At 38.5% G+C, this 144,179-nt stretch overlaps 4 protein-coding genes across 11 annotated transcripts in view; 3 read left to right on the top strand and 1 right to left on the bottom strand.

Moving 5' to 3' along the window:
• Positions 1–7,417: 7,417 nt before the first annotated feature.
• SAR1B (secretion associated Ras related GTPase 1B) lies at positions 7,418–28,904 on the bottom strand. Its single transcript, XM_045550810.1, has 7 exons — positions 28,776–28,904; positions 18,427–18,502; positions 15,697–15,816; positions 11,985–12,050; positions 9,990–10,093; positions 8,795–8,926; positions 7,418–8,066 (listed from the first exon to the last, which is right to left on the bottom strand). The coding sequence occupies exons 2-7, from the start codon at positions 18,482–18,484 to the stop codon at positions 7,950–7,952; spliced, it is 597 nt and encodes a 198-aa protein (XP_045406766.1). The 5' UTR covers positions 18,485–18,502; positions 28,776–28,904; the 3' UTR covers positions 7,418–7,949.
• A 9,010-nt stretch (positions 28,905–37,914) lies between these two features.
• SEC24A (SEC24 homolog A, COPII coat complex component) lies at positions 37,915–89,616 on the top strand. 6 transcript variants are annotated; one of them, XM_045550812.1, is made up of 23 exons: positions 37,934–38,320; positions 48,925–49,392; positions 53,442–53,615; positions 56,647–56,724; positions 57,696–57,856; positions 58,120–58,292; positions 59,157–59,259; positions 60,880–61,006; positions 62,432–62,541; positions 65,207–65,319; positions 66,953–67,071; positions 69,776–69,831; positions 70,925–71,131; positions 72,514–72,634; positions 72,981–73,139; positions 75,702–75,875; positions 78,214–78,324; positions 80,387–80,562; positions 82,135–82,272; positions 85,102–85,206; positions 86,386–86,478; positions 87,632–87,735; positions 89,171–89,616. In XM_045550812.1, exons 1-23 carry the CDS (start codon positions 38,224–38,226, stop codon positions 89,283–89,285), a joined length of 3,282 nt encoding a protein of 1,093 aa, XP_045406768.1. In that variant the 5' UTR covers positions 37,934–38,223; the 3' UTR covers positions 89,286–89,616. The 6 variants fall into 6 exon arrangements, with proteins under 6 accessions (XP_045406773.1, XP_045406768.1, XP_045406769.1 ...); XM_045550813.1 differs by lacking the exon at positions 56,647–56,724 and having other exon boundaries at positions 37,940–38,320; XM_045550814.1 differs by lacking the exon at positions 53,442–53,615 and having other exon boundaries at positions 37,941–38,320.
• A 9,572-nt stretch (positions 89,617–99,188) lies between these two features.
• CAMLG (calcium modulating ligand) lies at positions 99,189–107,261 on the top strand. 2 transcript variants are annotated; one of them, XM_045550818.1, is made up of 4 exons: positions 99,189–99,473; positions 101,064–101,524; positions 103,811–103,876; positions 106,198–107,261. In XM_045550818.1, exons 1-4 carry the CDS (start codon positions 99,302–99,304, stop codon positions 106,387–106,389), a joined length of 891 nt encoding a protein of 296 aa, XP_045406774.1. In that variant the 5' UTR covers positions 99,189–99,301; the 3' UTR covers positions 106,390–107,261. The 2 variants fall into 2 exon arrangements, with proteins under 2 accessions (XP_045406774.1, XP_045406775.1); XM_045550819.1 differs by lacking the exon at positions 103,811–103,876 and having other exon boundaries at positions 99,212–99,473.
• A 3,451-nt stretch (positions 107,262–110,712) lies between these two features.
• DDX46 (DEAD-box helicase 46) overlaps positions 110,713–144,179 on the top strand; it is a 45,841-nt gene continuing 12,374 nt past the window's right edge. The window contains exons 1-18 of one of the 2 annotated variants that reach the window (XM_045550821.1): positions 110,713–110,940; positions 113,433–113,621; positions 115,485–115,628; positions 118,366–118,462; positions 121,425–121,590; positions 123,546–123,691; positions 124,798–124,911; positions 125,577–125,742; positions 126,803–126,923; positions 127,500–127,675; positions 128,612–128,733; positions 131,499–131,577; positions 133,329–133,411; positions 135,335–135,499; positions 136,829–136,991; positions 139,670–139,863; positions 141,629–141,766; positions 142,115–142,264. In XM_045550821.1, coding sequence (XP_045406777.1) covers positions 110,924–110,940; positions 113,433–113,621; positions 115,485–115,628; positions 118,366–118,462; positions 121,425–121,590; positions 123,546–123,691; positions 124,798–124,911; positions 125,577–125,742; positions 126,803–126,923; positions 127,500–127,675; positions 128,612–128,733; positions 131,499–131,577; positions 133,329–133,411; positions 135,335–135,499; positions 136,829–136,991; positions 139,670–139,863; positions 141,629–141,766; positions 142,115–142,264 — 2,430 coding nt within the window. In that variant the 5' untranslated portion in view covers positions 110,713–110,923. The remainder of the gene's footprint in view (positions 110,941–113,432; positions 113,622–115,484; positions 115,629–118,365; positions 118,463–121,424; positions 121,591–123,545; positions 123,692–124,797; positions 124,912–125,576; positions 125,743–126,802; positions 126,924–127,499; positions 127,676–128,611; positions 128,734–131,498; positions 131,578–133,328; positions 133,412–135,334; positions 135,500–136,828; positions 136,992–139,669; positions 139,864–141,628; positions 141,767–142,114; positions 142,265–144,179) is intronic. The other variant, XM_045550822.1, reaches the window with a different exon arrangement.

Below are 144,179 nucleotides of genomic sequence, written 5' to 3' on the forward strand. Positions count from 1 at the left end.
CCTGACTTCTCAGACTGTTTCCTTTTATTAGCCCAGTCTGGAGGAGAGCTGTTGGGAGGTGTAGGATGTTATCAAATAATCAACAGGTGCATATAGGAGCTCCCTCTAAAAAGCCCACGTGGGGGTGTGAACCACAATGCAGATTCAAGCTAATGGCATGTTAGGTAATTACCCCAGGTCACTTTCTAAATCTGATTATGCCTGAGCTAGGGAATTCCTAGGCTAATAAAGCGTGCCCTCCTTCCCCAGGTGTAGCACTTGCTCGGGATAGGATTAAGAGTGGGACAATACCAAAATGGAGTGCCCCCACCTATCCTTCTTCCCACCTGGAGCAATTGCTTGAAACAGCACCAAAACAGGGAACCTTGTTCCAAGAAGAGCCGGAGATCCTACTTACCTACCTAACATCTAGAATGGAGGAAAGTCAATTTGCTTTTCTCCAGACAGCAATCAATTTGGTTTGGCTTCCTAACCAGGAGGTGGGTCTAGAGGCTTCAACTCAAACCCAAGGGCTTGGAGACAACCCTAAAAATGGTGCTGTTACTTAGTAATGTTTACAGTCTCTCTGATCTCTGAGATGTTGCTAATCCCAAAGAAATGGGATAATTCCAATGAATTTCATTAAATTCCTTTTAGCTAAAGAAAGCAGTGAACAAGGCTGGGTGCAGTGGCTCGCACCTGGAATCCCAGCATTTTGGAAAGCTGAGGCAGGAGGAAAGCTTGAGGCAAGGAGTTCAAGGCCAGCCTGGGCAACATAGTGAGACCCTATCTATTAAAAAAAAAAAAGAGAGAGAGAGAGAAAAGAAAAGAAATTTGCTGGGCCTGGTGTGGTGGTATGTGCCTGTGGTCCCAGCTACTCAGGAGGCTGAGGTGGGAGGATCACTTGAGCCCAGCAGTTTAAGGCTGCAGTGAGCTATGATAGACCACTGCACTCCAGCCTGGGTGACAGAGCAAGACCCTATCTCTTTAAAAAAAAAAAAAAGGCAGTGAACAGAAGTCTCCATTTTATCCCCCAAGTGCTTCCCTCTGTGTCCATCTGTACCTAACCTCTGGTTATTTTTTCCCCTTCTTCACTTTTGACATTCACATAACATGCCATATGTGATGTTCTCTAACTGGAAGGATCTGTTACCCATTAACCCAAGACCCTTCAATACAATCAAGAAAACTCTCACTTTGCAACATGGTCAGCTTGTTTGTAGTGGCATATTGCCATCACTGAGTCATCATGATTGTTAACAAACGCCTTAAGTTGTTCTCCCTGATACCCCCACAATAAAAACCTACACTCCAAGGCAAGGCTTAATTTGTTTACTAAATAACACCAAGAAAATTATTGTGCCTTGGTGTCTAATTTTAAATGAATTAAGAGGTTTTATAAACATAGCCCTGGCCTTTGTCAATTAATTGAATTCCCAGTTGAACCCTGTATAAGGGACTCTGAAGAAACAGGGTCTGTTTTAGGACCTTTGATTTTAATCAACAGGTTACTAAATGGTTGTTCCCACCTTTCAATTAGGAGGATGGTGGCCACACCCAAAGGGCTTCTTTTACATTATTTCCTAGGAACTTTCTCTATTCCCATCAAGGTGCCTTTCACACTCTGCTGGGGGCTGTGACACCTGCTTTACTTGTAGATTATTGGTACAAATGTCAGATGGTCTACTTGGTACAAATATCAGATGGTCTAGTTAAAGATTAGGTAGCTAAATTCAAGAACATGAGCTGAATAAACTGGACTGTATTTTCTTAGCACTGGCCCCTTCAGTGCATTCACTATTTCTATCTACTTTGTTTCAATTCAACAAATAATTTGGGGGTCTGTAGGTAAATCTCTACTTTGCTGGGCCTAGTTGTAGCAGACTTGTGATGGATTGTGTTAAAGAGCTGGCACACAGCTGGTTGTCACTGCTGTCCGTTGTTAGTGAGATGGTCAAAGGGATGGCTGTAGAAAGGTTTTATGTTTGGATCTGAAGCTCAAAACTAGCTTGATAATTCTTAACAAAATGATTAAATTTTTTGCTTCACTGATTGGCTAATAATCATTTACTATTATCAGTATTTAGTATCGTTATATCAATGTTTCTCCTAAATGAAAAATCCAGCTTCCAGCATCCAAAAAACCCGAGAAGCTTGTTAAAGATTCAGATCCCTGCTTCCCACTCCCACCCCCAGATCTACTGAATCATAATCTCTGGTGGGAATTTTTTCCCTCTTTATGTGTATGTGTGTGTTTAAAAGCTCTCCAGGAGATTCTTTGCAAACCAAAATTGGAGAATCTTGGTGTAGATAAAACCGACTGGTTGCCTTATTTTTCACATTTCAACTTTGTCGGCATTGTATAAGTCCTACTTCATGGCTGGCAGGCACAGTGGCTCACGTCTGTAATCCCAGCACTTTGGGAGGCCAAGGCGGGAGGATTGCTTGAGGCCAGGAGTTCAACCAGCCGGGGCAACAAAGCAAGACCCTGTCTCTACAAAAAATAATAATAAAAAAAACTAGCTGGGCGTGGTGGCATGCCTGTAGTCCCAGCTACTTGGGAGGTCGAGGTAGGAGGGTCCTTGAACAAAGGGAAAGTTCTATCTCTGTAATATTCGAAATCCAAGAAATTTCTAATGAGCAAAATGCAAATTACAAGAGGATAACAAAAATGGAACTTGACACTAGCATTCTTCGATGACCAGATTAGCATTTTATTTTTCCCTTCCTGACACTCAAATTCATAGAGGGTGAAAAGATAGAACATAATCAAAATAACATACAAACACAGTTCACAAACATTTAGCCATCTACTGTAGCTGTTCTTTGTAAAATACACAAAAGTAAACAGAAACATCTTTATATAAATTATGCTTAACAATCTGTATACACTGTAAAACAATGTAAAATTCACACTGAGATCCTAGTGCAAGCAGTGGTGTGTGAAAGTGCAAACAAGGTTAGTGACGAAACAGCTTATCACTCCAGCATACTTTGCATTCAGCCAAACACTGAAGGCCTCACCATGGAAGACATTTTTGTCACTTTTTATAACTTGACACATTCACCCTGAGTGCTCCTGCCTCATCAGTATGCAGGTTAGGAACAACACCAGGGAAGACGGAAACCCATGTGAAGTTGGCCACTCTGACATGAATCTTTATACCTGATGTTGAAAACAATTCCAAAGAAAACCTGTATATCAAAAACAGAATTGTCACCCCTCCCTTTGACCCCAAAATATCTAAAACTAAAATTAAATCTCAGCCCTTATTGAAAATGCATGCTGAAGAAGAATCCATCTACTCCAGTGCAGCTTTTCCAAAAATAATTCTGTGTGAAATCACTTTCCTATTTCTGCCCCAAAATCTGTTTGGACAGGGGACACACCTAAAACAAAGTTTGCTTTGGATAACCTCAGTCACTTTCATTACTTTGGATTTTATTTAAAAGTGTGATCAAACCCTCATCAGTGGCATGAAATATATTAGCTGCTTAATGTTCTAAATTATGAGAACAAAAATTGATAGATTGAGTTGCATTCTCAATAGACACTGTAGACTCCCTTCACACTCAGGCGTCTTTCACATCCAGGTGTGGGTAGGGATGCGTGAGGAGGGGTGGTTGCTGGGTTCAGAAATGGAGACACGGCTTTAACAAAATCCCAGTCACTTTCCACAGAAGAGTACAGTCGCATATTCCAAGAGCTGCTGGTTTTTTTGGGGTTTTTTGGTTTGTTTTTTTTTGTCAAAAAGCACTAACTTGAATTTCAAAAGGACAATAATGGAAATGACCAAAAACATCAACATGTAGCTTTTGATAATTCGTCCTTAATTGAAGAGTACTGTTTTGCTGAACTCAAATCTATAGCAAAAACCTCTGACTTTTATATGAATATTAGGTTACATTTTGTTTCCCATTAATTTTATTAAGAAATTTGTATTTTCTCATTTCTATTTTTTCATGCTGTCTTGAAGATTTTTTGATGCTTTACCAGCTTTTTACATATGTTTAAAATAATCCATAGGCTGAGAGTGGTGGCTCACCCCTGTAATGCTAGCACTTTGGGAGGCCGAGACTAGAGGATTGCTTGAGGCCAGGAGATGGAAACCAGCCTGAGCACAAGTGAGACTGTCTCCACAAAAAATAAAAAAGCTGGGAGTGGCACATGCCTTGGGAGGCTGAGGCAGAAGGATCACTTGAGCCCAGGAGTTTGAGGTTGCTGTGAGCTATGATCATGCCACTGTACTCTAGCTTGGGTGACAGAGAGAGACCCTGTCTCCAAAAAAAAAAAGAAAGAAATCCAAACAATACACTCTAAATAAAATGAACAGAAAGACTTTTGAGAGATTTTCCTTTATATAAAAGCTATTCTCAGTGTACTCTGGTCAAATTTTACTAGGCAATAAATCCTTGCAAACTTCGGTCAGGTAAGTGACTAATAATACCAAAATACGACATTGAGTCATATATCGAATACAGAGTTTCAGAAAATGTAAACCTTTCCCCTGAAACTCTCAAATCATGTTAAGTAGAAGTACACTGTTTTAAACGATGGAACTTGGGAAAATGCTGGGTTTTGAAATGTGGTTAACGAAATAACTTTCCAGAAGGCAAGAAACACTATTATCACAGCTATCACTTTGCCTTAATGATTTACAAGTAGTTTATGTGCTGGAAAGCACTATAGAGAAGTGTGAGCCAGTTGAAAACTAAGGAAAAGAAACAGTGTTCTGCATTTCTGTTGTAAACCACAGTAAATCTGTACGTGGATACGAGTACACGAAACTAAAATTGAGATCTTTGCAGGCAACCTCTGAATTCATACATCTTTGGCACTCATACAAAGATACTGGTTCGACTAAGCCAACAGTGAAGAATTTTTCCCATGTATTTTAATAAATGTCTTTCCCCAATTTAAAAATGTAATAATCTCTACTCTAAAAATTCACTCAGATAAAGATAAGCTGAAATCTATCAATCTAACCAGCTATGACCCAAAAGGTGTAATTAACAGCAGTCACTGAAACAGGTGTGGGGTAAGACTCTCTTTAAAAATATAAGTGGGCTGAGACCTTATAATTTTTAGAGTTTTAGACTTCAGATTTTAAAACATCTTTTGAACAGTGCCTGACTTGTATGGAATCCAGTCTTATACACAACCATCTTACAACTTCACTTTAACATCTTACACTATGGAGCACAAAATTAACTTAATCCCCAGTACTAACATTTACCTGGAAACACTCCATAGGTGCACACAGTCATTCCACAGGCACATGCCACATGCAGAGTTGTCTTCCCCTTGTGCTTCCATTGCTTCTTGCCATTCTCCTAATTTGCTTCTCTTGAAAAAGGGCAATGACCCAGTTTGTGTTCTCTGGAGGGATTCTCAGAGCTGGATGGTAAGTCCTCTGCCTGGGAACTCTGGAGGAAATCTGGTTGCTGCTAAGTGCAGTTTCATTTCTGGAGGCTCAGGCCCTAAGAATCTTACATCTTTAGGAAAATATCCACAATTATAGCTGTGGTCCACAAAGTGACTTTATTTGTTTCTTTGATCTCAGTGTCAGAATTAGAATGAGGGTTCTGCAGTGAGATATTTTGTACCAGGAAGCATTTTTCCCCACTAGAGAAACCAGTAAGTTTTTTCCGTTATACCAATTTACAACACAAATAAGTAGCTTCTCGAGTATCACAATGGATATTCTAGCGAATACTTGAAGAAAAACATGTCCCCGAAGGCATTGAAGACAAATAACATGAACAGGAGGCAGTTACTTTTCATAAGGCTTAGTTCTAGTTAGTCAGAACTTTAGGAATGAGTGCTGTAAACCTATCTAGCAGGCCAGGTGCAGTGGTTGATGCCTGTAATTCTAGGACTCTGAGAGGCCAGAGTGGGAGGACTGCTTGAGCTCAGGAGTTCAAGACCAGCCTGAGCAAAAGCGAGACTCTTTCTCTACTAAAAATAGAAAAATTAGCTGGGCACTATGGCAAGCACCTGTAGTCCCAGCTACTCAGGAGGCTGAGGCAGGATGATCACTTGAGCCCCGGGATTTGAGGTTGCAGTGAGCTACGATGATGCCACTGCACTTTACCCAGGGCTACTGAGCGAGACTCCGTCTCAAAAAAAAAAAACAACCTATCCGGCAGAATAAATCATAGGCTACATGGCATTTTCTGTTTTTCCCACAGTGCTACTGATGTTTCTAGCCAAGGAAGAAGCTATTTTCGTTTATAAAGAAGATGAAAGTAAAACAGAATACCCAAACTACTAAAACCAAATGTTGTATTAAGAAATGACCTTGTCAGCTTAGCTAACTATAATGGTACTCGCTTTCAATAATTCCTCAATCCTTATCTGCTTTATAGGTTACCTTGTTGATGACAGAAAGGGCTATCATAACTGATTTGGACGAAGGCTAGAGAAAACACTAATTTTGATATTAAAATTATTCTTGATAGAATTGGAATAATCTATTCTCAATGGAATTGGTTAAAATATACTATAAAAACTTGGCTTACAATCAGAGAAATCTTAAACTTGAGTCTTTAAAAATACATTTTTGGCATTTACCTTTCATCTTATTTTACTAAGGATGGGAATCTCAAACATAAAAGAAAGAAAATTTCATAGGAAGTTACAATGCTTTTAAAAAACTAACTAAAATCTCATGAGTAAGTTTGGCAGTGAGGCTTGTAGACACTATTACATGGCAAGTATCAGAAAACAAAACTTTTGTGCTATAAAGTAAGAGCTACCTGAGAGCAGCTAAGAAAAACGAAAATTAGAAGCATTTGTTTTCTTCTACCAGGAAATAAAATATGCCAAAGAATGCAAAAAAGCTATAGGAGAGGAGCAAACTCCCCACACTTCTCGTGACAACTGAAGCAGAACAAGCTGTTTCTTTTTCCTTGGCTATGCAGGGCTCCACAACGAAACTGTAGAAGATCCTACTTGTTGCTTGCCCTGGGCAGTACCTCTAAATGTGGAGAGACTGGCGCCTGTCACTGCTTTTGGTGAAGAGGCACAGATTACAAAACTGGGCACTGATAAGACTGGAGTACTTCAGAATTAGACAACTGGGAGAGAACTATAGGGTCTACCAAACTGGGAATCACCCTTGAGTAGTGCAGATGTACTTTCCTTCAAAAGGTCAGTCCCGCAGGGAATAGGACGTGCACTCCTCCATCAGCACTGGTAGTGGCTGCATTACTGACGTAAACACACACGATTGAGAGAGCAATGTAGTATCAGATGCAACTGACCACAACTGTCTCATGGCAAATGCAAAAGCCTATAGGGGTTTAAACATTATTCTAAATATTCTGAAGGAATCTCCTTTCCCAACAACCCCTTCGTACATATAATATTAAAAAAATTCAAATTTTCAGAGTATACTAGCTAGATAAGATACATTCAAATGAAACATATGCCCAATGAAGATGCCAAACATTAGAGTTTGTTTTATTGCATGACGTTTGCATAAGAAAAAATATTATTGAAAACTGTAAGGCATCATGCAATCATCGATAAGCTAATTATTAACTGTACACTTAAAATAGGCGGACATACAATCTAAAATTTAAGAACTAGTTCCAAAAAAGTACATAAAAAATTTAACATGATGAGCTTTTAAATATGGTTGATATTTGTAGTTTCATGTTATTAAAAAGTGCTTCAAATGTACTCCTGGAAAGTTGTTCTTTATAAATGGCGCTGGGGTAATGTCAGATTATAAACTGTAAAAACTAATTATTTTTATGGAATTAGAAAACTAATAGTGTGATATTCAAACTTACTTGAATCAGTTTTCAATTCTCACTCAAATTAAGTTGATATAATATTAATAATCTAAAAAACATCTGTTTTATAAGCAACAAAAGTCTATTGAATTCAAGTTATGCATGTTGAGTGATCAAATCTCTGAGTAGGCCTGAATGTCGAGACCTGGAACCGACGCAGGTGGGTGTTAATCAATGTACTGCGCCATCCAGCGGAAGCCCTCTCCGTAACCCTGTCTCTTGAGCACACTGCACATGAAAACTTCTAAGGGTCGGGCATTCAGTTCTTTCAGAGATACACTGCCCTAGGAAAAGAAGAGAGGCGTTATGCTGGAGTTTTATAAAATAAAAGCCCCACTCCCCAGCAGAATTATAGGTTCTACTTTAGAACAAATGGTGACTGTGATAAAGTCATGGCTCCTTGGCATTCAAGTCCCCTAAACACACAGGAAGCCTCCTTCTCTCACTCATGGGAAAGAGGTTAGCTTGTGAGGGACACAAGAATAAAAATGATACCAGAAAAAGTCCAGGCTGGGAGCGGTGGCTCACGCCTGTAATCCTAGCACTCTGGGAGGCCGAGGCTGGAGGATCACTCGAGGTCAGGAGTTAGAGACCAGCCTGAGCAAGAGTGAGATCCCGTCTCTACTAAAAAAATAGAAAGAAATTATCCGGACAACTAAAAAATATATAGAAAAAATTAGCTGGGCATTGTGGCCCATGCCTGTAGTCCCAGCTACTTGGGAGGCTGAGGTGGGAGGATCACTTGAGCCCAGGAGTTTGAGGTTCCTGTGAGCTAGGCTGATGCCATGGCACTCTGGCCTGCATGACAGAGCCAGACTCTGTCTCCAAAAAAAAAGTGTATGTTCACAAAACCCCTACTGCACTGCACTCTAGCCTGGGCAAGAGCGAACCCTGTCTCAAAAAACAACAAAAATAAGATAATGGGCTGATGCAGCCGGACAATAGTAATTTAAAAAGACATTTGCACTATAGTATTAAATACTCATACTTGTCAAAAAAATTTTTTTTTTACCTTTCCTGTTGTCTGACCATATAAACCAAATATCTCTCGTAATCTCTCTTCACTGATGGCTTCAGGTCTGTCGATCTTATTCCCAAGAATCAGTATAGGCACATTAGCAATGGTTTCATCTGTCATTAGTGACTGGAAAAAACAAAACAATACAAAAGACAAGAAGTTCACATGAAACTATCCAAAGGGCTTATTTTGATAAGATAAAACAGTCAAGGAACTGGTTCCCTACCATATCATGTCATGCCAACTTTCTTTGGCAAATGTTTCCCCCATTTTAAAGTGAGCTCCATGAAACCATAAGCTCAATTCTTCTGTCTCCCTAGGGCTCTTTCTGTAAATGCTCACTCTGCTCACTGCGTAAGCCAGTGAGGTAGAGTGGCTAGAGTCAACCCCTTGGAGGTAGAAAGGCCTGCTTTCTGCTACTTCTGAGTTGTGACTTTGGGCAAGTTAGCCTCACTGGAGCTCAGGGAGAATTGGGAATACTAGCACCTAACTTATAGAGTTGGTTTGAGAATTAAGTGAAATAATATGCACAGCGTCTGGCACGAAGTAGGAAACTGGGAATTCTCCAGCCCTGCTCCGTAACTACAGAACCTACCTAGACTTTTCCACATAAACAAGTACTTGTTTGCCTGCCCTGGGCTGAGGCATGGTTGGGTCAACCTTCAGTCAGACCACAGACCTGCTTACTCTGTGTTCCCAGATCTAGTGCTGGCCTTGCCTGCTGCTCTTGAGGACCTTTACAAGGCTTGTGACCTGGGGGAGGGGAGAGGAGGTAGCTAAATATGCCCCTGTTTATTCCTGGGAGTGTCAAAGACAGCATGTCATGCCATTTCCAGGGGTGGCAACCCCTGAAGAAGTGGCATCCTGGGAGTCAAGAGCAACCCACTCTAGGAATACAGCAAACGTGAAATACACTAGACAGACACACTCGGTACAGGGTGGGCTCCTCAAGTCATCAGGAAGGATGCCTGTGTTAGAACTTCTTCAATAGCTACAATCACTCAAAGGTACTCCCTATGCACTCTAAGTAAAGCAATCCCCACTTAAAGCAATCACTGAGCTGAACAAATTGTCAGCAGTTTCTTATGAGACTGCAGAAAAGCCGTACTCTGATATCTATGACTGCAACCTATTTCTTCAGGCTTACCAGAGTGATTTAACTATATTTAGTTTTAATTATTTAACTTACATCAAGTTCTTCTTTTGACTCTATCAGCCTTTCATGGTCTGCACAATCCACCAAAAATACAATGCCATTGATAGCAGGAAGGTAGTTTTTCCACACTCTTCGAGCTAACAAAAACAATCAGAATGTAGATTTTACTTAATGGTCAAACCTAGTGGATGGTTTGACTGAACAGCCCAACAAGATACCAAGTAAAGTTATCCCTTAACATGGCTGGGCCCGGGGGCTCATGCCTATAATCCTAGCACTCTGGGAGGCCGAGGCAGGAGGATCACTTGAGCTCAGGAGTTCGAGACCAGCCTGAGCAAGAGACCCCCGTCTGTACTAAATATAGAAAAATTAGCTGGGTGTGGTGGCACATGCCTGTAGGCCCAGCTATTTGGGAGGATGAGGCAGGAGGATCCCTTGAGCCCAGGAGTTTGAGGTTGCTGTGAGCTAGGCTGATACCACGGCACTCTAGCCCGGGCAACAGAGTGAGATTCTATCTCAAAAAAAAAAAAAAAGAAGTTATCCCTTAACACCTGCTACTTCACTATATATTAAAGTTAATCTTTTACCAAGTGGTCCTAAAATCTTCCCAGAATGCCAAAGAAGAAATTTCAGGCTTTCCTTGATTGTGGGCAAGTCAAATACTTTACTCTCTCCCAATTTTCCCCAAGTAAGAAGTGGAATATTTGCTATTATACCACTGGACAATGAATGATGCAAATTAAGTTCATTGGAAGACTGCTACTATATAAATATAAAATATAAGCAGTTCACCCTGAGCAAGAGCAAGATCCCATCTCTACTAAAAATAGAAAAAATTAGCCACCAGCCGAAATAGCTCAGTTGGGAGAGCGTTAGACTGAAAAATAGAAAAAATTAGCTGGACGTGGTGGCATGTGCCTGTAGACCCAGCTACTGGGGAGGCTGAAGAAGGAGAATTGCTTGAGCCTAAGAGTTTGAGGTTGCTGTGAGCTATGATGATGCCACTGTACTCTACCCAGGGCAACAGAGCAAGACTCTGTCTCCAAAACAACAACAACAAAAAACTCCCCAAAAACAAAACAAAGAAATCAAGCTCAAGTGTTAATAATTAACTAAAGTCTATGAAACCACAGGATGGTTTTTTTCCACGACATTCTTTTTTAAAGGAGAAAACAGTTCTTAGGGTACCCCAGGGAAAATAACTTTCTTCTTTGACTTGAGTTTTATATCTTGCAAACAATATAGAAATGAAGTCTCACACAAACTCCATTAGATTCCAATTCTAATCATATTCCAGAAATTATTTTATGTACATGCCAAACAATTATATGTCTCAAATGTGCTTTCACTAGCCACAACCACTTAAAATCTTTTCAACTGTGTGTCATATCAGGTTTTCAGAATGCCCACCAACTCTGTAATATTCATTAGTTATGACTTACTACGTGCTGGATGCTGCCAAGTACTTTGGGGGATATAAAAAATAAGCAAGATTTTAGTCCCAGAAAGTTTAGTATAGGAGAAAAGACAGTCTTCCCAAACTTTTTGTAGACGTGTACACAGATGGACTAAGTGCTGTGGGAGCAGAGTTGAGAGCACTTCTGGTTGGAAGTGGCTTCCCAGGGGAGGTAGCAGGATGTACACTGGGCCCTGAGGGGTTATTCATTTGCATATGGGGATGGCATGAGCAAAAGCACAGGGGTAGGATAATACCAAGAAGGTATGATTTGGCTGGAGTAAAGAGAATTGAAGGGAAATGGCAGGAAATAAAGACAAGAGCCAGGCACAGTGGCTCATGCCTGTAATCCTAGACTCTGGAAGGCCCAGGGGGGAGGATTGCTTGAGCTCAGGAGTTGGAGGTTGCAGTAAGCTATGATGCCACTGCACTCTATCTAACTGGGGCGACAAAGCAAGACTCTGTCTCAAAAAAAAAAAAAACAAAAAAAAAAACAAAGACTAGAATGCACTGGAATATAATGGCCACATTTTCATTAAGTTAAAGCAACTATAAGAATAATACAATCTTACCTTGAACATGTCCACCCAGATCAAAAGTTGTAAAAGTCATGCCAGCAATGGTCAGTTCTTCTGAAGCTAAATAATTATACAAAATATTTTTATAGTATGAAAATCAGAAATCTATTCATAGCATATATTAACTACTACTTGATGTTTGATTTACTTTTATTGCAAATAAGGTTATATCAAATATTAAGGAACTGATAAAAGAATACTTCATTGTAATTAGATATACTCCAATTCATATTGACAATATAACACAAATCACTGTAATATTCAATTCTGGTATTCACTACCCACCACAAAACTAATATTTATTTTTCCTTCTCTACTCCTCCTGCTGAAAATGTTAATCTATTCAGACAATTATTTGCTATGAAGGCTAATGACTGTTCTAATAATTTTTTGTGTAACTCATCTTAAATGATACAAGTGAAAGAATAATTTTCTCTTATGGCTGGCATGAGACAGTCTTTATCAACAAACAATTATAACAAAAAATTTTGGCCATTATTTCTTCAAATATTTTTTCTGCCCCTCCTTTTCCCTTTTGGGACTTCAATTACAGGTTTGTTACACTGCTTGATATTGCCCCACAATCATGCAAACTCTGTTTATTTTTCTTTCAGTCATTTTTCTCTCTGTGGTTCATTATGCATAGTTTCTGTTATACTGCCTTAAGTTCATTGGTCTTTCTTCTGCAAAAGTGGCACTAATTTGCTGGCTTTTTTTTTTTCCTTTTTGTTTTGTTTTGTAACAGGGTCTCCTTTGTTGCCTAAGCTAGATTACAGTGGCATCATCATAGCTCACTGCAACCTCAAACCCCTGGGCTCAAGTGATCCCCCTGCTTCAGCCTCCCAAGTAGCTAGGACTATAGGCATGTACCACCATGCCTGGCTAATTTTTCTATTTTTGTAGAGATGGAGTCTCGATATGTTTCCCAGGCTTGTCTCAAACTTCTGGCCTTGAGTGATCCTCCCACCTCAGCCTCCCAAAATGCTAGGATTATAGGCATTAGCCACTGTGCCAGCCTAATCTGTTAATATCATCCAATGACATTTTCCTTTCAGATATTGTATTTTTCATTTCTAGAAGTTCCATGTAGCTATGTTTTATATCTTCCATTTCTCTCCTCATTATGTTCATATTTTCCTTTAAATCCTTGAACACATTCATAACAATTTTATCAGCACGGGTCAGTTTTGCCTGTTCTAGAATTTCATATAAATAGTATCATACAGTAGGTAATTTTTTGTGACCAGCTTCTTCCATGTAGCATAACATGACTGAACATATCATAGTTTATTCCTCTTTCTTGCTCAGTAGAATTCCATTGTTTATCCATTCTTTTTTTGATGAATATCTGAGATGTTTCAAGTTTTTGGCTATTACAAATGAAGCAAGTATAAACATTCTTCTACAAGGCTTTTGGTAAACATATGTTTTTATTTTTCCTGGATAAATACCTAGAAGTAGAATTGTCAGATCGTAGGATACATGTATGTTGCCTTTTTCACAAACGCTTTTGATTAATTGCAAAATAGAAGCTGAAATGAATGTGAGCTGCAGGAAGGTTGAGACAGCATCTGTTCTGGGCCACTGTTGTACCCCTAGTGTCTAGAACAATGTCTCACATAAAGTAGGTGCTCAATAAATATTTGCTGAATAAATGAAAGAGAGCAACATCAAAAAATAAAAAAATGACTTACACCTAATATAAGACCACTCTGTAGTCTCTTCCAATTATGCTGTTTTTGTAGGGAATTTTATAGACTCAATTTCACCATGATCATTTTTTCTTTAACAGTATTGCTCTTATATCAGAATCTTATTTGACAAGCCCCACTCTCTTCTCCTAATATAAGAAAAGACTTATCAATTTTATGAAATTCTCCTGTTCCAACCTCATTAACAGTTTTATAGATAAAATGAAACTTTGTTCTGTTCTATTCTTCTTCCTTGTTCTTAGAACATTTACTGAACTAAATAATTATTAGGTTTCTGTTTCTAATAATTTTGTTACTTTAACATTACTTTTTCGGGCCGGGCGCGGTGGCTCACGCCTGTAATCCTAGCTCTGGGAGGCCGAGGCGGGTGGATCGCTCGAGGTCAGGAGTTCGAGACCAGCCTGAGCAAGAGTGAGACCCCGTCTCTAAAAATAGAAAGAAATTATCTGGCCAACTAAAAATATATATACAAAAAAAAATTAGCCGGGCATGGTGGCTCATGCCTGTAGTCCCAGCTACTCGGGAGGCTGAGGCAGTAGGATCGCTTAAGCCCAGGAGTCTGAGGTTGCTGTGAGCTAGGCTGACGCCACGGCACTCACTCTAGCCCGGGCAACAAAGTGAGACTCTGTCTCAAAAAAAAAAAAAAAAAAAAACATTACTTTTTCAAACACTACTCATTACATAACCTTAAATACAGAATGGAATGTATTAAGTAATTTATACAGTCATTATTAATGTTTTTCAGGTGATCTTCCTAAAAGAACACACAACAAATTATTTTAAAAACTGTTTTAAAACTTTCTATAAGTGTATCAACATATGCCTTGTTTTTGGATTAACTGTATGGTGTATATTATTGTTAAAGTTGTTAGGACTAGAAAACTAACTGGTTAATAAATTGAAGTTACCAGCTATGTATAAAACTATAATCTGGGCAGGTGTGGTAGCTCATGTCTGTAATCCCAGTATTTTGGGAGGCTGAGGCAGGAGGACTACTTGAGACCAGGAGTTGAAGACCAGTCTGGGCAATATAGTGAGACCCCGTCTCCACAAAAACAAACCAACAAACAAACAAAAAAAACTGCTAGGCTTGGTGGTGCATGCCTGTAGTCCCAGCTACTCAGGAAGCTGAGGTACGACTGCTTGAGCCCAGGAGTTCGAGGCTGCAGTGAGCTATGATTGGATCACTGCACTCCAGCCTGGGCGAAAGAGCTAGACCTTATCTCTAAAAAAAAAATAACAACAGAGGCCGGGCGCAGTGGCTCACGCCTGTAATCCTAGCCCTCTGGGAGGCCGAGGCAGGTGGATCGCTCGAGCTCAGGAGTTCGAGACCAGCCTGAGCGAGACCCCGTTTCTACTAAAAAAATAGAAATAAATTGTATGGACAACTAAAAATATATATAGAGAAAAAATTATCCGGGCATGGTGGCGCATGCCTGTAGTCCCAGCTACTCGGGAGGCTGAGGCAGGAGGATCGCTTAAGCCCAGGAGTTTGAGATTGCTGTGAGCTAGGCTGACGCCACGGCACTCACTCTGGGCCACGGCACTCACTCTGGCCAGGGCAACAAAATGAGACTCTGTCTCAAAAACAACAACAACAACAACAGAAAAAAACCACAACTATAATCTGTTTACTGAATTAATGATTGAAATAGTACAATTTTAAAATTTGATAGAAATTCAGGTTATGTAAACAAGGTAATGGTGGACTATTTTCCAATCATGTCACAATATCTGAGAGAATAACTTTTTAATTCCTCTAGCTGGAGAAGGCAGTACTAACTGAGAGCAAGGTATAAATATTATTTCAAGATCTAAATATACTCCTTGAGAGCTGGGTCTCCTAATGTTTACTGAACTATTTAGAAACACATCAAATCACCTGATCATAATTCATCTCCCAAAAACTCCCCCCAAACAGAAAACTTTTGGTTAGTGTCTATGACTCAGCATCATTTGATCAAGTATTACATTATATGGGGGAATATACTTACTGGGATGTAACGTTGGGACATGTTGTCCAAGTCTGTCATCTTTTAGCATGTGTAGCAATGTTGTTTTTCCCGCATTATCCAATCCAAGAAATACCAATTTACCAGTTTTCTTATATAATCCTGCAGAGTAAGAGCTATGATTGGTCAAACTGATATCCGACACAGATTATTCAAATGACTTTAAACCTGGCCCAACTAAACTCGAATTTCTAAACCTATTTTCAGTTTTAAAAGACCTATTTTAAGCTGGGCCTGTAGTCCTAGTTACTCCAGAAGCTGAGGTGGAAGGATCGTGTAAGCCCAGAAGTTCGAGCTTGCAGTGAGCTGTGATCACGCCACTGTACTGTAGCTTGGGTGACAAAGCAAGACTCTATCTCTAAAAAAATAAAATAAAAGAGCTATTTTAAATCTATTCCTGATTTTGGACTTCAAATAATTATAAAACTAAACTTTGCCCTAGTCAACAGAATATGTGTGTTGCCTTAACATATGCCAAAATGCTGATTACTTTAACAATTTAGGAGTAAATTTTTGTGCCCTAGTCTATTAGGGAAACTTTCATAAAATACTTGGCATTCCCAGCTACTCCAGAGGCTGAGGCAGGAGTTGGCTTGAGCCCAGAAATTCAAGGTTACAGTGAGCTATCATCCTGTCACTACACTCCAGCGTGGGCAACAGAGCAAGACCCTGTTTCTTTCTCTCCTTCTCTCTCTCTCTCAATCAGTAAAATACTTGGCATTATATACATATGAAGCTAGACTGAAGGAAAAATTAGAGATTTTTCATGAATGTAAATAAATTAAGTATTTTTGATAATAAAAACTACAGTGAGAATTTTTTCAGTCAAAAAGTTGGCTGGGTGCAGTGGCACATGCCTGTAGTCCTCACTACTCGGGAAGCTGAGGTGGAAGGATCGCTTGGGGCCAGCAGTTCAAGTCCACCCTGGGCAACATAACAAAATCCCACCTTATTTAAAAAAAAAAGAAAAAAAAAGTTGTTCATTGTCAAATTTCCCTGAGAATAAGGTTAAACCACTCATCACAGGATTGCAGAAAACTAAGCAACAACAGCAACAAAAAATCCCAAGCACATAATTTTAGAAGTATCAACCAGGTAGTAATTGAAAGATAAATTGATAAATATTATAGAAAAAAGGCAGCATTGATCAATTTAACTGCTAAATTTGATACTGAACTTTATTTTTTATGTGTTTAATTGTCTACCTTCCATGGAATTACATGAGGACAGGACACTTTGACTTAGAATAGCAGATCAAAAAATATTTACTCAATCAGTAAGTGAATTTTTTTAAGATACTAGGCAATTATAGTTTCAGGCCATCTATTTTTTAATAAATTCATGCCAAAATAACATTTAAGTGTCAGAAGTAAAAAACTGAAATCCTAATCTTTTGGTCACCTACTGACCAACAACTCTGACCCTAATGGAAAGATTGTCGTCCATGTTTACTAGAGCTGGGATACTACATTTCTCCTTTAATTATGAATTCCGACTCATAATTTCTTTAAACAATACTTCTATTCTGGCCTTCCATGAGATGAAAACAAAAAACCCAATACTTCTATTTCTTAAAAGGTTTCTACAAAGATCACCTCTAACCAATGCAATCAATCTTTACTACCCTAAGTTTTAAATAGTAAAAGTGCACTGGATATGATTCCAAAACATCTAGAACATTTAAACTTCAATTTTTAAAGATTGTGGGTTGGACTAAATTCTTACTTTGTAGTAACATATATAGGCACTTCAAAGTACATACATTATTTCATTTAATCTTCAGAATAACTCTTTGAAGTAGGCACTACCATCTATTTTTTACAGAGGGGGAAACTAAGGCTCAGGATTGACTTGCTTAAGTGCTGAAGTCAGATCTGAAATGGGAACCTACGTCTGATTCCAAAGCTTTGGTTTGTCTCCCTTTCTCTACACCGCTTCCTAATGTTTGCCCGATTAACCCTGTTGTTCCTGATTGTGATCCAATTTATTTTGCCTTGTCAACATAATTCAGCTTAGTTTCACTTTTCTATAAACTGAGATACAGTTTGAATTAAGTTAAAATCCTTATTTCTGATCCAGTTGTTGCAAATAGTATGTGACAAAATATTCCAGTCTGGGCCGGGCATGGTGGCTCACGCCTGTAATCCAAGCACTCTGGGAGGCCAAGGCAGGTGGATCGTTTGAGCTCAGGAATTTGAGACCAGCCTGAGCAAGAGCGAGACCCCGTCTCTACTAAAAATAGAAAGAAATTAGGCAAAACAACTAAAATATATACAAAAAAAAAATTAGCCGGGCATGGTGGTGCATGCCTGTAGTCCCAGCTACTCGGGAGGCTGAAGCAGAAGGATCACCTGAGCCCAGGAGTTTGAGGTTGCTGTGAGCTAGGCTGACACCATGGCACTCTAGCCCGGGGAACAGAGTGAGACTCTGTCTCAAAAAAAAAAAAAAAAAAAAAAAAAAAATTCCTAATAACCTTAACAGGTAGAAATTATTATTGTCATTTTACAGATAAGAAAACTTGGGCTCAGGTAGAAAAGTAATTAACCCAATATTACATAATTTAAAAGGGATGCAATGAATAATTGAACACATTTGTATGATTTCAAAGCCCACATTCTTAACTACTGGCTTATATATAAAGAGGCTCTACACAAATAAGCATTATTATATAAAAAAGATTAAATGGGATAAAGCACAAAGGGACAACATTACCTAAAAACTGTAGCACACTGCTGAAACCACTGTAAATCCAATCAAATATGAAGGACATATCCAAATCTGATAGGGTCTGAAAAAGAGAGTTTTGAATTTAGTAGTCAACATTAAACACCAATATATATTAAACACTAACAGCATTAAACACCGACTCTGAGCAAATAATTCTACAACAACCTTACAGAGTTAAATACTCTTATCTAGGCTGGTCTAACATGATCTATACTGATGCATTTAAAAAATGACACTTAAATACCAAGTGGAAACAATTCTTTGCCCAGCAAAGTAGCAAATGAAAAAGAATGATAACAGCCAGGACTCCTTTTGTGGTGAAAGACATACACTGGTGGCAGAATAAACAGGCACAAAACCAATTTGACAATAATGTACCCGTTGATACTACTTGACCCAAGAACTCTACTTGTAGAAATTGTCCTGCATATAGAAAACTTTTATGTATGAAGATGTGTGTCACAAATGTTATTTATGGCCTATGAAATATTTACCAAAACCTTGTTGGGGGGTAGGGGATAAAGAAGAGTAGGGAGAAGAAAAAGAAAAGTAAGGTTATGATAATGAAATAAGAGTTTCCAAGTCTGATAATACCTGTGTGCAGTAAAATCCCTTTCCATTTCTTTTGTCTTTTTTTTTAATAGCAAGTGGTTCCAAGTGGTAAATTTCTAAGTTTGTTATCTTTCTGTATTTTTCAAATTTTAATCATATTACTGAATGTTAAAACAATCTTTTAAATCATAGTAGAAAACGCAGAGTATGGTTCAATTCAGCATTTATTTGATGTATGCCTTGTTAAACGAATAGGGTAATATATGGAAAATAAAAGAAAAAAAGCCTCTCGAGAAAAGAAAGATCACATATATAAAAACAGACTTTCAGATCAACAAAGTTCACTTAATAAAACTGAACTAAAGAACCTAGGCCTAAAACTTGGGCCAACTCCAAAAAATTTGAAGGTTTGTGCTATCTTTGACATTCTTTATACAAAGCATGACACGTAACCCTGCTTTTTTTTAATCACCTTTCACTTAGGTAGGCTGTCAAGCCTGATGCTGATGGGCCCACCAAACTCAGAATTCCTAGAGCAGCGGTCCCCAACCTTTTTGGCATCAGGGACCAGTTTCATGAAAGACAATTTTCCATGGATGACTCCTTCTGTGTGCCCTCCCCTTCCTAAGTTTCATGGAAGACAATTTTTCCACAGACTGGGGGGTGCCAGGAGGGTGGCGGAGCTGGCCTGGTCCCTAAGAGGCTGTGGACCAGTACTGGGGGTTGGGGACTGTAGTCCTAGAGGATAAAGAGCCAAGTAACCAATTCACCTTGAGAGTGAGTAAGACAAAGAAAAGAGAGTGAGTGAGCCCATCTCCAGTTTGTATGAGGCATGGCAATATTTCCTACCAGATTCCGTGGATCCTGGCAATAGTCTCTCCCCTCTCCTCTCCCCCCTGAACTACCATGAGTAGAATATTGTTCTTACAACCAGTCAGTTCCTGACTCAGATAAAATGATTGGTAAAATTACCAATAGTTCCATGTGTCAGTATTACAAGAATGAGAAGTACAATAGAAACATACATATAACACACTGAAAATTCCTATTTTACTCAGGTTGAAAGTTATATCTCCCTCTACCATCATCATTCTAGGGCACGTAGAAATTGAAACTTGTGGCCAGGTGCAGTGGCTCACGCCTGTAATCCCAGCACTTTTGGGAGGTCTAGGCAGGAGGATCACTTGAGGCCAGGAGTTCAAGACTAGCCTGGGCAATATAATGAGACCCCCATCTCTACAGAAAATAAAAATTAAAAAAAAGTTAGCTGGGCATGTTGGTGTGTACCTGTAGTACACAAGGTACTCGGGAGTCTGAGCCAGGAGGATAACTTGAGCCTGGGTGCCGGAGGCTGTAGTGAGCTCTGATTGTGCCACTGCACTCTAGTCTGGGCGACAGAGTGAAACTTTGTCTCAGAAAAAAGAATTGAAACTTGTAGTCAGAGAGAAAATACACAAATAGTTTATCTTTCCTCGAAATTTTAAGATGTGATATGTGTTTTTCAAAGAGAATCATAATAACCTTCGCTCTGCAGAATCAAAGCAAAAGATCGTGCTGAGATCTTTTATTCAATTCAATATATGCTTACCAAGCTCATATTATGTCCAAGGTCCTGAGCTAGACAGCATGGGGAATACAAATATTGATGATAAACATGACTCTTGCCCTCAAAAAGGTTATAATCTGAAGTGAGAAGTTAGCTACACAAATGCAATTTAACTGAAAATCATTAAAAATGAATAGTATACTATCTGGGATGGTAACAATTTACCCTATAGGGTTTTAGGATTTACACAAACACGAAGAAAAAAAACTGCATACACTGTAAATCATAAGCTCCTACGTAAGTATTAATAGTTTAGGCCGGGCACAGTGGCTCACACCTGCAATCCGAGAACTCTGGGAGGCCGAGGCAGGAGGATTGCTTGAGGTCAGGAGTTCCAGACCAGCCTGGGCAAAAGCTAGACCCTGTCTCTACTAAAAATAGAAAAAATTAGCCGGGCATGGTGGCATGCACCTGTACTCCCAGCTACTTGGGAGGCTGAGGCAGGAGGATCACTTGAGCCCAGGAGTTGGAGGTTGCCGTGAGCTAGGCTGACACCATGGCACCCTAGCCTGGGTGACAGAATGAGACTGCCTCAAACAAAAAAAAGTTAAAAAAAAACAAGAGAATAACAAAAATAAATAATTTAACAGGAAGAGGTATGGTATGCTCAAAGAAGTACTTTATATTATACATTAAAAAAAAGGGAAAACCAAGTCCTTCTTATCTTTCCATCCAACTATTTCCAGAGTTCTATGGAGGCAACAAGGTGTAGCTAAGGAAAAGTTTCTCAGACGATGTTTAGCCCGAGTCTTGAAGATTAAGTAGGAATTTGCTAGAAGGTTGTGAAGGGCAACTGAACGGGCACAGCAAAAAGTCAGGTGTTGGATGATATGATTGGGTTGACGGGGCTGTGAACTGAGAGTAAAGGTCAATGCCTGCTAATTAGCGAGGTAGGAGCCAGAGTGATAAATCTGAGACTGAACTTAGGCGTCTGGACTTCATGCTTGCTACCTACAAAAGAAACAATACTGAAGCAGTCCTTCAATTTAATATGCAAAGTGAAATGAACAAAAAATAGCAGCTACCAATTATTGAATCTCTATGAGGATTATGGTCTAGAGATTAAGAGCAGGAGCCTTGGAGCCAGGCATTTACCACTTACTGTCTACCTTGGGCAAGTTACTCAACTTTCCTCATCAGTGAAATGAGGACAGTAGCTGTCTGAGAAGGTTGCTGTAAAGATTAAATACGTTAGCACACACAAAGCACCCACTGTCTGGCATGGAGCCAAGCATTTAATAATGTGACCTGTTGTTACTGCTGCTTCTCCTCTACGGCTCACAGTACTGGGCATCTTACATAGTTCACCACTAAACATCCCAACAACCTTTCAGAGTAAATATAATTTCCTCAAGGGTGGATTCTAAAATAAATTTTAAACAATTTAAAAAAAGTAAATTAATTACTATTCTCATTTTATGGGAGAAGAAATGATGTTACAATAACTGAACATCAAATGTTAGTGACTGGCACGTCTGTGTTCCACACCTGGGTTTTTCTGACTTGCATGTGCACACTGCAGTGGTTCCCTAAAGCTTTATAGCAAATAGCTTAAAAAGTATAAATTTGGGCTGGGCATGGTGGCTGACGCCTGTAATCCTAGCCCTCTGGGAGGCCGAGGTGGGTGGATCGCTCGAGGTCAGGAGTTCGAGACCAGCCTGAGTGAGACCCCGTCTCTACTAAAAATAGAAATAAAAAAAAATTATCTGGACAACTAAAAATATATATAGAAAAAATTAGCCGGGCATGGTGGCGCATGCCTGTAGTCCCAGCTACTCGGGAGGCTGAGGCAGGAGGATCGCTTGAGCCCAGGAGTTTGAGGTTGCTGTGAGCTAGGCTGATGCCACGGCACTCACTCTAGCCGGGGCAACAAAGTGAGACTCTGTCTCAAAAAAAAAAAAAAAAAAAAAAGTATATATTTGTTCAAATGATTAAGTATCTTTTTTTAAAAAAACTTTTATTCAAGCCAAACAAGTTACAGAAAAGTACCATTTTTTAATTACTCCAGCTCAAGACTCCTTCCTCTCCCTTATATCCCACATCCAGCTGTTCCCTAATCCTATCAATTTCTTGCAACAGACTCATGCTTTCTTTGGTTCTCACAAGAACCACCTGGTCAAGAATCTCATGTCATATTCCTAAACTACCATCTTAACCTCAAAATTTGTTTCTACCCATCTTGTACACTGCCTCTAGAGTGGCTTTACCGAAGTGTCATCTTAGACTTGACTTACTGCATAGTCAGGGGGACCATAATTCTAAGTTTGCTGGTGACAGTCTCAGCTTATACTTGTTATCTCAGTGTAATTATTAACAGTGCTTCCTTTCATTCAAAAGACTCCTAATTTAGGTGACAAATTATTTGGCCACCCTATACACGTTGGATGGAGAGCCACTGAAGGTTTTTTAAGCTGAGAAATTATTTAATCAAACTCGTAATCTAATACCTTAGAATTCCACTACCTACCTCTTAGCTACCTTCCCAAGCTTAGTACATATTACTTCCTCACTTGTAGCTTTCTCTGGATCTAAGTAAACTGCTTGCCATTCACTGCAGGTGACCCATATTTTGCCACCTTAAAACCTTTGCCCATTCTCCTTTACAACATCACAATGTTCTACCATCTCTGCCTGAAGTCCTCCTGCCTCAAGCAATAGCCAAAATGCTATGTAAAAACTAAGTTCTTTACTGTCTTTAAGGGACAGACAGGTGTGGAAGAACCAATGAAACCAAGAAAGGGCAAAAGAACTATTAGAGACATTGGCAAAAATGGGAAGCAAAGAAGTTAGTGACATCAAATACAGCTGCAGTGAGGCCACCGCAGGCTTTGGTGACAAGGAGCCGATTGTTGACAGCATGAGCAGCCTGCAGTGGAGCAGTGGTGTAGGAGAGCCCGTGGCCAGTGCATAAAGCAGAGCCGAGCCTAATTCCAGGATTCATGAACTGTGTGACCTTGGACAAGTTGTAAGTTTCTTGTGAAAAATCTCTCAGGGTATGTAAAGATGGAATGAGATAAAATGCACAAAGTAAGCCTGGTTGCTGTTATTATTGAGAAGTGAATGGGCCAGGAAGTTAATAGATGGGATAGTGAGGAGAAATTCCTCTTCCAGAAAGTTTGAAATGGAATGAGGGAAGTGAGACTTTCTTCTCAAAGAAGTGTGAGGCTTGAGTATGATGATAAACTGAAGGGAAGGAGCTAGTGGAAAGGGAGAGGTTAAAGATAAGAAAGAAAGAAGAAATTAAACAAAAGGAAGAGACAAAGCCTCTAGAGGAGCTTGGACTGAGAGGGCATCTCTCCCTCTAAGCTTAGAGGAAAGGAGGGCCAGAAAATCTGTGGAGGTGGCAGGAATATGGCTCCAAAAGTAAAGAAGGGGTGTAGAGAAATTTGAGGAGCAGAGCAAGCATTAACGACTGTGGGGAATGGATCAAGTTAAAAGATTGCTAAAGAGAGCGAGAACTCAGTTGTAACTGAAAAGCAACCATTCACGAGGCAGTGCCACTCTGTGCTGATTTCCAACCTCCCGCCCACCACTAGCAATACTCAGCTTCAGAGAACATGAAATAACTGGAGATTAAGGACTTGTAGGATAGGGATGAAAAAGGACAAGGAAAACGGGACTTTGAGAGCACTAGTGAGAGGGGCTGAAGTGATCTGATCAGAAGTTCAGGCTTAGGCTGAGTGAGGCGGCTCATGCCTGTAATCCTAGCACTCTGGGAGGCCAAAGCAAGAGGATCACTTGAGCTCAGGAGTTCCGGACCAGCCTCCAGCTCAAGAGCAAGACACTGTCTCTATTGAAGATAGAAAAATTAGCCAGGTGTAGTGGCGCGTGCCTGTAGTCCCAGCTACTCAGGAGGCGGAGGCAGGAGGATCACCTGAGCCCAGGAGTTTGAGTTGCAGTGAGATACGATGACACCCCTGCACTCTGCCTGGGGTGATAGTGTATACAGGTGGGGTGGTGATCAAAGGTAGGCTTCTCACAGAATAGAACTGGGAGAATAGGTTGGGGGCAGTGGCATAGGCCTGTAGTACCAGTTACTCAGGAGGCTGAGGTGTGTAGATTGGTTGACTCCAGGAGTTCAAGTCTACCCTGGGCAACATAGTGAGGCCATGTCTCTAAAAGAAAAAAGAGAACTGGGAGAATAGGGAAAAAGGCTGTAAGCCAAAAAGCAGAAAAGGGTGAGAGAGGTAAAAGGTGGACTGAAATTGTACCAGCAAAGTGGAGGACGATATGGAGTTCAAGAATTCAAGAAAAGTCAGGTCTGGCTCTGGCATGGACAGATGAAGAAAAACGAGGTGAAATATGTTGGAAGCCAGGCTAGAGGGTACACTGTACACGATGAAAGACAGTGTAATCACCTAGAAGAGCAGAAGGCATTGCTGTAGAAAGCCAGACTGTGAATCAAGTGGCAAAGTCCTCACTGAAGATGACTGTTGGCAGGTGAGAGCTATGAGGAATGGTAAAGGATGGAATGCGGTAAGCCTTGAAGGAAAAAGGATTGTTTGCATAAGAATGGCACCAATTTGCTGTTGTAAAATTTGTCCCAAGAGAAATAATCTAATAACAGAAATGGAGAAACTCTGCTTCAGAAGATAACAAGAGATATTTACATTTCTTTAAAGTCGTGGTTTCTAAAAACCTTAAAACAAGCTAGGAGTGAGTTACCAGAAACATAATTAACTATTTTTTGGTGGTGGTGGTTGTTAAGTAGAGGTAAAAATGCCCAACTAAGAATAAGTTACTTAGCTACAAACAGATACCTGAGCCCTGAAAACAGGTTATACAACACCATGAACACACTATTAAGACATGTGAAAAGCAAAGGTCAAGAACAAGGAAACATATACACGTCAGCAGATTTATTTATTGCACGAACACCAAACAGGAAAAGTGCCCATGCAGATTAGAAAAGTGATCTACTCAAGTAACATGGAAATCAGTGTAAAGGATGTAATGGAACAGAACTTCTCAGATTACAAATCACTTCTTAAAGCCTTGTCCCAGTAAACTTATATGGATGAATCCATTTACATGAACTGTCCAGAACAAGCAATTCTTTACATTAAATAGATTATTGGTTGTCAGACTGGGAGAAGGGAAAATGAGGAGTGATTGCTAATGGGTACTGGGTTTCTTTTCGGGGTGATCAAATGTTCTGGAATTAGATAGTAGTGATGGTTGCACAACATTGTGACTATATTAAAAATACTGAATTGCATACTTTAAAAGAGTAAATTTTATGGTATGTCAACTATATCTCAAAAAAGCCATTATAAAAAATTAAAAGAAAAGCAAATTTTTAAAAACTTACATAGACATTCAATATTTAAAACTGATTCACATGAGTAACTAAGCAGAACCATCTATGTATGAACTTTAAAAATACAAATAAAATGACAAGATCAAATATCCAAAAAGTTCTTCTGGGAGTAAAGAAGAGACATAACAGTCTAAAGAGGCAACTAAGACATTACAGTATTATTGTAAAAGCAATGCATTAATAACTCTAAAGCACTGTAGGGCCGTAATGAAATGGATGTAGTACCTATTCCACAATAAAAAAAATCTGGATTTAAAATGCACCTTTGAGGGTGGAAGAGGGGATGGATAAAATCATACCTACCAGGTACAACGTACACTATCTGGATGATGCACACACTTATAACTTAAGCAGTACAAAAGTAATCCATGTAACCAAAACATTTGTACCGCCATGATATTCTGAAATTTAAAAAATATATAAATAAAATAAAGTGCACCTTTCAAATACTATTATTTCATACCGGGAAAGCCAATCTTTCTGAGCTCCAGTTAGTTCCTTCTTATATAGAACAATACCACCTGCCTCACAGAATTGTAAGAATGATTAAATATGATAGTGTACATAAAAATACTAATACTTTGAATATGACACAACTAAAAATAGTATTCAGACTAAATTGAAATTGAAAGCTTAAAATTTTAAATGCCAATTTGCAAATTAATTTCAATATTAACAACCTTTTTTTTTTTTTCCTTTTTGAGACAGTCTCACTCTGTTGCCCAGGCTAGAGTGCTGTGGCATCAGCCTAGCTCACAGCAACCTCAAACTCCTGGGCTCAAGCAATCCTCCTGCCTCAGCCTCCCAAGTAGCTGTCTTTCTACAATCTTTAAAGTTTTGAAAAACTGTCATGCAAATAAAAACTCAAGAAAACATTTTAGAGTTGAATATATAGTAATTATAGTAAAGGAACTAAACCTTTTGGTTCATGTAATCAACAAAAAAGTCACAATTGTTTCCTCAAGGGAAAAGAGACACTTGGTTAAAAGAAAGTTAAAAACATAACACATATAAATAGTATTAATTTTTTAAGAGTGAAAAAAGGAAAAAAAACCCTATTTGAAAAGAAGGTTGTGAATCTGAGTACTGAAATTGCCAACATTGAACTAAGAAAATGAAAACTGACATACATGACAAATTCAGTACTCTGAAGTTGTTCTAAAAGCTATACAAAGGAAGAGAAACTTTTCAACACTGTGATTTTAAAATTATTTGCTCTAGTAATGTTTTGCAGAGAAATAAGTTAAATGAGTGTCAGACAAGTTTGTAAAGAAGTGGGTGGAGAACTACTACTGTAGAATTCACTACTATAGAATCCTAATTTGTAAGATTCGAAAAATGATGGCAGTAATTTTCATTTCTGTTAGACAAATTTTACATCTTCTATTTCTTGCTTGAATTTCTACTCCAGCACAATAGTGCAAAGCAAAGGAAGGTTAAAATGTACCTTATTTAAACTGCTAATGTTCATAATTACAGACAATGCTTTTCTAACTTTTTAATTTTTTTTGGAGACAGGGTCTCGCTCTGTCACCCTGGCTAGAGTGCAGTGGCATTATCATAGCTTAATGCAACCTCAAACTCCTGGGCTCAAGCGATCCTCCTCCCTCAGCCTCCCTGGTAGCTGGGACTACAGGTCTGCACCACCACACCCAGCTAATTTTTTTTTTTTCTATTTTTAGTAGAGATGGGGGTCTCCCTCTTGCTCAGGCTGGTCTTGAACTCCTGAGCTCAAGTGATCCTCCAGCCTCGGCTTCCCAGAGTGCTAGGGTTATAAGCATGAGCCACCACATCCCAACTTTTTTAATACTTCTAAAATAAAGACGCCACTTTCCTTTTCTGCAAACTCAAAAAATGCCAATGAACTATCTTAAAATTTTTAAGTTCAAAATATTTTGAAAAATACAAATCTGAAAGGTACAATAGTAGATATACACATTGATTCAATATATCAGTACCACTAATTATTGACAAATTGTAAATCTTTATTTGTCATCAGTAAAATAGAGACGATGCTACTCTCTTCCTTGGATTGCTGTGTGTATACCTAGCGCCTTACACATAGCAATAAATGTTACTTTCCTTTCCTTCTTTCATTTGTTTCAATGAGACTTACTCTTAACTGATATTTTAACATTGAATGTAGGCCTTCTTCAGCTTAAGACACCTGGTAATATACACCTTGATGTAAGAACTGCGAATAAACAATACTAGGTTTAATTTTTGAAGTTAAAAGGATTTCTTCACCTCATTTTGCCCAATGTACCAAACACCTTAAATTCCTGACGAACTTTGTTCTTTTGGCTAACGAAGTCAGAGCTTTAGCTCTTTTAAAACAAATTTCTATCTTGTTAGACTATCTACAACACTTCATAAATCATTACAATTTTTCCAACAGTGTATCTTTTTCCCACTCAAGTGGGTCTTGGGCTATTGCAAAACTTTAACCACTACTGGTAAGGAAGCTCAGTTTGCCTCCACATTAGTTGGGAGAGCCGAAAACACCAAGCCGCGTCACTGCCTCTTCAGCTGTCAAGGAGCCTCGTCACCGTCACCTTAGCAGGTGAGGAAAATGAGGCCCAGGGGAAGGAAGGGGCTTGCCTTAAGTCACCTCGTTCTTTCCTGGAATAACCGGGCAAGCGTCCGACAGCAGCCAAGTCCTGCTCCGCGGGCTATGGGAGAGGCGCCGCGGAGCATGGAAGGGACCTGTCCCCCGCGGGGCGAAAATCGGACGCCCCTACCACTCAGGGCCACAGGCAGGGGCCCGGGGGGCGGCCTAGGCCCTGAAAATGCGCCTTCCCGGGGACCCACAGGTGCCGCCCGCCGGCCCACCCAGAAGGAGGGGCTGCTACTCACCTGCGACTGGAGAGAATGAATCCCTGCTTAGCGTCGGCCCTACCCTGGGAGAACGAACTGCAGAGAGCGATGGCTGCCGAGGCCCTCGTCCGTATCAGGTCCTTCCGGGCCGGCAGGTGCCTCACTAACGACGGTCGGCGGGACCACAGCGCCGCGGGGCCACGGTTCCGCCTCCTAGCGGTTCCGCCGCCAATTTCCCCGCGGAGAGCGCTTGCCTGTACCCCGTACCCCCTTCCCTCGCCCCCTACACACGCCCTGCCCGGGTCAACCCGCTCTCCCGCCTCCCCACAGCTGCCCGGAGGGGCTTTAGGGGCCCGCCGGGTAGAAGAAAAGGGAACGTTTGTCCCTCGATTGGGGAAATTATCCTTGGCATCTGTTTTTTAAAAACACATTTTTAGGGCAGGGCACGGTGGCTCACCTGTGATCCTAACACTCTGGAAGGCTGAGGCGGGAGTTTGAGACTAGCTTGAATAAGACCCCCAGCCCCCTACAAAAAACCAGAAAAAATTAGCCGGGCGTGGTGACATGCGTCTGTAGTCCCAGGTACTCAGGAGGCTGAGCCAGGAGGATCACCTGAGCCCAGGAGTTTGAGGTTGCTGTGAGCTATGATGACATCACGGCACTCTAGCCCAGGCAAGAGAGTGAGACTCTGTCTCAAAAAAAAAAATTTTTTTTAAAGTACATGTGTTTCTTGCATTCACTAGTGATTTACAAAATGTAACTATGTGCCACTTAATGTGTTGGATGCTGGGTATTCAGCTTTAAATATGACTGTCTTGACTCCAGTGTTCTTTGCTAATGGATTAATGTTAACTTCTTTAAATGTGTTTAAATGGAAATAATTGAGTTCTTGAATGGAAGTGTGAAATCAATGCTTACAAAACTCCTTTCACACCTAGGATTCTAGGTGACAGAGACAGAAGGAGGAGCTGTTTGGGAACTGAAGCTGAGGCTAGTTGGTGGATTCCCAACAAAGCTTATCTATGGCTTTACTGGATCTCCCCCTTTTCACTCCAGCCTCAGAAGTGCCTCACTCCATGAGCTCTCCCTTCCCACTTGGGTTTCCCTCTGCCAGAACCGCTTCTTCCCACCTCTGCTTTTCACCCAGGTAACTCCTACACATTCTTCAGTCTCTCAGCTCAGATAACCGACTCTCATCAAGACCTTCCTCCCAGACTGGGCTGAGCCCTCTGTTACAGGTTTCCACAGCAACTGTACAATTTGCTTTATCATTGAAGTTATACAATTAAATATGTGTGATTATTTGCTTAAATAATCACACCACCAACAGACATTCTATAAGCTTCCTGGGGTTATGAACCATATCTGCCCTTTTCTCTCTCAGACCTATTTTTAGTGCCTGACACACAATAGATACTCAACAAACTTGAATGATTAGTTTGTACATTTATATCCTCAAGGGGTTGAAGGGTTTTCTTAGAGTTCATTGGTCTGAGTTGGAGGAGCCTGTAGTTTCAGTCTGGGTTCTCCTTAACCCCCTGTCCGCTCACTTGAATTCACTTCTCTTGAATTCAGTTTGGTTTCAGGAACACTTAAGTGGCCTGAGGCAATTCACTTGTTCTTTTTTTTTTTTTTTTTTTTTTTTTATCTTCCGACCTCGGCCTCCCAGAGTCCTCAAGATTACAATTGTTGGTCCTGGATAGGCTTTCTTTCCTGACTTCTGTGGCATTTTGGTCAGCCTTTTAAAAATCTAAATTATGATTACTGCTGGCTTCAGCAACAAATTGTAAAACCACTAGGAATGGGGAAATGTGACAATAAATAAGCCATAGTCTCTTCCCTTGATGCAGGGAGATGTGTTAGGTCACAACTAACTATAAAAGAAGTTAGTGGGGCTGGACATGGTGGCTCACGCCTATAATCCTAGCACTTTGGGAGGCCAAGGCGGGAGGATTACTTGAGCTCAGGAGTTCAAGACCAGCCTCAGTAAGAGTGAGACACCCCCCATCTCTACTAAAAATAGAAGGAAATTAGCCAGGTAACCAAAAAAATAGAAAAAAATAGCCGGGCGTGGTGGCGCATGCCTATAGTCCAAAAAAAAAAAAAAAAGGTAGGGGAGAGAAAGGGTAACAGAAGTAGTGATGAGAGTGGTGAGTGGAGAGGTGGGAGAAGCTAGTATAGGAGCCAGCCTTGAAGGGTACATAGGATTTTTCCCCCATTCTTTTTTTTTTTTCATTTTTTTTTGTGGTAAAATACATGTAACATAAAATTTATCATCTTAACCATTTTTAAGTGTACAGTTCACTGTTATTACATACATTCATAATGTTGTACAACCATCACTACCATCTGTCTCCATGACTCTTTTCATCTTGTGAAACAAACTCTGTACCAATTAAACAGGTAACTACTCATTCCAGACTTTGGCAGCCACCATTTTACTTTACCTCTGATTTTGACTACTCTAAGTAGTTCAGATAAATGGAATCATACAGTATTTGTCTTTTTGTGACCAGCTTGTTTCACAAGCCAGTGAATATGTTCACAGTGTTCATCCATATTGTGACATATGTCAGAAATTCCTTCCTTTTAAGGCTGAATCCCTCAATCTTTTTGACGATCGTTGTTGCTGTTATAGAAGTAATACACAGTAATTATTCTAAGTTTGCAAAATCCAGAAAAATATAATGGGAATAAAAATCACCCTCAGTTGCAACTCACAGATATAACCAGTTTTATAAGATTATGTACTATACAGTTTTATAAAACAGTTAAAATTAAAAACAATCTACTATAGACTATAGTTCAAAGACTGGTTCCAACACTACTAGCCACTCAAAGTTTCACTTCCTACGTCTACAAAATGGACACTAATGAATACTATATCATAATGAGAGAGTAACATATAAAAAGGAATAGATATAAGAAAAGCACCAGACAAGTATTACAGTTTAGCTGGCTAGATTTGGCCTGGAACTTTGGGGATCTTACTCTCAAACTGTAGAGCCGTTTGAGGGTTTTGAGGAGAATGGGAACATAGTCACAACTGTGTTTTTGAAAGTTTCCTCTGGCTGCAGTGTGTGGGTTGTATTGGAACAAGGTAAGACTGAAAGCTGAAATCAGTAATGAGGCTAATGCAATCATGCAGGTGAGAGGTAACAAGGGCCTGGGTTGGGTCAGTAGGGACAGAGAAACAGGGAGTCATGAGCAAAGGTTGGGATATATAAGCTTTCGTGATTGATTGTATGTGGCTAACAAAAGCAAAAGAGATACCAAAGTCCAAAGCCTATCTTCACTGTAACCACCTTCCTGTAGGCCACCACCATTTCTGATCTGGGTTACTTCAACAACTTCATTCTTTTCCCTCCAATCAAATATCCTTACAGTGGTTGGATTGATTTTTTTTAATGGATTCATCTTATAGCATGAATTGGATCAATTGACCTTCCTGTTCATAATTCAATTGCTTCCCAAAGCCTCTAAACTCCTTACAATCAATGGCTTATAAATCTCTCATTGCTCTGGCCCCCTCTACTACTCCAATCTGTCTCATGCCACTCTGCCTTTGCTCACCACACCAAGATCATTCCTGCCCCTGGGCATTTGTAGGTGCTGTTCCTATGCCTGGAGCCTTTGTTCTCCCCGTCTTGTCTCTTTATATAGCTAGCTTTCTCATCCTTTGGATTATAGCTTAAATGTCACCTCTTGTTCTAACTATCCTGCCCAAACTAGCATCCTGCTTCTTATTCTCTATCTCAGCACTGATTCCTCAATATCTCTTAAAGAATTTGAAACTTAAAAATATGTATTTCTTAGCTGGGTGCGGTGGCTCACGCCTGTACTCCTAGCACTCTGGGAGGCCAAGGAGGGTGGATCCTTTGAGCTCAGGAGTATGAAACCAGCCTGAGCAAGAAGCAAGACCCCATCTCTACTGAAAAATTAGAAAGAAATTAGCTGGACAACTAAAAATATATAGAAAAATTAACTGGGCATGGTGGCGCATGCCTGTAGTCCCAGCTGCTTGGGAGGCTGAGGCAGATGGATCGCTTGAGCTCAAGAGTTTGAGGTTGCTGTGAGCTAGGCTGATGCCACAGCACTCTAGCCCAGGCAAGGGAGTGAGACTCTTTCTCAAAAAAAAAAAAAATGTATTTCTTTACATTTTTACTTTGTTTTCTCCAACTGTAAACTACACAGAAGGAAGAGATCTTATCTCTGTCCTGTTCTGTTTTGCTTGGTGCCTGGCACATGAAAGCCATATATGAAAGGTATATACAAACACACACATATATACATATATATACACATACACACACGCGCACACACACACACACACACATATATATATATTTTCTTTTTTTAAAGAGATGAGGTCTCACTCCGTCACCAAGGCTGGAAGGGTAGCAGTGCGATCAGAGCTTACTACAGCTTCCAACTCCTGGGTCCAAGCAATCCTCCTGCCTCAGCCTCTCGAGTAATTGGAATTACAGGCACAAGGCACCATGTCTGGATCTTAATAAATAGTTTTTGAATGAATGAATGAATTAGTGAATGAAGGAGCTCGACTGGTGAGGTCATTCATCAGAAAGAGTCATGAGGAAAAGGTAGGTTTAGAGGGGAAGCTGCATTTTGTATCTCTAATACTATGGTGTCAAAGTATGTGTAAAGGCGGTGGAGGTAGAGGGAGTTATTTGGAGTTAGAAAAGGAAAAAGAAAGAGTTGGGATTTGATATTGTATCTCCAGTCCTGCCCAAGAGGGACGGAGTCTCACCAGAGGGCTAACATTATTTCCGATATACTATTAGGCTTGTATCAGATGAGTCATAAATAGCTTAATAGTTGAGAACCTAAAACAACTAGGGACCAACACAGTTTGGAAACAAGTGTTAGTGATGTGGTTTAGACTGTAAGGGCAGTAGGAACTCACAGTACTGAAATTTTTTTTTTTTTTGAGACAGAGTCTTGCTTTGTTGCCTGGGCTAGAGTGCGGTGGCATCAGCCTGGCTCACAGCAACCTCAAACTCCTGGGCTCAGTCGATCCTCCTGCCTCAGCCTCCTGAGTAGCTGGGACTACAGGCATGTGCCACCATGCCCGGCTAATTTTTTCTATATATATTTTTAGTAGGCCAGATAATTTCTTTCTATTTTTAGTAGTGACAGGGTCTTGCTCTTGCTCAGGCTGGTCTTGAACTCCTGACCTCGAGCAATCCTCCCGCCTCAGCCTCCCAGAGTGCTAGGATTACAGGTGTGAGCCACCACGCCCAGCCCACAGTACTGAATTAATGAGGGTCAAAATAGTCAGAATAGAAGAGATGACACTTTAAATTTACTTATTGAAAAATGTTTATTGAATATAGTACCTGATAAGTGTGAGACCCCAAGCCAAGTGCTGAGAATACACAGGTGAATAAGACACAGTTCCTGGTCTCTACTCTCCAAGAGGAAAACAGGCATGATTACCTTAGAATTGACAGGATGAGATATATTAGACTAAGTTGGCCAAAATAAAAAATAAAGAATTATCAGGATATGTGTAGACATAGTCCATTGAAGAAAGAGAAACACATATATAACAATAATGAGAAGAGTTATGCAGAAAGATAAGCAGGCTAAGAGAGAGAGAGAATTATTAATAGCAGGGGGAGTGTGCTGTCATACAGGATGTTTAGGGGAGGCCTCTTCAATTAAGGTAACATTTGAACAAAGGCCTGAAGGGGTGAGACTGAGCTCCGTGGTTGTCTTGGGGAAGAGCTTCCCAAGTAACAGAAATAAGTGTAAAGGCAGGCTTGTGATGGATAGCTAAGGTGTCTGGGTGAAGGGAGTAAGCGGGAGTGTGGAAAAAGACGAGGTCAGAGAGGTAGCAAGTCCAGGTCATGAAGGCTATGGGTAGGACTTTGGATTTTACTTGGCATGAGATGAGAAAAGTCATGCAGAGAAATTTCAACTTGGCAGGGCAGCAGGGGGAGCAATTGTAGATTTAGCAGTACAGGAAAATAAAAACATGGAATCAGTATTTTAGGAGCTCAATTCAACATGTAGGATGAATTAGAGAAGGAATCCAGAAAGACCATTCCACTAGTTCAAGTGCAAGATGATGAAAAGTAACCAGAATGGGCAGTGAGAATGTTAAGAGCTACATAAAGATAAAAAGTTTTCAAAGAAAGCAATTTACTGGCTTGGGGTGGGATGAGAGTACTTGTGATGTATTAATAGCTTCGGAGCTGCTGACTGTAGATACAAACAGATGTCCTGTCAGAGGCAAATGAGACCAAAAGAACTGTTCTTAAAATGCAGCCACAAGAGAGTTTCAGTGAATGAAACTGTTGTTTGTATAAACCTGTTTGTAATTGAAACTGTTTATAGAAATAGATCAATTTTTTAAAAAAACAATTGAAGGACCTAAAATATTTTCCTCCTTCCTGAAAAGTAAACTGAATTGGTCCTACTTATCACCTGACAATGAGCAAGCAGGCAAAGGGGGCCCTGGTGTGAGCCTAAGTGCACTTCTGTACATCAGCAAATTTTATTAGGAATGCTATCTCCTTCCAAAATAAATAATCAAATGTAATGGAATATTCTTTGTATAGTGGTTATCTCCTTACTGAAATATTTTCTTGTCACTTATTTTGTTGTTTACAATTTTGTTAAGTAGGGTTGAAGGGTCTGAAAATAATGTGAAAATCTTATAATGGACATATGAATTATGTGTATGTGGCAGAAGAGTCCTGTTCTGGAAAAGATAAAAAAAAGTAGAATATATTATTGACATTAGTTTAGAAAAGTGTATGGGAGTGTAGAGTACATATAGGTAAATATTTAATATGAAAATTACTTAACTGTTTTTATATGTTATCTCACCTCAATTACTTAAGCATTTGATCTCAATATTTTAAAGCTGATTACATTCAAAGTGTAAAAAACATTTGAAAGACTTAACCATAAGGTTTTTTTTGTTGTTGTTTGTTTGGTTTTTTGAGACAGAGCCCTCTTCTGTTGCTAGCACACCAAGAGTGTGGTGGCATTAGCATAGCTCACTACAATTTCAGACTCCTGGGCTCAAGTGATCCTCCTGCCTCAGCCTCCCAAGTAGCTCGGATTACGGGCACATACCACCATGCCCTGCTAATTTTCTTTATTTTTGGTAGAAACAGGTTCTCCGAGGACTCCCAAAGTGCTATGATTACAGGCTTAAGCCACTGTGGCTGGCCCTGGAGGGGATGATAGCAATAGGGAAACTTAGGGGTAGAATAAATTTTAGAAAAAGTATTGTTTACTTATTAGCAAATTATTTATGTTCATTTAACCTCATTTAACCAACTAGGTTATTTGCTTTTTAAAATCTCTGAACACAAAGATATTGTTTAAACAGAACAAAGTTCAAAGAAAGTTTGATTTAGCCAAATCAAACCACTGTGCCAAGGTCAACAAACCAAGATCACTCAAATAGAGTTGCAAAAAAAAAAAAATGTAAATATGAGACGAGGCCTAAGCATTTGCTTCTTTGAAGAGTGACCCTGATTTTCTGTCTGATCTCAGGAAGGTTCAGTTTCTCTCCAAGGTCTATTTTCTCTTTAAAACATTGAGAAGCTTGTGTTTGTGTATCTTTTTATGTGTTTTTGGATATATGATTTGGGATTTTGTTATAGTGGCTCTAAGCTGAAAACAATTTGACCAAAACTATCATCTTCATCCTACAGACGACTTTGAATGTAGAACTTGTACAAGGAATATAATTGTTGAATTCCACCCATAGCAAATACATTTTTAGTGAGGCTCTGAGGCAAATGACATTAACAACAGCGTTAGGATAAAATTTAATATTTACTTATTTCAATTTTTACTGATTATTTTTCAGGTCTGACAGTGGTTGGTTTAGGTCTTTTTTTTTTTGCTAACTAGTTGGGGTTCAGTAGATCTTGCTTTTTTTTGTAGATAACATAACATTTCGTAGCAGGCATCTGATATCAAATGATTTAGGTAAGATGTACTTCACCCTGAGACTGCACACCGGTGGCATGACATTTTAATCTGTTAAGGGCTTTATCATCAGCCCAGAGCAGGAAAAACCTAAATAGAATGAAGGTAGCCAAGTTGATTACTGAGATCATTAATTAACTATGTTGCCTAATCACCCCAGTTTCTACCTCTTTGGCCTCAAATGTAAAAAAAGTCTACTTGCCAAAAAAAAAAAAAAAAGGAAGTCTGAATTCTTTACCTTACTGTAAACTCTTAGAAGAGGAAACAAAACTGCCATTTAAATGTGCTAATGAGTTTTAGCGTGACTATGCTATGAATCAGCGAGTTTCAAAATTAAAATAGCCTCTGAACCCTCAGGTCAAAAAGCAAAGGCCTCCTCCTCAGCTTGATCACACTTTTATATATACATACATATATATGTGTATATATATATATTTGGGGGGAGGAGTGAGGAAGGGACTTTTCCTTTTTTTTTTTTTTTTTTTTGAGACAGAGTCTCACCCCGGCAAGCCAGTGGCTCACTGCAGCCTCCAGCTCCTGGGATCCAGCGATCCTCCTGCCTCGGCCTCCCGAGTAGCTGGGACTACAGGCATGCGCCACCACGCCCGGGTAATCTTTCTATTTTTAGTAGAGACGGGGTCTGGCTCTCGCTCAGGTTGGTCTCCAACTCCTGAGCTCGAGCGATCCTCCCGCCTCGGCCTCCCAGAGCGACAGGATTACAGGCGTGAGCCTCCGCGCCCGGCCTCGATCACACTTTTAACACATATACATGTTTAACCACCTCTCTTCGAAATCCTTTACAATTTACACCCGGAATATGACGACGAAACGTGAAATGAACCGGTTCAGCTACCAGTGGCGCTGTGGTCTCAACGTGGGACGATGACGTCAGCCCTGTCAGGTATCTTCACAAAACCGCGGGTCCCGCCCCACGAAAGCGGCCGCTGCGGCCAAGACTGCACTCCGATCCCGGCCCAGGGGCCGGGTCACGTCGACGGCGGGAATTTCCGTAGCGGTGACACACGCCACTTCCGGCCGGCGGTGATAGTCACTGACGTGGCAGAAGAGGCCGGGCACGATCCTCCCGGCCGGGACGCCAGGAGCCGTCAGGTGGCCTCGGGGAAGCCCCTGGCGGAGAGGCGAGAGCGCCGGCAGCCGCGACTAGCCCGGAGCCGGAAGTGCCACGTGTCCCGAGTGCGCCTGCGCGGCAGGCGGCTGACAAGCACTTCCGTCCGGGGCCTCCCTCCTCTCCCGGTTTGGTTGCTGCCTCCCAGCCGGGCGTTCGAGGCCCCACCGGCCGGACTCCCAACCCTCGGCTCCCAGGCTAGGCTGTGGCCGCCGGCGGGCTCGGGAGCGTGGCGCCATGCCTCGGGCTTGATGCGCCGCCCTCTGTTCTCCGGGTCTTCAGTCCTGGTTGTCAGCCCCCACCGCCCGCTCGGCAGTCGGCTTTCAGCGCTCTGCTGGGCGCCGCGGTCGGCCCTGAGCAGCTCCTTCCGACCCCGCCGCCGTCATCATGTCCCAGCCGGGAAGGCCGGCCTCCGGCGGCGCTCCAGCCGGTCTGCGGGCCCAGAACGGGGCCGCCTCGGCCTCGGGGTCTCCCTGCGCCAACGGTGAGTGCTGCCCGGGTCCGGGCTCGAACTGGCCTGTGGCTACTGCCGCTGCTTGGGGCAACGGAGGCGGAGCGGCGGCCTCCCCTCGGGGGTCTGGGGGCGCTGGACGGCCGGGAGACGCCGCGAACGTGCGCCCGTAGCCTCAGGCTCGTCTTAGTGTTTCACGTTTATTTATTCAGTCAGCAAGCAGTTAATGAGCACCTGCTGTATGCAACGCCGTCAGTAAACATAGGTGAGAAAATACAGATTCGGTCAATACCTCAAAACTCGAATTCCAGGATCACAGTGCCTGTGTGCTTTGACCCTCGGGGCCACCGCACTCTGGTCTCCGAGACCTCAGGGTTTGGAGTCTGATTTATCTCGGTCTGTAGGCCCTGAGGTGGGCTGGGCGTCCTACTCGGTCTGAGTTTGGCAAATGAATACATGGCTGCTTACGGGAGACCCCTTACGGCCTACTCATCTCCCCCGGAACCTTCCCAGAATTGTACCTAGGCCACCTGTTTTCAGCCGTGAAAGAATCAGAAGAGAGACTCTCCTGATTGATTTCCAGAGGTGTTTACATCACTTGAAAAGTGGTTGGACACAACTCCATGAACTTCTGACAAGAGTGTACATGTGGCACTACAGTTTGTCATTTGGCATGAGAATGTCATAATTTTATACCTCTTCTAGGATTCCTTAAATTGTCCTCTATTATGATTTGCGAAGTCTATTATATGTTATAATAGAGAAAGACAGATTTTCTGCCAACAACTTGCCTGCTTACCGATTTACCTACAAATCTTTGGTTTATGAACATAAGACTAGTAGAATAATAATACTGAAGTACTTAAATTGCCCACTGGAATCCAAGATTGCTGTGATGGAGAAAATAACCAATGATTAAAATTGTTAATTTACATTATTTTTAGAGAAGACTACTGTTTTCTGTACAAAGCTGCCTCTAAAAGACTTTAAAAAATGTCTTTGAGTAGGCAGCTATGTGGGCAGAAGCAAGAATAAGTGGGGGAAAGACACTGACAGGGTGTTAAGTTGAATTAATTGTTATTTGTCAAATTTATGATAATAGGTTATGTAAACTATGCTTTATTCTAGGATATTTAGTAACATTTACACATAGGATGAAATCACTTTAAAACATTCGTGTTAAGGTCAAATAACTTGAATCAGATGTCATATGGTTATGGGTTTTTCTTACAATCTATATGTTTTAATTTTACATAAACTGAAAATGGCAAATCCCCCAGATGTGCTTGTAAGTTTATATGTAAGTGTAGTTGTCATAATGTTGAAATATTTTTTTTTTTTTTGAGATGGAGGCTCACTCTGTTGCCCAGGCTAGAGTGCCTTGGCGTCAGCCTATCTCACGGCAACCTCAAACTCCTGGGCTCAAGCCATTCTCCTGCCTCAGCCTCCTAAGTAGCTGGGACTACAGAAACATGCCACCATGCCCGGCTAATTTTCTATATATATATTTTTAGTTGTCCATATAATTTCTTTCTATTTTGCTCAGGCTAGTCTCAAACTCCTGAGCTCAAACGATCCACCTGCCTCGGCCTCCCAGAGTGCTAGGATTACAGGTGTGAGCCGCCGTGCCTGGCCTAAGCTTTAGATTTAATGCAGCTTGCTTAAATTATGTATTATACTATAGTTGGATCTTTAGATTTTTAAAAAATATTATAATCAAAAGACCTAATGATGACCTTTTTCATTTTTCTATAACTTGCTTTCATATTGTATGGTGTCATTCTAGTACAGAATTCCTTATACACCAAAACATTTCTCTCTGAGATAAAGGTTGTATGAACAGGTTTTTTTCTAAGTCTTTGTGTGGACTTGTGTATACGTATTTCCTTTGTGAAAATTGATAGTGAGACTGCAAGACTGCTCGAACTAACAGATTTTAATCTCATTATCATGTAATAAGACTAAAGGCAAATAATGACTCCCAGTGTTAGTGGCTTTACTGACTATTTGAATAAACTTGTAAAGGCAGTTAGGAACTGCAGTTTTATTCATTTCATTTTTTGTAATATTCACTTTTTTGTATATAGAATTATGGATAAAAAGGATGTTCTCCTCCCACCTTCCTCTCTCCCATTCCACTGTTATATTGTAATTTTATAAAATAATATCTGACTTCCGTCTAGACTGTAAGCCCCATGAAGGCAAAAATATCTGCTTTTGTGCATCTTTCTCTCTCCAGCTCCCCACACTACCTAGCACATTTTAGGAGTTACCAGTTTTGTTGGATGAAAGTTTTACAATTGGGTATTTTGCAATTCAGTTTACTAAACATGTATTGAATTTTTCATTATAAGATTAGAGCTCACTTCTTTTTTTCTTTTCTGTGGATTTTTTCACAGTATTACCAGCCAAAACAATAGTATATGTGAGATTTATTTCTTGTTATTAGTTTAACACATTGACTGTCACACTAGAAAAAATTTTTTTTTTCCTTTGGGCCACGGTATTTTATTTTGAAAATAGAATGAAAAGTTCAAAAAGAGAACAATCCTTTCTAATTTAATGAAATATTTGTTATTTTTTATTGTTTTCTGTGCACGAGTTATATGCAACTTGAAAAATAGTTCACTCAGGTCCCAAGGCAAAGAGACATTTGAGTTATATACTTCATAGGGCCCTGGGCTCAAAACTAGTGTGAGTTAAATACACATGGCAGTTGATGTGTTAAATGCTAGGCTTATGCTAATACTTCTATTTTGGCAGTGATAGAAACAATCTTTTAGTTTCACTCTGACATAAAATCCATGTTTATGATTGTTTAATATAGGAAATCTTTAGTTATGATCAAAGCATGCTGTGAATAGAAATGACATGTGATCTATAACACACTGATTGTTGTGATCAAGTTCCATTTAATGTTTTCAGTGGGGTCAGTACATCTGGATTCCCATAATATTCTTCGCATACTTCTATTAGAACTAACCACGTTGCATGTGGTAACCATTGAGCTTCTTGTTTGTCTCTGGGGACAGACTGAGAGCTCTTGAAAGACAGAAATAGTGACAGTAAGGACTAACATTTATTGTTCACTTACTGTGTGCCCAGGCACTGTGCTAGGTTGCATTACATGCATTATCTCATTTAATCTTCACAACAGCCCTATGAGGTGGGAACTGTTATTTTTGCTGACAAGAAAACTGAGATGAGTGGTTAAGCAATTAGCTCAAGGTCACATAGGTAATAAATAATGAAACCCAGATTTAAACACAGGAAGTCTTACTTGACCACTGTTATTCTACTTAAGTGGGTTTTGTTTTGTTTTGTTTTGAGACAGAGTCTTACTCTGTTGCCAGGGCTAGAGCGCCGTGGCGTCAGCCTAGCTCACAGCAACCTCAAACTCCTGGGCTCGAGTAATCCTCCTGCCTCAGCCTCCGGAGTAGCTGGGACTACAGGTATGCGCCACCATGCCCGGCTAATTTTTTCTATATATATATTTAGCTGTCCATATAATTTCTTTCTATTTTTAGTAGAGACGGGGTCTCGCTCAGGCTGGTCTTGAACTCCTGAGCTCAAACAATCCGCCCGCCTCGGCCTCCTAGAGTGCTAGGATTACAGGCGTGAGCCACCTCGCTCAGCCTTTTGTTTTGTTTTTATTTTTGTTTAATAGATGAGGTCTTGCTCTGTCACCCAGGCTGGAGTGCAGTGCCATGATCATAGCTGACTGCAGCCTTGAACTCCTGGGCTGGAATGATCCTCCTGTCTCAGCCTCCCAAGTAGCTGTGACTACAGGCATGTAATACCATGCCTGGCTAATTTTTCTTATTTTTTGTAGCGATTGGGGGAGAGGGTGTCTTACTATGTTGCTCAGGCTGGTCTTGAACTCCTGGCTTCAAGCCATCCTTCCTTCTCTGCCCCGCAAAGTGCTGGGATTATAGGCATGAGCCACCTTGCCTGCCCAGTGTATTCTTTTCATGTTCTTTATTGACTTACTACGAAACTTTTGCTTATTTTGTACATTTTGATGATATTTGGCTTTCACTTGGCTGCATCTGGCTTGAAGGTGCCTCTTTGTCATATTATCCTGTGATAAAAGTTGTAAATACAAATTCAAAACTGGGCCATGAAATCTTGTGGCGATATTAGGCTGTGAGATGGCTGGTTTTTATCCAAATGACCCAAAATAAAGTTATAAATTATTTTTATGAATGTTTTCATTTATTCAAAAATCTCCATATTCTCTCTGCTACTATTTAGTCCATCTTTCTTTCCAGGATTACTGCTGTAGACTCATTTCAGTCTCTAATTTCCCCTGGGGGGCTGTTTCCTAAATGCAAATTTATAGGGTCTCCTGGGTAGCCTTTGAAAGCCCCATTGCCCTTAAGCTCAAATTCAGACTTCTTATGGGGGTGGTCCTAAAATCTTGCTTCACTTCAGATACTTGACTCAATGCTTTGGTCCTGCCATACTGAACTTTTTCAGAATGCTCGTTTATGACCACAAGCTATTGCATACGTTGTTCCCTTTACTAGGAACCCTCTTGAACTTCTTTTCCCAAGGCTAACTTGTGTTCTCTCTTCAGGTTTCAGATTAAAATTCCCTTCCTCAGGAAACCATCTTTGCTACCTTTTGGCCTTCATCTAGCCAAAACACTGCTTCCTCAGTGCCCTCACAGTGTCCTGGATTTCCCACGTTGCTTCGCTCTCTGCTCCATTGCCTGGTTCTTTGTCTTCACATCTAGACTGTGAGCTACATGAGGGCAGAGACTGAGGAGACTTGATCTTTGTGTTCTCAGAAGATACTTAGTAAATGTGTCCTGGGTTTTTTTTTTTTAGAGATGCGGTCTGTGTCCCCCAGGCTGGAATGCAGTGGCAAGATCATAAGTCACTGCAGCTTGGAACTCGTGAGCTCAAGTGATCCTCCCACCTCAGCCTCCTGAGTAGCTGGGACTGAAGGCGGGGCCCCTGTACCGAGCTGTAAATGTGTTTTTTCAATCTGGGAATGAATAGAATGTTCTTAGTTAACCATTTAGAGTAAAATGAGCAGCCTAAATATAGGGCTGATCTTTAACTAGATGGCACTAGAAAAAAAATTATTAGTTCAAATGAAGTTATTTGCTTTTACAGTGTTAAGGACACAAATATATGTTTCTTAGATGATGACAGTAGCTAACATTTACTCAGTACTAATTATATGAAAAACAGTTATGAATGTATCACAAAACTCATTCTCACATTGTATTAGTTCCCTATTGGTGCTGTAACAAATTGGCATAAATTTAGTGGCATAAAACAGCACAAATTTGTCATCTGGAGGTCAGAAACCTGAAATTGGTTTCACTGGGCTAAAATCAAGGTGTCAGGGCTGAACTCCTTTCTGGAGACTCTGGCAGAGAATGAGGGTTTTTTGCTTTTTCTACCCTCTAGAGGTTATGTGCATTCCTTGGCTTGTGGCCCCCTTTCATCTTCAAAGCCAGCAATGGTTTGTTGAGTGTTTCTCACATAGCACCACTTTGACACGGACTCTCCTGCCTCCCTCTTTTTTTTTTTTTGGTTAGCTATCTCCAGGTAGATAGTATCCTGCCTCCCTCTTTCACCCTTGTGATTACACTGGGCACATCCTGACAATCCATGATACTCTTCTCATTTCAGGGTCGGTTGATTAGCAGCCTAAATTCCATCTGCAACTTTAATTATCCTCTACCATATAACCTAACATGTTTTGCAGATTAGAGACATGAACATCTTAGGGGGCCATTTTTCTGTTTGCCATACACGTCAACTCTGTAATATAGGTACTATTCCTGTTCCTATTTTATAGATTAGGAAACTGAGGTCTAGAGAGGTTAACTGTCTTGCTCAAGGACAAACACTTTGTAAGTATCAAGACGAGGATTTGAATTTAGGTAAGTTATTCCAGTCTGTACTCTTACATTTTTCTAGAATGTGTTACAAGAAGATGTGCTCTTAATCCTACTTTATAGTGCCTCTTTCGATATATATTTCATATAGAATGACCTTGTACTATTAGGAAGATGATTATTTAGGCAGAGGATTTATGACATTAGATAGTTTTTTATAGTAAATGCCAGAGATTGGATATACATTGTACTATGGAGTTAGAATATATAGAATGTGATTAGGAGTTCAGTTAACTGGTGGTATGATTTGGGACAAGTTGCTTAGCTGCTCTAAGCCTGAAGTCTCAGGGTATAAGAATCTTCAGGGTCCCTTGGAATATGCTGATTCTGTAATTTATGTGTATGATTTCGGTAAATCATACACACATAAGCAAATATTCCTAGAAATCATAAGTAGTTAATTTCCCGGAATATATTCCTCTGGTACGATGTTTTGGAGATCAGCCAGAGTTAACTGATTTGTTTGTGTTTTTCTCTCCTTCCTTATCCTATGTCTTATTTCAAGAAGGATTCAAGATGGCTATATAAATGAGTTATATAAACATTGAGGAGGTAAAATTTAGGGAAAGTGAAACCTTTCAAAATCTGTATGTATGGTAAGAGAGTCACAATGTTTAGGTGCTTTCAGTGTATGTTCAGAGTAGGTCAGCCTTATGGGACCTAGGACATTCCCTTGGTTCTAAGCAGATTTAACATTCTCATTGGTCGGTTCTCATTGGTGATACCATTAAATAGTGGCCTTTTTTGTTTGGCCAACTTTTTAATCTGCTTATTTTAGGATGATCCAAACCCAAAGTCACCATTTAAATAGTTTAAACACTTTTCAATTGGATTAAGATGGCACATTCACGTTTATAAACATACTGCTTTCTTCAGGGTCTTTAGACAAGAGATAAGTAAAGAAAAAACAAAAACCTGATTTTAAATAGAAAGGTCCAAAAAGTAACCTGAAATGTTCTCAGTGGAGGCAGTGTACTTGCCGGTAGCCAGGACTAAATGAGAATTTAATTGTTCATTTTCATCCCAGTGGTTTTTTAAGTTTGTTGGCAGCTTCTGATTGGTTGAGCTTAAGTTTTGTTTTTCTTAAATACAGGCATTTACAAAAAATAGCCCAAGATAAGTTTTACTTATGTATTTGTTATATTTTTATAAAATCAACTTTATTGAGGACTATTTAAGAGTTCATTGACTTTTTTTATGTTTGGTTTTTTTTTTTTTTGAGACAGAGTCTCACTGTGTTGCCCAGGCTAGAGTGCCGTGGCGTCAGCCTAGCTCACAGCAACCTCAGACTCTTGAGCTCAAGCGATCCGTCTGCCTCAGCCTCCCGAGTAGCTGGAACTACAGGCATGGGCTACCGTGCCTGGACCGTGCTTCTCATTTTTATTTTTTATTTTTTTATTTTTATTTTCTTAACACAAGGTACTTTGTCAGTACGCTTCTCATTTTTTTTTAAGCTAACTTGAACATATGAAATGTTAGGGATGTTGATGAAATAATCAAATGACTACTTATAATATTTAATGTTTTATTTACTAACGCATCATTAAACTTTGTATTTAAAGATATATGTGTAATATTTAAAATATGTTGCATTAGAATCACTAATTTTCTACATGAATTAATTTTGTTTGAACTCTCTATATGTACCTTTTTTGTTTTACTATTATTTTATTTATTTATTTATTTTTTATGGGACAGGATCTTGCTCTGTTGTCCTGGCTAGAATGCAGTGGCGTCATCCTAGCTCACTGCAACCTCAGACTCGGGCTCAAGCTATCCTCCTGAGTAGCTGGGTCTACAGTCTTGTACCACCATGCCCAGCTAATTAATAAAATTTTTTTTTGTAGAAAGGAGGTCTCATTTTGTTGCTCCTGGGCTTAAGTGATATTTTTTGTTTTTAAATTTTTCTTTCTTTCTTTCTTTCTTTTTTTTTTTTGTGAGACAGAGTCTTACTCTGTTGCTCAGGCTAGAGTGCTGTGGCTTCAGTCTAGCTCACAGCAACCTTAAACTCCTGGGCTCAACCGATTCTCCTGTCTCAGCCTCCCAAGTAGCTGGGATTGAAGGCGTGCACCACCATGCCCAGCTAATTTTTCTATTTTTAGTAGAGACAGGGTCTCGCCTTTGCTCAGGCTGGTCTCAAACTCCTGAGCTCAAGGATCCTCCTGCGTCAGCCTCCCAGAGTGCTAGGATTACAGGCGTGAGCCACCGCACCCAGCCACCATAGGTTTGTATTAAACTCAAGAGTTCATACACATATTTCCTTCATACACCCATATGTAAAAGGATCTTTCAGTCTTCAGTGAAATTATTCATTAAACCATGGTATATTGTATGGTAAAGTGTTATAATGGAGAATTGTAAAGATGGTTATGTTTGTTTGGAACTGTAGTCTGCTCCAAGTTGGTTTAAGTACAGAATGCATAAACCACCTCTCTAGCGGTAGAGCTATCAGCTAAGAAGACTACTTGGTGTATACAGATGAGCAAATATTACAAACTAATAGGAAAGTGGAACAGTCAAGATAGGACCAGAGGGACCTAATGAGAGAAGAACCATGTTTGATTCATCTAACAAAGATAGATCTAATGAATCTATGGTTCAAGACACTGGCTGCTTTCTTGTGTGAGTTGACATACTTTATGTTAAACCTAACCCTGCAGAAAAATTGAGCTTTATAGTGAAGTTTGCCTAAAGAGCAAGCAAGAAATAAGTAGAATCAAAGAATCAGAATACAGTGGAAAGACTTGACTCACAGATAAGAAAAACACATATTATCCTGTCTCTGTTTTATTAAAATAAAATGAATGTCCAATATGAGAAAGAAAGTAGGAAATGAGATCAGAAAGGAAGCCCAAGACATAGAATCTTATAAGGAGTTATAAGGACTTTGGAGATTTTGAGCAGGGAAGTTGATATGATTTGTGTTTGAAAAGGTAATAGGGGCCAGGCACAGTGGCTGATACCTGTAATCCCAGTACTTGGGGAGGCTGAGGTGGGAGGATTGCTTGAGCCCAGGAGTTTAAGGGTACAGCAAGCTATGATTGTGTGACTGCACTCCAGCCTGGGCAACAGAGTGAGACCTTGTCTCTGAAAAAAAAAATGAAATTAAAAAAATAAATAAAAAGGTAATAGGATGTATGGGGAATAAATCATAGAGGAATAAGGCAGGTTGCAAGAGTGTCAGTCAGGGCTGGGTGCAGTGGCTCATGCATGTAAACCTAGCACTTGGGGAGACTAAGGTGGGAGGATTGCTTGAGGTCAGGAGTTTGAGACCAGCCTGGACAAGATCGAGACTCCGTCTACTAAAAATAGAAAAATTAGCCAGGCATAGTGGCACGCACCTGTAGTCCCAGCTACTTGGAAGACTGAAGCAGGAGGATCACTTGAGCCCAGGAGTTTGAGTTTGAGGTTGCTGTGAGCGACGATGACGATGATGCTGACGCTGCTGTACTCTACCCAGGGTGACAGACTTCTCCAAAAAAAAAAAGAAGTATCAGTCAGGTGGCTTTCAGACTTTAACTGTAATCTAAAATAAGAAATATATTTTAAATAGTGGCTCAGTACATGTAGTCATTTATGTATATATTTACAACTGAAATCACATAGTAATATTTGCTCTTATTATATATAATGTGCTCTGATATTTTCTGTTCTTAACTATTATCTGCCATGTCAGTAAAAATGATAGTTTGTAACTCAAATTGATTTCATAACACATTAATGGGTTGCTACCCATGGTTTGAAAAATATTGACTTAACCCAGCATGACAGAGCATTCTTGTTCAGTGCGTATAAGATGACTTCCTCTTTCTTGAGAAATAATTTTTGGGGAAGATCTTACCTTCTAATTCGGCATTTGTGGTACTTTGAATAATTGATGGCCTTTTCTTTTAACTATGTAGTTAGAAATAGAAATGAAATTAAATATTCTGTTCAGAGTGGTGACAAGCTACAAAATACCTAATGACAGATTTAACAAATAAGGTATAAGACGTCTTTTGGAAAAAGCATGAAATATTATTTGAAGATATAAAATAAATTTTAAATAAGTAGGAGATGTACTATGCTTTTGAATGGAAAGATTTTCTGTCATAAAAATATCAACTAATCCAAAATTAATATATAAAGTAAATGTAATTCCAGTCAACATTTCAACATTTTTTGTGAGAGACTGTTCGAAGTGGTCTTATTTTTGTGTATATCTGAAAATTTTCGTTTAAAGGTATTTTAAATTTATAAAATAGCTATTTATCTGTTTGTAACTTCCTTTTTTCTCTTACCATTCTTTTTGTAACTTATCTCTGTTGATAGATGTACACCTAGTATATTCATTTTATTGATAATTAGTCCTTTGTGTGACACTAGCAATAGGAGGGTTCCAGTTTCTCCACATTCTTGCCAATACTTGTTATTGTCTATCGTTTTATTCTGCCCATCCTAGTTGGTGTGACTGGTATTTCATTGTGGTTTTGATTTATGTTTCTTTAATGACTAATGATGTTTATATTTCTCTAATGACTAATAATCGCATGTGCTTATTAGCCATTTGTATATCTTCTTTGGAAATATATTTGAATGTCTATTTAAATCCGTTATTTTTAAATTGGGTTATTTATCTTTTTATTGCTGAGTGTAAGAGTACCATATGTTTTTATTTTTATTTTTTTTAAGTATTGCTATATTCGTTTGAAAGACTAATTTTTCCTCCTCTTATTGGAAGGTCCTGTCCAAAATGCACTGATGTCTTCACAAGTGTCAGTGAGCCAAGGATATAATTTCCAGCTTCCAGGATCCTACCCTCATCTAATACCAGCAAAGACTTTGAATCCAGCCTCTGGACAGTCTAACTATGGTGGTTCTCAGGGATCTGGGCAGACTCTTAATAGACCACCTGTGGCCTCTAATACAGTAACACCTTTGCTCCATAGTGGTCCTGTTCCCCGAATGCCACTACCTGCTTCTCAGAACCCAGCTGCTACACCAATGCCTTCTGGTAGCTTTCTTCCTGGAGCCAACCTACCACCACCTTCGAATTGGCAATATAACTATCCATCCACAGGAGCACAGATAAACCATTGTCCTCGTGCATCAGCCCAACCACCTGTATCTGGGAATACAAGTTTAACAACAAGTCATCAGTATGTTTCTTCTGGAGATCCTTCACTTCAAAACAGCTTCTTAAAGTCAGGTAGTATTTTTATAGGAGTGTATGAAGTGTGAAACTTTTGCTTGTTTAGATGTTTGAATTAATACTTGAAGCTTTAAAACCATATGGAAAATTACTGGCTTTTAAAATCATTATTAGTCTTTATATAAATTACTTGTCCAACCTCTGAGTTAATTCAAATAACTTAAATTTATGAATTGGTTCTGCCTTGCTTCTTTCCTTTGAAGGTGTCTTCTTTTTTTCTTTGAGTTACCCATGATATTTCAGGGATTCAGGTATGCATGCAGAACCACTTCCTTAGGGACTGGCCATTGCTTTCATGAACTGGGTTCCATCGTACAACTAGAGAAGTTGAATAAATCCCTGTGATGTCTCTTCGGTTTTCTGAGGTTTGAGTTACCTTTTTGGCATGACTGTTTTGGGGCCATAAGCTGTGTAGGATCTTGGAGCAGCAGGTCAAAACATGATGCTTTTGGAGTGAAGAGCATTATTGAGTACAGCATTATTGAGTGATCAGTTGTACTCAATAACTCCATGCAGTGGACAGAGATTTTTTTTTCTCTTTTTTAGACAGAGTCTTGCTCTGTTGCCCATACTGGAGTGTAGTAGCACAATCATGGCTCACTGCAACCTCCAACTCCTGGCTTCAAGCAATCCTCCCTGCTTAAGCCTCTCAAACTGCTAGGATTATAGGCTTGAGTCACCACACTTGGCCCTGGACAGAGATTCATATGGATGCTTTCTTCCAAGAGTTTTATAATTTTAGCTCTTACATTTAGGTCTTTGATAAGTTTTGAGTTAATTTTTGCATATGGTATTAGGTAGGGTCCAACTTCATTGTTTTGCATGTGGCTGTACATACAGTTCTCCCAGTACTATTTGATGAAAAGACTAGTCTTTCTCCCATTGAATTGTCTTGGCACCCTTGTTGAAAATCAGTTGATCATAAATTAAGGGTTTACTTCTAGACTCTGAATTTTATTTCATTGATCTATATGTCTATTTTTATGTCAGTACCAAACATCTTGATTACTGTAGCTTTGTATTAATCTTTGAATTGGGGAAGTATGGCTCCTCTAACTTTTTTTGGCTCTTCTGGTTCTCTTGTAGTTCCATATGATTTTTAGGATCAGCTTGTCAATTTTTGCAAAAAAAAAAAAATAGCTGGGGTTTTGATAGGGATTGTGTTGAATCTGTACATCAATTTGAGAAGAAAGCTATGCATTATATTCTTAGACTGACTTTGATCTTTTTATTATTTTTTTTAATTTTAAAATTTTTTCTGGAGACAGGGTCTCATTCTGTAGCCCATTCTGGAGTACAATGGCCCAATCATAGCTCACTATAACCTCAAACTCCTGGGCTCAAGCAATCCTCCTGTTTCAGCCTCCCGAGTAGCTGGGATTACGGGCCCACACCACCATGCTTAGTAAAATTTTTAATTTTTTGTAGAGACAGGGTCTCCCTATGTTGCTTAGGCTTGTCTTGAACTCCTGGACTCAAGTGAATCCTCCTGCCTCACCCTTCCAAAGTGCCGGGATTTAGAGGTGTGAGCCACCATGCCTGGCTGATCTTTTTATTTTTCAGTCTCAGCGTTTGATCCTATCTGGTTCAGAAATAGGTTCATTTAACCATTTCACTTTTCCTTTTTTGCTATTAAAATTAACAGGGTCTTATACACCTACCAACATTAGTAGTGTTTCTTTGAAAAGCATTTAAAATTCTGTGTTGGGATCTGCATATTGATTCAGTGAAATAGTAATATCAGTAGTTACCTTTTCTTCACTCATATATTTTTGTATGTGTATATGACATGTACTCCATTGGACTTGTAGTTTATTAACTGCTGACTTTCGAAAATGCTGGGATTACAGGTGTGTGTCATTGTGCCTGGCTTTCTCTTCCTAAAAGACCTCTAAAAGAAAATTCCTCGTTTTTTACTTCTGTTTTTTCAACCCATAATTCATAGTAGGTACCTGATACTCTGATATCAAAACTGTGAGTATCTAAGTTAGACTAAATTTCTAGTCCACATATTAAATTTTCTGAATTATTTTTTCTAATAGGCTACTTTTTAGCATCCTTACATTAATTAGCCATAGGAATCTGAGAAGACAGGTTCTGAAACTCTAGCTATGAATGTTATAAATAAGAATTATTCAACTTGAAAAAACAATATGTTTTATGAAATGTATCATAATCTGAATTCAAAAATATTCTTCTAAAAATTGTGAAAAATCTCAAAACTTGTATTCTGTTAAACATTAGCTTGTTACATCTTTGTGGTCAGATGTATTATATATTCCTGTTCATGCTGAGCTGGTAATGTACCTTGCCCCTTTGTGCCTTTGACTTCTCTGTATTGCCATAGATGTGTGTCAGTGCCTCTTGATAAGGAAGTTATGTGGCAGTAATCTTTGCACTTTTATCAACAAGGCACTGATTCATCTTCTTGGGAGCTATAAAGTTCACTAATAACAATAATTTTTCAATTTGGTCCTGGAGAATTTATTTAATAACAATATTGAAATATTTTGGAAAATTTCCTACATTTATTCCTTAAGTTTTATAAAAGACGGGATTAACTGTATGCTATATTAAAAGTAAAATTTATTACCCATTTCACCTATAAACTCAGATGTTTAAAAAATGTCTTGGAAAGGAAAATTAAAGCACACATTTATCAGTGGTGTTTTTGTTTTTTTTTTTTTTTGAGACAGAGTCGACAGAATCTCACTCTGTCACCTGGGCTCTAGTGCCCTGGCGTCAGCCTAGCTCACAGCAACCTCAAACTCCTGGACTCAAGCTATTCTCTTGCCTCAGCCTCCCAAGTAGCTGGGACTATAGGCATGCGCCACCACACCCAGCTAATGTTTCTATTTTTAGTGGAGACGAGTCTCGGGTATCACTCTTGCTCCGGCTGGTCTCCAACTCCTGAGCTCAAGCAATTCTCCCGCCTCGGCCTTCCAGAGTGCTAGGATGCCACCATGCCTGGCCTCCATGGTGTTTTATCTATTAATACTTTGTAGACTTTGTTCCTCCTCTTTGGCAAATGAGAAGGCAGAAATAATGTGGTTAACTTGAAAGAATGGGAGGTTGGGGGCTTTGAAACGTTGATATCACATAGAAGAATTTCCCTCAGAGTAACTGATCATGTTTTTACACTAGTTAGAACTTATTGTCCAAATAGAAAAATGGTGAAATTAGGACAGTGAAATGCTTGGTAGATACAAGGACAAATACCATGTTATTCTTCGTTTACTTTGATGGGTACTTTTAAACCTGTCAGAAAGCAGTGTTTTATGATGTTTATATATAAACTTTGGATCAATTTCTGATTTTTAAGCCTAGGGCATATTCTTAATATAAAATTTAAGCCATTCTAGAAGGTGAACTAGCTTTAGCTATTACTAGGTAAACATTATACAATGTATGAATTTGTGATCTCATTTTTAACAGGTTATACCCCAATAAAACAAAGCGAAATAAACCTAGGAGAATTTAGAATAACCACAATACTCTGTATTTTTACTCTAAACTTAGTTGGTGTTAATTGAACAGATTAATATAGTTAACAAAACATTACAAAATTAATAAAATAAAATCAACATTTTATTCATGTTAATTTCTACTGGATATTTCACATGGCCTATTGAATCTCTATGATCCGTTAAAAAATAATTAATGAAGAGGGCATTATAACTACTGTAGAAGTGATTCATGCTAATTTTATATGTACTCTGCTTTAATAATTGACAGAAGCATGGTGGGAGAGAGTTGGAAATTTATAAAATGTGCATATAGATTTTAAAAATCATAAATTTAAGAGGTTACTGTATTTCTGGTAATTTGTTGGTGATTATAATTAAAATGTAGTTTGGGTGTGGTAGGTCATGCCTGTGATCCTAGCACTCTGGGAGCTAGTTAGCCCAGGCAACAGAGCAAGACTGTCTCAAAAAAAAAAAAAAATTAAAATGTAAATTTGGAAGTTACTCAGCTTTGGTAAAAGGCTGTTTTTAGCCTTTGTCTTAAGTTCTTAAATGACATGTGAAAAACCAATGTTTCCATAGGTTCTTCTGTACCTCCCTTAGCAAATGCACCTCTGCCTACCACTTTTCAACCAGGAGCTCTTCCTGGGCCCCCTCCAGCTGGAGGCCCACCTTCAGTAAGGGCCCTCATGCCCCAGAAAACATCACAGAGAGCTGTACCCCAGCCCTCATTTAATTCAGCTATCACCCAAGAAGGTAAGTAAATCAAGAAACAGAGTCAGGTACTAAAGTTTGACTTATGGTCGAAAGATGAATATTATCTGTATTCTGTGCCTTAGAATCTTATTTTTTTCCAGAAAATCTGGCGTTTGGTTAGGGATAGACTTCACCAGATTTTCTGGAAAAATAAGATTCTAATGCACAGAATTCAGATAAAAATCTCCAGGAATTCCATTACCTTATGCTGGGCTATGACTAGAATTTGGGAACCGCTGCTCTTCTTATGTCACATTTTTTGTTGTTGTGTAGTTTTTTTTTTTTTTTTTTAATCATGGCTGTATCACGTTAGATGCCTTTTGGAGGTGGGTGCAAAAGGAGAATTACTGCTTTTCTGGACATGATGTTAGAACTATCCTTTTTACAGTATTGATCCTTTTCCACCAAAGTTTTTTTTTTTTCCCCTTCAGAGACAGGACCTTGCTCTGTTGCCCAGGCTGGAGTGCAGTGGCCATAGCTCACTGTAACCATGAACTCCTGAGCTCAAGCGATCTTCCTGCCTCAGCTTCCTAAGTAGCTGAGACTACAGGCGTGGCCACCATACCTGGCTGATTTTTTTTTTTATTTTTGGTAGAGATGAAGTTTTCCTGTGGTACCCAGGCTGGTCATGAACTCCTGGCCTCAACCTCCCAAAGTACTGGGATTATAGGCATGCGCCACTATGCCCAATCTGAAGAAGCATTTTGATTGCCACTATTATTGTAAATATTAACAAATATTAAAAAATATATTTATGAGACTAAATAAAAACCTTTTATACAAGTAGTGAAAATATAGAAGTAGTTTGGTTTTGTTTTTGTGTTTTGTTTTGTTTGGGACAGGATCTCGCTGTGTTGCCCCAGCTAGAATGCAGTGGCATCATCATAGCTTGCTGCAACCTCAAACTCCTGGGCTGTAGCGATTCTCCTGTCTCAGCCTCCTGAGAAGCTGGGCCTACAGGTGTGCGCCACCACACCTGGCTAAATTTTGTATTTTTTGTAGAGATACGGTCTCACTATGTTACCCAGGCTGGTCTTGAGCTCTTGGCCTCAAGCAATCCTCCCACCTCAGCCTCCCAAAGTGCTAGGGTTACAGGAGTGAGCCACTATGCCCAGCCTATACAAGCATTTTAAAGTTTTACGTAAGTAAAATATGTAAAGCATTATCTTGGCATGCAACTGAAATAAGAGTATTAATTTAAATAAGATATCTCTTAAAGTAAGAAATTTGATTTTAGCAGTAATATAACCATTGCAGTATGATGTGGTATAACAGAGAAGGGGGAACAAAACATTGCCTTTTTATCCTACTACTGAATATAGTCAATATTGTCATTTTTGTATTTTCTTCTAGCATTACTTTTTTAAGTATTATAAGTAGGAAAAAGAATAGTGTTAACAATGAGTAACAAAATGATAAGGCATTTTCTCACTGGTTGCTCTATTATAACTTTGAAAATCAAATAACAATAAATATGTAAATTTTTAAAGAACTAAATAGAATCCACAGTATGCGCAATTCTTTTGTTTGTTTCAACCAAAAGTTTTACTGTGGGATACTGTATCAGTTCATGGCTAAAATCACGTTGGTTTTGAGAATTGAAAAGGAGTTACTGACTTGATTGAAAATCATTAGACTTATCTACTTGGTGTTTATTTATTTAATTTAAAAATATTAATATTAGGGGGGTACAAATGTTTTCATCACATAGATACCTTGTATAATGCTTAAGTCGGGGCTTTTAGCATGCGCATCACCAGAAAAGTGTTTATTGTACCCGACAGATAAGTTTTTACCCCTCACCCACTCCCACTCTCTATTTGGTGTTCATATGCTTGTTAAAGTTAGCACTCTTGTGTTTACATTCTAGGGGTTGATGCTATTCACTGAATTTAGTTTGTTCTTATTTTTTCCTAACCACCAGACTACCAGGGATGAATTTAGTTTCTTCTGTCCTTGAATTAGAGCCCATATATAGCAGAGATAACTGGAAATAGATACTTAGGCTTCATATGCAGATGTCCCTGGCATTTATCTTTAATCCTATACAATATTAGAACACAAGTTCAACTTTTAATTTTATTGTAGTGGTTGTTCTCTAGACTTAAAAAAGCAGTTATTCTAATTTACTTATATCACCTTCTAATTAATTTTGGATTCCATTCTGTTTCTTAGATATTTTGAAAATAAGGTCTTTTATTGTCATAATTTTACTTTATTTAAGCAGTATTTATTTTTATGTTTTTTTCAATGTGTACTGTTCCTTAGAGGTTTTTTTTTTTTTTTTGGAGACAGTCTCACTCTGTCACTTGGCTCTAGAGTGCCTTGACGTCAGCCTAGCTCACAGCAACCCCAAATTCCTGGGCTCAAGCGATCCTCCTGCCTCAGCCTCCCAAATAGCTGGGACTACAGGCATGCACCACCACACCCAGCTAATTTTTCTATTTTTAATAGAGATGGGGTCTCACTCTTGCTCAGGCTGGTTTTGAACTCCTGAGCTCAAGTGATCCTCCTGCCTCGGCCTCCCAGAGTGCTAGGATTATAGGTGTGAGCCACCACGCCTGGCCTAGAGTTAGGTTTTGAAAAGCCCTGCTTGTTGGGTGCAGTGGTAGACTCGTGTAGTCCCAGCTACTTGGGAGACTGAGGCAGGAGGATCACTCGAGCTCAGGAGTTTGAGGTTGCAATGAGGTATGATGATGTCACTGCACTCTAGCCCAGGGGACAGAGTGAGACCCTGTCTCCAAAAAAAAAAAAGACTTGCTGTTTGGGCCTTTGGGTTAGGTATGAAGTAACATAAAAAAAGACTCCTTCCAAAGATTGATGTTTCCTTTCCCTGAAGCTGCAGCTATGTTAATTGATACTTTTTATAATATATATTTTAAAACATGCATTTTTTGAATTTTTTTTGACAGGCTGTGGTTTTAAACTATTTTTTGTTTGAAAAGTTATGTAAAATTTTGGATATTAGTTCAAATATTGCATGAATTATAACTATTCTAATTTAAATCTTATTAATGAACTTCCTCCTTAGGTATTACATCAAATACCAATAACGGATCTATGGTAGTCCACAGTAGTTATGATGAAATTGAAGGAGGTGGCTTCTTGGGTGAGATGCTATGAAAGTTTTTTTCTTTAATCTCTTTTTTCTGATTATAGAAGTAATATGTATGTGCCCATTGTAGGAATCTGTGCTCATTGCAGGAAGCTAAGAAGAAAACTTCATAACTATGTAGCCATACCTACTGTTAACATTTTTGATTTCCATGTATTTAGATTTTTGAGTAGTTTTTCTTCCCTTCAGAATTGGGATCATTGGCTTTATTATGACTATGGAGTATGTTTATCAGTTATATATATTTAAATTTATTTGACTCATCCCCTAAGTTAAAAATTTAGGATATTTTCATTAAAGTTGTTTTGAATTAAAATTTTAGTCTGAACATAAAATTTAATACATGAGGCCTGGTACCTTGTTTCACACCTGTAATCCCAGTGACTCTGAAGGCTGAGGTGTGAGGATCGCTTGAGCCCAGGAGTTTGAGGCTGCAATGCGCTACGATGGCCACTAGCCAGTGCCCTCCAGCCTGGGCAACACAGAGACCCTGTCTCTTAATAATAATAATCATAATAATTTAGTACATCATATGAAAGTAAATGAACTATAGCAAACTCATTTTTGTGTGTTTATTCCTGTAATCTAATGGATTTATGTGTTGATTTAAAGTACTCTGGAGCAGCGGCCCCCAAGGTCTCCAATGTTTTTGGCACCAGGGACTGGTTTCATGGAAGACAGTTTTTCCACGGGACAGGGTGGGGGAGGAGGCAGAGCTCAGGCGATGATACTGCAAACCGTGGGCTGCTGTGTTTACTCACGGGCCAGTCACCTGCTGTGCGCTCCTCCTCCTCTGGTAACTTTCATGGAAGATAGTTTTTTCTGGGGGTGGGGGCCGTGCGGGGAGGCCGAGCTCTGTGGCCTGGACCCTAACAGCCGCTGATGGGTATCCGTCCGCGCACTGGGGGTTGGGGACTGCAGCTTCTGGAGTATTAAATAGAACTTAAAAGTTACCTTGTTTCTAGCAACACCACAGCTTACTAATAAGAATCCCAAAATGAGCCGAAGTGTTGGATATTCATATCCTTCCTTACCACCTGGTTATCAGAACACGACACCACCTAGTGCAACTGGAATGCCACCCTCTTCCTTGAATTACCCAAGTGGACCACAGGCCTTTACTCAGGTAAACTTTTTGGTTTCTTTAAACTATTTTCCACCTTTTGGTTTAAACTCTATGCATATGAGGAAAGTTTTAGGAAGGTATATTGAACATTTTTGCAACCAATTAGGATAATACTGGATATTTCATAATGACTTTGTCCTTATATATTTCTCTAGAGCCAAAAGATTGTCCAGTAAATCTAAATTACACTTTTGTTATTTAGAGAGAAATCAACCACCTCTCTACACACTTACAAAACTTAGTTTGAAATGATATCTCTGTAGACTCCCTTAGGTGCTAATCATTTAACTGCAAGCATGGGTGGATTAAGTCTACATCCAGAGGGCCTAAGAGTTGTCAATCTTCTTCAAGAAAGAAGCATGCTTCCCCCAACACCTTTGCAGCCTCCAGTTCCAAATTTGCATGAAGACATCCAGAAACTCAACTGTAACCCAGAGTAAGGCTTCAAATAGCATTTCTTAATAAATGTGACATTATGCATGTTCTGAAAGTTTTCTAGATTTTTTAAGAGCTTCAGGTATTATGAATAAGCTGTACAAGTATATTAATTTATGAAAGAAGTTCTAGATACAGAAGATAGAACTCTTTTACTTGCTTATTTGTGATTTCAAATGTTCTAAGTCATGAAATAGGGTTGTAACCCCTGAACTGATTCTGCTTTTATCAGCTGTAATGAGATTATAATATTAATTATCATTATGGTGGCTATATTCTTTCTTCAAAATCCAAAGTATAGGGATTTGATTCTGTGTAATCCTTTATTTGCTCTCATTTTAAATTAATTTCATAACAAACATAATACTTTTTAATCCTGAAAAATTTGCTGTAAATTTAAATGTATGTGGTGAAGACTTTCTGATAAATTAAATTTGGTACTTTTAAATAATATTTTTCTTTTTATATTTTATTCTTTCTTTGTTTTTTGTTATTTCCCCATTTCAGATGATGCTGCCAATAAATTATATTTTTAGAATATGCAGCAAAACTGAACTTTTAAATAATAAACTTAACATTTGTAGATTTGGGTCATCACCTAGTAATTCCAGTGTAATCTTTTTTCTTTTTCTTTTCCTAAGTTTTGTACATAAACCAAGAAGAGATTATTTTAGTTATATAGGATAACCATCTACTCTCTATTTCTGTGTAGGACTTAGATTTAAGTATTTTAGTGGGATGAAATTTGAGAGGGTCTATAGAAATATTTCACTTCCAATATTAAAATGTCTACCTTTTAAATCTTTTTTTTAAATCCAAAAACAATCATAGCAGCAACTGACATGAGCTTTTTACTTTGACACAGGTTATTTCGATGCACACTGACTGGCATTCCTCAGACTCAGGCATTACTGAATAAAGCCAAACTTCCTTTGGGGCTGCTGCTTCATCCTTTCAAAGACCTAGTGGTATGTTTCTCTGGTGAAAGTAAATGTCTTGTGGAATATTACCTTGGTGATGAAAATTTTCTGCAATAGTGCAAGAATCACATATAAAATTTGTTTGAGCTATCTTTAGGAAGTTGACCATTGACAGATTTCTTTATTTGTAATTCAGTCAGAAATTTTATTACCAAACACTTTAAAAAACTAGATAAAATGAACATATTGAAAAAACCCAAGAGGTACTGAATAGAGTACAGGTACTAAAAGAATATAAATAAATGACCTGAAATATTTTAGTAAGTTGTAAATTATTTACCCATTAAAGTACTTTACCTTAATCTCTCCATTCTGCCATTGTTAGAGTAAAATTTGTTATTTTAAGAAGTTGTTCTGGATGGAGGGGTCTCCGGGACCCCGAGGTTGGGGCCAAGCGCCACTCTTTGCCTGTTAAATAAATAAATAAATAAATAAATAAATAAATAAATAAATATTTTAAAAAATTTCCAAAAGAAAAAAGAGGCTGATCTACCTTTGTCCTAAGGCTCTGGGACTTTGACATATGGCCACATACTCTTGAGGATCAGTGCATGAGTGAGGTGGCGTTTCCAAAACAAACCTCCTTTTGATGATAAGGTTTTTATTGCCTTAATTGACTTATTTTTTATTTTTTTTGAGACAGGGTTTTGCTTTGTCTCCTGGGCTGCAGTGCAGTGGTATCATCATAGCTCTCTGCAGCCTCAAACTCCTGAGCTCCAGTGATCCTCTTGCCTTAGCCTCCCAACTGGGACTACAGGCATGTGCCACCACGTCCCACTACCTTTTCTAATTTTTTTGTAGAGACGGGGTCTCACTCTTGCTCAGGCTAGTCTCCAACTCCTGGCCTCAAGTGATCCTCCCAACTTGGCCTCCCAGAGTGCTAGGATTCTAGACGTGAGCCACTTCACCTGGATTTTATTGATTTTTTTTTTTTTTTTAAGAGATGATCTTGCTATCTTGCCCAGACTGAGGTGTACAGTGACTTTTCACAGGCACAATCATGGGACACTGCAGCCTTGAACTTCTGGGCTTAAGCCATCCTCCTGCCTCAACCTCTTGAGTAGGTGGGAATATAGACTCCAGCCACCGCGCTTGGTTGAGGCTTTATTACTTTAAATATGTAGGATAAACTTTAAATAGGAACATAATTGCAGAGTTTAATTAAATATTTAAACATAACTTAACCTTACTTATAATAGTTCTTTTATGAGAACTAAATAGGCCTCTTAATGTAACATCAAGAAACTTTGTAATACTTTCAGGGCTCGTTTGTTTTAGAGTGTTAATCCTTTTTCCTTTACCATCCATCCCAAAAGTATATTGTTAATTAACTATCTTGGTTTTGCAGTGTGAATGTTTAATGAAAAAATAAATACTTTTTCTGAAAGACAAATTGTAAGGAGAATGATCCTGGAGAGAAACAATAGAGTTTAAAATCAATACATTTTAGCTACGTAATTTTTTTGTGTGTCAGTTTGAACACATCTTTTATCCTAGGTTTTTTCTACAAAATTATAATATTATAATATAATATTCCAACGATTAATTAATGCTTGCCCTTTCAATGTGATGATCATCACCATTAAAGACTTAGTTCTGTTTTTTCAGCAATTGCCTGTGGTTACCTCCAGTACAATTGTGAGATGCCGTTCATGCAGAACGTACATCAATCCTTTTGTCAGCTTTCTTGATCAAAGGAGATGGAAGTGTAACTTATGTTACCGAATCAATGATGGTATGCTTTTTTGAAACATTTAAAAATTTCTACTTGCATTGTAGGGAAATCAGATAGTACAAATGTGAAGTTAAAAAAAATAAATTGTTCTTATTTACCTATAATTGGTCTTTCCACTCAGAGTACTATTGTTAACTGTTTTCTGTGTATTTATACTTATAAATAAATAATTATATACTTTTAGAATAAAAAATATGCTAATACCTTGATACCATTTTTTACATTTATTATATTGGGTATATAATAAATGGTATATTTCATGTTATTACTTAAGCCAGTAATATAAGAAATATTTTTATTTAGAAATTGTCCCATGCCTTTCCTCTAGGGTGAAAGAAAATAAGTCAACACAATAGCTGCGTAATTCATTCACTGCTATGTAAAGGGAGGTGGGCAGTGCTAGAAGGTTAGTTGGATGTATGTGCTCAGTAATTGAGGAGGAGAAAGAGATCTCTCTTAATAACTATTTCGCAGTTTATGTTTGAGGAATATATTCTAACCAACAACATTTTTAGGATTAGACAAGAAAATGGATATGCCAGTATCCATATTGAAAATTAAGTGTCAGTTTGAGAGGAAATTTTATTAAGAGCTGAGAAAGAAAGAAATATAAGAGATTTTTAAAAACCAGTTGTATTGTTTACACAAGTGTGTTTTTTGATTAAAGTGAGAGTAAGATAAGAACATTTTTTCCTCTATAATAATTCAGAAAATATACATATAGTCTTTACTACACCTTTAAAATCTTATGTGTGTGTGCTTTAATATAGCAAATGAAATTGTAATAAAAGTTGAAGCCCCCTTTCATATGCAGAGCAGCCCAATTCATGAACTATAGCTTACCTTTAGAGTACATAGGAATTTGAATTTCTAAATAGTTATAAGGAGACAGATACAATGATAATTAATTTAGAAAACACTCTTTGATCACTGGTGCATCATAGTGGTAGGCAGCTGATGATGCACCATAGAGACTGTTTAATTAATGAAGCTGACTAAACCCTCACGGGCTCGACCTCATCATAGCTTCTAAGTCCAACCAGAGTCTGTACATTCCGTATGTCAGATGTTAATGTCCTTTATAATTGGGAAATTTAAGAAAATAATTGACATTTAATGAGTTTTTATCATCTGTTGAAGCTATTTTAGGAAAGCAGCTTTAGCAAGACTTAAGACAAAGAGGATATGAGGCCATAGGAAAAGAAAAGTTGCAGTGATTGTAGTCGTAAAAGGGAGAAATATTTATTGCCATTTAACATATGAGGAACTTGAACGGAACTTTTTTAAAAAAGTGAATTTATCCGTTAATTTAGAGCCTACATCGAATTATTTATAAGCCCCTAAATTAAGAAAGTAGCCAAATGCAAGATATATTACATTAATGCTTTCAGTTTTATCAATGAATGTATTGTTAACTTTGTATAGTTCCTGAAGAATTCATGTACAACCCTTTGACCAGAGTTTATGGAGAACCTCACAGAAGACCAGAAGTTCAAAATGCTACTATTGAGTTTATGGCTCCTTCAGAATACATGGTAAGCTTTCACTTTTGAATACAGTGTGCTCATTTCATAATACCAGGTTTTCAAAAAACAATATAGCATTCTTTAACAGAAATTTATGGTTTTAAATTCATAAAACTATGATATTTGTTCTTCATAAAAGTAGTTTATTAGTATATAAGGGTATGTTTGAAAAGCAAAAGTATATGCAAAGTTCTACTTAAGTTTCTTGTGTATTCATCCAGAAATTTGCAATATAATGTTGGGATCATATTTACTTTTAAGCCACATCCAGCTTTTTTCTGTTACAAATAATGCTGTGATGAACATTCTTTTGCAAATACTGTACTTTTCTACAGTTGTGAGGGTATTTGAGATCTTGCATTTTAAAAATAATTATTATGCCTAGTGCTTAATTAGCACTTTATATTTTACTTTTTTATATATATATATTTATTTTGTTTTGTTTTGTTTGTTTTTGAGACAGGGTCTGGCCCTGTTGCCCGGGCTAGAGTGCAGTGGCGTCATCATAGCTCACTGCAACCTCAAACTCCTGGGCTCAAGCAATCCTCCCTCCTGCTTCAGCCTTCTGAGTAGCTGGGACTTCAGGCATGCGCCACCATGCCTAGCTAATTTTTGTGTTTTTTTTGAGAGACAGGGTCTCACTGTGTTGCCCAGACAGGTCTCAAACTCTTGGCCTCAAGTGATCCTTTCACCTTGGCCTTCCAGTGTGCTGGTGTGAGCCACTGCTTGGGCCAGAGCACTTACATTTTGGATGATCACAAAGAATACTCTGAAGAAAGCTAGAGAGATGCTGTTAATCCTGTCTTACAGGTGTGAAAACAGACTTAGGTTAAGTGCCTTGCCAAATAGTAGGTGGTAGAAGTTGCATAGAAATCCAGACCTTTGAATTTGGTTACTTTTTCACTGTGCCATAATTCCTTCAAGGGAAAGGGGAATATGAAGATTAGATGTAACACTAACTTTTGATATTTTATTATTTTAGTGTATTTTTGTGTCTTTATTTGGGCAATTAGATCCATTTTTATGTGGAATTTATGAGGGGCCAGTCTCCTTTTTCTTTATTTTTATTTTTTAATTAAAAAAATTTTTTTTTTAGAGACAGGGTCTTGCTCTGTTGACCAGGGTGGAGTGCAGTGGCAAAATCATAGCTCACTGCAACCTCAAACTTCTGGGCTCAAGTGCTCTTCCGATCTCAGCCTCCGGAGTAGATAGGACTACAGGCGGCGCATACCATGTCCGGCTAATTTTGGCCGGTCTCTTTTTACCACAGAGAAGATTCAATGTAGAAAACACTTTGTGGCACTTAAACGGTTGGTAATAGCTATCTGCAGTTATGTGTTCCAAAACCAAAAAAGCAGAAGCATTTGTTCCTTGAATTGGCCTTCCTGGCTTCCTTTTATCTCCTAGGTTTACAAAAATGACTTTCCTTTTTTCTTTATTTAGAGACAGGGTCTCGTGGTCCAGGCTGGAGTGCAGTTGGTGCAATCATATCTCACTCCAGCCTAGAACTCTTGGGATCAAGTGATCCTCCTGGCTCAGCCTCCCAAGTAGCTGGAACCATAGGTGCACGTTACCATGCCCAGCTAATTTTTATTTTTTTGTATAGAGGGGATCTTGCCATGTTGCCCAGGCTGGTCTTGAACTACCAGGCTCAAGTAATCCCCCTGCCTCGGCCTCCGAAATTGCTGGGATTACAGGCGAGTGCCACTGCACCCAGCCTGACTTCCTTTAAATTTGGAAACTCCTAGAGCAAAAGGTTTTTGCTTCTTCCTGGCTTATCTCTTGGTTGACAGGTTCTATGAATTTGGCAAGTGATGCTTGAAAAAAATATATAAAAATTATTATAGTTGGTTCCACATCTGCAGTTTCAACCAACCATAGATTGAAAATATTAAAAAAGAAATACAATAATAATAATAATACAAATTTAAAAATACAGTACAACTATTTATATAATTTATATTAAGTATTATAAGTAATCTAGAGATGATTTAAAGTTTATGAGAAGATATAGGTTATATGCAAATAATATGCCTTTTTATATAAGAAACTCAAGCATCTGGGGATTTTGTGATTCCAGGTAGGTCCTGGAACTATTATCTGCGAGAGCAGACAGTGAGGAAAGACTGTATACTACCTGCTCAGTTCCGATTGTGGGTATTTGATGCTTTTTACTGAATTGAAAGCAAATCTTTGGATTTAGAAGTTTAAAATACAGAATCTTAGATTTTTATGGAATTTGGCTGAACAATATATTAGTTAAATAAGGAGCTGAGGCTAACTTGTCTCTTAGAACTATAATTTCTCTAAATTGTGAAATCTAACACACATAAAAAAAGTCCATAAAACATAAATATACAGGTTATAAACACTTCATTAGCACTACCCAGATCAGGAAATTGAACATTGACAATACTGCCAGAAGCCCTTCTGATTGTATTTCCTCCCCTTCCTGTTCTAGAGAAAACACTCTTCTGAATTATGGCAATCACAGACTCATTTTTCTTTTTAAGTATGCATTTGTAAACAATATAGAATAGCTTTACCTATTGTAGTCTCCACTTAATCTGCAAATAATGCTTATTTTATTGTTTTGCTATATGTGGATCTGGCAATTGATAAGTTTCAATTTAGTCCGGTCGGATGTACTTAACAGGATCTTTTTTTTCTTTAGTTACGACCTCCTCAGCCTCCAGTGTACCTCTTTGTATTTGACGTGTCTCACAATGCAGTTGAAACTGGATACTTGAATTCAGTTTGCCAGAGTTTGTTAGACAATCTGGATTTGTAAGTGTCTCAATTCAACTTAAATCTGAAACTAATAGTGTTTGCTAAATGAATAAGTAGTTTTCAAAATACAAAAATAAAAGGTATGTTCTAAAAGACCACTTAGATCAGTTGTTACCTTAGGGTTCATTTTCTCTTAGAAACGCTAGTTTTAAACCTATAGTACACAGGAAGAATAATGTAATGGACCTCTAGGCACCTGTCCTCCAACTTCACTGTCTTCAGAATTCTTCTGTTCTTGGTTCATCTGAACCTTCCCCTTCACACACACACTTTTTTCCCCCGCTTAAGAATTTTAAAGCAGCTCTCAGCCAGCATATTGTTTTGCCTATAAATAATTCAGGACTACATTTTTTTTTTTTTTTTTTTGAGACAGTCTTGCTCTGTCACCTGGCCTTGAGTGCAGTGGTGGCATCATAGCTCACTTCAACCTCGAACTCCTTGGCTTAAGTGATCCTCCTGTCTCAGCCTCCCAAGTAGCTGGGACTACAGGTGCCCACCACCACACCTGGCTAACTTTTCTATTTTTAGTAGAGATGAGGTTTTGCTCTTGCTCAGGCTGGTCTCAAACTCCTGAGCTCAAACAATCCTTCCACCTTGGCCTCCCAGAGTGCTAGGATTACAAGCATGAGCCTGTAATCAGGTTGCGACTGGCCACAGGACTGACTTTTAACCCTAACTATGATACTAGTACCACTCCAAGGAAAATTAGCAATAATTCTGTAATATGATGTAATACCCAGTTCATTTTTTGTTCCTAGTTATCTCAAAAATATCTTTTTATTGTAGGTTTGTTGGAGTAATAATCCAAACTGTGTACACAAATTGCATTTGGTTTTCATGTCTCTTAAGTTTCTTAAAATAACTATATTTCAGATGGTTCTTAGATATTTAGTGTAATCCATAAAAGCTAGAGTGACCTTTCAGTGTAATGAAATGAAGTATAGTGCTCATGTGTGGTATGGAAGAATGTGGAAGACCAAATCTTATCACAAATGGAGTAATTCCCTCACCTTGTTGAAGAAGGCATCCTTGTTCCTGCCAGCATTTGTATTTTTAATGTTGTAGGTTGTGTATGGGGATTGTGTATCAATGAGATAGTCCACTGACTCATCCAAGCATAAACAAAGGTGAAAACCAGCTTGTTTTTCCATTTATGAAACTGTAGTTCCACTTATTTGAGATCTTTAAAATAGATGCTTTAGTTCCTCTGTTCTTAAATAAATGCATATAACAGTATAAGAGGTGCACAACCTAAATTTATATTACATTTTTGAGTTGGTATATGGTAGTTTTTTGAAGCATTCTTGATAAAATAACTTTAAATCATCTGCAAAGTATTGTATATGCTTTCAGTATTTTTTACCTACTGTTTCCTAAATGATTACATGTAACTTTATAATAGGTGTAATTGGTTTTGGATTGCTGTTTTTTTGTTGATTGGCTTATATGTAGTGTTTTCCCTTTGAGTTGGATATATTTTCATTGTTAACATTGGGTGGTTTAAACATTCATGTATGTTGGGCCAATTTCCATATTAAATTAGATATTTGCATGTAACTCTTAGGAGATATTTTATGCATATATGTGTGTGGGAAAACTTGATAAAATGCTCTTCTGAATTTGTTTCTAGGCTTCCTGGCAACACCAGAACAAAAATTGGCTTCATAACATTTGACAGCACAATCCATTTCTACAGTCTTCAGGAAGGTCTCTCTCAACCTCAGATGCTAATAGTTTCAGATATTGAAGGTATATGTTATATATTTATTGAACTACCTTGGGAATTTTCAGTGTTAGAAATATTTTATGAATATTTGACAAATGTATGAATCTATTATGTTGAGGAAACATAATAATAGCAAGACCCCCACCTCTACAAAAAATTTAAAAATTAGCCAGGTGGGGTGGTATGTGCCTGTAGTCCCAGCTACTTGGGAGGCCAAGGTGGCAGGATCACTTAAGCCTAGGAGTTCAAGGCTGCAGTGAGCTCTGATCACACCACTGTACTCCAAGCATTTTGTCCTTTGAAGAATACCATCAAGAAAATGAAAAGACAACCCACAAAATGGGTTTCCAAAATTTAGAAATCATATCTGATATGGAATTTACATCTAGATTACATAAAGAACTCCTACAATTTAACAATAAAAAGACAATAGGTAGGAATGGATAAAGAGGCTGGGTGCAGTGGCTCACGCCTGTAATCCTAGCACTCTGGGAGGCCGAAGTTGGAGGATTGCTTGAGCTCAGGAGTTTGAGACCAGCCTGAGCAAGATTGAGACCCCATCTCTACTAAAAATACAAAAATTAGCCAGGTGGGATATTGTGTGCCTGTAGTCCCAGCTACTGGGGAGGGTGAGGCAGGAGGATCACTTGAACCCAGGAGTATGAGGTTGTAGTGAGCTGCGATGATGCCACTGCACTCTACCTGGGGCAACAGAGCAAGACTCTGTCTCAAAAATAAAAAAAGAGTAGATAAAGGATTTGAATAAATATTTCTGTATTCAGTATATAATATTCAATATACTCTCTATATAAATGGTTGATAAATGCATGAATAGATGCTCTATCTACGTCATGAATCAACAGGCAAATGCAAATGAAAAAAACACAACAAGATGTCACCTGACACCAGCTAGGATGGCTAATACTAAAGAGCTGGACAATAGCAAGTATTGGTGAGGACGTGGAGAAATTGGAACACACTGCTGAGGGAATGTGAAATGGTGCAGCCTCTGTGGAAACAGTCTGGCATTTCCTCAAAAAGTTAAACATAGAGTTACTATATGACCCAGCAATTCCACTCAATAAATACATACTCAAGAAAATTGAAAGAATCATGTCCATACATAAATTTGTACATTAATGTTCATAGCAGCATGGCCCCAAAAGTGGAAACATCTCATGTGTCAATCTTCTGATGAATGGATAAACAAAATGTGGCGTAGCCACACAGTGGATGTTATTTGGCAATGGAAAAGAATGAAGTACTGATGCGTGCCAACATGGGTGAATCTTGAAAACATTGGACTTGGTGATAGAAGCCACTCACAAAAGACTACATATAGAATGGTTCTCTTTATATGAAGTATCCAGAATATGCAAATCCATAGGGACTGAAAGTAGATTAGTAGTTGCCAGGAACTTGGGAGGAGGGAAAATGAGGAATGACTGTTAACAGTTATAGGGATTCTTTTTGAGATGATGGTAAGGATCTTGAATTAGATAGTGGTGATGGCTGTACAACTCTGTGAATATATTTAAAATCTCTGAATTGTACTGTTTGCAAGGGTGAATTTTATGCTATATGAATTATATCTCAATAAATCTGTTATTGAAAAAATTTTAATTATAAAGGAAAAAATTGGAAGAAGCCTAAAGAATAGATGGTAGAGTCTTTGTATGACAGCTAAAATAAATATTTAATGTTTCAAATTATTTATTGATATTAATTTTACAAACTTTGTAATAAGCCATTTTTTTATAATCTAAAACAATATAGAAATGTAGAACATGATTCTTCTCAGAATCCTCTGCCACCCATGTTATCCTCCCAGTTTGATTCCTTCTAAAGGGAATTTAGTTCCTAAGCCAGAATAAAGGAGAATCCTGAGAGGCTCATCTGAAGTGGTGGGTTAGCATTCTGTCTGATTCACTTGATTTTGTAGTCCCATTAGTAAAGGCACAGGTGGCTCCCTTTCTTCTTTATGAGAAAGCATTAGCTTTGTGACTGACAGAGCTATTGGTGAGCTGTATTGCTTTTGTATAAAGGCATAGTATTCCTGTGTGTCGTGTTAGTCAACAGCTTTTTTTTTTTTTTTTGAGACAGAGTCTCGCTCTGTTGCCCAGGCTAGAGTGAGTGCCGTGGCGTCAGCCTAGCTCACAGCAACCTCAAACTCCTGGGCTTAAGTGATCCTACTGCCTCAGCCTCCCGAGTAGCTGGGACTACAGGCATGCGCCACCATGCCCGGCTAATTTTTTCTATATATATTTTTTAGTTGGCCAGATAATTTCTTTCTATTTTTAGTAGAGATGAGGTATTCAGCAATTTTTTTAATGCCAAGAGTGTGTCTTTGGTTGGCTTCTAGGGCCAGCCATTAAAAAAGAAGAAGAAGAAGATGGGAAAGCAGGATTCTAAATTGTTGTGTTTAGCCTAAGAAGCAGAGCACTTGCGCAAACCCTTACTGAGTGCTTACGGATCTTTTTTTTTTTTTTAATTGGGAGGCTATACCTTTTACAAGGTATCAGACAAGAAGCAGAATATATTTGCAGTAACTACTTGAATCAGTGTTCCTTTGGTGATTCTTTGGACATAATGTAGACATTGCTATAATAGAGAAGGAGATGGCTTTTCTGTAAGTATGGGGCTGGTTAATTGCATCAGTGTTGTATATTTGGAACATCTTTAATGATTATATTTTGTTTAAAAATAAATATGTATTTATTCTTTCAGATGTTTTTATACCTATGCCAGAGAACTTACTAGTAAATTTAAATGAAAGTAAAGAGGTAAGGCACATTTTGCTACCTGACATGTTTAAGTGAAATATTGAAGGAATATATTTTTGAAATGAACTTTAAGTAAAATTTTGCTTCTTTCTGTGACATTTCTAAGATGTGTAGCATTTTATATTTACTGTTAGTTAAAATTCATTAGATGAAGAGCTCTTGAGTTTGACCTTGAGCTGATCATTTTTAAGTCTAATGCAGCAAGTCATTTGTAGTAGAGTAGAAGGTAAGCCTGTTCCATACAGGAAGAACACCTGAAGGAAACCTGTCTTGCCAGCCATTTGGGAAGTTGGGAGGGTTGCTGACATAAAGCTTCTGGTCACTACGTAGAAGCACATTAGCTAGGCTGCTTTCAGTGCCCTTTGCTTTTTTGATTCACAGAGTGTCATTGGGGTCAGTTCAGAAGAAACTCTTATTACCTGCCTGGAAATTGCCATGACATAATGCAGTGAGAGGTGAACAGAATGTGTCTGAAGGGGGGATGTTGTCTACCCTGTACATGCATATATGCCGTAGGGGTAACATTTTAACTAGCAAGTCTATGGTCTCTGCTGTTAGCAATGGTGACTGTGCCATAGTGCAAAGTATTTTTTCCCCATTAACTCTCTTTATTTGTACACCCTAACCTGAATAGGTAGTTGTTTTTATTTTGTTTTTCTTTTGTAGTCATATTACTAGTTGGCAAAGATACTGGATATCTTAGATTTTGCAACAGGGAACAGTTAAACTCGCTTTGGAACTTAATAAAAATAAAGTATGTAGAGGTGATGGAGAAGGCCATATTTCATGGCATTAAAATATATCAAATCTCTAAACTGTGATGGTTCTTTTAGATACATTTTGGACTTATAGTCTTGCTGGACTACTGCATGTGCAAGAACTGTAAGGCCCCAACTTTGATATGTCTTGCTTGCCAATTTATAATGTTGACTTAAAATGGCTTTCTTGTCATTTGACCAACTTCATTGTGTCTGTAGATTCTCTGAACGTCATCATGACTCAATGTCTTGTCTATTGTATTAGATACTGACTTAATGTGAAAAAAATTTTTTTAGTTCTAACACTCTTGAGTTTTCTTGCTTTATTTCACAAGCTTGTCCAAGATTTGCTGAAAACTTTGCCACAAATGTTTACCAAGACTCTGGAAACCCAGAGTGCCTTGGGTCCTGCACTTCAGGCTGCCTTTAAGCTGATGTCCCCGACTGGTGGTCGAATGTCTGTCTTTCAAACACAACTCCCAACTCTTGGAGTGGGAGCCCTGAAACCACGAGAGGAACCCAATCAAAGGTCATCTGCTAAGGTTAGAAAGTTGTAAAATACATGATAAGATTTATGCTGGTGCTCCTTCCCTTTGGGAACAGAGTTTGGTTTTTGAGCTTATTTTTCAATTATTGGGAGGAGGGAATATAAGGAAGTTACTGAAGGGTTTCACTTTTATGTAGACTTTTTGATTTTATTACATTTTCTCTACCTGATTTCACCCCCACTTTATTTTTAGTATCTTTGGCAGGCCACTAACAATTCAGCCTGCTTTTGATGAGAAAGTCTGGGAGACTAAGAGAATATGCTCACTAGGGACAAAGATGAATAGGAATAGTCATTATTTGGTATATCAATGGCCATGGATTTCTTTTGAGCATGTTGTATGTATAAACTTACAATTTGAGACTTGTATTTTCTGAAAGATTATGAGAGAGAGGCCAGTATACTCTACTGGTTATGATGTCATTCCTGGGGTTTTACTGCCTGTGTTCTACTACGTATTACATGTGTGAACTTGAATCATTACATAATTTTTTTGCCCCTTTGTTTCCTTATAAAGAAAGTGAAAATAATGATAGAACCTACCTTTTAGGATAATTGAAAGGACTAAGTATATATTACATATGAATTGTTTAGAACAGTTTCAGTATACTGAGCATTTAAAAGATTTCAGTTATAGTAGTAATTATCTTTGCCAATTATGAAATTAATATAATAGATGTATTTCTTTTTAAACGTAAAACATAAAAAACTTATAGAAAAATCAGGCTGGCCATGTGGCTAACACCTGTGATCCCCCACTTTGGGAGGCCAAGGCGGAAGGATCACTTGAGGCCAGCCTGGGCAACATAGCAAGACTCTATCTCTATTTAAAAAAAACTTACAGAAAAGTCATAAGCAGTACATGCTTCTTTTTTTTTTTTTTTTTTGAGACAGAGTCTTGCTCTATTGCCCGGGTTGGAATGAGTGCCGTGGCGTCAGCCTAACTCACAGCAACCTCAAACTCCTGGGCTTAAGCGATCCTACTGCCTCAGCCTACCGAGTAGCTGGGACTACAGGCATGCGCCACCATGCCCGGCTAATTTTTTCTATATATATTTTTAGTGGGCCAGATCATCTCTTTCTATTTTTAGTAGAGACAGGGTCTCACTCTTGCTCAGGCTGGTCTCAAGCCCCTGACCTCGAGCGATCCACCTGCCTCGGCCTCCCAGAGTGCTAGGATTACAGGCATGAGCCACCGCGCCCGGCCAGTACATGCTTCTTAATGAAAAATCAGATAATATCAAAGAACAAAAGGATTTTGTAGTATCCTCAGAGATAACTGTTGTGAATATTTTGGTATATATAGATGTACATTTAAATTTTATGACAATTTAATGATTTTTAAAAAAATTTCTCTTTGTAATTTATTTTTAACAGGAAATACACCTGACACCTTCCACTGACTTCTATAAGAAATTAGCCTTGGACTGTTCTGGTCAGCAGGTAGCTGTTGACTTATTCCTTCTCAGTGGACAGTATTCTGATTTGGCTTCTCTGGGTAAGTTCTTTCCAATGATTTTTTTTTCTTAAATAAATATCAAAATGGTAATTATATGATAGTATTCTAAATAGAGGACAAAGTTAAAGAATTTTTATTGCCTTAGGAGAGTTTAGTCTATTGGAAACCCAATAGTCTTCTATTCTGAACATTTAGTAATAGAGAAATTTGTGTACTACTATTTAAAGGAATGAAATATTCTTTCTGTTTTTTAGAGCCTAACTGAGCAATGTTGAAATATTCTTTCTGACAGTTAAAGAAAGATTGATCCAAATTCCTGCAGTTACTCTGCTATAATAAAAGTAGCTGAGGGCACAATTGAAAAGGAATGCGTGTTCTTTTCCAGGTTGCATTTCTCGCTATTCGGCAGGTAGTGTCTATTACTACCCCTCTTACCATCATCAGCACAACCCCGTCCAGGTACAGAAGCTGCAGAAGGAGCTGCAGAGATACCTCACTCGGAAGATTGGCTTTGAGGCAGTCATGAGGATTCGGTGCACCAAAGGTGGGGACGCTTTTTTTTTTAACATAGGAGAGAATAATGCTTTTGATACCAGTAAATATACACATTTTTACATATTCTTATCTTGTAAGATTTGCCCTAATAAGATCCTTTGTCGACTCTGTGGAGTATGCAACTAAGAGAAGAGACAGTATAAAAAATAGTGACATTGTGAATATCCTAAAAACCACTGAACTTTACATTTTATTTATTTTTATTTGAATTGTATGTTTTAAAATGGTGAATTTTGTGGTATGTGACTTATCTCAATTTTTTAAAAAAGAGACCATATCTTCACAGAAAATAAAACATATTACTGATGGATTTTTATTCCTCTTACTGAGCAATACTAATGGAAGATCTTTCTTTTGGTAAACAATTATTTTTTAAAATTGTAAAATACACATGATGTAAAATTTACCATTTTATCCATTTTTAATTGTACACTTCAGTGACAGTACGTATGTTCTTATTGTGCAATCATCACCATAATCCATCCCCAGAATTGGGAGATCTTTTAATTTGTGCTCTGATTTTTGGTTTTTCATTTCACCACATTGTCATTCTGGTTCTAATTTTTTATTCAGATATTAAAATATTACTGCTCTGTAAGGGGTGTGAGGTAATTATTTTTTAAACTGAAAAGATTATATGAAGTCAGTAGCAAAGAAAAAAAAAAAGGATCCACTAATCTGTCCGCTACATGTTGATATGTGTTGGTCAAATCAGGTGCCATATGAAGTTGTTTAGTATCCATCACTATAATAACGCAACCTTGCTGAATTCATTTATTATTCTAATAGTTTTTTGGTGTTTATGTTTTAGAGGGCACATTTATTGGATCCCATTCATTCAGGATTGAAAGACCTAAAAACTGTTTATTTCTGCACCCACTGGGTATACATTAGGGGAAATGTACATCTTAAATGGCTTTTAAGACTTTTTGTACTTGGCAAGACAGAGTCTATTTTGTATGTACTTTGCATAAAGGAATTTGCTAATGAACTATCCTTTTCCCTTTTTACTTTTTATCATGAATTTCATTACAAATCAAATACATATTCTTGGTAAATGTAATGAAAAAAAGAAAAAATAGGTTGGGTATGGTGGCTCATGCCTATAGTCATGGCACTCTGGAATGCTGAGGTGGGAGGATCGCTTGAGGTCAGCATATTGCCTGAGCAATATCAAGACCCCCGTCTCTACTAAAAATAGAAAAAATTAGCTAAGCATGGTGGTACACGCCTGTAGTACCACCTACTTGGGAGGTTGAGGCAGGAGGATTGCTTAAGTCCAGGAGTTTGGGATTTCAGTGAGCAATGATGATGACACCACAGCACTCTAATGCAGGTAACACAGTAAGACCCTGTCTTAAAAAAAAAAAAATGGTGGAGATCACACCTGCCTTGTTTTTTCTACACCACAATGTCGTGTGCACCTTTCTGTTTTTCAGTATGCAAATGTATATTCGTTCCTTCCTTTCTTTCTTCCATCCTTCTTCCTGTCCTGTCCTGTCCTTCCATCTGTCCATTTTCCCTTTTTCCTTCTTTTTTTCCTTTCTTTTTTCTTTTCCTCCCTTCCTCTTTTCCTTCCTTCCATTTGTAGAGACAAGGTCTCAGTACGTTGCCTAGACTGATCTCCAACCCCTGGACTCAAGTGGTCCTCCTGCCTTAGCCTCCCAAGTAGCTGGAACTCCAGGCCCATGCCACCATGCCTAGTTTTCTTTTTCCTTTTTCTTTTCTTTTAAATTGTTTTTGTTAGGGTTTTTTGTTGTTGTTGTTGTTTTTGTTTGTTTGTTTGTTTTTTGAGACAGGGTCTCCTTAAAACTGCTGGGCTCAAGTGATCCTCTGGCCTCAGCCTCCCAAGTAGCTGGGACTACAGGCACATGCAACCATGCCCAGCTACTTTTTCTATTTTTTATAGAGACAGGGTCTCACTATGTTGCTCATGCTGGTCTTGAACTCCTGGCTTCAAGTGATTCTCCCACCTCGACCTCCAAAAATGCTAGGATTACAGGCTTGAGCCACTATGCCTGGCCTCTTTTTCTTTCTGATTACTGTTTTAAAGTTGGTTTTTATTTCACAAGTAAAATATGCATCTGTTCTTATAAAAAATAAATACATTATTGATAAAGCTGAAGTCTTCCTGTATAAGCTTGCATGTATGTGGCAAATCACGATTTATTTTCCTAGTGATACCCATTGATGGCATTTCTGAATTTTTTGTTGTAACAAATGTCTGCTTAAAAATTTTTTGCATGTGCAAATTTGACACTTGAATTAGTATATTTGTAGGATAAATTCTTAGATATAGGATAGCTAAGGTCAAAATAAGTATCCATTTAGAATTTTGACAGATATTACAAAATATTCCTCCAAAAATTTTTATGAAAATTTGTATTACCACCTTTATTTCAAAAGACACCTATTGCCCCTCAACCTCAATAAGTACTGTGTATTGTCTAAACTTTTTTACTTCCTGCCAATCTGATAAGTGACTAGTATAAAATGTAAGTATCAATATGTAGGTATATATAAGTCATTTTGATAATTTTTTCTCTTCTAGGTCTTTCCATTCATACTTTCCATGGGAACTTCTTTGTTCGGTCAACAGACTTACTGTCTTTGCCCAATGTCAACCCAGATGCTGGGTATGCAGTACAGATGTCAGTGGAAGAGAGTCTTACTGACACTCAGTTGGTTTCTTTTCAGTCAGCACTTTTATACACATCCAGCAAAGGTAAGTTTTTGTTTGTTCTTATTGTGGTAAAAATCACATGAGATCTACCCTCTTAACAAATTTTTTTTTTTGGAGACAGAGTCTCACTTTGTTGCCCGGGCTAGAGTAAGTGCCGTGGCGTCATCCTAGCTCACAGCAACCTCAGACTCCGGGGCTTAAGCGATCCTACTGCCTCAGCCTCCCGAGTAGCTGGGACTACAGGCATGCGCCACCATGCCCGGCTAATTTTTTTCTGTATATATTTTTTAGTTGTCCAGATAATTTATTTCTATTTTTAGTAGAGATGGGGTCTCGCTCAGGCTGGTCTCGAACTCCTGACCTCGACTGATCCACCCGCTTCGGCCTCCCAGAAGGCTAGGATTACAGGCGTGAGCCACTGCATCCGGCCTTAACAAATTTTTAAGTGTACCATACAGTATTAACTATAAGCATAAGTTGTTGTAAAGGCATGTTTTTGATGTGGTTATGTATTCTGTGGCTTATGATAAGCTCCTTCTTCTTTGGGGGTGATTACTTATTGTTACTAAGCCAAAAAGAGTATTCCTAATCATAAGAGATTTGCTTCTATTCATGGTAAAGCCATGATGTTTGGCATTTGTTTTCCTAAACCATTTTATTTATTCATTTGTTGAACAGATATTTATTGAGAGTCTACTGTGTATCAGACACTCTGATACAGGAGTTAATAAATCTGAATTTAACAAATCCCTTTCCTCGTAGAGCTTAATTCTAGTAGGAGGGACAAACCATAAACAGGATAAATAAAATAATAGTATGTTACATAATGATAATAATTAAGGAGAAAAATACATCAGGTGAAGGGGATAGAAGAGCTGGTAGGGGTTGTTCTTTTTTTTTTTTTTTTTTTTTTTGAGACAGGGTCCTCACTCCGGATAGAGTGCATTGGTGTCCACTAGAGTGCATGGGTGTGATCATAGCTCACTGCAACTTCCAGCTCCTGGGATCAACTGATGCTCTTGCCTTGGCGTCCCAGGTAGCTAGGACAACAGGCACTCCTCACTATGCCCAGCTAATTTTTGAATTTTTTCTGTAGACAGGGTGTCACCATGTTGCCCAGGCTCATCTTGACCTTCTGGCCTCAAGCATTCTATTGCCTTGGGCTCCCAAAGTACTGGGATTACAGGCATGAGGCACCACACCTGGCCTCATAATTTATTAACTTCCTTATGTTTAAAAAAAATTAGTTTGTTTCTAATGTTTTGCTTTGAAAATGTGTTTGAAATTTCTTTCCTTGTACACAAATCTTCATGTCATTTCAGATGATTTCTCTAAGATAACTTCCTAGAAATGGATATAGGATATAGAGTTAAACTGTTTAGAAAAATCTTGTTGGCCAGGTACAGTGGCTCATGTCTGTAATCCCAGCACTTTGGGAGGCTAAGGCAGGAGAATGCTTGAGGCTAGAAGGCCAAGATGAGCCTGAGCAACATAGCAAGACCCATTCTCCACAAAAAATGTAAAAATTAGACAAGCGTGGTGGCATGTGCCTGTAGTCACAGCTACTTGGGAGGCTGAGACGGAAGGATCGTTTGAGCCCAGTCGTCTGAGGATGCAGTGAGCTAGGCTGACACCACTGCACCCTAGCCAGGCAACAGAGTGAGACTGTGTCTCCAAAAAAAGAGTTTATATGAGCTCCTCATATACACATGTCAGTAGTCTTTTTTTTTTCCATTAGTCTTTATGTGTTATGTTAGGTTGTAGTGTATCATCTCTCATTTTTGGGGTTTTTTAGGGCTCAATAAGAAATAATCTAATTTTTTTGCTTGTTTTCCTTTCATGTATTAGGATCTTGCTAAATAGAATTTTTAAAGTTTAGCTTATATTTGATGATTGTCAAAGTTTTTTATTTTGTTTCTTGTATTTATTGATTATTATTCTGGGTAATTACTGAAGAGAAAGTATTGCGAATATTAATGTATTTAAAAATTTTTTTCTATGATTAAAGAGAAAAGTGTAAGAATTTTGGGGGCTTTATGTGTCAAAACAGGCCAAAGAACATATTTTGGAGTAGTGATGTCATATGTATTTAACTCAAAATTTTTATTACCAAAAACTTCAGCAAAGAGGTTTTTAAAAATTTACCATTTTATCACTGGAGTATAGGCCCTATTATTTATTTAGTAATAACTTGAATGAAAAGAATCTCATAGTTAAAAAATAAAGAAAAATGTTTGATACTGTCTCTGCTTTCGGTATAACTCTACTTCATTCTAAATTGAAAAGAAATGATTTTTCCAAGTGACCTTGAAGTCATCTTTTTTATATATTAAAGTTGCCCCTTTCTATACTTCATGTATTTCATACATTTTCCCCAAAGGTGAAAGAAGAATTCGTGTTCATACTTTGTGTTTGCCAGTAGTTTCAACTCTGAATGAAGTCTTTCTTGGAGCTGATGTTCAAGCAATTTCAGGGTTATTGGCCAATATGGGTAAGAGTTGTTATCACCTGTTGTAAATAGTTTGCAAGTAAATAATTAGCTTCACAGTTTCAATATTTTGGATCCCTGGGTGCCTGCTAAGTAATTATCTGATTGAAAAGGTCTGCTGCAGATATTCTTATCTTTTTTGTTTGTTTAAACAGCTTTATTGAGATATAATTACATACCCCACCATTTCACTCATTTTAATTGTTTTTAGTGAATTTATGGAGCTGTGCGGCCATCACCATGATCTAGTTTTACATTTCTATCACCCCAGAAGGAACCTCATGCCCATTAGCAGTTAATGCTCACTCCCTCCCCCTTCCCTCCTTGGCCTTGAGCAGCCAGTAAACTACTTTCTGTCTCTCTATATTTGTCTGCGCTGGACTTAAATTTCCATATATTGTGTAATTTTTAATACTGGTGCTATTTAATAGTTTTTTTATGAACTCTGTATCTTAGATTACAAGAGAAGCAATATACCATAAAGATCATTAGACTTAGAGTCATGGAATTTGAGATTGAAAACCAGTATACTACCACACATACGTTTACAGCCCTGGCCAAATCATTTGAGCTAGCAGAAAACTTACTGATATCTTTACCTATTTAATTCCACCTCAGATATAGTTGCCTTCTTGATTATTTTGGTTCCCTTTTCAAATACATAGAGCTAGATACATCATTTTGATTCTCCTTCGTGGAAGACTTTCATTGAGTCCATTTGCTTCAAAGTCAAGTCTGTCTAAAGCAGAAATAGTTACCCTTTTTCTTGAATTTTGTATTGGTAAAGTTTTTTTACATGAATCCTGGTAAAGGATTCATCCCTACTTTAATCTTTTATGTTGTTAAATTTTGAAGATTGTAACCTAAGAAATTTGAGCATTACTGCCTTCATTTTTTAAGTAGTATTTTTTGTTAACAGTGTAATTATTATTGTGATCGTTATTATTATCAACAGCAGTAACTATCAGGCAGTTTTTGTGGATTTTTAAAAAAATGTTCACAACAACTTTGTGTTTGTTTTGCTAGTGTATTTGCTTGAACCCAATATGTATATTTTTTCACATTTTATCATCTTTAAAATCAGGGTAAATCTTCATTTGATAAAATCTTAAGAGTTACTGTTAACCAGATAGTAATACTCCTCATTCTTTTTTTTTTTTTTTGAGGCAGAGTCTTGCTCTGTCACCTGGGCTAGAGTGCTGTGGCGTCAGCCTAGCTCACAGCAACCTCAAACTCCTGGGTTCAAGTGATCCTCCTGCTTCAGCCTTCCGAGTAGCTGGGACTACAGGCATGCACCACCAAATGCCCGGCTAATTTTTTCTATTTTTACAGAGATGGGTATCATTCTTGCTCAGGCTGGTCTTGAACTCCTGAACTGAAGCGATCCTCCTACCTCAGCATCCCAGAGTGCTGGGAGTACAGGCGTGAGCCACCGCGCCCGGCTCAACACCCTTCATTCTTTCCTCCCTATGTGCTAATTTTAGTTTTAACAATCTTTATTGAATGTATTTTTGATACCACATGGATTGAGTTTAGTTGTAGTTTGAGAAGTCTTCAAAACAGTTATGCTGTTTTTTTAACATTGAAAAAAATTTTTTTCCCAAGTATTGTTATGAACATAGAAAAAGTTTTTTATGCAAAAATGCATATAAACCGTGTGGCATGACAGGTGATGAAAATCTATCTAAATAACTCTCTAAGAGCTTTTTCCATAAGTATAAAATAAAAACTCCGTGTGATAGGAAAGCATTCATATGTTTAAGTGGTTTTTCTTTCTCAGTGGTATATAGATAAAATAGTGGATCACAATCACTAACAGCTTAGATTCAACAGAATATAGTTTTCCTATTTTACAGATGAGGAAACTGAGGCTCAGGAAGTGCAGAGTTTGGCATGATTCTCTAGACCGTGCTTTTAACTGTTATATGTTTTACCTTATTGTGTATATAATAAATTGGAGAAAGACTTAGTATAGTTTTTAAAAATTATCTCTTCTATCCTTAACAATGGAGTAACTTAAGCTTCGATCTTATTTCTCTTTTGTCCCTACCCTCACCTCAATTAGCTGTTGACAGGTCCATGACGGCCAGTCTGAGTGACGCTCGAGATGCACTAGTGAATGCTGTCATCGACTCCCTCTCAGCTTACCGTTCTTCAGTCCTAAGTAACCAGCAGCCTGGACTCATGGTTCCTTTTTCTTTGCGGCTTTTCCCACTTTTTGTGTTGGCTCTCCTTAAACAGGTAAGAAAAACAAAAACAGAAACTAACCAATGAAAACATCAAAAGCCAAAATTTTTATTCTATAAACCCCTAAACATTGTATACATAACTTTATACTGGTTAAATTTTCTGAGGACAGGGACCCTACTTCTTATTTGGACTTTGAAGGAATTTATGGCCAAAGTTACAAATAATTGTAATCTACAATTCTAGTTTCTTTAACTCAAATTATTTATTTCCATTTCTCAATATAAGTGCACAGAGATTACATAAGTACTTAAATTTTAACATTTAAAAATCTAATCTCTTCTCTCTCCTTCAGGTCTTTCCTCAAATGCCAACTTTTCTTTAAGGCTGGCATTCCCTGATCTCCCCTCTTTAATATGCCATGCTCTTATCCCACACGATTATCATGATACCCTTTCTTGCTCTAACCTCCTGTATTTTTTCCCATAGCTCTTATCACTGACATGCCACATATTTTGTTTATTTATTATTTACTCCTCCCTTAATAGGATGTAAGCTCCATTAGTACAAGGATTTTTATGTTTTTTGTTTGTTTGGTTTGTTTTTGAGACAGAGTCTCACTCCATTGCCCTGAGTAAAATACTGTGGCATCAGCCTAGCTCACAGCAACCTCAAACTCCTGGGCTCAAGCGATCCTCCTGCCTCAGCCTCCCGAGTAGCTGGGATCACAGGCATGAGCCACCACGCCCGGCTAATTTTTTCTATTTTTAGTTGTCTGGCTGATTTCTTTCTATTTTTAATAGAGACAGAGTCTTGGTCTTGCTCAGTCTGGTCTTGAACTTCTGAGCTCAAGCCATCCTCCTGTCTAGGCCTCCCAGAGTGCTAGGATTACAGGCATGAACCACCAGGCCCAGCCAACAGTCTTTTCTAATTTTCCTTTATTTATGTCATTGCCCTCGTTTTAATGCATAATTTCATTGCTTTTCTCTTTCTGCCTCCTTCACTCCTTTCCATCAGTTGGAATACTTAAAACCTTACCTTATAAATTCATTATTCTCCATGAAGGTAATACCAGTTAAATCCTCAAATTACTTATTAACTCTTTTCTACTAAGCATCTGTCCTCATTTGTACTGTTATTTTTCCTTATTGATTTGTAAGCTTTGTTACATTGTTTAATTTCTCTAACTGTGGGAAAAACAATGACAGTCACCATTAATCGTCACCCAGCATTTATGGAACAGTTAGTATATATCTTTTTTGTCCTTGATATGTGCCTTTAATTTGTCATTTGCAATATAGCTTTATCCTTCCTGTGGTATTGCTTAGATTGTTACATCACTGTCACTATGTTGGTAAATGGAGTGTTTAGATCTATTTCACTGATTAGGAAACAGACACCAGGGAGATCAAATAACTTTACCATGATCTAATTTCTCAAGAGTTTTAGGTGGGGCTATACCCACAATTTAATAGATGTGTATGACTTCTTAAAAGATATTTTTTAAAGAATAATTAACAGTGTATTTGTCTGAAGAGATTCTTTTAACAACTGACATTTACAAAGTTTTGTGTCTATTTTTTAAATACCTTTTTGGGGATGGATGGGGGTTGTTTTTTCTTACAGAAATCATTCCAGACTGGGACAAATGCACGTCTGGATGAACGCATTTTTGCTATGTTTCAAGTGAAAAATCAGCCCTTGGTTTACCTTATGCTCACAACGCATCCCAGTTTGTATAGAGTTGACAATCTGTCAGATGAGGTAAGATTGATGCCTTTTTTAGTGGCTTTTACTTGAAGGTTTATAAGCCTAATCATAGTCACTCCAGTGCAGAAATGAGAAAATTTGTCATTTAAAGCTTTTTATTTTATTTCTTCAATAGGTCTGTGTAAAGAAATTTTTGTATATAAGGATGCTTCTAAAAATAGTGCCTTTATTTAAGTTTCCAAAGACAGAATCTCTAGAGCAGACCTAAGAAATGAGCAGATTGTCAGATTGACCAGAGCAACCTATTCATATATTTATTTAAACAAATTGATCTGAAAGGAATATCCTGAGAGTGAAATTACATCTGAACATCCAAGTTCAATGTTCAGTGTAACAGTGTCCTTGAATTAAAGAAAAAATATTTACCTAAGTTGTAACATTATTTGCCTTTGATAGGAAGTTTATCAGAGTTAAAGTCAGGAACATGAAAATGTTAAATCATAATCCTTCATTCTAAAATTGTGATCAAGTTAAGATATATGTGTTGGAAATAATGTTCTGGTTAAAAAACCTTTCAAAGGCCGGGTGCGGTGGCTCACGCCTGTCATCCCAGCACTCTGGAAGGCCGAGGCGGGAGGATCGCTCAAGGTCAGGAGTTCGAGACCAACCTGAGCAAGAGCGAGACCCCGTCTCTACATACACAAACAAACAAAAAAACCTTTCAGAATTTACAGAATTTAAGATATCTTGCACGTATAGAGGAGAAATTGCCTATGAAATGAGGTAACTTTTTATCAAATGAAAAGCTTGTTATAACATTATCAATCAGTATTACAAAAATAGTAACTCTAGATTAATCCTGTGTGGCAAGTTCAATTTAACTGAGTTTACCTTATTCTCACATTAAGAGAATAAGAAACTAACATAAAAATATAAATGTAATTTATTGTATATCTATAATATGGAAACCACCAGAAAGAAGAAAAAAAATAACTTCATCCATAGTGCTTCAACCAAGACAGGCACTATTAACATGTTGGAGGTTTATTTATCAGGAGTCTTTGGCTGTAAGGAAGCTTAGGCAGAAAAAGGGACTGAAATGACATTCAAAAATAAACCATAGGAAAAGCAGGGATAGAGCTAGACTCAGAACCTACTAGGATTCAAAGACTCATTTTGCATGAGTTTCATTCTTTCTGATCAGCCTTCTGTATAAGACTAGAAAACAGAGCCGCTGAGAGTGGCTCTTCACTATCTGAGAAAGACAGAGCTCTCTTTTTGCAGTTCACATTTGAAAGCTTTAGGGTGAAATTTCTGATTGGCTGTATTTGGTTATAGTCTCTCTTATGCTCCCCACACTTCCCAAGGCCAGAGATCTGAAAGTACTGTGATTAATAGCCCCTAACAGAGCCGCAGCCTCATCACTGAAGTGAAAAGAACTTCTCTCTCAAGCAATGGGGAGTGTAGGAAGGAGGGATGTTGAAAGCACAGAGCAATAAATGTCCTCTGCAAGTGTACTTTTCTCCTGCCTTGATTTTCCTTTTATATTTTGTTTGCTTTACTTAGTTGTGGTTATGTAGTTTGAATCCTGATGTTTTTGTAGTTTGGAATAGTACATGAATCACACAGTAATATATATAAAGCTCTTAGAACGATGCCTGGGTATAACAACACCATACAAACCATAGAGGGCTATTACCATTACCACCACCATCATTAGTATGATTATCATAACTAAGCATATTTCCATGTATATGAGCATTCATTTAAAACATACATTTTAATGACTTCATAAGTTCATTAAACCATTCTACTATTATTGGACATATATATTGTTTCCAGGTTTAACCACTTATATTCACATAACATGAACATCCCTAGACTATATGGCTTGGTAGGTTAGTATTTTACTTCCTCTCTTGGGTAAGATTAATTAAGTGCCTATTTTAAGTGATTAAATGTATTTTTAGTAAAAATGAATAGTTACGAATATTGAAATATTTGTGTGTGGTGTATTTTCAGATAATAAAATTAAGCCAATTATAAACAACAAGCTTCCATTTCTGACTTTAATAAATGAATGTCAATTTGAAGAGAACTATTAAAATCTCATTTGCCTTAGGCTTTTTCCCCTCCCGCAGTGTGTGTGCATGTCCTAAGCCGAGCAAGCAGTCAGATCCAGTGAGAACCAATTTGGAGATTTCGGCTTGAAATTTGAAAGAGATATTCTTGTTTCATCTCTGTCTCCTTCTCTCTCTATCAAATCAACTTTTATTTTGGAAAAATTTAGATATAAAGATAAGTTGCAACAATAGTGCAGAAAGTGGTCAGATATTCCTCACGCAATTTTGCCTCATGTTAAAATTTTACAAAACTATAGTACGTTTGTAAAACAACAAGAAAGCAACATTAGTACATTATTGTTATTAATTTTTAATTTTTTTAGTGAGGTAAAATGTATGTAACTTACCCTCTTTACCATTTTTAAGTGTACAAATTAATGGTACTAAATACATCTATCTATATTCTTTTTTTCCCTTCCTCTTCTCCTTTCCCTTAGTACATTGTTATTAACTAAGTTCCAGACCTTATTTGGATTTCACTAATGTCATTTATCTGTTCAAAATACAACATTGTATTTATTGCATTCTTTTTTAAAAGAATAGTTAAGATCAGAAGTTAATTTGGCTTTATTGGGATTCACAGTAGCTTTGTTTAGATAAGTAATAAATATTTCTTCATCTTCTATATATTTAAATATGAATGATTATGATTTACCTAATTAAGGCCCAAACTTTTGGAGGTGATATTAATTTTTGTTGTTGTTAATTGTGACTTCATATTACCTGTATCTAAAAGCTTTAATCTTACTTATTTACTCAGGGTGCACTCAACATCAATGATAGAACCATACCCCAGCCCCCTGTTCTTCAGCTTTCAGTGGAGAAGCTGAGCAGAGATGGAGCTTTCCTCATGGACGCAGGCTCTGTGAGTAGTTTGATTTATCCCAACCCTCTCACTGCAACTGCTATACCATTTTAGCATTTGGTTTTTCCCTATAATATCTCTTTTCCTGAACAGATTACATTTTGACCTATAAATAACCGTGCATTGGCTGGGCGCGGTGGCTCATGCCTTATAACCCTAGCACTCTGGGGAGGCTGAGGTGGGAGGATCGTTTGAGGTCAGGAGTTCGAGACCAGCCTAAGCAAGAGTGAGACCCCGTCTCTACTAAAAATAAAAAGAAATTAGCTGGCAACTAAAAATATACTGGCTACTTGGGAGGCCGAGGCAGGAGGATTGCTTGAGCCCAGGAGTTTGAGGTTGCTGTGAGCTAGGCTGAGGCCACGGCACTCTAGCCTGGGCAACAGAGTGAGACTGTGTCATTCATTCATTCATTCATTCGTTCATAAATAAATAAATAAATAATCGATCAATCAATCAATCAATCATCACATAATGACATTTTGGTCAGCAATGGACCACTTAATACAGTGGTGGTCCCATAAGGTCATAAGGGAGCTGAAAAATTCCTATCACCTAGTCGTTACCATGTTATACATTTTATCATTATTTTAGAGTATACTCCTACTTATTAAAAAAAAAATTGACTGGGTGCAGTGGCTCACACCTGTAATCCTAGCACTCTGGGAAGCCAAGGCGGGAGGATTGCTCAAGGTCAGGAGTTCGAGACCAGCCTGAGCAAGAGTGAGACCCCCATCTCTACTGAAAATAGAAAAACTTAGCCAGGAGTGATGGCACGCACCTGTAGTCCTAGCTACCTGGGAGGCTGAAGCAGGAGGGTCTCTTGAGCCCAGGAGTTTGAGGTTGCTGTGAGCTGTGATGATGCCACTGCACTCTAACCTGGGCAACAGAGAGAGAGAGAGGGAGAGAGACAAAGACCCTGTCTCAAAAAAAAAAAAAAAAAAAAAACTAACTATAAAATAGCCTCAGGCAGCTCCTTGAAGAAGGAAGAAGGCATTATTACCGTAGTAGATGACAGCTCCATGTATGTTATTGTCCCTGAAGAGCTTGTATTGGGACAAGATGTGGAGATGGAAGAAAATGATACTGATGATCCTGACCTTAAAACATACTCAGTGGTAAAGTGAGTCAACTGAATCACCATTATGCTACATCTCAAAATAATTTTATTCCTGTTCCCAGGTACTGATGCTTTGGGTTGGAAAAAATTGTGCACAGAATTTTCTCAGTCAAGTTCTAGGAGTTCAAAACTATGCATCGATTCCACAGCCTATGGTAAGACTGTTTTATTATAGTAGACTTAAAAGGCATTTCAAAGGTGGCAAAAACATAAATATCCCAGTTTGAAATCAGAAAATAATACTAAAAACTTTTCCAAAAGAGGAAATGTTCCCACAAATTATGTTTCTCTTCCAATTGAAAATGCTCATTTTATGTTTTAATGACATTCTTTAGGTTACTTTGCATATTTATCTGTTCTTATGTGTCTAAAACAGTACACAATTTTGGGCAGAAAGCAATTAATTTAGTTAGTTAATGACAAAAAAGTAGTTTGCTGCAAATGGGATTGGAGCTTTCGCTTTTCTGCTGCTTCTTTCCCTTGGATTCACGATCAGTGTGATGTTGTGGCTTTTTTTGTTTTTGGCATTTCTTGTTCTTTGGCAGGGTCTTTTAAACTGCTGCTTTGAAGTACGAACTAAACCAATTGCCACACTGGTGTACCTAGCAAATGACAGGTGGCCAGTGTCAGTTGAGTTAATGTTGATTGTTAAGGAAAATAATAATGGACTCACTAGCTGTGTGTTCTTGGACAAGTCATTAAATGGCCTGATTTGTAAAGTAAGAATCTCTTGCTTATGGAGGAGTGAATGAAATAGTCCACGAGAAAGCACTTATTTAACTATACAGCATTTGGGCAGTTTTGAATTATAAAGTTAGAATTAATTATAATAGGTGGTCTTACTTAGTGTCATATTTTTTAGTCCCTACTACCAGTTTGTATCCAGTTTTAGAATATGCATTTAATTTCATCACTTTCATATTGATGTGTTTCATATTAATGTGATTATATTATGGGTTCTGTGACTCCATTCATAGAAGTCATTAAAGGATTCATATATTTAAAAGACATATATCTATGTCAGGAGTATAACTAGGATGAGCACTAACTTTCAGATCTTCAGCAAAACTACTAGGTTGGATGACTAAGTGTTTTAAGTAATGAATAGATAAGAAATTGCCGTGTTTGAAGTAACTACCTGAATGAATCAGTTGATTCTAGGCGCCCCTCAAACCTTCTAAATCAGTATCTGCAGTTCAACAAGATCATCAGGTGATTCATATACATGTTAAAACTGGATAAATACTGTAGACCATACATTAGAGATATGATTAGAATAAGTTGGATGTTGTTGGTTTTATTTAACAGACAGACCTTCCAGAACTTGATACACCAGAATCAGCCAGAACAATAGCTTTCATCTCTTGGCTTAGAGATCAGAGACCATTTTTCCCAATACTTTATGTCATAAGGTAAGTCAGATTTTTCATTTGCTAGTAGTGAAACAATTTGACCTTCTGAGGACTTACTTATTTTTATTTTTGAGACAGTCTCACTCTGTCGCCTGGGCTAGAGTGCTGTGGCATCAGCCTCGCTCACAGCAACCTCAATCTCCTGGGCTCAGGCAATCCTCCTGCCTCAGCCTCCCGAGTAGCTGGGACTACAGGCGCTTGCCACCACGCCCAGCTAACTTTTTCTGTTTTTAGTAGAGATGCGGTCTCATTCTTGCTCCGGCTGGTCTTCAACTCCTGACATCAAGCAATCCTCCCGCCTCGGCCTCCCGTAGTGCTAGGATTACAAGCATGAGCCACCACACCTGGCCACAAGGACTTGTTTAGAATCATAGATATATGTGACCAAATAAGCAAACCCTTTGCAATAGTATAGGGGGAAAAAATGAAAAAGAATTCTTCTCAATAAATAGTACTAAATCGTGCTTTATAATCCAGTTATTGGAATTACTAAACTTTTAATGACCTGTTAGTAAAAAGCTTAACCATTTCTCTCTCTTTTGGTTTTATTTTATTTTTAATTGACAATAATATTTGTGTATATTTATGAGGTACACTGTGACATTTCAACACATCAAGTACATGTAGACATTATGAAATGATCAAATTAGGCTAATTAACATACCCCTCTCCACAGATAATTACTGTTTCTTTGTGGTGAGAACATTTGAAATCCATTCTATTAGCTATTTTAAAATATACAAGAGGTTATTATTAACCATAGTCGCCATATTGTGATTACCAGAACCCAGTCCTCCTGTGTCACTGAATCTTTGCACCCTTCGACCAACATCTCTCCTGTCTTCATCTACCCCCCCTTCTCCTCCCAGCCTCCGATAACCATGATTCAATTCTCTACTTCTACAAGTTCAACTGTTTTAGATTCCACACATACGTAAGGTTGTGTGCTGTTTGTCTCTCTATGCCTAGCTTATTTCACTTGGCATAATGTCCTCTAGCTCCATCCATGTTGCATACAGAATTTCCTGCTTTTTAAAGGCTAAATATTCTTCCAGTATGTATTTATACCATATTTTAAAAATCCATTCATGAGCACTTCAGCTATTTCCCTATCTTGGCTCGTGTGACTAGTGCTGCAGTGAATGTGGGCGTGCAGACCCCTCTGACGGTCTGTTGGCAACTCCTGTGGCTGTATACCTAGAAGGAGAACTGGCGGCTCAACTATTTGTCTTACTTACACTATAAACTTTCTCCCCTAAACAAAATGAAGTTTATATCATCAACCAAATATTCTCAGAGAAAGCCTCTAAAAGTAGCTATATTAGTATGGTAAATGTTATGATCGTTACCAGACTAAATCAAGAGCCTTGTGACAAATCTACTGTTCATTTTACTTTACATTTTATCTAAAACTTTTTTGCCTTTTATTCCTAAGGGATGAGAGTCCACTGAAAGCAAACTTCCTCCAAAACATGGTAGAAGACAGAACGGAATCTGCATTATCATATTATGAATTCCTTTTGCATATACAGCAGCAAGTGAATAAATGAAGAAATTTGACTTAGTTATTTCTAAGAAATATCATGATAATGCAGAATACCTAGGAATGTGTAATACCTTCCTTTTCTATTAAGTTGGACTTAATGTGATTAAAATGTTCTCACTGTGATTTCAACAAACTATAGCAAATAAAGAACCACAGCAGAGAATCTACCATGCAACTCTGAAATACTGTATTTTTCAAATCAACATATTATCTACATATGACTGATACCTTTTTTCCTTTGCTGCCAATTATGTTTGAGTTATTATGGATTAAAATAAGATAAAACAATATTGCAGAGGCAAAGTACATTTTGTAAAATAAAGAATTCTGTGTTCCACATGTATATTTCTCATTTTTTATTTTTCTGAACTTTTGGCTGCTACATTTAAAACCTCACAAGACTGAGTGTTGCAGGGAAGTTACAAATCCATTGATCTTTTTAAAAATCAAAAACATTCAGAAGTAAATAGAATATATGAAAACTAGAATTCATTCCCATGCTTTTTTTTCTTTCTTAAGGAAGGAAAAGTATTATCATGTTAACTGAAACTAGAGTAAACTAACTCTACTCTAGCTTGAGAAAAATATGAGATAATACATTCAAGCTTTAAAATCTGTCAGTATTCTCTATACTTGAAGAACAAAGTCACTTTGGTTTGAAGTGAAAACTACAATGAGGTGTTCTTTTGATTTGGCTGCAAAAGACTTGGACATACTGTTATTCTGCAGTGAAAAGAATTTGAGCTGTCTTTATAAACGTATTGGGACTTGCAATGATAATAGGGAGGTGAGAAACTTTAGTTATCTTGATCATTTAAGTGGATTTTTGTTTGGTACATTTCTGCTCTGGATGTGTAATAAAAGTTTTATTTTGGTGAAATGAGTATGAATGAAAGAAATTAAACGTTTCTTAAATGCTATCTCAAATGCATCAGTAACATTTTTCTAAGATGGTTAATAAATTGGAAGCTACTCATAAGAAATGTTCTTGAATATTAATACCTACTAAAGTATGAGTGCTGCTGTTTGATTTGGTGGGTATTAAGATCACACAAATCCAATATATTGAAATTAAGAAAGAAACTTGATTTCTGAACATGCTCAAGAGACTGCTTTCTGATTCAGCTAGAGAAATAGTTGCGCAAATTTTGTTTACAAGTAGGTAAATTATACATCTGTATATTTAAAGTGCTGTGATATAGAATCTTTTTAAAAGTGTTTGGCTCAGTTTTCAGATTCATCTTGTCTTGTATTAACTTCTTAAAAGATGTTCATGTGTAATACTTGATGAAAAGATTTTTTTTTTTTTAATGGGTTAGAAAATATGTTTACATGATCACCAATGAAATAGAAACTTTCAGGTTTACATCAATGTGAGCTGACTTAAACTGAGTTGTTTGGGATCGGGAAAAAGCAGTCCCTCTAGAATATACAACTGCTGTTTGCCAGCTGGATCAGAATAATTATGTTTTAGAAAATATCATCTCCCTTAAGGCAGGTGTTTTCAGTGTGCAAGTGGTACATCGAACAGGAAGGTTTCTTGAAAGCTGCTTCATTTATTAGGGAGCAATTTTCAAATTGTAGTAAATTAAAATAAATTTACATTTCCTCCCTTTTAAAGAAACAGAGTCATTATGTACTGATGTTTCTTAAAATATGTAAAATTTTCTTCTTAATGTGATTTTAAATGTTGATATTTGCAGGTCCTTTCCTTTTTTTTTTTGAGACAGAGTCTCACTCTGTTGCCCAGGCTAGAGTGCCGTGGCGTCAGCCTAGCTCACAGCAACCTCAAACTCCTGGGCTCAAGCGATCCTACTGCCTCAGCCTCTTGAGTAGCTGGGACTACAGGCATGCGCCACCATGCCCGGCTAATTTTTTCTATATATTTTCAGTTGTCCAGCTAATTTCTTTCTATTTTTTTTTTTTTTTTAGAAAATAGGGGTCTTGCTCTTGCTCAGGCTGGTCTCGAACTCCTGAGCTCAAATGATCCACCCTCCTCGGCCTAGGTCCTTTCTTTATAGTAGTAAAGAATCTTCCAGAGGGAAACATTTGTGCTTTTAGGGATAATCTTCCTTGTGCCTCACCACATCCCTAAGTGGTATGCCTCTTGTTATTACATATGCTTTGTTAGTATATTTCACAAATTTACTTTTAAAAATGTACTTTAAAAATTATTTTAGATACTGTGTAATATGTGCAATCCAGAATGATCTTATAACAGGTCATAAAAAAACATAACTTTAGTTAGGATTCGCAGTATTTGTTCTCTAGATAATTAGAGAATGAATGAGCCTTTTGGGGATATTGGTTATTTTCTGCAATGCTGAATGTGTTTTTAGTTTGGTTTTTTTTTTGGGGGGGGGCAGTAGGGCACTACCTACTGTATCATCTTGTATTACTTTTTGATGTAAAGCAACTAATATTTACACTATGCCATTTTTTTAATCATAGTTGTAAATTATGAAAGATCCTTGAATTTTCTACAGATCTACAACTACTCAAGTAACAGACAAGGGCAATCTTGGTATTTAAATCTGAGCATGGCAGTTCTACCATAAAAAGTACTCTATTTTTCTAATTTGTAGAATTTTTAAAATAACATTTCTGTAAGTCTGACGTACTAATCATTCATTCAAGCAGTACCATTTACTTTAGTTTGCATATATTTTAATTGTTTTTAATTTAATGTATTGAGTCTAATAGACTGTTTTGCAATAATTAAAATAAAGATTTATTTCTTCTAATCAAAGATGCATAACAGCTATTATCTAGGGGACCACCAAATGTGATTTCAAGATTTTGTTAATTACTACAAATGTAATCCTTATATAGAAATTTTAATTTTGTAAAGTAGTGTATAATATTGTAATATTAAATTCTCATTCTCAAATATAATATGTATTGATCTTCAGTGTGCTGTGTTAAATCTTGCTTCTCTGAAATGTTAGAGACAAGATGTGTCTTCCTTTTTACAGTTTGTAATTTTCACTGTTTTATTCCTGTAAAAAAAAAAAGTCATTTGTAACCCATGCCAACAATCGTTTGATCTGTGCTAACTTATCAATTTGGCTATTCAATAAAGTTAATTGAAAGAGCTTATATACAGTGACTAATTATTTAAAGTGATATGAACAACTTGCCAATCACTAAGTAATGCTATTTTGTTCATCCACGGTAAGCCAATGGAAAACTATTGTTGAAGGTGACTTAAATGTCCTAAGTAGGTGTCTGGGAGGACATAAACTGAATTCTTGATGCTTACTCCTCTAGCATTGCTGGGAGTCTCACTCTATTGCCCAGGCTAGAGTGCCGTTCCGTCAGCCTAGCTCACAGCAACCTCAAGCTCCCGGACTCAAGCAATCCTCCTGCCTCAGCCTCCTGAGTAGCTGGGACTACAGGCATGACCACCATGCCTGGCTAATTTTTCTGTATATATTTTTAGCTGTCCATATAATTTCTTTATATTTTTAGTAGAGATGGGGTCTCGCTGTTGCTCAGGCTGGTCTCGAACTCCTGAGCTCAAACAATCTGCCCACCTTGGCCTCCCAGACAGCTAGGATTACAGGCGAGCAAGATTAATTCTCTCTGGAGTAAATACCTTTTTTTTTTTTTTTAAGAGACAGGGTCTCACTCTTTCACCCTGGCTGGAGTGGCATGATCATAGCTCACTGCAGTCTCCCAACTCTTGGGCTCGGCTCAAACGATCCTCCTGCCTCACCTTCCTGAGTAGCTAGGCGAGTACCATCACACCCAGCTAATTTTTTCTCATTTTTGTCTCCCTATGTTGCTCAGTCTCGTCTGGAACTCCTGGCCTCAAGCAATACCCCCTCCCCTTCCAAAGTGCTCAAAGTGCTGGGATTATAGGCATCAGCCACCTCAAGCAATATTATCACTTAATTTTTTTTTTGAGCCAGTTTCACTCTATTGTCCAGGCTAGAGTGCAGTGGTGTTTAATAATTGAGTGGTATTGTTTAATAAGTGAGTCATCAGAGCTCCCTGCAACCTCAAACTCTTGGGCTCAAGCCATCCTCCTGCCCCAGCCTCCTGAGTAGCTAGAATTACAGGCGTGTACCAACATGCCCTCTAATTTAAAAAATTTTTTTTTGGTATTTCCCAGGCTGGTCTTAAACTCATGGCTTCAAGTGACTCCTCCTGCCTCAGCCTCCCAAAATGCTGGGATTGCAGGTGTGAGCCACGGTGCCCAGCCAGTTCTTAATATTCAATTTGTTCAGCTTTGTATCTATAGTTTATCAATAAATTATTAATATTAGCCTACCTATAAAAATAGTAGGATCAAATAAAAATTACATGTAAAATGCATTGAAAATGCCAAGTTTTGACACTTCCACTGAAAGAAAAATTTCTGTAAAATATTCTGGTAAATTTAGTATGCTCAGTGCTAGAGTTGGAGCAAAGTGGTACATTAAAAAAAATAGGTGGGAGGGGCATGGTGGCATGTACCTATAGTCCCAGCTGTGCAGGTGGCTGAGGATTGCTTGAGCCCAGGAGTTCCAATCCAGCCTGGGCAATATAGCAAGACTCTGTCTTTAAAAAAAAAAAAAAAAAAAGGATGGGCTAGCCCTTATAAAGTCTACAATAAGGGAGATAGAAATTAACACAAGAATCAAAAGTATGTACATCATTTATCAAAGAATCACATCACATATACCACTGAGCTGTGCTAAGAAGGACAATTAATAAATGAATTATTAATTGAAACTGCACCAAAAAAAGATTCCCCAGAGATAGATAAGCACATGATATGAAATCTTGACACTCTGACCTGACTAAATGAGCCATCATACATCAACACATCTATCTAAAGAACTGAAACCTTCATCTGCCTTCTGTAGGCTCTCGCAAATAAAAAATCTTTTGTTTATCCTGGAATGGTGTTTGGCCAACTTTGTTATTGAAGGAGAAGAGAATTTTTTAAAGGGGAGGCATGTTGTTACTTGTGTATTTATGAGGTTATACATTTTTCTAGGTGGATAACCAGGACCCTAAATTATGGTTCTGTTTCCTTAAGACCTTGATTACAGATGAGAGGAGACTGGACCCCTCTAAATATGAATTTCTTCTTATAACTTGACATTTCTTTTTTCAAGTATTCACTTAGTTATAGTCCAAAGAGGTCTTCACAATTGCTTTATGAATGCAAATTTGAAGGTCTGACTCCTAGGGATTATGGAAAAATACTATTATTTTAGATAACTGGTGAGGTTCTGAATTAGGAGAGGATTGTTTTTCTGGGAATCTGTTTCCACGTGAAAATTTAACACTCTTAACTAGTTTAGCTGGCATAGTGGGTATTCAAAATAACTGATGAATGAACAACCCCATACGTAATTTATTAGTGAAACCAGAAAGTCCATCCACAATCACAAGAAATCTTTTTGTGTATTCCCCATTCCCTTCCAGTCTTCGTTCATATGCATATACATTGCATATACTCTTAAATCATACTTAAGATTCAATTTTGCATTATACATCATTATACCTATTGCTTTATCTTTATCACTGTTAATGTTTGCATAATAGGACATTACTGGCTATTTTAAAAGTTCTTATTTTTCTCCCAATATTGGAAATATGAACCAATTCCAAGTTTTCAGTTATTCATTGAATATCTTCATGCTTATAGTGTTTTCCTTCTTGGGAATAATTTACTTATGGTAAATCTTAATTGATTAATAAATCAAAAGGCAATTTTTAAAAATTCCTAATACATATCGTGACAATACTAATTTACCATCAGCATGTTATAATTTAGTACGTTTCTGTCTTCATGAATAGGGACTATTTCTTTATATTTGTTACCAGGATTAATCAGTGTCATAATTAGCACTTCTCCCAATCACATATCTCCATGGTGACATCAAACCACACTATCATTTGGAAGGATAAGATCTGGGCAGTTGCAGTGGCTCATGCTTTTAATCCCAGCGCTTTGGGATCCAAGACGGAAGGATTTCCCGAGGCAGGGAATTCAAGACTAGCCTGGGCAACATAGTGAGGCCCCATATCTACAAAAAATAAAAAAATTAGTGGGGCATCCTGCCATGTGCCTGTAATCCCAGCTACTTGGAAAGCTGACGTAGGAGGATCACCTCAACTCGAGAGTTCAAGGTTGCAGTGAGCTATGATTGTGCCACTGCATGCCGGCCTGGGTGACCGAATGAGACCTTTAAATAGAACAATAAGATTCATAGCAATTCAGCTGGGTACAGTGGTGGGAGGCTGTAGTCCCAGCTATTTAGGAGGCCAAGGCAGGAGGACTGCTTGACGTCAGGTTTTCAAGTCCAGTGTGGGCAACAGAGCAAAACCCCAGCTTATTTTTAAAAAATTGTTTATTTTCAGATTTCACTAAGAATAAACTGCTCATCACAGGATTGTATAAAACTAAGCAACAAGAAAAAGGCTATGAACAACATAGTGAGACCCCATCTCTTAAAAAAAAAGATTCTTAGTAATTCAAACTCTATTATACATTACGAGGGGTATGAAAACTGACACGGGGTATCAATACATCTAATCTGTGGATAAATGTGTATTTGTAAATAAACCTAACATAATTTTAGTGGGGAGGAAAGGGTAGTAAACCCTAGGGCTAGTTCTGCTACACCCCCAGCAGCTTACCGTAGAAAATAAAGCTTCAAAGCGAGGGGAAGCCTATGGCTGAGGCCAGCGTCTCCAAGCTACCCTGCAGAACAAGGTATGGTAGAGAACTAGTACAGGCTGGGCATACACAAAATGCCTTTCCTCAGTCTTCCTATAACTGAACAACCTCAAAATAGAATATAGATGTCAAAATTGCCACTACTTCATTTGGATAATAAGATTACCTAAAGCCTGACATTCTCTGTTTTTTACAGTTTGCAGTGAGAGGAGAAAGGTAGTACTGGAGCAGGGGTGAACCTAGAGGGAGAGTCTGAAAGAATGATAGTGATAGCATGAGGGCACTGGAAGCTACAGAGGGTTTTCAGGGGGCAATTTGGATACATCCAATAGCCAGGTAATGAACCTCATGAAATAAATCTGATTTTAGGTGGTATTGAATATATTGTTTTGCAGTACTTATAGCCATACTAAAAATTACTATAAATGTGTGGATATTGGCCAGGTGTCGGAGATCACACCTATAATTCTAGTACTTTGGGATGTGAGGCAGAAGAATTGACTTTAGACCAGGAGTTCAACACCAGCCTGAGCAACATAGCAAGACCTCTTCTCCACAAAAAAAAAAAAAAAAAAGAAAAGAAAAATTAGTTGTGGTCCCTGCTACTCAAGAGGCTGAGGCAGGAGGATCGATTGCGTTCAGGAGTTTGAGGCTGCAGTGAGCTAGGATCCTACCACTGCACTCTAGACTGGTCAACAGAGCACAATCCTGTCGAAAGAAAAGAAAAAAGGAAAGGAAAGGAAAGAGGGAAGGAAAGGAAAGGGAAAAAGAGAACAGAAGAGAAGAAGAAAAACAAAGAAAATAAGGAAAAAAAAGGAAGGAAGGGAGAGAGGGAAGGGAGGAGGGGAGGAAGGGAAGGAAAGGAAAGGAATGAAGGAAAGAAAAAAAAAAAGAAGGAATGTGCGGATATTGTGGATTGGGACAAAATCATTTGGCTCCTTGGGTTATCTTGGACATTTTTCCCCCAAGACACCTGTAAGAGCTACCATAACATGCTACTAAAATGCTCCTATGTGTAAATTGTAGGGGAGGCAAAACTACCTCAATCCTCCTAAAGTCTCAGTCTCTAGCTGGATCTGAGAATTAAATTGGGATAAAACAAATTAATAGGACAAAAGCACATACATTTATTTAACATAAGTTTCACCTGACCTGGGAACTCACATAAGGAAATGAAGACCCAAAGAAGTGGCAAAACCCAAATGCTTTTATACTATGTTGACCAAAGAGAGATAATTGTGGAAAAGTAACTAAAATATATACGGAAGCTAAAAAGGAGATAAGAATTATTTTAACAAAGTCTTTGTACAGAATTCTCTTGGTCTCCGCTTCTTGTCTTGGATGAGAATGTTTCTTTTCTCTCAGTATAGGGAAGACAGCTGTCACACCGGTATTTCATGTCCCATTTTTAAGAAAAAGCAGCAGGATCAGAGTGGCCTTGCATCTTCTGTTCTTCAAGTGCTAACCCAACCTAGTCAATATATCAGAGCAGCATATTTTGAGATGGCATGTTCTGAACTCCTTCAAAATTCAAGCAAAATTGTGAGGTGTATATATCTGGCTCAGAGGAAGTAAAAAATTAGCCTTAAAAAAAAAAAAGCAATGAAACACTCAGTTTGAAACTGGGTAATTATACTATTTACTGGGAACCTTGCATAGAAAGCTGTCCTCCTTTTTGATTTTTTTTTTTGAGATGGGGGTCTGATTATGTTGCCCAGGCTGTTCTCTAACTCCTGGGCTCAAACCATCCTCCCACTTCAGCCTCCCATGGAGCTGGCCCCTCAAGCCCTTTCTGGAATTGTCTTGATTCATTAGGGCTGTGTCTTACCGAGTTCTACACGTTTGTTGCTATTTCGCAATTATTTTTTGTTAATATTCAATTGTGTGGAGAATTTTTTTAAGGCACAGTCTAGGCCTCAGAGATGTAAGTCTGTGCACACATGCATGGGAACCTCTAAGTGCTTTCAAATTATCAACTAGGGCATGTCCCTTGCATTTAACTTTTTATCCAGTCAAGGGTGAAAGTTCAGTCTTTATACTCTTTCTTGAACTGTTTATGTTATTGAATCCAAACCAAGGATTTTGTTTGTCTTCACTTCTTTTCCAATATGAATAGAGTATTTTAAAAAATCTTATAAGTACAGTTGCACCTGATTCCTGATTTTGAGGGTGACTGTGTGGCAGACTTTACTGGAGGGGTCCGGTCGGCTGCTTCACCCCGGCACCCTCAGGTGTGAACTGGCCATGAGCCCTCTCAGCAAGGGTTGATGGATTCAGTTCCTTCATCCATTTACTCATTAACTCAGTCATTACTGAGTGCCGGGCTACAGCGTGACTTTCATGGGCCCTGAGCACTTTTGCCTTCTCGGCTCCTTCTATAAAAACACAACTTAAAATTACATTTTATGACAGTATTGCTATAATGCCGACTACAATTCAGATTGGATTCATTATTATATAGTAACTATTATCTTCTGATTTTAAGAGAAATTAAAATTAAAACCTTTTCGTGGGCCCCCTGGACTACCGGGGGCCTCCACACTTGGCCTGCGGTGCCGATGGGCAGGTCGCCCCTGCAGGGCGGCCACACCGGTGTGTGCCGGGAGGCCGGCTCCTCCTTGGAGCTCACATTCTAGCCAGAGAGAAACAGACAATCAACAAAATTAGTGCCTTTAGCATGCAAGGGGGTGGTAAGTGCTAAGGAGGAAACTAAGGGGGAACAGGGGAATGGGGAGCGTTGGCAATTTTGATAAAATGGACACGAAAGCCTTCACTAGGGAAGTCTGATTTGAACAAAAGAGTGAGGAAAACCTGGGAACAAACCAGCCGTGTACTTGGGGGAAGTGCAGTGTTCAAGACGAATAGCACTAAGAAGAAATCCCAGCTTAACGTGCCCTTAGACATCGATTTACATTTCCACGGCCTAAGAGCGAGGGCGCGGGTCGGAAAACAAGCGCCTGCCGCCGCAACCGCCATTTTGCTTCCGGGCACCGATCGTGGCTGGGGCTCCACGTTACTGCCATCCCTTTCCCACTCTGGCCCGGTGCCGGCTCGCTGCACCTCCGAGTGAACAGCAGAGGGCGCCCAGTGGCGGCTTAGGGAAGAAATTTGGGCCAGCCAGGCGGGGCGGGACGGGGCCGCTCGCGCTGCCCTCACCCATGATGGCGGCCAGAGCCTCGCCAGGTCCCGCCGGGCGGCGCGCGCATGCTCAGCTCGCCGCCGCGGCTCCGCGCTCGGGGGCGGGTCTACGGTGCGAGAGGACGCGCGCCCTGCGGCCCTGCCTCAAGTCGCCGCGCCACAGCTGCAGACACCCCCGCCACTCCCAGACTCTGGAGGGGAGGATGGAGTCGGTGACCGTCGCTACCGACGGTGGGGACAGGTCAGGGGTCCCAGCAGGCTCAGGCCTGTCGGCTTCCCAGCGTCGGGCCGAACTGCGGCGGAGAAAGCTCCTGATGAACTCGGAACAGCGCATCAACCGGATCATGGGCTTTCACAGGCCCGCGGGCGGCGCGGGTGAGTCGCCTTTTCCTCTCAGCCTCCCGTCCCCGCCTGAAACCTTCAGGATCGTTCTTCCCGCCCGCCTCCCCCACCCCGTTGGCCTTGTGGCCCCAGCCCTGCTCCTGACCTCCTGCCTGTCCCCGCCCCTTAGCGGGTAGCGCAGGTTCGCTCCTTAACCCCGGGACGTTTCCAGTCGCTCCCCAGGTTTCCAGGGCATCGCCCTGAGATCGTGTCCCCACGGCTGCGAAGCCCTCTGTCCTGACGCCCTCCACCCGGTGTCCCCGGGACGGCCCCTCTCCGCCTCACCCACACCCTCGCCTTCCTGAAGGGCGCACGTTTTATCCCCAGACTCCTTTGCCCACTGCGCCCTTGGGCAGATGCTCCGCTGCCCCAGCATGCCAGGTGCCTTTCCCTCCAGGGCCTTCCCTAGCGCCTGCCCTTTCCTATGTAATTCTTCGCCGTCCCGATCAGCTTGTCTCTGCTGGACTACCTCCTGGTCCGTCCTGCGTAGACCAGACTCTTGTGGTCGTATCTCCGTGTCTGTGTTCAGTGCCCTCAACGCTGTCACCTATGGACTTTCTAGAAGAGGTGGGAAAAGTAGGAGTGAGCATTCTCTATCGACCCAACAAGTGCGACATGCGTCCCTCTCTTCATTAGCTCTGGTTGATGTGATTGATGTTAGGACTGCATTTAAGCCTAAAGCAGAGTTTCTGATTTCTCCCCAAAGACATGTCCAGTGAGATTCTGAAAATTTTTTTTTTCATGTGAATATAATCGAACACTTAGTATGCCCTTAATGTTCCATTGTTTCCTTTAATAATTGACCTTACGTCATTGGTCGCAGGCTCCTTAGATCTTTGTGACTTGTTCTGTGAGGCTTTAGATAGATACCTCTGAACTTCTGGACAGTTGAAATGAGATGTAAGGGCACCATTTCAAATTCTTCTAGAACAAAAATTAGAAGGAACGTTTTTCTATCAGGGTATTTGTTCTTTCCCAATTGTTATGTTTCTTGAGGTACTTTCTATATTTTGTTCTTTTGCTTTGAAAATTTTATGTCTTTAAAGGTTTTTGTTTGTTTGTTTTTCTTTTTAAAAACCAGAGCAGCATCCTAAAACTGCTGAAGTACCTACTAATGGCTGCCTTACTACATAAACAGTAGCTGTAGGATGTGCCACACCCTATGCTCACAGGGCTCTGGATTCAGAAATCAGATTTCAAAGTACAGATTTTTAAAAGTTTTAATAATTTTATGTTTTTAACCAAATAAGCTAGAGCAGGTGATGCAATCATATTTCGGGGATATATTATCCATGAAAATTTGGTCTTTACAGCTTGCTTCATCCCTGAATATCTTTCCCAGTTAGTTTACTAGTTTTATCTCCTACCGTAAAGTTTGGGTTCTTTCCTCTACAGGAATACTTTTTGGGTGATGCATTTTGAGGATGTAGAGGAAGGAACTAATTTTTGTTTTACAAAGAATCAATCGGTATTTATTTCATTTCAGAGACTGTGTTCTAGCTGCAGCAGCATATTTTTAAAATATTAACATGTAAGATGTTTGTCGGGATATAGTACATAAGGCTTTTAAATTTCTTTTCTCAGAAGAAGAAAGTCAAACGAAGTCAAAGCAGCAGGACAGTGATAAACTGAACTCCCTCAGCGTCCCTTCAGTTTCAAAGCGAGTAGTGCTGGGTGATTCGGTCAGTACAGGAACGACTGACCAGCAGGGTGCTGTGGCTGAGGTAAAGGGGACCCAAGTGGGAGACAAATTGGACTCTTTCATTAAACCACCCGAGTGCAGCAATGATGTCAACCTTGAGCTCCGGCAGCAGAACAGAGGGGACCTCACCGCAGACACCGTCCAGAGGGGTTCTCGCCATGGCCTGGAACAGTACCTTTCCAGATTTGAAGAAGCAATGAAGCTAAGGAAACAGCTGATTAGTGAAAAACCCAGTCAAGAGGATGGAAGTACAACAGAAGAGTTTGATTCTTTTCGAATATTTAGATTGGTGGGATGTGCTCTTCTTGCTCTTGGAGTCAGAGCTTTTGTTTGCAAATACTTGGTAAGAAAAGAGCTGTAAACTATTAACTAACTTAATGGAAAATGGAAATTGGTTATAATAATGAGTGCTTTTAATCCGTAGAATCATTGCCAATATTAACTTAATATCTACTAGATCCACGTGGCTGTTTGGAGATGTGTTATAAACTTTACCATTCATCTTAGTTACAGAATGAGGTGTTCTGATTAAATATAGAGCCTAATGATAATAATTACATTTGGCTCTTCATATCTGTGTGTTCTATAATGTTGGTTCCACTTCCATGGATTCAACCAACTGCGGATCAAAAATATTTGGGGAAAAAATAAAAAATTAAAAATACAACAAAAAATACAAATAAAAAAATCCAGTTTAAAAACTATTTATACAGAATTTACATTGTATTAGGTGTCATAAGTAATCTAGAAGTGATTTAAAGTATATGGGAGGAAGTGTGTAGGTTATATGCAGATACTACACCATTTTATATAAGGGACTTGTCTGTGGATTTTGGTATCTGAAGGAGTTCCTGGAATCAATCTTCCTTAGATACCACAGGACGACTGTAGTAATCTCTTTCTACATGCCAGGTACTGTTTTAAGTGTTTTGCATGTATTAATTCATTTAATCCTCTTCCTTATGAACTAGATATCATCTGAATCTATGAGGGAATAAAAACTCAGAGGTTACCTCGTTTTCCCAAGGTCACACAGCAACTGAGTGACACCTCAGATTAAACCCAGCCAGATTAATTCCAGAACCAAAGGGTTAAGTGCCTACATGTACTACATATCAATTACCAATTTTTAAATAATTTGAAACATTAAAATTTGGTTCCTGTGGTGCTGAATGTGAGGTAATTTTCCTATGGTTCAGAAGGCATTTCAGCATTTTATAATGTTGTGGTAGTGTCATGATGACAGTCCATTTTTGTTGTACCATGATGTGGTCCTTTTGTTTTACCGTGTGTGGAAGAATGCAGAAAAGCATAGCTCATAGTTAGCGTCTTGCTCTTTGAGGTATTTACATTCAGTAGACATTTTAAGAACACCTACTACATACCAGGCACATAAATAAGTTTTCCAAATAAGGTTTATATCATTAAGCAAAACAGTTTTTAGTATGTATTTTTATGCAAATATTTTTGTAAACAAAATGTTGAACGGATTTGATTTTTTTCCCCTGATGATAAATTGTCATTATAGCAAAGATCAGTGATGCTTTCAGCATTAGTGAGCTACATAGCTCTTTTTGTTTCTTATCTAAAGGGTTCTGTGCTTTCATGCTTTTAAAGTTATGTCCTATTTTAGCGCCTCTTTTTATATGAGGTGTTTGGTTTTTGTTTTCTAATTTTCTTTGCTGTCAGATTTTCAACTGTTTTCTCATTACTGCCATCTAGTGATGTTTGCTCCTTCACACCCATCATAGTATTTTTAATTTTAAAAATAATTATATAAATTGTTATTTTGATCTTTTCTGTTTTGTCTGAGAGGCCAGATCACCAAGCCATTTTATGTCTAGTAAGAGTAGCTCATTTGAGGACCGTAAATGGTAGCTGTGTGAGTTAACTCCTTGCCCCAAAGTCTAAGGAATGAATGGTGTCTCTTTTGAGTGCTGGGCCTTTTATGTGTGCTTGCAGGGTGTCAGCTAATTCCCTCTAGGTGAGGGAGATTTTAATGCATGATGTGGTATACATCTATCACCATTTAATACTTTAAATAATTAAAATATAAGGTTTTTTTTTGTTTGTTTATTTTGAGACAGAGCCTTGCTCTGTTGCCCCTAGTAGAGTGCAGTGGGTGTCATCATAGCTCACAGCAACCTCAAAACTCCTGGGCTCACGTAATCCTCCTGTCTCAGCCTCCCAAGTAGCTGGGACTACAGGTGTGTGCCACGATGCCCAGCTAATTTTTCTATGTTTAGTAGAGACAATGTCTCTCTTGCTCAGGCTGATCTAGAACTGAGCTCAAGCAACCCTCCCACCCTGGCCTCCCAGAGTGCTAGGATTACAGGCATGAACCACTGACCACACCTGGCCAAAAGATAAGTTTTTATGAGAGACGTTTTTTGGGACGCTGAAAGAATGTGAAAGAATGGCATGACTTGAGAAACATGTCTTATGTTTAGGAAATCATATCTCTTTATTTTTTTCATCCTTTTGCAGAAACAAGATTAGCTTTTAACCACTAATATTAAATATTATAGGTTTTTTTTTTGCTTGGAATTTTATAGCTGCTGTTAGTTTGATTTATTGTGATTTGAATGATTATGTTAGATGTATTTAATTTTGTCTTCTATCTTCACAGTCCATATTTGCTCCATTTCTTACTTTACAACTTGCATACATGGGACTATACAAATATTTTCCTAAGGTAAATTAAAATGTCTTCTAAATTATGTTGATGTGTTTGGAATGATTGATGACTAGCTAATTTTAAGAACTTAAAAATGTTAGTCCTACTTGTCTGAATCAATGCTACTCAAAATGTGTTTTGCCCACCAGTGCTGATCTTCAGTTAACACATTTGTTTAGAAATTCACCCTTGAAACCTTGCAGTTTTGTAGTAGCAAAAGTTTGGAAATAACCTAAATGTCCCCTAACAATTGACTAGGTAAAAATTATGGCATATCTATTCAGAATGAAGAAGCTCTCCAAGAAATATTAAGAGAAAAAACACAGAATAGGATCTATAGTGTACTACTTTTTTTGAAAAAAAGAGGAAAAATAATTTGATTGGGCTTATATATGCATAAAGAAAATCTGGAAGAATATACCTGAACCTATTAACAATGGTTATTTGTGATAGGGATGTGTATGGGTTACTAGGTGAATGGGGGAGAGAAAAGGGAGACTTTGTACTTTCTCCCAATAAAACAACATTTTGTTGTAGCAGTTTTTAAACACAAAAAAAGTTGAAAGAATTGTGCAGTGAACACCCATTTATACCTACCACCTAGGTTCTATAACTAACATCTTGTTCTATTTATCATGTATCTGTCCAATTTTCTATTGTCAGTTCATCTTGTTTTTTTATTTTATGTTTTTAGAGACAGACAGGGTCTCACTCTGTTGATCAGGCTGGAGTGCAGTGGCCCATCATAGCTCGCTGCAGCCTCAAACACCTAGGCTCACGCCATCCTCCTGCCTTAGCTTCTGAATAGCTGGGACTATAGGCGTGCGCCACCACACCCAGCTAACTTTTTTATCGTTTTAGAGACAGGGTCTAGCTGTTGCCCAGGCTGGTCGCAAACTCCTGGCCTCAAGCGATCCTCCTGCCTGGGTCTCTCAAAGTGCGGGGATTACACCGTCTTATTTTTCTTGATGCATTTGAAAGTATGTTGTAGATGTACACATCACTGTACTTTACCGCTTTCATAATATTAACCTATAATTCATTTTTACTTTTTTTTAAGGTACAATTTTAACAAGTGAAATGTTCAAGTCTTAAGCATACCATTTGATGAGTTTTGACAACCTGTGAAACCTATATCCGTTTCGAGGTTTGGAACCTTGCTGCCACCCCAGGAGGTTCAGTCATTCCCCTTTTTTAGGCAGTGTCGGCCTCTACACCCCAAAGATCTGATTTTATGTTTCCCACATGGTTTTGCCTGGTTTAGTAATTCATATAAATGGGATCATTTCTGTTTGTACTATTTTGTGCAAGCCTTCTTTTTTTCTGCATGATATTTTTGAGGTTTCTCTATGTTGTTGAATGTATCAGTAGTTCATTCCTCTTTTTTGCTGAAAAATATTCATAGTATGAATATATCTGTTTATCTCATCTCCTGTTGATGGACATTTTGGTTGTTTCCAGTTTTGGGTTATGACTAATGCTGTGAAGAACTTTTTTGTATGAGTCTTTTTGTGGACATAAGCTTTCATTTCTCTTAGATAACTAGAGCTATTTATATTTTTAAAATTTTTGAACCATGTGACTGGATTTGGTGATACTAAATCAATAAATGAAAGAAAACTTCAGCTTTTACTCTCAAAAAATGAGAGTAGAAAATTATTTAGGAAATAAATGTTCTCTCTTCCCCTAAAATACTCTGAATTGTTCAGTGATATCCCATTGCATGTGTAATCAGATGTGAATTCCTTTGTATAGCAATTAGGGCCCTACAAGATGTTTCTACAATTCTGTTACAAATTACTCACTCTTCTCCAATACACCTAGCATTCTTCTGCCTCTAACTTGTCATGAGTCTTACCTTACAGTAAGATTTCTCCTCTCACTTCTGCCAGTCTAAATCCTGCTCATCCTTGAAGGCTTGTTTTTAATTCTACTTGTGCTTTATTTATATAAAACACTGGAGTAATTTCTATCTTCTTCGAGCCCTGGGCTACACATTATCCATGTCATTTGTTTAGTGGTTATTTATGTCCATCTAGTAATGGTTTTCCTGCTTTTATTTGTGCTATTGTATATATCTTAAATTGTAATTTATGTCTTGCTCCCAAGATGGCATGTTTTTAAAACTTTTAATAGTGAGAATGATGTTTGCTATTGCCTAGCAGTTTGCTAATTTACATATTATATATTCAGTATATGGTCACATATTATTGATTCTTTTGAAACTTCATTAGTAGTTTTGAAATCATTTAGGTAAAAATAGCAATATTGATGATGTTTTTATAGAACTTAAGTAGTCTGCTGAAAGTTGTAAGATTAATTTGAGTCTTTCTCTACAGGGTGAAAAGAAGATAAAGACAACTGTACTAACAGCTGCACTTCTGTTATCTGGAATTCCTGCTGAAGTAATAAATCGATCAATGGATACTTATAGCAAAATGGGTGAAGTCTTCACAGATCTCTGTGTCTACTTTTTCACTTTTATCTTTTGTCATGAACTGCTTGATTATTGGGGCTCTGAAGTACCTTGAAGCCTGCACAACTTGGAAGAAGAAGCTTACAAAAGAAAAAATTTTTTTTCTATATTGCGATGTCTCTAAAGGAGGCAGATCGGTTTACACCTTTATGTAATTCTTTTTCGTTATAGGGCTTGTTAAACCACTTTATTAGGAATGGAATGGCAGGTCCCCTGTTTTGAAAGGGTTGCATTTGTATTAGTACTAATATGAAGAATAGGGTACCAATGTCATTAATTTTGATTTTTCTTGTTTAATTGGAATCCCTATTCTATACTTTTCCTCTGACTTCTTAGAGTTGTAATTCTTTTGGAGGCTAAGCTAGTGCTTTAGGGAGAGCAGATAAACATGATCTCAGCCAGCCCTAAGGACTGCCGCTTGTATTTGTGTCATTCTGTCCTGAGAAACAAAGTCATCTTAAAAATAAAATGAAAGAAACTGAATTGTCTAATGTTAAGTCTGCACACTGTAACTTTTCATGTTGAATTAGTATCTTAATTTTTACTCCAGCAAAAAAATATTTAATGGAAGAAATGATTAAGATTCATACATGTGAGATTAGAAGGTATTTATAAAATTCTGTATACCAAACTCAGAATTGGAAATTTTCAATTTGTGCTTTCAATTTTAAGAAGTATGTTTTTTAAAGCGAACAAGAACAAAATGATTAGATTAAAAAATGGGATGTAAAGAATTGAGGCATACATAACCCAATAGCATAAATATCCTTTTAACTAATTTGGTAACAGTATCATATTTGGAAGGTTTGTCTTCAAAGAGTATAAAATTTAAGTGGTATATTGCTTGGTGTTATATTTCCTTACAGATTTTTTATGGTCTATTTGCTTAATCCATGTGATATTAAAAACATAAACTTTTTTTTATTACTAAGTCTTGGTTTTTTTATTTTTATTTTGAATCAGACTACTGGAGAATAAGTATAATAAACTCTTTTCTGATTTGGGGTAAGATAATAGGCACACATTTTTCCTGATTCCATAATGAATCTAGTATATATAGGACTGTAAAGCATCCTTAGAGTTGTCACTTACCACTTTAATCCCTGGGAAGACATTAGTGGTCTTCTGTCATTGTATTGCCCAGGCTAGAGTGCAGTGGTGTCATCATAGCTCACTGCAACCTCCAGCTCCCAGGCTCAAGTGATCCTCCTGCCTCAGCCTTCCAAGTAGCTAGGACTACAGGTGCTCACCACCATGCTTGGCTAATCTTTCTATTTTTTGTAGAGATGGAGTCTCACTATGTTGCTCAGGCTTATCTTGAACTCCTAGCCTCAGCAATCCTCCTGCCTTGGCCTCCCAAAGTGCTAGGATTACAGGTGTGAGCCACTGTGCCCAGCCATACTTTTGTTTGTTTAAAAAATAAATGGTAGGTGACACATGCAAAGTTTTAGTAATTGTAGATTATTACCAAATTTATATTTCTAGAAGAGCCATATGATGTCTGTGTCTGTCGGTGCCTCTTTTTCTCTTCACTAATTAGCATCTCCCTGTTCATTTGCTTAAGTGTCTTTAATAATTTTAATATCAAATGGGAATGGAAGTTTGTTAGTGTTTGGAATAATTAAAAATTAGAAATTTCTGGGTTTTGAAATGTATATGGATTAAAATGACTGACAGCAATGGTTGTTTAGAGGTGACATCTTTGACCATGTTACCTAGTAGTTTTTTTCTGATTAGTTGTATAAACAGATATGTGTGCATCACAGTTGATACTAAAAACGGCAAGGGGGTTATGAGATACTCAGAACTGGGTTAATTAGAATGAAAATCTGCTTTGGAAGCCAGGGCAGTTTGCTGAAGGTGATATATTGGAGACATAGTGGAGTATAATCACTTCTTCACCTGTGCTCATAGATAAAACATTCCTCCAGGACACAGAAATGATGTGAACTTACCATAAATAGATTGTGGACATAAAATATATAAGGCAGTTAGAATCATCATGTTAATGTGTTCTCTTAAAGGGAAGTTATAAATAGTCAAGTATCATGAAGAGTGTTGTGTGGGTTCTAGTTCCAGTTTAGATTCCAACAAGATTAGTGATCTAGACCTAAAATATGTTTCCTGAGCTTCAGTTTTCTTATTATCAAGAAATTTAGGCCAGGCACCATGGCTCATGCTTGTAATCTTAGAACTCTGGGAGGCCGAGGTGGCAGGATCACTTGAGGTCAGGAGTTCCATACCAGCCTGAGCAAGAGCCAGACTCTATCTCTACTAAAAAAGAAAATCGGAAAAAAAAAAAATTAGCCAGGCAACTAAAAATAGAAAAAATTAGCTGGGCGTGGAGGCAATGCTTAGTCCCAGCTACTCAGGAGGCTGAGGCAGGAGGATCTCTTCAGCACAGGAGTTTGAGGTTGCTGTGAGCTAGGCTGATGCCATGGCACTCTAGTCCACACAACAGAGGGAGACTGTCTCAAACAATAAAGCTTGAGTGTGATTTAAAAAATCTGTTTCAGCTGCCACATAAATTCTGTGATTCTAAGCAATATTCAAGTTGTGTTCATTTTAAAAGTTAAAGACACTTATTTCCATTCACTTCTGCATGGCCTCATCCAGTTCCATGGCTTAAATAACATGACTGAAACGCCACTGACTTTCTTCCACCAAATCTGCTTCCATGCCTTTCTCATCTCCACAAATTCACAACAATCCACAAAAGCTCTGTTCATCTTTATTCCTTCCTTTCCCTCAGCTCACATCCAATTTATTAATTAGGGATTTGAGAGCTGCCTCCAGAAGACAACCAGGATCTGACCACTTCTCACTGTCCCCACTGTTTAAGCCACTAGTGTTTTTCTATGTCTCTTAGACTGAAATCTACAGTCCTTAGCCCGCAGCCCACATCTAAGCAATTTACAGTGGCTGGGATGCCTGGCCCTCCTTGTTGTCCAGCCTGTTCTTACCTTTATCAGCAACTGCCAGACCCTCCAGTCTCTACCCTTGTTCAATGCTACTCACTGCTGCCACTGGTGGATAGCAAGCCACAGGAGCACAAACTCGTCTTGGAGTCTAACTCCTTGGTTTCCTTTTTCTGAAAGATTAGGCTGGGCGTGGTGGCTCACTCTTGTAATCCTAACACTTTGGGATGCCAAGGCAGGCGGATTCAGGCTGGAAGTTCGAGACCAGCCTTGACCAAGAGCTGAGACTCCATCTCTACAAAAAAATGGGAAAATTAGCTAGGTGTGGTGGCACAGGCCTGTAGTCCTACCTATTCAGGAGGCTGAGGCAGGAGGATCGCTTGAGCCCTGGAGTTTGAGGTTGCAGTTGAGCTGTAGCTCTGGAGAGAGAGCAGGACTGTGTCTCAAAAAAAAAAAGTATTAAGGAAAAATTTACATACATTAAACTGCACCAATTTGAAATGTACAGTTGAATGAATTTTGAGAAACGTACAAATCTATGCAATAAACACCTGTCAGGATGTAGAACGTTTTTTCCCCATCATCTTTGGTGTGAGAAAACATAGTACAGAGGCATTTAAAATAAAACAGAGCCTCTCCCCAACTCCATTATAGCTTTCTGCAAAAACAACTCCACGTTTCCCGTGTGTTCCAGGAGATTGTATGTATGTATGTATGTATTGACAGGGTCTCGCGCTGTAGCCCAGGCTGGCGTGCAGTGGCCTAATCATAGCTGTTCTCAATCTTGAATGTACTTCAGAATCACCTGGTAAAAATTCCCAAATTCCCAATGCACAAGTAGCACTAGAGGCCAATTAAATGAGAACATCAGGGTGGAAGCCAGAGATGGGCTTTGTTTTGCTTTCCTGTTAAAGCTCATCAATGAGGGGAATGTTGAGAACCATTATAATCTTTTCGTAATAACACATTTTTAGTTCCTCGTCCTCTTCTCGCTCAGGTTAACTCCTTCTCGGTCTTAAAATCTCATTTCAGAGGTCACTTCCTCAGGGAACTCTTTCTGACCCTCCAGCGGTGGCCTCTCCTTGCTGTGTTACATTGTTACATCTGCTTGTATTTTCATTCACGTCTGTTTTCCGCACTGAGCTCCCGCCAGAATCTAGTCCGGGCCTGGCACGCGACAATGCGTACAAATAACGAGAGTGCATGGAGAAGTCTGTCGCATCTTTTAGCGCAAATTAAGGCATGTCTATTTCCCCCGCTAGACCGACCGCCCCAGGAGCTCCCGGAGTCGCCTTCGAGCTCGTCACAGCCGGGATCCTCCCAGGGCCCGCGAGGCCGCGGCGCCGCCCTCGGTCCCACCCACCGCGGGCCGGGGAGCCAGACCGAGGCGTCGCTTCTGCGGCGCGGCCGGCGCGGCGCGCCCTCCGGCCGGGAGGAGGCGCTGTGGCGGCGCAGCGGCTTCCGGCCGGCTTTTTCTCTTCTTTCTGCCGCCCGCGCCGGCACGTCCTGTTTTCTCTCGTTGGCCGCGCTGGAATGGCAGCCTCTGCTGTGGCTGCCGCCGCCTCTTAGAGCCGAGTCTTGCCTGGCCCGCCGAGGGCAGCGCAACCTCCTCCTTTGTCCCGTTCGCTTGCGAGTCGTCCCTTGGGCGTCGGCTTTCGCGCGGCCGGAAGGATGGGCCGAGAGTCACGGTGAGGCTGTGCGCCGCGCGGGCGAGCGGCTCTTGGGGTCGTGAGAAGAGGCGGGAGTTGAAGCGGCCGCCGGGCCGGGCCTGGTCGGTCCCACGTGTGGCCAGCGCTGCTCCGCGGCCACTCGCGAGGCTGGGGGACCGCAGCTGGGAAAACGGCTGTGCTCGGGCCGGCGACGGGCACGGGCTCCCTTGCACTAGCGTCCGCCGGTTCGAGCCCCTGGAGCGGGAGCTGCCCTCTAGGACGTCCGTGGTCGGGCACCACGTCCCGCCAGTCCACGGAGCCTACGCTCATCAACTCAGTAGTGATCCAAGTCGAATTTCATGTCACTTCACGTTTGTAATATTTCCTAGGTGCCCATCCCTCTGTATTTTAGTTCTTTGTGTCCGTGTGGTCTTGTCCCAAGTCAGCCGAAAGGATCGTGGGGCCAGACGTTTCCACGGCGCCTGCGGCACTATCCACGACCGGGCTCTTACTGGACTACGATGAGTACTTGCTGCGTGGACATTTATTTTGCAAATAGGTTTCGTAGTTTTTTGTTACTTGCTTTCTATCATTTTGCAACTGTGGACTGGGAGTTCTTATTAGAACTATGAGATCTCATCACAACTGTAGACTGTTGATAACTTGTTCGGTACTTGGAGATTTTTATCTTTTTTTTTTTCTTCTCCTTCTTCAGAGACCCTCTTCAGAGAGGGTCTCGGGTTTGGCTCTGTCGGCCAGGCTGGAGTGTAGTGGTGTGGTCATAGCTCACGGCAGCCTTGAACTTCTGGGCTGAAGCGATCCTCCCGCCTGAGTATCCGGAGTAGCTAGGACTACAGGCGTGTGCCACTGTGTCCGGGTAATTTTTAAAATTTTTGTAGAGATGAGGTCATGCTACGTTGCCCAGGCAGGTCCTGAACTCCTGGCCTCAAGCTATCCTCCCGCCTGGGCCTCCCAAAGTGCTGGGATTACAGGCCTCACCACCGCACCTGGCTGGAGATTTTTCTCTTAAAGGTGACTATTTCTATGTATTTAGCAGTGACTGAAAGATCTTTTATGTGTGGGAACAGTGAGTTTTTTTTTTTATACTAGCAGTACTCTATTGAGGTGTAATTAACATTCAAGAAAACGGACAAAGTTTAAGGGTAGAGCTTGATGAGATCTAGCAAATGTAAAAACTGTGTATTTATCACATGGGTGAAGATAAAGAATATTTCTTTAACTACAGAAAATCCTGCGAAGGTATTTTAAATCTCCCTGAAGGTGTTGACTGTAAAGGCCCAGTGGAAAACTTATGCTTGCTCGCTAGATGACCGATGTCCGCTTGACCTAAGCCTCTAATTTAAACCTGTGTTTGCTCGCTAGGTGACCTGTGTTCGGCTTGACTTATGTCTGTAACTGGAAAGATGTACCCTGCAGAGATAAAACAAAGCAATTAACTTGTAACTAATTGTTTAAACTTTCCAGCTGCCTCTCGTGAAATTTATTGTGCTTGCTTAATGCCTGAAAGAATGTTCCTTAATTGGTGCTATCTGCTTCTGTAAACCTGCTCGCTTAAAGATTGTAACCGAAATGGGGGGATCTGAGGCTGGTCCCAGACTCCACAGCTGTGGAAAAGGTGATATAATGTTGTTTCAACCACCGTGCCTAAAGTCACGTAGCTCTAACTTAGGATAGTATGAAACCTTCCTGTTTTTTCGGCTCAGGGCCATTCTCTGTACCTGTACCCTAACAGGGCAGGAGGTGGTTGCTGGCCAGCTAATAAAGACTCATAACTTGGCTCAATTCAGTCTCTAGGTGGTCATTTCTCGCACTCCATACTATAACATTGACTTCGTCTGACTACCCAGACTAGAAATCTTGGAAGGGATATTTATTTGACTCGTTCTTTTTTTCTTTTTCTTTTCGAGACAGGGTCTTGCTGTTGCCTGGCCTGGAATGCCATGGCGTCAGCCTAGCTGACAGCAACCTCAAAGTCCTAGGCTCAAGTGATTCCCCTGCCTCAGCCTCCCGAGTAGCTGGGACTATAGGTGTGCATCACCATGCCCAGCTAATTTTTTTTTCTATTTTTAGTTGTCTGGCTGATTTCTTTCTATTTTTAGTAGAGATGGGTCTCAGTCTTGCTCAGGCTGGTCTTGAACTCCTGGCCTCAAGTGATCCTTCCGCCTTGGCCTCCCAAAGTGTTAGGATTACAGGCGTGAGCCACCATACCCGGCTTTGTTGTTTTGCCTAGAACGTTCCCCATATAACTACATGGTTCCTTTATCTCCTTCAAGGCCCTCTGACAGACATCCCATTTATATTGAATATATATGTATTTTCCACCTATAGGTGTGCTGTAGCAGAAGGGTTCATTTCTTTTCCTCCTAATTTCGAAACAGTTTATAAAAACTTCTTTCAGTATTTAATTTGTCTGCTGAATTCTTTTTGAAAAAAATATAATTAAATAAATGAACTGTATTAGAAGTGAACTGTGTTTGCTGAACTTAATCTTTGACTTTGTGCTCTGCTAGCCACTATCGGAAGCGATCAGCATCACGAGGACGCTCTGGAAGTCGATCTAGAAGTCGCTCACCCTCAGACAAAAGAAGTAAACGTGGAGATGACAGACGGTCTAGAAGCAGAGATCGAGATAGAAGGAGAGAGAGATCTCGTAGCAGGGATAAAAGAAGATCTCGGTCAAGGGACAGGAAGCGTCTGAGGTAAGACATTAATTTCCAAAGAACCAGTGGTAAGTTGGGCCTTCGCAGCTAAATTGGGCTTCTTCAAAAGTGTTTTTTTTTACTGGAATTTGGTGGCACATTTGTGGGCCCTCTGCTTTATCCCTGGCTTCTTTGATTAGACCCAGAAGGATTTGCCTATAAAGACTCACTCAAACAATTTTAGTTTGGAAACTTCAGGCTGTATTTCCTGTAACCCAAAGAGAACCCTTGAAGCCCCCTGAAGCACGTAAAAAATGAACTCAACCATGAGGTAATAAGTTTTGCCCCAAGAGAGCTGACCGCTGTGTTCATAACATCTGTTAAATCACACAGGAGAAGGAACTAGACGGTAGAGCCTTCTCCACACTCTCCTCACTGTTTTAAACTATTTTACTGAACTGCCTTACATTTAAACTAAAGCATACCCTAATTTTTACTCGATTATGTATTCCTTGGCACCAGTCAAGCAGCCATCGCCTTTTTTGGATTTCTGGAGGTGAAAAACAGTCTGTAAATAAAAATAATCTTCCCCACACCAAATAAAAGAAAACAAACAAAAAAAAACAAAACAAAAAACCAAACTAACACAGTTTCTCTTTAAAATGGGAAAGGAAGACAAGATTGAACTGTAACTGGGTGCTATGAACAGATCACAGAAAGAATTTGACTATAGTTTTTTTCAGCCATTGGAAGGAGAGAGTGCAATGGTATTACATAGTATTCAGAGAAAGTAATTCACCCACGACAATGTAGATAGTGCTCACTGATTCAATTTCTTATTATGTGGTCCCAGGAGTAATTTTATACAATTTAGTCAAGTACTTGTTAAGTGAAATTGGCCATTTAACATTTGGTCTTTGAGGCTGGCCACGTGGCTCACACCTATAATCCTAGCACTCTGGAAGGCCAAAGTGGGAGGATTGCTTGAGCTCAGGAGTTTGAGACCAGCCTGAGCAAGAATGAGACCCTGTCTCTACTAAAAATAGAAAAATTAGCTGGGCATCTTGGTGCATGCTGGTAGTCCAGCTATTGGGGAGGCTGAGGCAGGAGGATCACTTGAGCCCAGGGTTTGAGGTTGCAGTGAGCTACCATGATGCTGCTGTACTCTAGCCTGGGAAACAGCAAGACTGTCTCAAAAAAAAAAAAAAAAAAAAAAAAAAATTTGATCTTTGACTTCTGAAAAAATTTTTACCTTTTCTTTTCTTTTCTTTCCTTTTTTAAAGACTTGGGATCTTGCTGTGTTTTCTAGGCTGAATTTGAACTCCTGAGCTCCAGTGATCCTATCCCCTCCAGCCTACCAAGTAGCTGGGACTACAGGAATGCATCGTTGTGCCCCACAGTCTTTGACTTTTTGGTGTGAAAGTAGAATCACAATATTTTAGAACAAGAAAGATTTTGAGATTATCCAGTGATATCTCCATATTTTATAGATGAGGAAACTGAGACCCAGAGTTGGAGCTCTGACCTGTGTCGTGTCCCTAGTTACTGGCAGTGCCAGGGTAGAAATTCTTGCCTCCTAATCTTCAGATCAGTGATCTTTTCACAGTCCTGTTATGCCCATGCTTAGGTTTTAGGCTGTCTGACAACTAGATTTTCTACTTGAGACCATAGATTTTAAATAGCTATTATTATAGATTTGTTATGTTTTTCCACAGACGTCATTGTGAAATTAGTATTCACAATTTTTCATCAAGCATTTGTAAGAATTGGCTATGGGTCTTTTATTTAGCTGATTTTATAGTTCATTGAGGCTTCTGCCTTTAATAGTGGTAATAATTAAGACTTTCAACATGGAACAGGATTGTGATCTGAAATAGTAGCTCTGGTGGGCCACAGAATAAATGAAAAGTGTCCCTCTTTCAGGCGTTCCAGAAGTAGAGAGAGAGACAGAAGCCGAGAGCGAAGACGATCTCGCAGCAGAGACAGGAGACGCTCAAGGAGTAGGAGCCGGGGCCGGCGATCCCGCTCCTCCAGTCCTGGCAATAAAAGCAAGAAAGCTGAAAACAGGTAATGTTTCTATTGGGCTATATCTGTCATGCAGGTGGGGAACTGGCCCTCTTCTCTGTGCATGCCTTTTTTACTAATAATTACTGGATTCGGCTGGCAGAATTTCATTTTAGTAGGTTATAAAGCCTGTAACTCAAATCGAAAATACTTGATTCTGTCAGTTTTAACATTCAATGCATTGTGCCCTTATTTAATATATCCTATTAATGGTCCAAAGTATGTTTTATAGACATCTTTGTAGGAACTCTTTTTTTCCTTCGAATTTATTTTGTTAGTATTTCTGACATTGGTTGGCAAATAACTTTTTAACTCATGGTATGCATTGGTGAATTGCTATTCAGGATGGGAGAGCTTTGCCTTTGTTAGTAAAATGTACGTAATTCCTTGAGATGCCAGAACATTCAATTTTGAGGTATCATTTATATCTGTTATATGTAATATGTTTACTCTTTATATTTCTTTTATCAATGGTTTGTTCTTTACTTATTAGTTTTTCTACCCTAGAGTCATAGTGTAGTTGATGTATGGGCTTGAGTTTTTCTGTATATTCTTCATATTGTTAATATTTTCTTATGTTTACTTTATAAATTTTACTTTCACCAAGGTCAGCATAATACCATTGGGACTTGTTTTTTAATGAAAAGTCAAATATAAATTTGGAAAAGTGAATGAAATATAAACATGCAGTTTATTAAATAATTATAAAGCAAACGTCTATATACCCACCACCAAGGTCAAGAAATAAAACACTGTCAGCACCCTAGAAGCCATCTATTTCTTTTCTCTCACTCAACTCTACATCCTAGATAAAACCACTGCTGACTTTTGTGCCAGTAATTTCCTTGCATTCCACTGACTTGTGTTTGCATCTGGAAAAAAATAGATTTTTTTTTTTTAACTTTACATGAATGGAGTCATGTATTCTTTTTTTTCTTTTTCTTTTTCTTTTTTTTTTTTTTTTAAGAGGCAGGGTCTAACTTTGTCACCCAGGGTGGAGTGCAGTGGTACAATCATAGCTCACTGTAGTCTCAAACTCCTGGGATCAGCTGGTTCTCCTGCCTCAGCCTCCTTAGTAGCTGGGACTACAGGCACTTAGGCCCAGGAGTTGGAGGCTTCAGTCGGCTATGATCACACCTCTGCACTCCCAAAAGACTTGAATGTGTATTTCACAAAACAGAAAATCCAAATGGCAAAAAAAATTAGCATGCCAAATACAACAATATATAAAAAAGATTCTATATCGTGAACTAGTTGGGTTTATTTCAAGAATGGAAGGTTGGCTTAACATTAGAAAATCAGTGTAATACTCTATATTATAAAGATTCAAGGAGGTAAGACATATGATTATCTGAATAGATTGAGGAAAAACATTTTATTAAATTCAGCATAGATTCATGTTTAAAAGTTCTTAGCAGGTGTGAAAGGGTTTTTTTTTTTTTTTTCTGGCAGGATCAATTAGATAAGAAGGCTATATTTTATAAACTGATCATAAAATTAGAAATATAAAGGAATATAAATACTCTTGAAGAACAAGGTTGGAGGACTCACTCTAACAAGTCTATCAAGACTTCATAAGTTATAGAAATTAAGGCAGTGTTTGTGGTGTTTGTGTAGGGACAGACAAATAGATCAGTGAACCTTATAAAGAGCCCAGAAACAGATCTACACATACAGTCATTTGATAATTGAAAGAGGTTACGCTGCAATCAGAGGGGAAAAGTTTTTTAAATAAATGGTTCAAGGGCTATTTGCTGTCCTATAATGAAATATTAATAAGGCCATCTACCTCATTCTATGCACAAAAAGCAATAGACCAAATTAGATGGTAAAACTATTAATATAAATCTTTTACAAGTTTATACTGGAGAATATCTTCCTCACCTCTGAGTATTTTCATCAAATCTGGAAGGATTTCTAAGCTGCTCAAAAAAGCACTAAATATAAAAGGGGAAAAAGAACTGATTGATTTGATTACATTAAGAAATTTTATTGTAAGACACCATAAATAGGATCACAATGCGAACCCATTGAGATTTTAAATTCTATTATATATATATAAATTATCTTGAAGAATATCTTGGTATATTTCTCCATTTATTAAATTTTAACTATCCCATTTAAATTTTGTAATTGTTTTTATATTGCATGTCTGTTTTACTTGGTTAAATTCTTTTTTTTTTTTGAGACAGAGTGTCGCTTTGTTGCCCGGGCTACAGTGAGTGCCATGGCGTCAGCCTAGCTCACAGAAACCTCAAACTCCTGGGCTTAAGCGATCCTACTGCCTCAGCCTCCCGAGTAGCTGGGACTACAGGCATGCGCCACCATGCCCGGCTAATTTTTTTTTTTTCCTATATATATTTTAGTTGGCCAGATAATTTCTTTCTATTTTCAGTAGAGACGGGGTCTTGCTCTTGCTCTTGCTCAGGCTGGTCTCGAACTCCTGAGCTCAGAAGATCCACCCGCCTCGGCCTCCCAGAGTGCTAGGATTACAGGCGTGAGCCACCGCGCCCGGCCTGGTTAAATTCTTAAATATTTAGTAATGTTTAACATTAGTGTCATGAAATTAATTTTTGATGATATTTTCCGGGTATTTATTAATGGAATATGAAAATCCTATTGACTCTTGGAAGTTTATTTCTTACCTAAAAAAGAAAATAGAAGTCTATAAAAGTATCCTAAAACGAATATTTTTAGCACAAATACATGGTCTCTCTCTTTTTCTTTCTTTTTTTGCTAGATCTAGGTCCAAAGAGAAAACAGATGGTGGGGAAAGTTCTAAAGAGAAGAAAAAGGACAAAGATGACAAAGAAGATGAAAAAGAAAAAGATGCTGGCGTATGTTTGCCAACTTAAAAATAGTTGTATAATATCAAAATTGTTTCTATGATGACAAATTCTTGTTTTTTAAATGTTACATGCTTTGTTTCTAAATAAATGGTAATAAATAAATAGGAAGATAAAATAATAGTTGTCCCTATGAGAAAATGTTTTTCTGAAAAACTTATATATTGATGTACATTGTATATTTTTACTTAAAAAATGTGGTTATATCATATAAATATTATCAAATTACTCTCCAAAAAAGTTGTATAAATTTAGATTTAGGAATTTAGAGGCCTGGCTGAGTGGCTCACGCCTGTAATCCTAGCACTCTGGGAGGCCAAGGCAGGAGGATCGCTGAAGGTCAGGAGTTTGAGACCAGCCTGAGCAAAAGCAAGAACCCCATCTCTACTAAAAATAGAAAGAAATTATCTGCACAACTAAAAAGATATATATAGAAAAAACTAGCCGGGCATGGTGGCGCATGCATGTAGTCCCAGCTACTCGGGAGGCAGAGGCAGGAGGATTGCTTGAGCCCAGGAGTTTGAGGTTACTGTGAGCTAGGCCGGGCATGGTGGCGCATGCATGTAGTCCCAGCTACTCGGGAGGCAGAGGCAGGAGGATTGCTTGAGCCCAGGAGTTTGAGGTTACTGTGAGCTAGGCCGACACCACGGCACTCTAGCCTGGGCAACAGAGCGAGACTCTGTCTCAAAAAAAAAAAAAAAAAAAAAGTAAAAGAATTTAGACACACGAAAATGTGTGTTTTCTCACATCATTGCCCACGTGGGAATTTCAAAGTTTAATTTTTTTAATCTAATGGGAAGTAGTTGGCATCTTATTATTTTCAGTTATATATCTTTAAGTGAGTGAATATTTAAATGTTATGAATACACTATAATTTATATTATAAGTAAGAATATATTAAGTTTATTGACTATACTTTGAGCTGCCTATTGATATTTTTTGCCTATTTTAGAATACATTATAGCTTTACTTCTTGTTTTTTTGAGCTCTTTTTTTTGTTGGTCATTTATTTAAGGGCTTTGCTTGTTGAACAGGGTAGCTAAGAAAAAAATAAAACACAGGAATTGACTGGATTGGGTGGCTCATGCCTGTAATCCCAGCACTTTGGGAGGCTGATGTGGGAGGATTGCTTGAGGCCAGGAGCTCAAGATCAGCCTGGGCAACATAGCAAGACCCTGTCTCTGCAATACATTTAACAGTTAATCTGGGTGTAGAGGCATGCTCCTGTAGCTCCAGATACTGGGGAGGCTGAGGTGGGAGGATTGCTTGAGCTGGGGAAGTTTCAGTGAGCTAACTGCACTCCAGCGTGGGTGACAGAGTGATATCCTATCTCACCAAAAAGAAAAAGAAAAAAAAAACAGAAGGAACCAAAACATGAGAATCTTGGGATGAAGTTTCTTCTATGGAGGGAGAGGGACTGATCTTGAGAAAAGCAAATAAACTTTCTGGGGCTTATCTTTAGAGAGGATGGATTTATTACAAAGGATATAAACTGAGGAGCAAAACTTTTTTGTTGAAGAAGTAAATTTACTTTATGACACAAACATAATCTAACCATGTCAGAAAATGTTTGGTAAGTCAGAAGTAATTCTTTGGCCGGGCGCAGTGGCTCACGCCTGTAATCCTAGCACTCTGGGAGGCCGAGGCGGGTGGATCGCTCGAGGTCAGGAGTTCGAGACCAGCCTCAGCAAGAGCAAGACCCTGTCTCTACTAAAAATAGAAAGAAATTATCTGGCCAACTAAAATATATATAGAAAAAATTAGCCGGGCATGGTGGTGCATGCCTGTAGTCCCAGCTACTCGGGAGGCTGAGGCAGGAGGATCGCTTAAGCCCAGGAGTTTGAGGTTGCTGTGAGCTAGGCTGACCCCACGGCACTCACTCTAGCCAGGGCAACAAAGCGACACTCTGTCTCAAAAAGAAAAAAAAAAAAAATTCTGGAAACACCATCACCATTACAGTTTTGTAGTATTTTCTGCCTGTTTTTTATGTGCGTATTTCTGTAAATAGCTGTAATTGTAGCATCTGTAAAATTTTGATTCCTATAATGCATAATCTTTAAATCTCTGATTATGGCTGTGAAAGTGATTTTCTTCCTCCCCTTGAGAGTGTTAATAGTCTTGTGAAAGCTTTAGAGTGACTATGTCTAGGAAACAAAGACCTAAAGCCTAAAAAAACAGAACTTCTTTATCATGTTGATACACAGCTTTCTTTTTTTTCTTCTTCACTCTGTTGCACAGGCTGGAGTCCAGTGGTGTGATCATAGCTCACCTGGGCTGAAGTGATCCTCCTGCTTCATCCTCCCGAGTAGCTAGGACTACAGGCGTGTGCCACCTTGCCTAGTTAATTTTTAAAATTTTTTGTACAGATAAATTCTCTCTATATTGCCTGGGCTGGTCTTGAACTCCTGGCTTCAAGGGATCCTTCTGTCTCAGACTCCCAAAGTGGTAGGATTATAGGTGTGAGCCATTGTGCCCAGCCATCGCTTTCATTTACTCACTAATTTGTAATAAAAAATTGCTTTTTATGGAGACAATTTTGGTAGAGTTTCGAGGATTTAAAATTGAGAATAAATGGATTGAGTCAGTTGTGAGCATGAAAAAAAAAAAAAGAGAATAATGGAGAACTTTACTTGCTAATTGACTCAGTTTCTATTCTAAGGAAGAAATTGAATTAATATGTGTATATTGTTTATGACTAAAATTAGATTAATTTTTGGTATTTGAAATCTCTCGGTTTGCTTATTTGAAGATGCTTTTTATTGTGATTTTGTTTTGATAATCCTGGATATATTTATATAGATGTGTGATCTAAATTTGGTTTACATTTAGGAATTTGTATGTGCACCTATCTTTCTTTTTCTTTTTTTATACTTTAGGGAACATAATTTGGAATGTCACTTGTTAATACTGGTTTTGCTTTTTATTTTCATTTTCTCTCTCTTTCTCCCCCAAGAACTTTGACCAGAATAAACTGGAAGAAGAAATGAGAAAGCGCAAAGAACGAGTAGAGAAATGGCGTGAAGAGCAACGTAAAAAGGCCATGGAAAACATAGGAGAACTGAAAAAGGAAATTGAAGAGACCAAACAAGGGAAAAAATGGAGTTTAGAGGATGATGATGGTATATTTGTAGCCTAATGGCCTATATAATAGCTCACATAGAGTATTACAGATTATGCATAATGTTTCATGTTGATTTTTTTTTTTTAGCTTTTTAATTGTTGAAAGAATATATGATATTTATCATTTTAACAATTTTCGGTATATAAGTCAGTGATAATAGGTACATTCAGCGTTGTACAACCAGCACCACTGTCTGTTTCCAGAATTTTTTCGTCATCCCAAACAGAAACTGTACCGTTAAACAGCTCCCTATCCTGCCTCCACCATCTGCCCGTCCTGCCTCTTGTAATACAACCTCTACTTTCTATCTCTGTGAATTTACCTATTTTAGGTACCTCATTTAAGTGAAATCATACAATATTTGTCCTTTTGTGTCTGGCTTATTTTACTTAGTATGATGTCTTCACGTCTCATTGATGTTGTAGCATGTGTGAGAATTTTCCTTTATATGACTGAATAAGATTCCATTGTATGTATATGCTGTTTTTTTTTTTTTTTTTTGGAGACAGAATCTTGCTGTGTTGCCTGGGCTAGAGTGCAGTGATCCTCCTGCCTCAGCCTCTCCAGTAGCTGGGACTATAGGCGCGTGCCACCACACTGGGTTGATTTTTCCTATTTTTAGTAGAGACAGGGCTCAAACTCCTAAGTTCAAGCCATCCTCCGCCACATCCTCCCAGAGTGCTAGGATTATAGGCGTGAGCCACTGTGCCTGGTCTTGATTGATATTTTAAATGCCTCTTTTAATATTTATGTTAAAATTTAAATGGTAGGGTATTAGAGGATATTATTTAGTAAGCATAACTGATTTTACATTACAGTGAAGAGTTAAGTGCTTATGGGCATAGTTAGTAAATAGCTCTTTAATATTTTACCACCAGTATGAATGTTAGTAATGATCTTAAAGGCATGCTTGTAAGTCTTTCCTGATTTTTCACAGTTTAGGAGAGAAACATTTCCCTTTCATATCTGATTTTGACGTTTGAGGTTTTAGTAAAGTGGAAGATTGTGGAATTTTATAGGAAAATGGAATTTGGGTACGTTTTCTGTGAATGTTTTAAAGAGTGGTTTAAATATATCATATCTATAAGTGGTCATGATGCCTTACATAAAAAATATTAGATTGTCTTGAATTAAGAGTGATGTGCTGTTTTTTGTGTCTGAAAGAAACGTAATTGAAAGAAAAGAAATATGTTTTTTTTTCTGTATTTCTTGACAGAAAACAACTCGGAATGGTACCAACTCCCATACAATTGAAAACCCACATACAAATTTTGACTCCCCAAAAACCTAACAACTAATAGCCTACTGTTGATCAAAAGCTTTATTAATAACATAGAGTTGATTAGCACATATTTTGTATGCTATGTGTAATATATGCTGTCTTCTTATAATCAAGTTAGAGGAAAAAATGTTATTGTGGGAGTCATAAGGAAGAAAAATATATTTACCATTCATTATGTGGAGATCTTTATCCTCATTGTCTTTATGTTAAGTAGGGTGAGGAAAAGGAGGAAAAGGAGGGGTCTGTCTCAGAGATGGGAGAGGTAGAGGAAAATCCATGTGTAAGAGGACCCATGCATTTGAAACCCATGTTCAAGGGTCACCTGTAATTAAAAATGTCGTTTAGCAGAGAAAGTTTTTAGTTTGGTATCTAACAGCATAACAGCTATCCATTTTTTAGATATAGTCTTTCTGTATGCCTCTTTCCAATTAAATATATTTTATTGGCATTTATTTTATCATTATTTTTAATATTCAAAATTAATACATGTTTGATGTAAAAATGTGAAAATGTCCAAGTGTGAGCATTTGAACTGCGCCATGGCTGGAATAATTGGAAAGGCAGGTGTCTGGGCAATGGGGGAAAAGATGAGAAAGGTGGGGTGTAGACTGATTGTGCTGTATTGCCTCTTGAAACGCATGTACAGAGAAAGTATATTCTGGTATTTTTAGATGATGAAGATGATCCTGCAGAAGCTGAGAAGGAAGGAAATGAAATGGAAGGTGAGGAGTTAGATCCATTAGATGCTTACATGGAAGAAGTAAAAGAAGAAGTAAAAAAGTTTAACATGAGAAGTGTAAAAGGCGGAAATGAAAAGGTTTGAAATTTTATTTCTAAAGATTTGTATTTCTACTTGGATGACTTGAATTCCTTCTTGCATGGTCCTGCTGGTTAGCATGACTTTATAAAGTTAATGGTTTTCTTTCTCCTCATCTCAGAGATGGCAATACTTTTCCTAAGTACCACAAATACTGGTGAATTTTAGCTGTAAATGTTCTTTCAGAAGTTACTCTCTCACCACCATCATCTTTGTTCAGTATCTGCTCTTACATGTTACCTTTTCAGTAAGTCTTCTTGAGACTTCTCCAGCACTCCTGTCTTTCGTACTGTCTTTTTTATTTTTATTTTTTGAGAGACAAGGTCTTGCTCTTTTGCCCAGGCTGGAATGCAGTGGCAGAATCATAATTCATTGCAGTCTCAAACTCCTGGGCTCAAATGATCTGCCTGCTTCAGCCTCCTGAGTAGCTGGGACTACAGGTGTGTGCCACTGTGCCTGGCTAATTTTTCTTATATTTTGTAGAGATGGAGGGGTCTTGCAACATCCCAGGCTGGTGTCGAACTCCTAGCCTCAAGCAATCCTCCTACCTTGGCCTCCTAAAGTGCTGGGATTATAGACATGAGCTACCATACCTGGCTTCATCTTTCATACTCTTAACTTCACTTATCTTATTCTATTTTTCCTTTTTTATCATACCATTTATTACCTTTTGACAAATTATATAATTTAATTTTTTATTGTCTTTACCGTTTGTCCCTTTTCCCCTCTAAAATATAAGCTCTCCAAGGGCAGCGACATTTGTTTGTTTTGTTCATCGATTCATCCAAGCTCCCTGTACAGTGTTTGGCTTGTCTGATATGTGAATACTACCAGCCAGTAGTATTTAAAAACTAATCATGTAAGATTATATATTATACAATCAGCTATGTATGAATGTATTATAAAATATGTAATTATGTTGCATTTTAAAGTTTATACAGATTAGTAAGGAGAAAAGCAGATTATTTTTTTCTTTTGATTAATTGTCATTAATAACTAAGTTAATTTGAATTGTAAATTGTGACAGTTATCATTGTATATAATTTGTTGGCATATAATTTGTGTTTCAATATTGCAAAATATTTCATGTTCCTTTTTTATTTTAGAAGTCTGGGCCAACAGTCACAAAAGTTGTCACTGTTGTGACCACAAAAAAAGCAGTTGTAGATGCTGATAAGAAGAAAGGTGAGCTGATGGAGAACGATCAGGATGCCATGGAGGTGATTTTTCATTAATTTTGAGTTTGTTTATGATAGCATTTATGGAGATGTACTTTTCACTTACACGAACTACTATTAGGAGGAATTCTTGCTATTCTTAATATTATAGTATAATAGTATTGTAGCTGTGTTTAGCCAGTTAGTAGAGCACTCTGACATCTTTCACCTCTTGCTATATGTCTGTTTTTTTATTCTGTTGCCCCTCATGAGCTCACCTTAGGCATACAACACGGTGAGAAGAAATGAAGTGAATGAATTAAATTTCTTCTGATTAACATATGTTGTAAAGATTATATTTAGTGAGACTAGTAGCATCATTTCATTTAAGTCATCTCTGAGAATTATTATTTTAGCTTGTTATTGGTATTATGACTTTGCATAACAGCAAAGAAGAAGGAAACTAAGTTGAAAAGTTCTTCAGGGGCTGATTGATGTGTTTCTGTAGAAAAGGACAGACATCATGTAAGGTGATTTTGAAATGGTAAGGTTTAAGCTTGCTGGAGCAGCACGAAAATCTTGTGTGTCAGGTCGTCTGCTTTAGAAAGTAAAACGTAAAAGCTAAGGAGTAGTTTCTAGGAGAGGAGGATTTTTAAAGCTTGGAGGATTGCTTCCCAAAAGGGGAAAGGAGTAACGGAATCAACTCTTGTTTTTTTTTTAAACTGTAGTATTCTTCAGAGGAGGAAGAAGTTGATCTTCAGACGGCCCTTACGGGTTATCAGACAAAACAGAGAAAACTTCTGGAACCAGTTGATCATGGAAAAATAGAATATGAACCATTCAGAAAAAACTTTTATGTTGAAGTGCCAGAACTAGCAAAAATGTCTCAAGAAGGTAAAATTCTCTTTTATTCATTCATTGTTTGTAGTGGGAACAGAGGAAGATACCCTCACTTTGCTCACAAGGAGTGAAGGTCATTAGTACCTTTGAGTTGAAGGATGGTGTTTTAGGAAGTATTAAAAAATGAACAAAAATTAATTTTTCTCATGTCGTTTAGATTTTTAGGGTTGCAAAGCTTCATGTGAAGGTACAAATAAAATATTTCTATTAGTCTTTTCTTTCTAGGATTTGAGAGTTATGAACCACTGTGAATCTGTGTATTACTGGTTTAATCAAGGTAACCTAGGCAACTCTTGCTAGGAAAACAAGTGGTTGTATTACTTGTGGTCAGTCTTTTTTTTTTTTTTTTTCATTTAATGATAAAATGACAGCAGTCATTTTTTAAAAAGTGTCTCTATTTCATTTATTTTGTTTTGTTTCTGAGACAGGGTCTTGCTCTGTTGTCCAGGCTAAAGAGCAGTGGCATCATGATAGCTCACTATAACCTCAGAATCCTAGGCTCAAGCAATCCTCTTGCCTCAGCCTCCCAGGTAGCTGGGACTACAGGCACGTGCCACCATACCTGGCTAATTTTCTTATTTTTTGTGGAGACGAGTGTTGCTGTTGAACTCATGGCCTCAAGCGATTTTCTCACCTCAGCCTCCCGAAGTGCTGAGCGAAAGATTCTTTTTTTTTTGTTTGTTTGAGACAGGATCTCATTCTGTCACTCCAGTTAGTGCAGTGATGTCATGATAGCTTACTGGAACCTCCAACTCCTGGGCTCAGGTGATCCTCCTGCCTTAGCCTCCCAAGTAGCTGGGACTACAGGGACACGCCACCATGCCTGGCTGACTTTTCTTTTTTTGTAGAGATTGGGTCTCGCTCTTGCTCAGGCTGGCCTTGAACTCCTGACCCCAAGTGATCCCCCCGCCTTGGCCTCCCAAAGTGCCAGCATTACAAGTGTGAGCCATTGTGCCCAACCTGAAGATTCTTAATAGTACCATGCCTAATTGAAAAGTAGAAGGTATCAATAGAACAGTATTTAGGAGTTTTTAATTTGGGTTTTGTTTTGTAGAGGTGAATGTATTTCGATTGGAAATGGAGGGTATTACAGTCAAAGGAAAAGGTTGTCCCAAACCAATTAAATCTTGGGTCCAGTGTGGAATTTCCATGAAGATCTTAAATTCCCTAAAAAAGTAAGTGGTTGGTGGTCATCCCCGTTTTTCTTTGTCTTCCTACTCAAAATAGCCTTTTCACACAAATATTTCCCTGGGTTACATTTTTAGTCTAACAAGAAAATTTATTCTTTTTGTTTTCTTAAATGGCTTTATTGAGATATAATTTACATATCATAAAATTTGTGCTTTATACAATTTAATGGTTTTTTAGTGTATCTATACAGTTGTGCACCCAGAACATAATCTAATTTTAGAAATTTTCATTATCCTGAAAAGAAACGTGTGTCCGTTAGCAGTCATCTCCCTTCTCCTCTACTCTGGGCAATCATTAATCTTCTTTCTATCTGTATAGATTTGCCTGTTCTGAACATTCCATAAAAGCAGGATCATATACTGTGTAGTCTTTTGTGACTGGCTTTTTCCACTTAGCGTGTTTTTAAGGTTCGTCTATGTTGTAGAATGTCTTAGTACTTCATTACTTTTTATTACCAAATAATTTCATTGTATGGATATACCATATTTTGGAAGAACTCATTTTTATGGGACCCAGAGATCTTAATTCTTAGCTCATCTTCCTACGGTTTTCTTTTTAAGGCATGGATATGAAAAGCCCACACCAATCCAAACCCAAGCGATTCCTGCTATAATGTCTGGACGAGATTTGATTGGCATTGCTAAGACTGGAAGTGGAAAGACCATTGCTTTTCTGTTGCCCATGTTTAGACATATCATGGATCAGAGGTCATTAGAAGAAGGAGAGGGGCCAATAGGTATAATTCTTTTCATTAAACTATTTTTTTCAAATAACAGCTTTGTGTTCAGTTAATCAGAAAGACTTGATACTTTATAATGTTCTTAATGATGACAATAAAGATGTCTTTATGTACATTTCCTTTATCAATTTGGCACTTTGGGGCTGATTTCCCCTTACCAGCAGGTGGAGTGAGAATCTTCAGAGCTTTGGAGTGACATCTCAGAAGTACAAAAACAGCCTCTCCTGGCACAGCTCAGTTTTTAAACTCTGACTCGGCAGGTAGACTCCTTGTGCATCTATCTGTTTATTTATGTTGAGCTTTGTTCTTAGCCCAGTATCGGTGGATATCTACACTCAACATAGAAGATAGTAGGGAAATATATTTTCCTAGTTTTTTTGGGCCTTAAAAGGCTTTAGTGCCAGCATTTCATTCAGGATTAGGTCTTCAGATTCAGATTTCTTGGTTCATTTTGGCAGAGATGTCTTCTGCAAATTTGAGTAGGGTTTTGGAAAGTTGTTCAGCTCCTCTCTTGGAAACACAGGGCACAGTATATTTGTCCTCTGTTTGTGCCCTTCAGAACAAGGTTGTTTCTGGAAACAGCGGTATTGCTTCTTTAGCACAGTGAGTCACTTGATTTTCTTTGTTCTGTGATTTGCATTGAGAACTGTTTGCATTCTGTTCAACCAAGTATTTTCCTGAAGGTTGAGTGAGGCATTTGACTCTCATTTATCTTCTTATAGCATGTTCTTAAAATCTACTTATACTTATCCTTCACCACAATCTCTGCCGTTGTAAAGCTTTTGAAATGGTTTTCAGAGGTGCATAAAACAAATTAAAACAAAAATTAGATGAAGAGTTCTGAACTTTATTACAGAGGTTAAATTTAACACTTTAAAGCATACCTTGTTAAGAGTTTTGGTGGTTAGGTTATTGACATATTTGTCTTTTCAGCTGTCATCATGACTCCAACTCGAGAACTGGCTTTACAAATTACTAAAGAATGTAAGAAGTTTTCAAAGACCCTGGGACTTAGAGTGGTCTGTGTTTATGGAGGAACAGGAATCAGTGAGCAGGTAGTTATAAAAGAAATGTTCAGTTTTTCCATTCTTTTCTCAAATTGAATGATTCAGTAATAAAGTGATTATTCATTTTAGTGTTTTGAATGGTGATTGCTTTTAAAATCTTAAAAAAATATGATGTGTGAAAATAATAGTAATGATGAGTTGTATTATGCATGATGAATACATTCTGGAGGTAACGTGACTGTAGTTAATATTGTATGCTTAAAATTTGCCGAGCGGGTAGATCTTAAATGTTCTTACCACAAAGGAAAAAATTGGTAACTATGTGAGGTGATAATTAGCTTGATTGTGGTAATCATTTCACAATGTTTATGTATATCAAAACATCATGTTGTATACCTTAAATATATATAATTTTTTTTGTCAATTATACCTCAGTAAAGCTGGGTGAAAAAAGAACAGATTATGTTAAAGTGATATTTTAGAATTTTTGAGTCACAATTACATTAGCTTGTCCCTCTTTCCTCTTCCTCTGCCTGAGGAAGACAGATACATATTTCGTTTTATTTAAAAAGTTTTTTTTTTTTTTTTTTTTTTTTTTTTTTTTTGAGACAGAGTTTGGCTCTGTTGCCCAGGCAAGAGTGCCGTGCCGTCAGCCCAGCTCACAGCACCTTCAAACTCCTGGGCTCAAGCGATCCTCCTGCCTCAGCCTTCCGAGTAGCTGGGACTACAGGCATGCGCCATCATGCCCGGCTAATTTTTTTCTATATGTATCTTTTTAGTTGTCCAGATAATTTCTTTCTATTTTTAGTAGAGATGGGGTCTCACTCTTGCTCAGGCTGGTCTTGAACTCCTGACCTTGAGTGATCCTCCTGCCTTGGCCTCCTAGAGTGCTAGGATTACAGGTGTGAGCCACCTTGCCCTGCCAAAAAGTTTTTTTTTAGAGATGAGATCTCACTTTGCCACCTGAGCCTCCCCAGTAGCTGGGACTAAAGGTGCAACCCACTGTACCTGGCACATTTTTCATTTTACAGATGAAGAAATATTCAGAAAGATTAAAAAAGTTGGCCAATTAGGTTAAAAGTTCTGGAGTTTGCCCTAGAACTTAGATCTTTTGATTCCTAAGTTTTTATTTTCTTAATGCATAGTGCCATCTTTAAAAGGTGGTGATGAGTGGGATACATTAATATCAGTTTCATATGCATTCTTAAATGATTTAGTAAAAATTATTTATGCAAACCTTGTCTCTCTTTAGTTTGGCATTTCTCCAAGTGTCTTCTAAAGAATGGTAGTCATCAGATATTTTGCTTCAGTAGAAGAAGGAAAAAAAGTGGGTTCTATGATCATATAAGGTTTGGAAATGTTAGATTATACAAAGTTAAAACAAGTTTCTTTCCTGTGAGGCTTTTTAATCTTTAATAAGCTAATATATATTATAATGCTAGAAAAATGAGATTAAGTGGCATTTTTTTAACTTAACCATAAAACTCTTTTTTAGGACTAGTGTTACAAGAACACACTTTGGAAGTATTTGCTTTTATCTTTCCAGTACTATTTTAAACACTTGAATTTAGTTCATTTTTGTCCTTTCCTCCCTTCCCCTCCCCACCCCTCCCTTCTCCTCCCTTCCCTTCTTTCCTTTTCCTTCTTTTTTGAGAAAGGGGTCTTGATATTTTGTCCAGCTGAACTTGAACTTCTGGGCTCAAGTGATCCCCAGTAGCTGGAACTGCAGGCATGCACCAATGTGCCTGGCTTGAAACTAGTTCGTTTTCTAAGTTTATCTCTGTCATTTTTCTTGTCCACAGCCTATAGTAAGAAATACATTTATAAAATAACTGGTACATGCATGTGTATTTTATTTATGTAAAAGCCACATAAAAATTTTTTAATGTTAAGGACCTTCTGGTAGTTTCCATTCTATTTCATTTTTAAAATGCTGGTTGTAGGCCGGGTGTGGTGGCTCACGCTTGTAATCCTACCACTCTGGGAGGGCGAGGTGAGAGGATTGCTCGAGGTCAGGAGTTCAAGACCAAGCCTGAGCAAGAGCTAGACCCCATCTCTACTAAAAATAGAAAGAAATTAGTTGGACAACTAAAAATACATATAGAAAAAATTAGCCAGGCATGGTGGCACAGCTACTGGGGAGGCTGAGGCAGTAGGATTGCTTGAGCCCAGGAGTTTGAGGTTGCCGTGACCTAGGCTGACACCACAGCACTCTAGCCCAGGCAACAGAGTGAGACTCTGTCTCAAAAAAAAAAAAAAAAAGGAAAAGAAAAAAGAAAGAAAAATGAAAAACATTGAGCTATCTGATCACTATTTTTTTAATTGGTCTTTTATGTCCCTTTCTTGATTTTGAGGGATAGTGGTAAATTAAAATCGGTAAAATTCTCTATTTTAACTTGGGTTTAAATTTAGAGTACTGTATCGTCATGTTGCTTCTACTCCTTTAGTGGTACTTAGCATTCCATACAATTAGGCAGGAAGCTTTTGAGTTTTCCAGTCTAACCTCACTGGCTTGGCTTACAGAGCTATGCAAGGACCAGATGCCACACACACACACACACATGCACGCACGCACGCGCGCGTGTGTGTTTTTTTCTCCCTGAGATGGGGTCTTGCTCTTTAACCCTGGCTGGAGTGCAGTGGTGTGATCATAGTGCACTGTAGTCTTGAACTCCTGGCCTCAGAGTATTGCTCCCACCTTGGCCTCCCAAAGTGCTAGTTGTGAGCCGCCACACCCAGCCTTCAGGTGCTATATTTTTAAATGTGTAAGTGAGCATTAGTGATAGACTATAAAATTTTTTGTTTTTTATTAGATTGCTGAGCTCAAAAGAGGTGCTGAAATTATTGTTTGCACACCTGGTCGAATGATTGATATGTTAGCAGCTAACAGTGGTAAGTCAGGGATATTGGTTTGTTCTCTTTTTCTTATTTTTGAATTCTATACATTTTTGTTAAAGCATATAGTAGAAACCAGCAAAGGGTTTCTGCATTTTTTCTTAAAGCTGTAATATGTTAAAATTTGTATTGTAACAAGTTTATTATTTTAAACATTAATAATAACTTTGCAATTTAATTTAAAATTTCTTTTCAGAATGAACTGCATTTGATCTTACCTTGGATTCTTAATCCATTTTTGGCCTAGCTGTGCTTTTAAAAGAGTGGGGGTACTATCCTTTTGTTTATTATAAAATTTAGACTTTTTCTCCCCCAGAGCTAGTGCTTTTTTTACAATACAGGATAAATTAAGATATTGCAGCTTCAAGAAATTTTATCTTTTGTAAATATTGCATGTTTTTTAGCTCAAATGTTATGCTTTGTTAAATTATTCCCTATCAAAACTGTTACTAAACTGTTGACATTATTTAACTTCTGTGGAGAAAGGCCCTTCAAGATTTATAGAACTGGGCTTCCGAGACTTAAACCATCAAAGGTAGGTGATTTAATGCTGTTCCCAACCTTGCAAAAACTAATTGAGACTGCAAATGTTAGTGTGGAATACTTAAATATTAGACAGTACTTATTTTGGCTCATTTCTATTTTTTGAAGAAAATGCTTTCAAGTGTTTCCATTGCAGTATTCAGTATACATATAATAGAGTATTAAAAACTGTGAGTAATGCATGTTTCTAATAGCATTCTGCTTGAATTTCTGTATAAACTTAATTCTTATTATACATGCAGTTGGCAAAGTGACATTGAAATTGTTTGATAAGTCATTGTGCTTGTACAGCATATGAAAAGTTTTGAGTTGAATGCTGATTAAATAATCCCTTGTTTTTTCTCAATGCTGCATTGAATAAATTTCCTCCTGAAATTCATCTTGATTAATTTTACCTTTTTCCTTTATCTGTCCTTTTGGTCTATCTTTAATAACTATTTTATACATGTTTTTGCCAGGTGATTGATTCAGCAGTTGATAGTAATGCTTGTTTTAATCCTTTAGAAAGGGTTTCCTGTGTGTGTATCTAGTTTTCACTGATTAAAAAACCAGTTGCATTTATTTAAACCAGTGGGAACAATTAATAAAATTAGATGTATATCTTTGCATAGAAAAATGTATTTATGTAATACATTTGGTATTTAAAGTTTTTCTACAAAATGTTAATTTCTTATGTCAAATAGCTTCTCATTAATGGTTTGACATGACCATTTAAGAAGCTGCTAAATATATGGAAGTAAGTTGTAAAGTCGTGTAAAGAGAAGTTTTCTGCATCTGAAGTAGTTAGCACTGGAACTTGCTTTCCACACATACGCTGTAATCTGTAATATGTTTTTTTCTAGGTGATGCTGCCAGTAATGGCTGATGTGGCTCGATGCTTCATCTCAGTCTTAGTTTTATGATGTGTTTTGGAGAGGGCTGTTTTCTGAATTTTACAGGTTCTTCAGGCCCTATGATGGTATGCAAGAGATGAGTTTGACAAAATAAAGGGCCTCATATACCCATTGTCAGAAAGTATTTGCCACTAGAGTAAGACATTGTAGATCAAAATTTCTTTCACTGTTTAAAGATACCGAACCTACCCCTCTGGTTAAGTCAGGCATTTTAGTTCCCTTTACAGTTTTTTAAAGTTCTTGGTAGCCATAAAGTGAATTGTAAGTGATTTTTAGTTTTCTTTTTGTCTTTATTTTTTCTTCTCATCTTAGGCCGGGTCACAAATCTTCGAAGAGTAACATATGTTGTTTTAGATGAAGCCGACAGAATGTTTGACATGGGTTTTGAACCACAGGTAATCATTATATTTGTGAAGTGTTTTGAAATGTAACTATAACCTTGTAACTGCCATGAGAATGAAATGTTTGTGTGGTTCTGAGTTCACATACACACATTTCTGTTGCATGGTAATACAGAAGGTTGAGGACATGTAGAATTGAAATAGATAAATAGATATTTATATTTTAAGAGTCCTTGTAGAATTTGTTCAGGAGGCATTTGTTCAGGGTTTTCTTAGCCATCTAAAGCCATCACTGGTAGAACTAGCTTGTAGCTTGCTACAACCTCAAACTCTTGGGCTCAAGTGACCCTCCTGCCTCAGCTTCCCAAGTAGCTGAGATTATAGGCATATGCCACTGCACCTGGCTAATTTTTCTATTTTTGGTAGAGATGGGGTGTCGCTCTTGCTCAGGCTGGTGTTGAACTCCTGACCTCAAGTGATCCTCCCGTCTTAGCCTCCTAGAATGCTAGGATTACAGGCTTGAGCTACTGCGCCTGGCCTCTTTGAGCATCTTTGAGATGGGTCTGGAGTGTGTCTGGTAGATCTACCAAGAAGTTTTTTCGTGGGCAGTTTTTTTTCTTTTTCCCTTTTTAGTGTTGTTCCCTATATAGACAGTTTCCATTGATTATGTATTTTCCTTTGAATTGGCCATACTTCTGTTTCTCTGTATGCCTTGTATTTGTATTTTTTGTTAAAAACTGGACATTGGAGTTTAATGACGTGGTAACTTTGGAAATCAGATTTTCCCCCTTTCCTGGGGTTTACTGTTTTTTGTTATTGTTACTGTTTTGTGATTGTCGTAGGTTGTGTTGTGCAAAGGATCAGCCTAAGCTGTAAACTTAAGGGCTTCTTAAGTCTTTTCTGAGCCTGTGCCTTTCCCTGAGCATGTGTGGTCACGTTCTCATTATCCCTGAATATTCAATTCTTTTTGTATGTCCTACTGTTTAATGTTTTGCTCTTAAAAGGGGAAAAGGAGAAAAATGAGGCAGAAGAGGGGCACTGTGCCTTTAAATCCCCTGGAAGTTACTTTAGCTGGAGGGGGAGGAGCTTGCAACAATTTTGTGGGTGGATGTAACAGCTGTGGTCACTGCATCTTTGTCTTCAACTCCATCATCAGAAGTAGCAGTCAGAGCACAGAGCCTCCATATTTGGAGGACAGGGTCCTTTTTTTCTCACCCAGACTCATGCAAGCTGTGTACAGTTCACTTCAGGAACAAGTGCACACCTGCCTGCTGTGTGACTGGAGGTACAGGGTGGGCAGCCACTACTGTGTTAAGAGTGGAAATTGGCAGAAATTAACCACAGTTTACCTTCCAAGCCTTCGAAGCCTAGAAGTTGAATGCCTTCGGTTGCCTCCAGAGTTCCAAAATAGTTGCATCAAACAGATTCTGCCACTGCAATAGTTGTCTTGATGGGGAAGACAGATTCCTGGTGCTTCCCACTCTGCCATCTTCCTGTCATCTCCTCCATCTTTTGTCTGTTTTTATTGCATATTCCTAACACTTAGAACAATACCTGGCACTTAGTGGGTGCTTCATAAAAAGGTGTTGAATAAATGAAGGAAAACAGTGGTAGTAGTGGATATAGGTTGCATCCTAAATACAGTTACACTGAATTAGTTGGTGGTTGTGAGATGAGTGACAGATTAGTCAAAAATGGCTCCTTAAAAAAGAAAGTTGGCTCTTAGACTTTTGGCCTAAGCATGGGTGGAGTTTTTGTTTTTTGAGATTGGGAGACTATGAGAGTAGCAAATTAGAGGATAAAATGAACTGTGATATTCAAAGGCAAGTGATTCCTTGAACTGCGATCTGGTGAAATAAAAAAAAAAAAGAAGTAGTAATGAACACAGTTATTCTCAAAAGTTTCTTCTGCTTGGTTTTAACATTGTATGAGTTTTAGAGACTATACTCAGGATATTTATTTGTAATGTTTTCTCAGGTCATGCGCATTGTGGATAATGTCCGTCCTGATCGTCAGACAGTTATGTTTTCAGCTACTTTCCCCAGAGCTATGGAGGCTTTGGCTCGCAGAATCCTGAGCAAACCCATTGAAGTGCAGGTTGGAGGCAGGAGTGTGGTTTGCTCAGATGTGGAACAACAAGTGGTGAGTACTGTCTTTGGGAAATCCCCAGTTTCCTTGCTATTTGGGTAGTGTGTGTGACCCTTCTGAGATCACTGTGGCGTGGGCAGGTAATTTCCAAAATTAACTAGTATACATCAACTGCAGCCTTCGATATTTTATCAGATACACTTGACTCTGCTATTTCGTGGAACCGTTTAAATGGTCTTTTTAGTGGTGCAAGCCTATAGTCCCAGCTACTCAGGAAGCTGAGACAGGAGAACTGCTTGAGTCCAGGAGTTCTGGGTTGTCGTGCACTATGCTGATTGGGAGTCTGCATTAAGTTCAGCATCAGTATGATGATCTCCCCAGAGCAGGAGACCACCAGGTTGCCTAAGAAGGGGAGTGAACCAGCCCAGGTCGGAAACAGAGCATGTGAAAAGTCCTGTGCTGATCAGTAGTGGTCTTACACCTGTGAGTAGCCACTGCACTTCAGCCTAGGCAACATAGCAAGACCCTATCTCTTTAAAAATAAATTAATTAAATGCTTATTTTAGTTTATCTTATCAGAAGTGGTGAGCTGGTAGATAGCAATGTCATATACCTGTCTTATTCTTTAGTTACCAGGATATGAAATTAAGAGGCTTAGAGAACAGATGATCATTTGCCCACATTTGCAAGCCACTTACTCGTTGAAAGTTTTTTTTTGTTTGTTTTTGTTTGTTTGTTTTTGAGACAGAGTGTCGCTTTGTTGCCCTGGCTAGAGTGAATGCCATGGTGTCCGCCGAGCTCACAGCAACCTCAAACTCCTGGGCTTAAGCGATCCTACTGCCTCAGCCTCCCAAGTAGCTGGGACTACAGGCATGTACCACCATGCCTGGCTAATTTTTTCTATATATATTTTAGTTGGCCAGATTATTTCTCTCTATTTTTAGTAGAGACGGGGTCTCGCACAGGCTGGTCTTGAACTCCTGACCTCGAGCGATCCACCCGCCTTGGCCTCCCAGAGTGCTAGGATTATAGGCGTGAGCCACCACACCCGACCTTCCTTGAAAGTTTTGTTTTTCTTTGTTACTTTTAAGACTAGTTGAGTGCAGTATGAGAAGGGGGGCAAGTAGTAGAACAAGGAATTCAGTCTGTAACTGTGAACAATCAAGTGAGATAACTCACTACCTTTGGACCAGCCCTCTTTGAAAGTTTACAATTTTTTTTTGTCTCGATGTACAATTGAAATCAACATTTTCCTAGCCTTTTACTAAAGCTATAGCAAGATATTTTAGTTTATTCATTCACCACAAATAAAATGAGTACTTTAGTCCAAGGGATGTATTTGCATTTTCATTCCGTTAACTTGGTGCAATTTGGTGTTTTCAGATTGTGATTGAAGAAGAAAAGAAATTCTTGAAGTTACTTGAGCTTCTAGGCCATTATCAAGAATCGGGATCTGTCATTATATTTGTGGACAAGCAGGAACATGCTGATGGTCTTCTGAAGGATTTAATGAGAGCATCTTATCCTTGCATGTCTCTTCACGGAGGTAATGATTCATTCCATTCATACGTGAAATATCTGTTAAGTATTTAGCCTGCCAAGCCAAGCACTGTGCTGTGGTCTGAATGATAATATTTGTTTTATTCTCTATGATTTAGAACTAAATTTTAAATCATTTCCTTTTTTTTTTTTTTTTTTTGGAGACAGAGTCTTACTGTGTTGCCCTGGGTAGAGTGCAGTGGTATCATCATAACTCACTGCAACCTCAAAACCTCAAACTCCCAGTCTAAGGTATCCTCCTGCCTCAGCCTCTTGAGTAGCTGAGACTACAGATGCTCACCGTGACACTCAGCTAATTTTATTATTTTTAGTAGAGACGGGGTCTCACTCTTGCTTAGACTGATCTTGAACTCCTAAGCTCAAGCAATCCTCCCACTTTGGCCTCCCAGAGTGCTAGGATTACAGGTGTGAGCTACCACACCCTGCCTAAATTTTATATCATTTATATCAGTTTTTATTCACAATCTGAGAAAGAAAATCAGACAAGCATACATTGGTTTGACCAAATTCCCTCACCATTAATCAGTTAAGGAGGAATTGAACTTAAATATTTCTGACTCAGGTTATACTTTCTCCATTGTACATGCTGCCTACCTAGAGGTTTTCATGATTCACCTTAGAATTTTTATTGAAGTTTTAAAGTAATGTTTTAATTTTTGTGTAATACTGCCATTATAATGTATATGTGGAACTAGAACACAAAGCATGTGGAACAGTAATGGTTTGAATTACCCTCATTTTTTTTTTTTTTTTTTTGAGACAGAGTCTCGCTCTGTTGCCTGGGCTAGAGTGAGTGCCATGGCGTCAGCCTAGCTCACAGCAACCTCAAACTCCTGGGCTTAAGTGATTCTACTGCCTCAGCCTCCCGAGTAGCTGGGACTACATGCCCGGCTAATTTTTTCTATATATATTTTTAGTTGGCCAGATCATTTCTTTCTATTTTTAGTAGAGACGGGGTCTCACTTTTGCTCAGGCTAGTCTCGAACTCCTGACCTCGAGCGATCCACCCGCCTCGGCCTCCCAGAGTGCTAGGATTACAGGTGCGAGCCACCGCGCCCGTCCTGAATTACCCTCATTAACAAGGTGTTCTGGCTGTCTAGTAATGAACCACCCCAAAATTTAATGGCAACAGTTATTTGCTTGTGAATCTGCAGTTTGAGCAGAGCTCACTGCGTACATCTAGTCTGTTTCGTGCCTTGTCTGCTCCGACACAATGGAGCTGGGGATTCATTTCCAATTTGCCTCACTTATTTATGTGGCTGGCAAGTTGGTACTGGCTCTTGACTGGGAGCTCAGTCAGGCATTTGGCCAAGGGCCCTTGTGGTCCTCTGTAGAAGGCTGCCTGGTCAGGAGGCGAGAAGCAGAAGCTGGCCAGCCGGTTAAGGTTGATACTGGGATTGGCAGAGCTTTCGCTGCCGCCATATGCTGTAGGTTACAGTAGTCAGCCGAGTGGCCCCGATTCCACAGGATGGAAGTATAGACTCCACTTCTTGATGGGAGAGTGACTTCCCACATCAAAGGAGCATGTCGGGTAGGATACACTTTTGCTGTCATCTTTGGAAAATACAGTCTACCCCGCCAGGCTTCATACAGGATGAAATTTAAAGGGCTTTCAAGATTTATATTTGGTTACCTTTCAATTTTTGAAAATGACTCATTATGTTTTTCTTTTTTTATACTGTGATAATTTTTATACTGTGATAAATATTCATTACATAAAATTTACCATTTTACCCATTTTTAAGTGTGTACTTCATTATGTACTTTTGCAGTGCTGTGTAACCATAACCACTATCTATCTCTAGAACTTTTCCATCATCCCAAATAGAAACTGTACCTATGAAGCAATAACTCTCCATTTTCCTCTCCCATCAGTCCTTGTGACCTCTATTCTTTCTGTCTTTATGCATTTGCCTATTCTGGGTACCTCATTTAAGTGAAATCATACATTATTTTTCTGTCTAGCTTTTTTCACTTAGCATAATGCTTTCAAGATTAATCCATGCTGTAGCATGTGTCAGATTTCCTTTTTAGCTGGACACAGTGGCTTGAGCCTGTGGTCCCAGCTACTTGAGAGGCTGAAGCAGGAGGATCGCTGAGCCCAGGAGTTTGAGGTTGCACAAAGCTGTGATGATGCCACTGCACTCTAGCGCAGGCAATAGAGCAAGACTCTATTTCAAAAAAAAAAAACAGATTCTGATTCTGTAGTTTGGGGTAGGACCTGAGATTCTACATTTCTAACAAGCTCCCATATGCTTCTGCTCTATTCCTTGGACAAAATTGAGTAGCAAGTCTCTACATGATCTACAGGAAACAAAGAAAGATCTAACTCCTGTCATAGGCTGAATGTTCCTGCCTTTTCTCCCTTTGGCTCCAAAGCAGGTATAGGTTAGTGATTCTGATATTGGGCCTCTACAAATATAAGCTTTATATATAAGAAAGGGGGCAAAACAAGGCAGAGTTGAAACATTCATAAATTGAATTAATAGCAGTAACTTTCAGTCTTACCATTAAATTTTCTTAGTCTTTTATTTTCTATATTGTAGGAGTTGAAAGTGTGAAATTGTTTTTCATTCCAAGTTTAGATTCATTCTCTATCAGAAGAAATAGAAAATTTTATTTGAACATGTTGTTTCATAGCTCTTCTCTTTAATTTACCTGCAGGCATTGATCAATATGACAGAGATAGCATCATAAATGACTTTAAGAATGGGACCTGCAAACTTCTTGTGGCCACCTCTGTTGCTGCCCGGGGTCTAGATGTGAAACATCTGATTCTTGTAGTAAATTACAGCTGCCCCAATCATTACGAGGATTACGTGCACAGAGCAGGACGGACTGGGAGAGCAGGCAACAAGGTAAAAAGAATTTTTTTATAGTTGATTTCTGTTATATTAAAATATAGGTGTTTCTTTAGTATTTTATGTAGTAAATAATAGGAGTTATGGGGACATTTTGAAAATCCATAATCAGCAGAGGGTGATTGGTTGATGTTAATGATTGATGTTAATAATTTATATACATATACATACCTAAGAACTGTTAAAATTGCCAGATACCTATCTGCTCTTTATAGGCAGATACTGTTGACATCTTATGTCCCTTTTTGGTTCCCCACCTCTCCAAAGCCTAAAAATTTCTATACAGATGCTCCTTGACTTACAGTGGGGTTACGTCCTGATAAAACCATCATAAGTTAAAAATATATCCTAAGTTGAAAATGCATTTAATACATGAACATCATAGCTTAGTCTAGCCTACCTTCAGCATGCTTAGAATACTTACTAGCCTATAGTTGGGCATAATTCTATAACAGAAAGCCTATTTTAGACTAATGTGTTGAATATCTCATGTATTTATTGAATATTGTACTGGAAGTGAAACACAGAGTGGTTCTATGGGTATACAAAGTATGATTTCTACTGAGTGCCTATTGCTTTTGCACCATCATAAAGTTGAAAAATCATTAAGTTGAACTATGAGAAGTCTGGGACCATCTATAGATACACATGTTCATAAATGTATGTGGCTCAGGATCTTTTTTTTTTTAATTTCTAGCAAGGCCTTTCACTACAGTATGTCATTGCTTTTTTAATAATAAAAACATAGGATCATAAAGTATAGCCATTGGCTGGGCGCGGTAACTCATACCTGTAGTCCTAGCACTCTGGGAGGCTAAGGCAAGAGGATCACTTGGGCCTAGGAGTTTGAGGTTGCTGTGAGCTAGGCTGATGCCATGGGACTCTAGCTGGGGTGACAGAGTGAGACTGTCTCAAAAAAAAAAAAATTCATTTGTATATATAAGCAAACATTATATATACATATATTTATATATAATCCATATATGTACACATATATTTTTATATTTTATTGGTCTTAAAACAGGGAAGGCTATATCCTAGGAAGTTATTATGAGTGAGAGTGGGTGTAGTAGGCAGCAGAGGATGGGGATGCAAGCAAAAAAGAGAAAAATAAAATACTATATTAAAGAAAACTTGATAGAACACAATTGTGCATTTAAATGGCATATGTTTCTACTTATACATAAATTAGAAATTTTCTGGGGTTTTCTGTTGTTGATTTTTTTTGTTTTTTGTTTTTTTTTCATTGAGAGAGAGTCTCAGTTTGTTGCCTGGGCTAGAGTGCTATGCTATAATCATACCTCACTGCAGCCTCCAACTCCTGAGCTAAGGTTATCCTCCTGACTCAGTCTCCTGAATTGCTGGGACTACAGGTGTGCACCACCACTCCTGGCTGAGTTTTAAAATTTTTTTGTTGAGATGAGGGTATTGCTCAGGCTGGTCTCTAATTCCTGGCCTCAAGTGATCCTCCTGCCTTGACCTCCCAAACGGGTAGGCTTACAGGCATGAGCCACTGTACCTGGCTTAAATTAGAAATTTTCTAGTTTTGCTTATTTTAATTTTAAATATTAAACCTGGTTATTTCACTTTGAACTATTAAAGAATTTAATAGGGGGTCTTTTGTCACCTTTAAAATTCTTTAGTAATGGTATCATTCTCATGAAGATTTCTTAGGTAGTTCAGATTTCATCTTACCTGTGATCTAAGTGTAGGATTCATTGTGTTAGTTTCTAGTAATTCTATTTTTTTCATCCTTTGTTAGGGTTATGCCTACACTTTCATCACGGAAGATCAAGCTCGCTATGCTGGTGACATAATTAAAGCTCTTGAATTGTCAGGGACTGCAGTGCCTCCTGATCTAGAGAAACTTTGGAGTGATTTCAAAGATCAGCAGAAAGCTGTGAGTTTTTTAACCCATGGTACTCTTGTGCAAATCATTAACATGTTCTAAAGCTTAAATATTTAATACTTGGAAATCCTTTTTGTTAATATTTTGGAATTTTAATAGGACTATTTTCATTTGTCACTTTAGAGAGGAGAAAAAAGAGTGAAAATAAAATGGGATCTTTTGCTTGAACTTAGTATTTTGTGCTGTGTATGTAGAGCTCTTATTTTTTCTTACATAACGAATGAATTGTTTTTGTTACATTCGCATAAACCACCTTGAAAAAATATTTAATTGCTATAAATTCCTAAACATAAAGTTTTTACTATGCGATTAATTTTTTTGTTTTTGTTTTTTTGAAAGGAGGGGAAAATAATTAAAAAGAGTAGTGGGTTCTCTGGTAAGGGATTCAAGTTTGATGAAACAGAGCAAGCTTTGGCTAATGAGAGGAAGAAGTTACAAAAAGCGGCTCTTGGTCTGCAAGATTCAGATGATGAAGATGCTGCAGTCGATGTAAGTATTGTTCTAAGCTTCATTTTTGCCAATTGCAGCAATTATTCCTTTTGTTCTGGAGATCTTGTCATAGGCTTGTTGAAATAGCCAATCCCTGGGAACCTTCTTAGGGCGTACTCTTCCCAGCCTTTTTCTGTGTGTGTGTATGTGTGTGTTTACATGCACTCGTATCTGTGTATTTTCATTAAAATGGGATCATACTCAATCCTTTATATAAATTATCTTTACACAAAAAGTATATGGAATTCGTTCCATTTTAGTACATTTGCTCTTAAATTATTCTTGATGGTCTATATAATATTGATGTTTCACAGTTGAATGAATGGAACTCCTTTATTTTTTTATATATGGATTGTTTCCATATAGTCACTATTTGGAACATACTTTACTGTTATAAACTATACTTCATTGCACATCCATGCACGTTTAATTTTGCACACTCAGCAGAACAAGTTTTGAGGATGAGTTTATAAGTGGAGTTGTTAGACCAAGAGGTGTATCTGATCTGGCCTCACTCCTTGTCAGACTGTCCTTCAGGAAGGGAGTACCAGTTTGCACTCACTGTATGGTGTGAGAGTTCCTGGCTTGCCACACCTTTAACAAATTGGTACTAATACTGTTTTTTATCTTTTTAAATTTGATAATTATAGAATATTTTTATTAATAATAATCGTCAACATTTATTGAGTACTACTAAGTGCCACACACCATGCCAAATACTTGACAGGGATATTTTATTTACCTCCTCACAATAGCCGTACAAAGTAGATGCTCAGGGTATTCCCATTTCATAACTGAGTATACTGATGCTTAGAAAGAAATAATAAGTTTTTCAGGTTTACACAGCTATCATGGAGAAGAGCAGTACTAGTGGCCGGTATATTCTTGTCAAGGCCCATGTTCTTAGCTTATGCCATTATCTATGATCCAGTGAGGAGTGACTCTGAGAGCTTGGCAATTTGAGGGTTTCACAGAGTCTGTTCTTTGGAACCCTAATGATAGGAGCTTTAGAAGAGGGTATTTCCATAATAGTTTTGGAAAATTTATCTAGTATATGCCAGCACCCCCATCTTGATACATAGAACACACGTTATCACATCAGGGATATGCAAAGTTTTAATTAAGGAAGCTTGTTTAACTTTGCTTAACCCAGAAATTCCCTAACATATTTGATCATACAATACTTTTTTAGACATGTCATATTAAACTTTAGCTCAAAACAATGTTGGAAATCAGGAATTCAGTCTGTTTCTGTCATGGAGGAAATTGAGGCCTAGAAAAAGCATTTGATTCAGGACCGTACTGGGAGTTAAGCACAGACAGGACCAGAACCCAGGTCTCCTATTAACTATAGGCCATTTCTTTCTAGTTTACCGTACTGGCTCAAAATTCAATAAAGTCATTGTTTTAGTGATCTGTTACTATGTAACAAATCAAAACTTAATCAGATTAAAGCAAAACATTTATCTCATATTTCTCTGAGGGTCAGGATATTAGGAGCAGTTTAGTTAGGTAGTTCTTGCTTAGGCTGCCATGAGGTTGTAGTCAAGCTGTTGGCCCAGGTTGTAGCCATCTGAGGGCAAGACTGAGGCTAGGTGATCTGCTCCCAAGGTGGCTCACTCACTTTAGAGTTTACAGGATTCCTCAAGTCTTCACTGTGCCTGTGTGCCCTCATTGCACGGCAGCTGGCTCCCCCAGAGCATGTGATCCCATAGAGAGAGCAAAGAGGAAGCGGGAGTGCTTTTCATGACTAGTCTCTGAAGTCACACACTGTCACTTCTACTTCATTCTGTTAGAAGCAGGTCACTAAGTCCAGCCTACACTCAAGAGGAGGCTCTACCTCTTGAGGAGAAGAGTATTAAATAATTTAAAACGACCTCTGTTTTTGTTTTTTATATTATAATAGTTTCCCCTT

This window comes from Lemur catta, chromosome 5, assembly GCF_020740605.2.
Source record: "Lemur catta isolate mLemCat1 chromosome 5, mLemCat1.pri, whole genome shotgun sequence".
Classification (NCBI taxonomy): Eukaryota; Metazoa; Chordata; class Mammalia; order Primates; family Lemuridae; genus Lemur; species Lemur catta.

Excerpts from the sequence above, each read along its gene's own strand:
- CAMLG (XM_045550818.1), top strand. The coding sequence starts at position 99,302 with ATGGAGTCGGTGACCGTCGCTACCGACGGTGGGGACAGGTCAGGGGTC. Across the intron at positions 99,474-101,063 it reads CAGGCCCGCGGGCGGCGCGG|AAGAAGAAAGTCAAACGAAG; the intron begins GTGAGTCGCCTT and ends TTCTTTTCTCAG. Across the intron at positions 103,877-106,197 it reads TATACAAATATTTTCCTAAG|GGTGAAAAGAAGATAAAGAC; the intron begins GTAAATTAAAAT and ends CTTTCTCTACAG.
- SEC24A (XM_045550812.1), top strand. The coding sequence starts at position 38,224 with ATGTCCCAGCCGGGAAGGCCGGCCTCCGGCGGCGCTCCAGCCGGTCTG. Across the intron at positions 71,132-72,513 it reads ATCAAAGGTCATCTGCTAAG|GAAATACACCTGACACCTTC; the intron begins GTTAGAAAGTTG and ends TATTTTTAACAG. Across the intron at positions 87,736-89,170 it reads CCAATACTTTATGTCATAAG|GGATGAGAGTCCACTGAAAG; the intron begins GTAAGTCAGATT and ends TTTATTCCTAAG.
- SAR1B (XM_045550810.1), bottom strand. The coding sequence starts at position 18,484 with ATGTCCTTCATATTTGATTGGATTTACAGTGGTTTCAGCAGTGTGCTA. Across the intron at positions 12,051-15,696 it reads TGTCCCAACGTTACATCCCA|CTTCAGAAGAACTGACCATT; the intron begins GTAAGTATATTC and ends ATAATTATTTAG. Across the intron at positions 8,927-9,989 it reads AGTCAAAAGAAGAACTTGAT|TCACTAATGACAGATGAAAC; the intron begins GTAAGTTAAATA and ends TGTTTTTTCCAG.